General features: G+C 45.7%; 2 protein-coding genes across 7 annotated transcripts; one reads left to right on the plus strand and one right to left on the minus strand.

Moving 5' to 3' along the window:
• Positions 1-1,286: 1,286 nt before the first annotated feature.
• POMGNT2 (protein O-linked mannose N-acetylglucosaminyltransferase 2 (beta 1,4-)) lies at positions 1,287-27,797 on the plus strand. 2 transcript variants are annotated; one of them, XM_017876329.1, is made up of 3 exons: positions 1,303-1,524; positions 2,749-2,865; positions 25,475-27,797. In XM_017876329.1, exon 3 carries the CDS (start codon positions 25,580-25,582, stop codon positions 27,320-27,322), a length of 1,743 nt encoding a protein of 580 aa, XP_017731818.1. In that variant the 5' UTR covers positions 1,303-1,524; positions 2,749-2,865; positions 25,475-25,579; the 3' UTR covers positions 27,323-27,797. The 2 variants fall into 2 exon arrangements, with proteins under 2 accessions (XP_017731816.1, XP_017731818.1); XM_017876327.1 differs by lacking the exon at positions 2,749-2,865 and having other exon boundaries at positions 1,287-1,524.
• Positions 27,798-43,338: 15,541 nt separating this feature from the next.
• GASK1A (golgi associated kinase 1A) lies at positions 43,339-121,691 on the minus strand. Of its 5 annotated transcripts, XM_017876331.1 has the most exons (7): positions 121,318-121,671; positions 101,999-102,192; positions 97,150-97,318; positions 68,551-69,837; positions 47,378-47,500; positions 45,504-45,607; positions 43,339-44,863 (listed from the first exon to the last, which is right to left on the minus strand). In XM_017876331.1, exons 4-7 carry the CDS (start codon positions 69,772-69,774, stop codon positions 44,653-44,655), a joined length of 1,662 nt encoding a protein of 553 aa, XP_017731820.1. In that variant the 5' UTR covers positions 69,775-69,837; positions 97,150-97,318; positions 101,999-102,192; positions 121,318-121,671; the 3' UTR covers positions 43,339-44,652. The 5 variants fall into 5 exon arrangements, with proteins under 5 accessions (XP_017731820.1, XP_017731821.1, XP_017731819.1 ...); XM_017876332.1 differs by lacking the exon at positions 101,999-102,192; XM_017876330.1 differs by lacking the exons at positions 97,150-97,318; positions 101,999-102,192 and having other exon boundaries at positions 121,318-121,691.
• Positions 121,692-140,096: the final 18,405 nt, after the last annotated feature.

Here is a 140,096-nt window from a genome sequence, read left to right on the forward strand (position 1 = left end):
TGAACATTTGTCCATATTTGCTATCTGCATATCTACTTTGGTAAAATATATATTAATGCCTTCTGTATTTTTTAAAATTTATGACCCAGGATACAGTTTATCTTAATATATATACCTTGGTTCCTTGAAAAGAATGTGTATTCTGTTGGTGGGTGAAGTATTATGTAAATGTCAATTAGATCAGGTTGGTTTTAGTGTTGAGCTTTTCTATATCCTTGCTGACTTTCTGTCTAGTGTTCTATCAGTTGTTGAGAGAGGGATGTTGAAGTCTCCAATTACAATTGCAGAGTTGTCTATTTCTAATTATAGTTCTATCATTTGATTTATTTATGTTGAGGCTATGTTGTTAGGTGCATCCACATTTAGAATTATGTCTTCTTGGTGAATTGACCCTTTTGTCATTATATAATTATCCCTTTTTTATTCCTGGTAATTTTCCTTGCTCTCGATTCTACTCTCTGTGAAAGTAGTGTCACCACTTCAGCCGTTCAGTTTATTATCATCTAAACAACCCTATTCAGCCTTTGCAGTCATCCACAATTATTAGAAATTCTTGGTTACAGGCTTTTGACTACATGTTTTTAAAGGCTTTTGGCTGAATTGACAAATTGCCCTGCATAAATTTACCAACTTAATACCTAAACATTTGGGCTAATTTAAAATCATTATAAACTAAAGGCATGGCTTTCCCAATTTGATAGGCAGAAATCTTACAACTCTATGGAGGTGGAGTTGGTGGTGATAGGTGCATCTTCAGATGACTTAAATTCAAAAAAAGTCAAGAGATCTAAGAAAGAAGTCAATAGATCTAAAATTCATAAATTGAGAAATAGGGGCATATGTATATTCTTAGAATCCACGGGAATGCCAGATGCCACAGCCATAAGTAGCTGCCCTTGAGGACTGGACAGCCAGGACTGGACAGTGGGATAAGGTGACAGCTGGTTAATGAAATGGTGCCGCAGAGGACTGGTGCTTTTGTATTTAAGTTCTCTGTAGCATTACAATTTTTAAAAGCATGTAAACCTATTACCTTGACTTTACAAATGACATTTGGTTGTTCGTTAAGCTTGCATTTAAATTTATTATCAGAACTCCCATAACTGTGTAATCCTAATACTAAATAAAACTCAGCCTCTCTGGGAGCAAATTGTCACTCTCAACATTCCGCAGGCTGGTGGCGGCTCGGGCTGTCCTCGGACGCAAACTACACGTCCCAGGATTCCGCGAGCCAAGGGGGTGGTTCTGGCCGGGGCCGGAGCGACTGAACTCGCGGTTTTGCGCACGCGCACAGGCTCCGCGCCGGGCTCGCCAGCCGGGCAGGCGCACGGGGAACACCTGCGAGCCTGGAGGTGGCGGAGGGTGCGAACCCGGCGGCGCGGCCAAACCTGCGCTGGCTGCCTGGGCCTCCTGAGCCAGGAGCTGGCACTGGGGGCGGCGGCGGTGTGGGAAAGTGGCGCCGCGGTGGGGCCTCCTGGATGTGTCGGCGGAGGTGGCTTCAGTCCCGCGGAGCCCAGGCTTCAGGTAAGACGCGCGCGCTCGGGGCTGGCGCGGACTCTGACACCCGCCTGGGACTTGGAGTGGAGGGGCCGAACCCTCGACCCCCTGCAGGAGACGACGCGGTGCCGGGCCCCAGAGTGACGGGGAGGTTCTAGGACGCCTGCCGGAGATAGGAGAGTTTGCAGAACGGAGGGATGTCGTGTGAAGCGAGCTGAGAGAGGCGCGGGGGGTGGGCGGGGCGGGGGTGGACCCTCAGGGTCGGAGGCCGAGGACCGGGGCAGCGCCCTGGGGCTTGCCAGTTGGAGCCCTCAGCTCGTGGCAGGCACTGGCGTTGGGTCCTCAGGCCCTTTTGCTTTGGGAGGTAATGGGTGGTGCGCATTTGGCGCGGGCGGTGGGGAGCCACGCGAGGTGCGCGGAGCGGGCCTGGGCCTCCGGGAGAACTGCCAACCCGGGCAGGCCTGCAGCTGATACCTGGGCGCCTTGGGGGCAAGTGGGGCACCTACCATGTGTGTCCGGTGTAAGAGCTTGCCACGGCCTGCTTGGCAGTGCCGGGGTAGCCTCTGAAGTAGGAACCCAGTGAATTCCTGACTCCGTGTGTGTGTAGGAACCCGTCTCCCGCTCACTGATGGGAACTCTGCTAAAGTATGTGACTCTCAGGCTGGAGTCTTGCACCAGGTGCAGAGCGACCAGTGTCCGCCTACTTTATGCCAGCCAACACTTAGAGCCTGCTCTTGGGAGAAACAAGGCTCCGCGTGGAAAGGGATGACTTCAGGGTTATGGGGCGAGCTTGGTAGGACTTAGTAGCTAAGAGCATAGACAGAGGAGGTTTCATTCACCAAATGTTTACTATAATATGTGCCTGGCCTTCAAATCCTGGTTCTCCGCCACTAGCGGTGTGCGCTTGAGCAAGTCATTTATCGTCTCTGAGCCTCTGTTTCTTTCTCTGTGAAGTGGAGATGAAAGTACAATGCCTTTATCACGGGGTTGCAGTGAGGATGAAATAATGCCAGGCAAGTTCGCAGCCCAGTATGTCTAAACAGTGAGTGCGCAGCAAATATCAGCAGCCGTGGTGACTAACGATAGAAACTGTTTGAGGTGCTTGGAGTCCAGGTTCATCTTTACTGGCACTAGCTGCCCTCTCTGGCTCTCGTGAATCTTACAGATCTTCCAGCTCATCCTTTCATATTAGTCATGAGGAATCTCAGTCCCTACAGAGCTAGGAAAGAGCATAGGTCCCCTCATCCCCAGGGATGGTCAGCACGTTCCTTCCTGAGCCTTGGGCCCCTGCGAGAAGGAGAAGAGGAGAGTGGAGATCTTCAGCAGAAAGGAAGACATGGTGCTGGTGGCTGGACCCTCCGTGGCCATGTAAGTATGCTAGTTGGCAAGTTCTTGTTCTAAGCCTTGCATTAGAGAATACTTAGCAATAAACAAAGCCTTCTAGTAAACATTGCACTAACTAGAAAATTAGATTACCAAATCCCCCATTCCCCAATGGTCCTTGTCAATCTCAGCTTGGTTGTCAGTGGAATACTTTCCCCTAGGACCTGCTAATCACGTGATTCCCAGGGTTTCTTAAATTGGATGAAATAATGGATGTGAAAGGTGGAACCTACAAATGTCATCATGGGCTTTGGAGTCAGTCTTGGTTTTGAATCCTAATCCCTCCACTTAATCGCTGTGTGATGTTGGGCAATTCACTTAATGCCTCTAAGCATACTTCTTTAAATGTGAAATTGAATTAATAGCATTTACTTGAGGTTTGTAGTGGAGAATAAGTGAGATAATAATGTAAAGCAGTTAGCACTGTGCCTGGCTGAGAGTGAAAGCCAGTGAACAGGAGTTATTTTACCATTATGATTAGTAATAATATTAGAAAAATAATTGTCAGGCATGGTGCTTTGCCTTTGCTGTCTCTTTGAATTCACAAAACCACCCTGTGAAGTAGGCATAATTTTGTTTTTCAAATCAGGAAATAAAGGCTTGGAGAGGTTAAGAATTGGCCTAGGGTCACGTAACGGCTAAGTGACAGGGATGGGAACTCATATCCTGACATCTCCAGCTCCAGAACTGGTGCCATGTAATTCTCCTTCTCTGCCGCCCATCATCCTTGCTGTTGTTGCATTCTTGAAGCCCAGTTATGACCTGGGGCAGCCTCCAGTCTTGCAGCAGGGAGTCTTCTCACACCAAGTGGGTGGGAGGCGGGACCCTGCAGCCTGGCTGTGTGCTTCCTCTCTGTGGCTGGTGTTGGATGCGTGGTGAAGCTGCAGGGGACAGTCCCTGAGTGAGTTCAGGGGAGGAGGTGTTAGGAAGAGGCAGCCCAGGCAAGGCCTGTGGCCTCTTTAGGGTCTCATCACTGGATGGCAGGGCCGGGTGAGGGTGCAGGCTGGTTGGGACCTGGGAAGCTTGTGTGTGAGAAGAAATGCCTTCGTTTAGCTCCTGGGAAATATTCTGGGGCTGCACAATTATCTGAGCCTGATCTCTGCTTTGCGAAGGAGAGCAGCCCTTGAGCTGTGGATGTGAGGAGAAGGAGCCCCGGACTGAGAGCCAATATGCTGCCACTTTAATCCTGGCTGCCTGTGAGAGCTCACACTGCCTCTCAAGATCTCTTTTATGAAATAAAGAGTTGGAGGAAATCATTTCTAAGGGTTCTTGTAGCTCTAAAGGGCAGTGGTTTTGTAATTCTAAATTGATGGCTTAACCCTCTCAGCACAGTACTAGGGCACATGGGATAATTATCACACTAATATTATGTTACCTAGACTCTCCTTAGGGTGAGAGAATGTTCACCGCTCCCTAAGCCACCTGTCACAGCCGGGTACTCTCTGCCTGGCTAGGTGAGGAGGCATTACAGCAAGAAGCCTTGGGTTGCTAAGTTACAGTCCAGGGCCTGTGGTTCTACATTTCCAGGGCACCACACCTGCTCTGCCCTTGACTAATAAAAACTCACAGCTCTACAGTTTACTCTGCTTCTCTGCCATTGAGTGTTCCTCCAAGTCTGATGACAGATGAGCATAGTACTAAGAACAAGACCTCTGGAGTGAGAGGCAGGTTCACATCCTGGTGCCCCTTCTTGAGCTTTAAGAACTTAAGCAAGGTACTTAACTCCAGTAAAACTTAGTTTTCTCATGTTAAAAGAAAGTGGGGATAATACTGGTACTGCATTGGAGGGTGAGGCTTAAATGAAATAGGTCAGGAAAAGGGCTTAAGACAGCACCTCTCACATAGTAGGTGCTCAGTAAGGTAAGATGGTGAGACCGTTCATCTCTTTCCCCTACCCAGAGGCCAACATCCTCTTTCTTAGCTAACCTGGACAAGGATCAATCCTTTTGCTTTCTCTGACTTCCCATGTCCTCACTGGTTCATACTCTAGCACCTGGAAGAGAATCAGATCTTTCACTCTGCCAGTAGTGACTGCCATTGGTACAATCTTATGCTACAAATTTCTCTGTTTTCTCCATTCTGAAAAGGCTAAGAGAGGGCCCCTTCTTTGCTGTGTAGTTGCTCCTCAGCCCTGAGCTAAGCCTCAGGAAGGGGTTGGGGACCTGGTCTGCTGTATTGCCACACCCAGTGATGAAATGGACCCTGGGGTCCTTTGACAGTGGAGGTTTGTGGCAGGAATCATGGCACATCCTGGAGTGGCATCTGGAGTTGCCACAGTTGTGCTGGGTCCCAGATCTTCCAAGAGAGTCACACAGTAGCCATTGTAAGGAACTGGAGATGCTGTCCGAATTTGCTCTGTTCAGGTGCTCCTTTCTCAGGGGACCTACCTCCTCTCTGCTGGCCTGCAGGGATGGCCATCTCCCTATGTCCCCAACTGGTGGCTGCTTTAGACCCAGGCTCCATCCTTAGTCCATTTAGCTGTGGCCAAGAGATCTGGTCTCGTTTCTTGCCACTCCCATACCACAAGTGGTGCACTTTGTGTGGGAAGGAATGGGTTGGAGCAACTTGTTTGAAAAGAGAGCTTAGAGTCTGGCAGGCATCTCAGATTTCCCCAGAGCTTAGGCTTATGCATCATCTTAGCAAAAGCTGGGAACAGAATTTATTTAGCCTTTACTGATACTGATGGGGAGAGTTATTCTCAGTTGAATCAGTTGTTTAACCTGGGCTTGATAGAAATGCCTTGGTGAGTATCGCAAAATTGTGAAATGTTAGAAGAACCTTAGAGCAGTTCTCTCAGTATTGTGCACACATAAGAATCACCTGGAAGCTTTATTAAGACACAGTTCCTAGGTCCTCCTCTCAGAGAGATTCTGGTTCTGCAGGTCTGAAGTGGGGCCCAGGATTCTGCATTTCTCAGATCCCGGGTGATGCTGCTACAACAGGTCCATGGATCCACTGAGTCCTGCTTTGGAGGACACCATGGCCAGCCCTACTCCCCACTATGGAGTAGCCCACATGGGTTGTTCTTGTGTTTTGCTAGACCACTTCCAGATGGGGGTTCACTGCCCTACAAAGTAGCTGATTCCTCCATGCTCAAAAGTTTTAGTCTTTAGAGAAGTCTTCCTCCAGCCGATCATGCTGAGCTCCACCTCCCCGTGACTTCTTTTTGCAGTTCTTACTCTAGGTCGCTGGAGCAGCTGGCACACCTGTGCTGGGCAGGACAGAATGGGAATCATATGTGCCACAGTCCACATTTGTGCCTGGGGCTTGGGTTGCACGTGTCACCATCATCCACGTGTGTCCAGTCAGGTAGAAGGGGTTGCATCTACTCCTCAGGAGCGGCCTCACTCTTGTTGTGCAGCAACTCAGGTATTTGAAGACGCATGAGTGCAGGGGCTTCTTTTCTCCAGGAAAGTGGCCCTACTCCTTCTAGCATCCTACACAGTGTAGGGGTTCTCAGTCCTTCCTCATCCTGGCTGCTCCAAGATGAGTGTCCCAGAGAGACTCACATAGGGTGGGGTCGTATTAATGACTAATTGTACAGACTCTAATTCCTGACAGAAATGGGTAACCTGAACCTAATCATGAGAAAACATCAGACATTGAGGAATATACTAGAAAATAGCTGGCCCTGACTCTTAAAGGTTGTCAAGATCATAAGTCGAAGATAGACTGAGAAGCTGCCCCAGATTGGAAAGGACTAGAGAGATGTGATAACTGGATGCCATGCTTCATCCCAGACTGGATTCTGGACCAGAAAATAGAAATCATATGTTAATAGTATTATCATTATAGTATCAATATTCATTTCGTGAATTTTTGTTGTGTAAGAGAAGGTTTTCATTCTTAGAAAATACATGCTAAAGTATTGAGGGCTAAAGGGGCCAGATTTCTCCATCTTGTTTTAAAATGATTCAGAAAAGAGAAAGAATTTGTATACAGTTGCCCTCCTCAGGGAGACTTGTTCCAGGACCCCCCACAGATAACAAAATCCAAGGATGCTTAAGTCCCTGTTATAAAATGGCACCATTATTTGCATATAACCTATGCAATCCTCCTGTATACTTTAAATCATCTCTGAATTCTTTATAATACCTAATACAATGTAAATGCTATGTAAATAGTTGTTATACTATATTGTTATTAAATTGATACTCTTTTTTATTGTATTTTTAAGTTTTTTTTGAATATTTTTGATCCACAGTTGGTTGAAGTCACATATGCAGAACTTGTAGATATAGAGGGCTGACTGTATATAGAGAGAATGATAAAACAAAGATGTCAAATTAGCAGTTGGTGAATCTGGGTAAGAGTGTAGAAGAGTTATTTGTCCTATACATGCCACTATTTTGTAAGTTTAAAATTATTTCCAGATAAAAAGAAGGAGATCGCAGACCCTGTAGCCAGCCTACCTGGGTTAGTCTTATCATTGCTTCCTCTATAAACCTGGCTTCCTAACCTCTCTGAGCTTTGATTTTTACCATCTATAAAATAAAGATCATCACTGCAGAGTGAAGAACCTGGCACCTAGTGATTGGCCAGTGGATCTTAGCTATGATAATATCATTATTATTAGGAAAGGGAGGAGTTGAGGGTGACACAGTGGTAATGAGACCAAAGGAAAACTCAACCTTATCCTGTCACCTCCTTCTGCTTGCTGATGTGGGATCTCAGGCTCCCTGGGTGTCTGGCAGGGACTTGGCTACTGTAAAGCGTCACCCTGCAGAAGGCTTTGCAGGTAGTCACCTGAGCCCATAGGGCTCCAATGTTGAAACCCAGGTCTCCTGACAACTTTATCCCCTGCCTTCCCTGGCACTTCTGTGCCTGCCCCACAGCCTGAGCTCCCCGGACTCTACCTGTCTGGGTATGTGGTACCCACTGAACTGCACATGGCTTTGGACCTGGCCATCACTGCCCATGGCTTGGAGGCCTCATGGTTTGCTGGACATATGTGAGAACTAGACAGTGATGCTTATCTTACTGTGGACAGATTTGTAGCAGTCATGAGTAATTGGGACATGTAGACACATAACAGAGATGCTCATCTTATCCTCCATCACCACCAAAACACCTCCAAAAACTTGCTCAAAACTCACCCACCCTCCAGCCAGCTTCCCCGGACGATTTCCTGTTGTGTACACTACCTCATGTTTCTTTGTGAATGTTTTATGCTTCATATACAGGGTGTCTTCAGGCTCTCTTGATCAGTTCAACCCTCTCAAATTGGGCCTGAGGGTCCATCTGGATGTGTGTACACACTGGCGTCTGAGCATTCCCTGTAAGAATTATTTTCATTTGATTTTGCAGTTCCACCTAGAAAACCTGGTGTAGGCGTGTTCTCCGTTACCTTTGTGAGCCACACAACAGAGGTTCCCACCATTCTGTTCCCTGTTTGCGTCCCTGTTTATGACCACATTGGTACACACTGATGCCAGAGAGGACCAATACAGGCACGTGTCACTTCCAGGTGACCCATTTGCGCTAAGCAAAAGCCAGATGACACGGCAGGCTATGTGGCAAGCAAAGGTTTCTGCGTTATTTGGAGGCTGAACACCAGTGAGAGGGTTGCAAATGAGCTGGTGGAAAGCCAAATGTCCTGCCCCATACTCAAGCCTTGGTTTATCCTCAACAAAGACTGACATCACCCTTCTCACCAAAGTAGTACTTTGTAGTAGTACACAGATGACTGTGACTTAATTCTGTTGGATTTTTTCCTGCTTTGAAGGGGTTCCTTTTCTATTGATAAGGCAATATAGTCACAGTCATCAGCTATTGATAGTGGATTAATGTCTCCAGCTTTGACTTTGCTTTGCTCTTTATTCTAAAGCAAGAAGATACTACCCATGCCAAAGTTTTAATCTAAGAAAGTGAGCCCTTAACTAAATGTTAAATATGCCTTGATAATTAAACTTATTAAGTTTTACAAGAACCACTCAGGCTGCCAGGATTTTGCCAAAGGATAAATAACCTTGGTCAGAAAACCTGATCTATAAATGCCTGAATTTATCAATAGCATTAGGTTAATATTTAGGAGCAAATGTAAGCATTATGTTATTAATACCAGTTCCATGTACTACTTCTGATAACCAAAAAAAAAAAAAGAAAGAAAGAGGGGGGAAAGAGATTATTCCGAGGATAAGGTTGAGTTAGTGAAACATGTTTACTGCTTACTAATTCACAACATGTAAGATCACAAATCAATACAGGACTGAAAGCTTCCACAATCTAGCACTAGTACTTCAGGCTGCATTTAGGACAAAAACACATTTCAGTGACAAAATAAGAATTCTATAATTTTCAATTGAAAGTGTGAACAATCCTTAAAAGTCAAATTGTTGTAAAAGTAATATAAAACCTTCTGCACCGTTGCTGACCCCCTCCTGGCCTGGGCCCTGCCTGATCTTCTGCAGCCTGGGTCTGGCAGGTGCTGGCTGTCTGGTCCCTCCACCTCTGTAACTCTTCTCGTGGAGGAGTGACCAGTGAGCAGCTGGTTCTGGCAGTCACACAACTGGGAACCCGGGCACAGGCCATGGTGAGGCTAGCAGGACAGGGGATTTGCTTTAGCCCAGAGCTTGCAAACGAGCGTCCATTTTTACCCGGCAGCAGTGAGGCCAGCAGCCCCAGGCCTTGGTGCATGTTGTCTTCACTCAATTTGAATAGTTGTGAGAAGTTACAAATTAGGACATTTCACATTTTCAATAGATTTATTGCTTCTCTGGGAAGATCAGAAGAGTGTTGCTATGGACTGAATCGTGTTCCCTCCATTTATATGTTGAAGACCTAACTCTCATGTGATTATGTTTAGAGATAGGTTGTCCTAATAATAAAGCTTAAATGAGGTCATAAGGGTGGGGCCCTAATCTGATAGAACTGGTGTCCTTATATGAAGAGGAAAAGAGATCAGAGTGTTTCTGTCTCTGTCCCCACCTCCCTCTCCCCCCTTGCTTTCTCCCTCCCTTTCCCACTCACTCACCTGACCCTCTCCTCCCTCCCCGCCACACAGAGAAGAGGCCATCTACAAGCCAGGAAGAGAGGCCTTACCAGAAACCAACCCTGACCTGTGAGAAAATTCTGTCATTTAAAGCACCCAGTCTGGTGTTCTGTTATGGCAGCCCAAGCAGACTGATACAGATAGGTACCACAGGCTGCCTTTGTGCCATTCTCCCATCAGCTGGCATTAGGTGTTCAGTCTCCAGGTCACACAGCCCACCTTCAGCTTTACTTTCTCCATTGGCTCAGGCCCTAGCAGGCATGTGAGTGTGCACCTTATACTCTGGGCCCGGAATTCCTGGGGCTTTTACTCCTTATCAAACCTCAAGGCCCTTATGGGCTTTTCTGTTCCCATGTCTGGGGCTGGCCAGGTCCCCCAGAAGTAGAGCCTGCACCCAGCACCAATGACCAGCCTCACATTGTGAGCCCCCCGCCCCAGGCAAGTGGCCCCACCCCAGCTGCCCAGCTGTTACTGGGGTCTGCAGATGTGACAACATTATTGACGCTATCCTCTGATGCTCACAACAACTGGGATCCTAGAAAGGAAGATTCACTAAGTCTGGGAATCTGATAACATTTAGCTGCTCTTGGGAGCTTAGTAAAGTGGTTTGGGGGAGTGAATTGATAGCTTGCTTCTGTCTGCCTCAGTTTCTAAAGGGGTTTTCTAGGCATGTTTTTAATCTCTTGATTTCTTTTTTCCCTGTCTTGAAAAAAATTTTGTTTTATCATGCTTTGTCCTGGCTGAGTCACTAAGCTCTTTGTTCCCCACTCCAGTTGGTCTCTAAATTTGGTGCCCAATGTAGAGGAGGCAGAAGCAGATAAACATGGTGGTGTTGGAGTACCCTGGTCTGTGTGACCCTGGAATGCCAAGAAGGCGAGGTCCAAATGGTGCCTGGGCTGTTAGCATAAGACAGTGCTTAGAATCCATGTTCAAATCCTGCCTCCATTCCATACATGCTCAGGGACTTGGACATATTTACTTACCTTCTCCCAGCCTCTGTGTCCCGATCTATAAATGGGTAATAGAAATAGTGGTGTTAGCCTCTTAATATTGGTTTGAAGATTGAATGAGAAAATATACCTACTGCCTGGAACATAAAGTGTTGGAGGCTGGTGGTTCTGAGTGTGTGTTTCAAGATAAGAGTGGGCTCATATTTAATAGTTGTTGGTAATCTGGGAATCAGTTTTAGGTGCTGATTGGATCCTTGGTAGCAGGATGGGACGGGAGGTACAGCACAGGAATCAGTTGCTCATCCCGGAGCAGTGGAGGGGCCAAAACTCTGCTTAGGGCACGAGTAAGAGGAGTGATGGGAAGAGGCAGCTTTTCCTAGTTTGATTACCTCTGCTTTTCTAAAGGAAGGCAAACAAATAAGGATCAAGGTTGTCATGTCCCCCTTGAAGCTCTTTTGTCTCCTTCAAGAGTTTCACCGCTGAGCACGGTGATCACATCCACCCAGCATTCACTCATCTTCCCTTCTCCCTGCCCTACAGCCTGGTGACTCTCAGCTGGTCAGCTGGTGGCATTCTCTGGTCATTGTCATGGGTCCAGGAGGGGACTGGGCTGCAAAGTAAGGTGGGATGTGTGTGCCCTTATTTGGGCTCACTGCTCCCTGATTGAGTCCTCTGAATGTCTGAGGTGTTTCTTTCTCTTCTCTGCCCCTTGCCCCACTTTAATGAAGACTGGGTCTTCTGTATCTTGAGGGTGGTTTTCAACACAGTCTTTAAAGTCCGAGAACACTGGGTTAAGACCTAAGCTTCACACCTGTTGTAACCTTGGACAAGTCACTGAACTTCTCCAAGCTCCGGTTCCTCATCTAAAAATAGGGAATAATGATACTTCATAGGCTTGTGGTAAGTACATAGAGGAACGCTTTAGGGCGAGACAGCTGGGAAGCACTGAGCACACAGCTGTCCTGGCTTGGAGCAGGGGCGAGACTGGAGTACCCTTTGTTAGGGCACCTGCCATGTCCTTGCCCAAGCAGGAAAAGGGCTGATCTGTTTTTTTTTCTCTGTGTGGAATGGCTCGTGTCAGAGACCATCTGTCCTGTACCGATCCCATCTCACTGGAGGCTCTGTAACCCCAGAGGGTGGTGGGGTCCTTTGCATCAGTGACCCATTGAACCTTCATGCCCACCCGCACATCCTAAAGAATCAGCCTCTGTTTTCAGGAAGGCACTAAGTAGAGACAAAATGTATTATCCTGGGTGGCCCATGCCTCCAAGTGCCACCTCTCACCTTCTCATGACAAGACTCTGTCTGGGCAGCCCTTGTCTCTGAGAGGCAGCACAGGTGGAGACCCTTGGGGTTGAATCCTGGACTGTCGACACATGGCTCAGCCTCTGAGCCTCTCTCTGAATGGAAAATGGAGACAAAGTGCGCCACCCTGCTGAGCAGGGGTAAGGAAGGATTTAGCGAGGATGTGTGTGTGTGTGAGGGACCTAGCATAGCACTGGGACGTAGCAGGAGCTCAACAGGTTGGGGTGGTAGCCAGATCTGACTGCAGACAGGGTGACCTTGCATGACTGCTTAGAAGTGGGTTCGCTAGGAGACAGGATTTAAGGACAGCAGGTGCGGGAGAGGCACATTCCAGCTCTGCTTTTGTGCTCTCAGAGTAAGTGCACAAAGGAGGGTGGGCTGCTTAGGACTGAGAGGGAGTTCCTCGTCACTGCACGGTCAGATTTCTTGTGATGCTGGGATCCTGGCCGCTGCCCATTTCAGCAAAGCCAGGAGACAGATGAAGGAATGGAGGTCTTCAGTCTGAAAGAGTTCTTATCCCTTTGTCGCCAGTGCTCTGGGGAGGCAGTTGGTGCACAGAGCTGCCCTGAATGATCAGACATTAGGACCAAGCAGACAGTGTCTGTCAGACCAGGCTGCAGTCCTGTGGAAGACAGTGGCTTAGCTCCAAGTCTCTTCAGTCTCCAAGGCCAAGGAGGGCCACCTGGGCTCTCTGACGCCCTGAGCCTCCTTGCTGCTGTTCTGTTGTCAGCGAGACTGGCAGCCTCTCCAGGCTGTGATAGCCCCACAGCAGTGAAAATTGGCTCGGAGAAAGGGGAAATCACTGGGTCTGTTGCCCAGTAAGCAACTTGGCCCAGTTATTCTTCACCATTGTGAATTTTCCTCCTAGAGAAGTATGTGTTGATTATCCAGGAACATTTCGATGTGAAGAGGAAAGGCCTCTTTATCTTCTTTAGGGCTGGAGATCCGATTAATGTACTCCTTGCCTCCATCTGTTGTCTTTTAAAAACCTTCCTGAAGATTTTGCATGATCCTTCAGTTCAGCTGGCTTATGCAGGCTGTTGGGAGGAGGGGCAGGTGCCACTGGGGTGTGGGAAACAGGCTGACAGTGCTTTGTAGTGACACTGACTGCTCAAGTACTTGTTGGCTTCCTACTACCACACTGTGGCTACCTACTTCACTGTAGGTAGAAGTGCAAGGGTGGCTTTCCATGTCTCCACAGTGACAAAATACAGTAATATCTGTTTATTAAGGTTCCCCTCTGGATTCAGGACTAGATCTATTATTTTTTTTAAGTCTCCCAGGAGCAGATCCTGAGATCCTAAGACAAGGATTCTTTAGCAAGTAGATGATTTGTATTCAGTCCCAATGGACATGTAAACATGAATGGGGAGTGAGAAAGTGAGAGAGGGAAGGGAAGGCAGCCAAAAAGGGTGTGTGTCACGCTTGTTACCATTGTGGACAGCTGGGGCTTAATCCCATTGGGGAACCCTGGGAGCCAGTGTAGAACATGTCTCAAAGCTAACCTGCCTGCGGAGTATGGGAGTGGGGTATTCATCCGACAGTGGTGTAGGCTGCCTGCTTGTAAGTGGTAAAGTTGGTAGAAACTCCCAGGCAATCAGAACTCCAGGACCGGATTGTTGCTCTGTCCATCTCCAGCAAACCTTTCTTCCCGTTTTCCCCCGGAAGGGTAACTCAGAAACCTGAAATGCCCAGTGCAGGTCCATGCAGGCCAGTCTGTCCTGCCTTCCATCAACACTATTCTAGCAGGGCCTGAGAGTGGGGATAGGAGGATGGAAGTTGGGAGGGATTAGGGACTGGGGGATTGGGAAGACTTAGCAGCTAATTAGAAGCAGCCCCGTTGTCCCCCAGTCTCGTAGGCTGGTCTCTGCTTAGTTGCCAGTTTGCCTCACAAGGCCCCCACCCATGTTTCCTAGTTTATGAGCTTTGCCCTAAGGCCCTGATATCAGTGCTTTGCTGGGATTGTCCACTGCATGTACAGTCAGTCAGGTCCAGATGTGGACCCTAGACTCCTGCCTGCCTGTGGCCACTGCCCCGTATCTCCACCTGCTGCCAAGCCTGCCTTAGAGAGGGGCAGGTGGCAGAATGATCACTAGAGAGATGATGAATACCTGGAATACCTGAGGGCTGAGATGCCCACTCACGTTGGAGGTAAGTCTTTCCTCTCTTCTTTCCGTATCTCCGTGAGGGTCTGGCTATTTGATATTCCCTGGGTTTGTCTGTTTTGGCTTTAGCTTCTATTGGAAGCTATTCTTTGATCAGGGCAAAATGTGTGTCAGCTCATAGGACATGCATCTGCCTCCCATCTCTCCAGAGAGGGCTTAGTTTTGTTTTTTCTGAATATCAATTTATTTCTTGTTTACTCTTCAGAATTATCTTATTTATAAATAGTGATTTCTTTAATTCTTTATTGTTTCCTTTTTAATGTATTTATTATGTCAAGTAAACACAAAAGAGTACAAACATATAAAGAACCCCACCATCTTCCACAGTGATCAGTATTCCCCTGTCGGGTTCTGTCTGTCTACTTTGTTTGCTGGAGCAAACCACATTATGTCATTTTACATGTCATTAACATTTATAAAGACTCATGTTCTCAGCTGGGTGCGGTGGTTCACACCTGTAATTCCAACACTTTGGGAGGTTGAGGCAGGAGGATTGCTTGAGGACAAGAGTTCAGTACCAGCCTAGGCAACATGGCCAGACCCCTTTCTCTACAAAAAATTTAAAAATTAGCCAGGCTGGTGGCCCGTGCCCATAGTCCTAACTACTTGGGAGGCGGAGATGGGAGGATCACCTGAGCCCAGGAATTCGAAGTTGCAGTGAGCTGGTATCATGCCACTGTGCTGTAGCCTGGGCGAAGCAACAGTGAGACGCTGTCTCAAAATAAAATAAAAAATAAAAAAATAAAATTCACGTTTCTTATGTAATTTATTTTAAAAATAACTAAAATAACTTTTTTATTTTGAATACGTTTTAGACTTACAAAAAAGTTGCATAAACCACTTCTCCCCACTTCCCCTACTGTTAACATCTTACAGAGCATAGTATAATGATCAAAACCAGGAAATTCACACAACACATTAAACCACAGACCTTATTCAAATTCTGCCTGTTGTCCCACTAATGTTCCTTTTCTGGTCCAGGATGCAAGCCAGAATCCCACACTGCATTAAGTTGCTGTGTCTCCTTAGTTTCCTCCAATCTGAGGCAGGTCCTCCATCTTCCCTTGTCTTTTATGACTTTAGCCCTGTCAAGTACTGACCAGGTATTTGGTAGAACATCCCTTAATTTGGGTTTAAGGTTTTCTCTATTAGCTAACCTACAGACCTTATTCAGAGCTAGAACTGGAGCTAGAACCATGGATCCATTTAGAAATATAGATTGAAGTTACACATTTTGGGCAGGAAAACCATAGAAGTGAGGTCCTGTCTCAGTGCATCTTATAAAGGGGTACATGATGTCATTGTTATTACAGGTGATGTTAATTTTGATTACTTGGTTCAGGGCATATCTGCCAGGCTTCTCTACAGTAGTTTCCATTTTTACCTTTGTAATTAATATGCACCTCATGGGGAGATACTTTGAGACTATGCAAATATCCTCTCATCATACTTTTTCACCCACTAATTTTAGCATCTATCAGCAGATCTTGCCTGCAACAGTTATCACTGTGATGTTTGCCAAATGGTGATCTTCTATTTCCATGATTGCTTCTACATTTTTAAATTGAAATTCTCTAAGGAAGATCTGTCCGTTCTCTCCTAATTATTTATTCATATCAATATTGACTCATGGATATTTTATTCTATGGGTTATAATTCATTACTATTACTTTTTAATTTTGGTACTAAAATTATACAAGATTTAGCTGTTGGGAGCTCTTTCATGCTGGCTCCTGTGCCTTTTCACTGTCTCCTCATCATTTTTTTTTCTAATACTTTTACATTCTGGCACTACAAAATGTTCCAAGCTCGTCTTATACCTTCCCTGCCCTAGCCCTGGAATAAACCATTTCTCCAAGGAGCTCTGGTTCCTTTTGTAGAGAAAGATTTTTAGAAAGCTAGATCTGGGTGCTGGGTATACTGATTGCTGCTGCACTGTCACTGCTTCCAGGCCCTCTTGGTGAACTGAACTAGGACACCTATAATTCCAACCTTTTCCTTAGCTATGACAGTTATCACTAGACACTTTGTGGGAGGAGAATCAGTGTCTGAAATTAGCACCTTGATCTTTTGTATATACAAAAAGTGTTTGAACTGTGCTTGACATAGTTCCTCTTACAAATGTCAGTCCAGTCATTCCTTTAGGGTAAACACTCACAAATATTCCCACTGCTCCCCCTGCTCATGTTCCTCCCTGGTGCCTTCCTCCCTGCCACCCCAGCATGAGCTCCTCTTCAGTTCCCTGGTTTAGATCTGAGCTGAGGACCTTGGGGTGATCTCCCTTCCACCCCCTGGTAAGACAGTCTCTCCGTGTCTTTCCAGTCTCTTTTTAACCCTTTTTGTCCCTTTTCTAATTTTATCCTTTGTTTTTTTTCTTCTCCTAACCTCAAATGTCAATGAACTCTCCCTCTTCCTGGTCTCTTTCTAGCTCCTGGCTTATCCTCTTTCCTCCTAGAGATCAGATGTCAGAATTCCAGCTGAGGGCATGTCTTACTGGTCACACAGGTGTTCTTGACCTCTTCTCTCTTGAGAAGAACTGTCCATACCTTGGTGGTGGTAAGGATAGCTGGTTCTTATGGCAGGACCATGGGACACTGGTCAAAAATAGTCATATCAGCACTTTAATGTGGTTCAGCACTGTGGTTCTTAGCTGGTGGGGTTGTATGGAGAATGTCCACTTGGGGGCATGCCTATTTGAAAGAGCATATGCAGTGATATAATTTTACATTGAAAAGTGAAATATGTAGATGGATGTTGATATAAAATACTAACATCAGAAAGTAAAGGTTGATGGAATTCACTGATCTTGAGGAACAGACATTGCAGAAGAGAGTCTTCTGAATGAGGGAGAAGGGGATGTTGAACTTTACAGGTCAGTTTGGGGCATGAGAGAGTTCCTCTTTATTATCAATGGGTGTATGGGTTGAAAAGACTGAGGAAACACTGAGTTTAATTAGATTTCTCAGCTTCAGGGTTTCTAGGCTCACAGAGACACTCCCCTAGAGATGAACAAGGCTGACTGGAGGTGCTATTAAAACTCAGCTAAGAAGGCAGCCACAGAGCTCTGGCCTCTCACCTGTGGCTGGCCCAGAAGTTCTCAGCCCGTGTTCCACAAGAGCCTTGAAGACCTGAATGAAGGATATGAAGTCAGAGCCCCCCTATATTCTCCTTTCTGCAGGGCCGTCAAGATAGCTGTGACTTTATCCTCTTCTCTTACCACCAAGAAGGCCCATTAAGATGTGAAAGAGTGGAAGTTTTATTAAAGGATGAGCTTTGAGGTCGTGAGAATTTATTTAAATTTAAATCATCTGCAGACTTTGGGACTTGAATTGCCATCAGGAACATGCTCCTGTGCCCCCTTCATGCAGAGTGTGAACCACCAGCTTCCTCTGTGTGCTCCCTTCTAGGCGCCCCCATTCTAACACTCAGGCTCTCCTCTCCTGTATTAAATGGGGGAGACGCTGAGCTTGGGAGCTCCTAATTGGTTTTTTTCTACCTCTGTTCTCCTAGAGAACCTCCAGGCTGCTCTGTTCCAAGACTTATAATAGCTCCCCATTGCCTATAGGATATAATTCAAACTCCTGATCTGGCATCACACCCTCAGCTGATTTTTCTAAGTTTCTCTGTACTTCTTCTCCTTGTGAACCATCCATTCCAACCAGACCGAACTGTGTGGTGGCCTTAGGTCACACTCCCTGGACTGCCTCCTACCCCCTGCCTTTGTACTGTTCAGATATCACATCTCTGTCCCTCTGAAAGCTCCAGGAAACAGCCACACCAGAGGACTTGTTTGCTCCTCAGCGGGGGTCTGGCACTTCCTGCCTGCAGGGCTCACTGAAGCCTACCTTCTGCCCGTGCTGTGACACTTTGGTGGCCTTAGTTCTCATTCCCTACTGGCAGACGGCACCTGTGTAGAAAATTGTCACAGATCCTCTATTTGATTGTTTTCATGTCTCATGAAAAGATTTCTTAGGGAGAAGGCTTCATTTACCCAAGTTATAGAAGAGTCCAGGGGAAACTGATGCGAAATAATCCCCCTAGGCTAGAGCACAGAGCTCAGAAACAGGAGACGCAGCCAGACCCTGCATGTTTGCCTCACGCATGACACTTTGCAAACAGGTTCTCCTTCCATACCAGTTGGAATGTTCTGGCTGTGGGAAGCCAAAATCCCAACCCAGCCTAGCTTCAGCAATGAGGAAAGTTACCATTTCTCACAGCAGGATGTCCGAGATGGGGCTCGGAGATGTCACCAGGTTCCTCTATATCTCTTTGGCCATGCCGTCCTAGGCATTGTCTTTGCCTCAAGCTGTTTCCCTCGTGGTCAGCAGATGGCAGCCAGCAGCCCTGGGACAACACTTTCTTTTTCTGTCCAGTGAGTGGGAACATGACATGCGACACCTCATTCCTCAGCTGAATTGGTTCCACTCAGGTAACCTGCCATGGCTGGACCAGTACCTGGCCCCAGAATTAGGCTCTGCTGACAGTCCACCTGAGGTGCAAGGACTGAGCTTCTCTGAACATCATGGGTATCAGCCGGAGGGTGGCTTTCTGGACACACTGGGGTTGTTATTAGGAAGAGGAAGAGGGCAGTGGCTGCTGGGGGAAGCAACAGTGTCCATTATGTCGTCTGTCAGTACACTCGACCTGGATGCCCAAGAAGCAGAGGGTTGGCGACTGACCAGGCCCAAGGTGCCACCAGTGACACAGTGACAGCATTCACTGTCTGGTCTGTCTCTATCTTCTTCGGAAGGAATCTTCTCCTGCTTAGCTTTAAAATCCTTTGTTTCAAATGACTGTGATGAAACGTGACAGTTCCTGCCTCACCACTGATCAGTTTTTGCTTTGAGTCAGATGAAGGCAGCCAAGTGTGTCCAAACTGTTTTAAAATGCCAATGTTTTGTCTATGTCCCAGTGGCCCTTTATTAGCTACCTGGTACCTTAAAACCTTTTTATTTTCCTCTCCACTATATACCACACCTGTTAGGTTGAACCTGATGGAATGAAATTGTGGTTTTTATAAGATAAAAGTGGTTATCAGCATTCACGAAATTCAACTGATACATCATTTCTGACTTCCACTTTCCTGTGAGGTGGGTGCTGTATCCCCATTTTCGTTGATGAGGAGCCTGAGTGTAGAAAGGACATGCAGTAGGTCGAGGAGCTGGGGTTTGAACCCGAGTCTTTCTGTCTTTATCCTCACACTTATCCAGACAGTGCATATCCTCTTCTGGGAGCTACCTGCAGCCGGTAGTGCATTGGCAGCTGAGAGCCAGGCTGGTTTGGGAGACGATGTGATAGCTACTGATTGATCAGTGATACCTTCAAAGGTGTCTCCAGAGGAGCAAACCCACAAGTCAAACTAATGTATGGAGTTGGCTTCCCAAGACTGAGGTGTTCTGACCGTTCTAGATCCAAGTAAGTTCCCCACCCCTCAAGAGGGTTCGAGCAGCTCATCCATATCAGACTGGCCCAGGCCCTGGAGCTAGGCAGGTAGATGGTGAAGCGGAGACTTAATTTCATGAGAACCTGATCACAGAAGCTGCACCAGCTGGGCCTGCTGGTGATCTGCTGGTCTCCCCAGTCGTCCCCACTGGGAGGCAGCACTGCAGCAGGTGTGTTTTAGAACACTTCCATTCTTATTCCTGATTTGCTGTGTGATGTTGGACAAATTGCTTTTCTGGGCAAAATGAGGACTTGCTTAGTGGTTGTTAACCTTTGTAGCAATGGAATTCCTTCTTAAGAGCACAGAACCCATTTTTCAAATGAATTATTATGGTCCCTATATTAGTTTTCTAGAGCTGCTGCAACAAATTACCACACATTTGGTGGCTTAAAATGAAAGAAATTTATTCTCTCCCAGTTCTGGAAGCCAGGAGTCCAAGATTGAGGTGTCAGTAGGGCCATGCTCCCTCTGAAGGCTCTAGGGGAGAATCCTTCCTTGCTTCTATTTTGCTTCTAATGGTTTTAGTCATCTGGGCTGTTTCTTTGGCTTACAACTGCATCACTCCAGTCTCTGTCTTCCATCTTCACATGGCCTCTGTTTCTCTGTATGTCCTTTTCTGTCTCTTTTAAGGGTAGTCACATTGGATTTATGACCCATCCTCATCCAGTATGATCTCATTTCAAGATTCTTATCTAATTGTCTGTGCAAAGAGCCTTTTTCCAAATAAGGTCATCTTCTAAGGTTAGACATGATTGCCTGAGTGGGAGTCACCTCTCCTTTCTCCCTTGTGAGAACAAAAAATGAAGCCACTCCTTTATATCCTGGCTTAGCTGGGCTTATGTTTATTGCTGGCATCCTGCTTCATAGTTGATTGCTAAGCAGGTGAGAAGCCAAGGTCAGCCTGATGCTTTATCTGATCATCCAGGCACCCAGGAGCCAGAGAGGCATAGCAACATGTCCAGTGTCATGCAGCAAAGTGATAGACCTGATCTGAAGTTCTGCAGGGTTCTGGCTGCAACATTTGGCCCTTTGTCTTTCCCCCATAGTATGTGATAGGTAAGAGTTACATGTATAGCATACTCCTATGGGCATACGGGTGTTATTGAAACCCAAAAGATACTTTGCAGTGAAGTAGAGCAGAACAGTAACTCATACTAGCTGTTGCTATTAATAAGGCATAACTAGCATGTAGGCCGCTCACTGCTGCCCACAGCTTAGGCAGTGGGGTTGTGGGTTCTTGTGCCAGCTAAACAGTGATCCTCATCTTCCCGACTCAAGATGTACCAGAAAGCAATTGAGTGATGGTGATGTGATTATAAGGATAACATTGAGCCTACTTTAATTTATATACAAAAGAAATAGGAAAACAGTTCCAAGCTTTTAAACTGGTAAGTGGTAATGTGATTCATGGCCTGCTTCTTTGGTTAAGAACTACTTGGTTTTCCTCAAATCTGTTTGTACCCCAGAATCACCTGGGAGCTTGGTTAAAAAAAAAAAGTAGATGCCAAGGATACCTCAGGTTCTTGTCAAAATGGAGTAGACAAATTTATCCCTATCCCTCTTACTAATATAGCTAAAAATACTGGACATTATATATAAAACACTGGAAGACTGAAAGGTGGAGAAAGGAGTGAACCAACTAGGGACTCTGGAACTCACAGAACAATGTAATGGTGAGTTCTCTGTGTTTTCTTCTTGCCTCCTATATATTCTGCCCTGGGTGCTAGAGAAGCCCACAGCCCAGGAATGCCAGTGAGCACAGAACAAAACAAAGCCCCAAGGAAGCTTGGTCTCTTTTGTCAAAGGACTGGAAGAAGGAACAGTATAGCACAACTTTTTTTTTTTTTCTATAAATACTCCATTCCTGCAAAACACCAGAGAAAATTGCCTGCCCCTCCAGTCCTCAGTTTTAGTAAAGGCCAAATGGTTAGCCTGTTAGTCCGTTTTCATGCCAATAAAGACATACCCGAGACTGGGCAATTCACAAAAGAAAGGTTTATTGGACTTACAGTTCCACATGGCTGGGGAGGCCTCACAATCATGGCAGAGGGCAAGAAGGAACAAGGCACATCTTATGTGAATGGCAACAGGCAAAGAGAGAGCTTGTGCAGAGAAACTCCTGTTTTTAAAACCATCAGATCTAGTGAGACCCATTCACTATCATGAGAACAGCACAGGAAAGAACCCCCCCAAACCAAGATTCAGTTATCTCACACCAGGTCCCTCCCACAACACGTGGGAACTACAGGAGCTACAAGATGAGATTTGGGTAGGGACACAGAGCCAAACCATATGAGATAGCTGAGACTTCCACCTTTGCCTAGTGGTAACCGCTGCCCCGCACCCTCCCCACTTGATGGGAAGCCTAGACTTCCACCACCGCCTAGTAGTAATGGACATCCTTCACTGCGATAGTCCTCTTGGGGCCTAGACTTCCATCCACACCCGAGGGTGTCATCGGAGGCCAACTGCAGAGCCTGGGTTTTGACCCGCTGACATACACTCTGTGCTGGGTATCCCTCACCCTCTCAGCCACGATGGTGTTGGTGGAGGCTGAGTAGGGAGCCTGGACGCCCACCCCCAACCAACAGTAAGAGTCAATGTTCTCCTTTCCCCGACCAGTACGGTTTTAACAGAAGCTACTAAAACAGAAGATTTAAGTAAGATCCAGAGTATCATAACATTATAACCAAAATGTCCAGGATAAGTTTTAGCAAAAAAAAAAAAAAAAAAAAAAAAAGTTACAAAAACTAAATGGAAATTTTAGATACAAAAAATAGAGTAACCAAAATTTTAAAATTACTGGATGGGCTCAATCGAGAGTGGAGAGGACACAGGAAAGAATCAGTGAACATGAAGCCAGAATGATGGAAATCATCCAGTCAACAACAGGGAGAAAAAATACTAGAAAAAAATTAACAGAGCTTCAGAGATATGTGGGACAATACAATTTTTTTTTTAAATCTACCATTGGTGTAATTGGAGTCCTAGCAGAGCAGTGTAGGGCTGCAAAAGTTTTCAAGGAACTAATGGCTATTTCCCACATTTGGGGGAAGGCAAGAGCCTACAGATTCAGGAATCTGAGCAAACCCCAAATAGGATTAAACCCAAAGAAATACATGCCAAGGCACCTCAGAGTCAAACTTTTGAAAACTCAACAAAATCTTAAGAGCAGCAGGAGACAATGCATTCCCTCCAGGGAAAAACAATTCGAAGGGTAGCAGTTCCTCATCAGCAGTCACAGAGGCCAGATCACACAGCATCATTTTTCACATATTGAAAGAAGGAAAATCTGTACCCCAATTTCTATACCCAGTGAAAATATCCTTTAGGAATGAAGCTAAAATCAGACATTTTGACATGAAGGAAAACTAAGATAATTTGTTGCCAGGAAATTAACCCTAAAAGAATAGCAAACTAACAGAAGTTCTTCAAAGAAGGGATATAGGAATGGAAGGAAACCTGGAACATCAGGAATGAGGAATGAACATAAAGAGTAAAAATATGGGTGAATATAATAGATGATCCTTTCCCTCTTGAGGAAATCATACTCGACAGTTGAAGCCAAAATTACTGTCTGATGTGGGTCTCATTATATGTAGAGGAAACATGTAAGATAATTATATTATAAAAGAACCTAGGTGGAGCTAAAGTTTCTACACTTATTTGAAAAGTAAAATGTCAATACCAGTAGACTGTGATAAGTTACAGGTTATAATATGATGCCTAGAGCAACCACTAGAAAATCTATATCAAGAGATGTACTCAAAAACACTACTGATAAATCAAAGTGGAATTCAAGCAATTCACAAGAAGGCAGGAAATAAAAGAAACAAATAATGCAGATGCCTGAGCCATAGTCCAGACCTAGTGAATCAGAACCTCCAGGACTGGTGCCTGGGAATATGGATTTTTATTTAGCAACTACTCCTGAGGATTCCAGTAATCAGCCAGGCTTGAGAACATCTGGAGTAGACCAGTATTTTTTAAACAGCAAGTTGCCAACCTGGTGAGTTAATTAAGATGATTATGGGCAGGTTTTTTTTTGTTGTTGTTGTTGTTAATAAACTTAGACTAAGGTATACTAGAAAAAACTAGAATGTATGATACTTGTTCAGGGTAATTCTCATTTCCTGATATTTGGGGGTGGGGAGTATATAATATATTCATATGTGTGGGCTCAACCTTTGGATAAGAGTAGGCCAGAAGAGATCTCATGCCTCCAGGAATGGCCTTCAACTAAGTAATGCCCAACAGGAGTTGATAGACATGTATCCCAGCTTCCATACTATATCCAGCATATGATCATGGGAAGAAGGCTACACATGGCATTAACTGCTCATTAAGGTACCCTGTATGTGTTGGCTTTGGTCCCTTCTCTGTCTCACTTTCCCACTCTCCTACAGGTGTTTCATGGGATCATTTCTCAAACTGTTTGGATTCAAATCCTTGCCCCTGACTCTGCTTCTTAGGGAACCTAGCTGAAGACACCTTGTCTTTCTAGGCAAGATGCACTTGGATTCTTTTCATCACAGGGAGGTAGGAATTGCATCAGGACCTAGGCACAAGAGAATAAAGGAGCAGCTACTCCCTCCCGGTGCGATGCCAGGCAGGTGTCAGGTGTTACCTGTGCGGCTCCTGTGTCACAAAGGATGAGCTTTTTCAACTGTCTGAATAATCCTGGGTCCCAGAGCAGGCATGATACCCTTCACAATACTGCAAGAAGAGGGAGTAAAAGCTCACCCCTAGCCAGGCCTCTCTGTCAGTGTGTGTATGTGGGAGAGGGCATTTAAAACCCTACTGGGTTTTTTTGGCTCAGTATATGAAACATTTTTCAATGATGACACCCAGATACAATTATCTTACCACTGAGGGGACTAGTTTCTACCCTTCTCTTAAGGGATTCTAAAGCCAGCAGGCATGATTTCTAAAGGAGCTTTAAGCAGGAGGAAAGCTTAGCTGACCATACACGTGTGTGTCTCTCAGAGGTGGCATACAGGGGTCTTGTACAACCTGGGAACAGTGTTCACAGATCTCCAATGCCAGTTGTTCTCATTTAAGGAAAAGTCATTACCCAGAGTCCAGGAATGTCAGGCCCCTGCAAGGGATTTTCCTATGGCCTGTCATCACAGATACCTCTCTTGGTTAGCTTTTGCTGCAGCAGTGCTTCATCACAAACAGCCCCAGAATTTCAGGGATGTTTAATCAGCTGTTGTTCAGCCCCGATGTCTATGTGTTAGCTGATCTTGGCTGGGTTTGGCTGATGGCACTGCTGCTCTTGGCTGTGCCCACTCAGTCACGAGGGATCAGCTGAACTAGAACAGGGTATGGCCGGAGCAGTTGTGCTTCGTGCGTAACTCGCTCCTCTTGGGGCCAGCAAGTTAGCCTGAATACATTCTTCTTATGCCAGTGTCATAAAGAGGGCAAGGCCAGGCCAAACACTTTCCAAACCTGTGATTATGTTCTGTCTGCTGACATCTCACTGGCCAAAGCAAGTTAAATGGCTAAGCCCAAAGTCAGGTATGGGGATGCACTCTCCAACATGGAGGCTATGGGGAGGGAGTGAATATTTTAAACAATGGTCTAATCTACTATGCCTACCAATGTGCACAATGGCTGCAAGGATCCAGTGCTGTAGTGGGCACACAGAGCCTAGCACAGTGCCTGGCATATAGCAGGAGCTTGTAATGATGCCAGGCACACTGTGCCAACTCCTTTTTCTTTTCCTTCTCCCCTGCAGGCTTTCACCAGTTCTCGGGATGCCCATAGGGATGGGTGAAGCCCGCCTGGCCTGTGGTGCTCCCCAGTGGCCATCATCTCACTAGGGCCCCACAGTGGCATTAGGATGCACCTCTCTGCGGTGTTCAATGCCCTCCTGGTTTCGGTGCTGGCGGCGGTCCTGTGGAAGCATGTGCGACTGCGTGAGCATGCAGCCACACTGGAGGAGGAGCTGGCCCTCGGCCGACAGGCCACAGAGCCAGCCCCAGCGCTGAGGATCGACTACCCGAAGGCACTGCAGATCCTGATGGAGGGTGGCACACACATGGTGTGCACAGGCCGCACGCACACAGACCGCATCTGCCGCTTCAAGTGGCTTTGCTACTCCAACGAGGCCGAGGAGTTCATCTTCTTCCACGGCAACACCTCTGTCATGCTACCCAACCTGGGTTCCCGGCGCTTCCAGCCAGCCCTACTCGACCTGTCCACCGTGGAGGACCACAACACCCAGTACTTCAACTTCGTGGAGCTGCCTGCTGCTGCCCTGCGCTTCATGCCCAAGCCGGTGTTCGTGCCAGATGTGGCCCTCATCGCCAACCGCTTCAACCCTGACAACCTCATGCATGTCTTTCACGACGACCTGCTGCCACTCTTCTACACGCTGCGGCAGTTTCCCGGCCTGGCCCACGAGGCACGACTCTTCTTCATGGAGGGCTGGGGCGAGGGTGCACACTTCGACCTCTACAAGCTGCTCAGCCCCAAGCAGCCTCTCCTGCGGGCACAGCTGAAGACGCTGGGCCGGCTGCTGTGCTTCTCCCATGCTTTTGTGGGCCTCTCCAAGATCACTACCTGGTACCAGTATGGCTTTGTCCAGCCCCAGGGCCCGAAAGCCAACATCCTCGTCTCGGGCAATGAGATCCGGCAGTTCGCACGGTTCATGACAGAAAAGCTGAACGTGAGCCACACAGGAGCCCCCCTAGGCGAGGAGTACATTCTGGTCTTTAGCCGAACCCAGAACAGACTCATCCTGAATGAGGCAGAGCTGCTGCTGGCACTGGCCCAGGAGTTCCAGATGAAGACAGTGACAGTGTCCCTGGAGGACCACGCCTTTGCTGATGTCGTGCGACTGGTCAGCAATGCCTCCATGCTGGTCAGCATGCATGGGGCCCAGCTGGTCACCACCCTCTTCCTGCCCCGTGGGGCAACTGTGGTAGAGCTCTTCCCATATGCTGTCAATCCCGACCACTACACTCCCTATAAGACACTGGCCATGCTGCCTGGCATGGACCTCCAGTATGTAGCCTGGAGGAACATGATGCCAGAGAACACAGTCACACACCCTGAGCGGCCCTGGGACCAGGGGGGCATCACCCATCTGGACCGGGCTGAGCAAGCCCGTATCCTGCAAAGCCGTGAGGTCCCACGGCATCTCTGTTGCCGGAACCCCGAGTGGCTCTTCCGAATCTACCAGGACACCAAGGTGGACATCCCATCCCTCATTCAAACCATACGGCGCGTGGTGAAGGGCCGGCCAGGACCACGGAAGCAGAAGTGGACAGTCGGCCTATACCCAGGCAAGGTGCGGGAGGCACGGTGCCAGGCGTCAGTACATGGCGCCTCCGAGGCCCGCCTCACTGTCTCCTGGCAGATCCCATGGAACCTTAAGTACCTGAAGGTGAGGGAGGTGAAGTATGAGGTGTGGCTGCAGGAGCAGGGGGAGAACACCTATGTGCCTTATATCCTTGCCCTGCAGAACCATACCTTCACTGAGAACATCAAGCCCTTCACCACCTACCTGGTGTGGGTCCGCTGCATCTTCAACAAGATCCTCCTGGGACCCTTTGCAGATGTGCTGGTGTGCAGCACGTAGCGAGCGGGCCACAGCCTGGCCTCGGGAGGGTGGCTTCTGCAGTTCAGCATCCCTGGGCCCGTTAATCCCACTGTGGAGACTTCTGGGAACTGTCTATTTATTGGGCAGGGCTGCCCCAGGCCTGTGCCTCCACGTCATCTTGTTGCCCCGGGGGTGTGGTGTCACAGCACTCCTCTTTGCCCTAGAGATATGGGAGCCCACTTCCCCTTCTCCCATCCTGAACATTTATACCCCTGGAGAAGTTCCTTAGCAGGGTGGAGGAAGAGGAGAGGAGGAAGGAAAGAATCACAAGGAACCTCTGGCTAGGTGATCCTGATGTTTCCTACTGAGTTTTTCTGGTATCCAGATTTCTGGAAACCGAGTAATCGTGTACTGTTTGATTGGGTGGTTCATCTGCTTCCATCCCAGTGAAATCTACCTGTAGCCCAGTTAAGGGTGTGTTTGGAACATTCATTAAATGATTCTAAGCATCTTGGTCAAGTCTTCTTATTGGATGGGAGGAAGGGGAGCCGGTCTTCAAAACCCAGGTGCCCTTTAATCTTGATTGTTAACTAGGGAGACGTGGCAATGGGAAAGCGTCCAGGACGGCAAAGTGAGCAAGCTGGTTGGATTTCATCTTGACTAGCTGGACTAATATCACAGTTCCACCTACATGGGATAAAAGTCTAGAAGTAGGTAGGAGAGGGCTGAGGGGAGAAAGAGCTATATCTACCATGGGTTTTTCTTAGGCTCAACTAGGCATTCAGACTCACAAGACCTGGACAGACCACACCTGGCATCAGAGTTTCTTAGAAGGGTGGAGATAGATGCTCATGCCAGCAGGGCCGTGTCAGCAGTTCCTTTCCACACGAGCAGTCCTCACATCAGTAGTCCTGAGGGCCACCTTGATTCAGAAGCCCATGTCCCATAGGAGTTAACGTGTTTTCAACAACCCACAATCAGAGTTCCTAGGGTACCTCAAGGGACATGCCCAGTTATGAGTTTCTGCACTTAGGGAAGCCTAAGGCCATGCTTTCTTACCAGATGGTGTAGCTTATTCTTTGTCCTTCCAGCCCAGGTGTAGCTTATCAATCAGCGGTCAAAAACTCCCATGGGCAGTTTGGCCTAATACCGCACCTGACATCCAGCTAACTGGCTTGTCTGACTTCCCTGGGAGCAGAGCTAGAAAGTTCGCCCAAGATCACATCTGTCCTGAAGAAAGAGGAGTTTGGGGAGACCAAACTGCAGGTTTGGTCTGACTTATTCTTGGGGAGACCTGCTGCAGGTCTGACTCCTGTAAGGGGCAGAGGGAAAGAAGCTGGGAAGAGGAGGTGGAGCCTCAGGCTGTAGCTCAGTGCTGAGAACCTCTCAGCAGGCTGATCGGGGAGTTCTTGAGCCAAAGGTGTCCATTAGATAAGTATCCCTCCCCCCCCCCACCACCCAGTGCTAGTCGTCACCTGGGAGCTACAGTGGGAAATGTGGCCTCAGCATCAGTACTTGGTGGATTCAGCATGGCAGCTGGGCCATCCCTTGTTCTCTGCTGCAGGAGATCTGAATGGTGCATTTTCATGGTCGCCATGGATCTTTATGACATTCCTTTTACCCAGAATATCTTTCTCCCTAACTGTAGCTTCCATCTGCCACCACCATAAACTGCCATGAGAACCCACACATCAAGACTCAGCTCAAAGCCAGAGATCTCAGACACTGCTGGGGCTGGGGGAGTGAAATGGTACAACCACTTGGAAAACCATTTGGCAGTTTTTTTTTTTTTTTTTTTTTATACTTTAAGTTTTAGAGTACATGTGCATAATGTGCAGGTTTGTTACATATGTATACTTGTGCCATGTTGGTGTGCTGCACCCATCAACTCGTCAGCACCCATCAATTCATCATTTATATGAGGTATAACTCCCAATGCAATCCCTCCCCCCTCCCCCCTCCCTATTTGGCAGTTTTTACTAAAGCTGAGCACTTAGTTGCCCTAACTCTCAGCAATTCCACTTCTTGAGATATACCCAAGAGAAATGAGGGCTTATGTCAGCAAAAAGACATGTCTTCAAATGTCCATGGTTCTACTCTTAACGGCCAAACACCATAAACAATTCAAGTGTCCATCAACAGGTATATTCATACAATGGACATGACAGTTTTAAAAAGAATGAAGTGAATCTCAGACAACATTGAGTAAAAGAAGGCAGATCCAAAAGAATACTTACTGTGTGATTCCATTAGTATGAAGTCCTAGAACAGGAATACAAACTTATAGCGATGGAAGTCAGAATGGTGGTTACCGGGAAGGGGGGTAAAGACTGGGATGGACACAAGGGGGTTGTGGGTTGGCAACATTGTGGTCTGGATGGTGGTTGCACTGTGGACATTGAGGAAAGCCACCATCTTGCTTACACGGTACATTAGTGCATTCACTCACCTCTGTGCTTTCTGTACGGCACACTTTGATTTTAAAAGGAAGACCACTTAGCCCAAGGGCCAGCTCTCCTGAAAACCCAGTTTGTCATACCCACAAAGCCTTACCCCTGCTGGCCCCACCACTGTCTCCCGGGAAGCACTTACCTCTCCACGAGGCATTGCTCACAGGCTGGGAGCTCAGTGAGGGTTTGTGTCATGTGGGTCACAGCCAAGTCAATGAATGGTTCCTTGGCTCAATGAATATACGTATCTCTGCCTTTGTCCAAACTTTTTTACAAATTGGGAATCTGCTTTATGTGAAACTTTGCCCCCCCAATTTTTTCTTCTAACATTATGACATGACCACTGCCATGTCACTGACAACTACTCTTTGGAAACAAGACTTTGGTTAGCTAGAGAATGTTGTGTACAATCACTAGGAAATTAACCTTCTTCCCCCAGGCTCCACGGAGGAGCTGGATCCATGCCCAGCAGTCAGGCCACCCCTTGACAGCATTAAGTAGTAGCAGCATTTTTTCTTTTGCTGCTGCTGCTTTTTTAAAAAACCATTTACTGGTGTTTATGTTGAAATACACAGATCTTCAGTGTAGAGTTACATGAATTTTGACAAATACATACATCGATGTAACACATACATCCCTATACAATAGAGACCATCTCCATCATCTCCATATTCATAGGGGAATGAATGTATAAATAATCTCTTATGACTCCTATACACACACACACACACACAGGAGTGGTAAGAGCTTACGTAACATCAAGGGCATTTACATTTCTCTATCCTGTTTATTATGAATCTGCATCTTAACCATCAAAGAGTCAGGTGAAGGGAAGAGCACAGGAGAGAGCTGAGGTCTGGGATATGCAGACAGCTACTAAGCCAAAGTCTTACAAGTAACCAGTGGCTCCCGGGGCCAGAGCTCCTCAGCCCTTGGCCTCTGCTCCTCTTCCCCCTGACTTCCGCCGTAAGTCCGCTCTGAAAGCATCCTGCTGGCTGTAGGTGGGGTGGCAGCAGGGGCGTGCCATGTCTGGGCAGGGGGGCCACATGATAACTTAAACACGTAAGGAATGCCTCAGGTGTTCCTCAGCCCCTGACCAGCCTCCAGCTGTTCCAATCAGCCACAGCCCAATATAGTCAGGCTGTCCAGGTGCCCAACAGTCCATGTGGCCTACAGCTGATGGAAGACCTAGTTAAGCCAGGGCTTCCACCCTTCAGGACAGGAGGGCAGTTTCAGGCCTCCAAGTAGTCCTTTTCCAGATGCAGGGAAGGACAGAAGGGAGGCAGCCTCCTGCTGCCACCGCTGGTCTCTGCAGAAGTGCAGCCCTGCACCCTCCCAGCCCAAGCAATGGTGATGATGATGGCCTGGCTAGGCCCCTGCAGTCAGCACCAGAGGCAGTGAACCAAGGCTGCATTGACCTGTGGACCGGCACTGTGGGCCTCCGTTCAGGAGGGTACAGGTTGTGGGGCCCAGGTCCCACCGCAGAAGCAGCACAAAGCCAGCCTCGCAGTCCGCTCTAGCCACACTGAGCCTGTGGGAAAGCAGGTGGGCAGAGTGAGTTACCTTAAAGGGACGTGGTCTGAAGCCTCCTGTGTCGTTTCTGTTTCCATTATGTTTATATATGAATTTTTGAAAGCCAAATAAATTCGAATTAACATTTTAAAAAACACAACCCTTCCAAACAGCAGCGTAGTCAGCTGTGTGTATCCTTTAACCAAAGGGGTTTCATTTCTCAAAAAATTTCATGAAGTCACACACAACTAATTTAGAATTTGAGATAATTCTCTCCTGGATCCTGGGAGTAAAAAGTACAAGAAGATGTAATCTTTGCCTTCTGGGAGGTTACATTTAGTGGAAATAATCAAATGATGCGTTTTTGAGTGTTGTACTTTCAGACTTTTGACTGGTTCAGGTAGGTCAGCCTTTTCCTAGGGTTGCTAAATTTGGCAAACAAAAGTAGGGGACACCCAGTTCAATGTGAATTTCTGATAAACAATATTTTGCAATACTACCTTTTCCAACTAATGGAAAATGGGGGTGGGGGTGGATTACTGTATAACCATGAGGTTAATATCCCCCAGTATCCCCAAATCATTCCCATTTTCCAAGTTCAAATATAGAGACACTGGTGGAGAGGGAAGACTCAACCATGCCACCACTAAAATAAGAAACAGCAACAATACCAAATGCCAGCAATCATGCAGAACAACTGGGTTTACATTCATTGCTGGTCAGAATGGAAAATGGTACTCTGTGAAATAGATGAGCAGTTTCTTGAGAAATTAAACATATACTTATCCTATGACTCAGAAATTTGACTGCTGGGCATTTACCCCAGAGAAATGAAAATGATGTTCACACAAAAGCCTGTACACAAATGTTCCAAGCAGATTTGTTTGCAATAGTCAAGAACTGAAAATGACCCAGATGTCCTTCAATGGGCAAATCGTTAAACAAACCATGGCACATCTGTACCATGGAATACTACTCAGCAACAAAAGGGATTGGGTTACTGATACATCAACAACTTGGATGGGTCTCAAGGACATTGTGCTGAGGGGAAGAAAAGCCAACCTCAAAAGTTTACATCCTGGGTGGTTCCATTTATGTAACATTCCTCTTGAAATGACAAAATTTTAGAAATGGAGAACAGATTTGTGGTTGCCAGGGATTAGGAATGGGAGAGAGGGAAAGGGGTAGGTGTGACTATATAGGAGTGCAGGAGATCTTTGTGGCAATGAAACAGTTCTTTATCTTGATTGCCGTGGTGTTTGATGAGTGTACACGTGGTAACAGGACTGTAGAATCACACATATTGTACCAATGTCAAGTTCTTGGTTTTGATATCACACTATAATTAAGGAGGATGTAACTACAGGGGAAACTAGGTGAAGGGTACACAGGACCTCCCTGTACTACCTTTGCAACTTCTGTGAATTTATAATTTTTTCCAAAACAGAAAGTGTTTAGGAAATCCTTGGAAGGGCTGGGGGAGTGTGCTCTAGAGTGAGCCTCAAGGAACAGTTCTGCAAACACCACAACCCCAGCAGCTGCTGCTGTGGCTGTGAGTTCAAGAACCACAAATGGAGCTGGGATGTAGGGATCGGGATGCTGTTACCAGTGTCACAACCACCTCTCAACCATCACAAAGCTGGTGTCTGGGCACTGGAATCATAGTCCAGCCCCACTCTGCCAGCCTCCCACCCTTGGGACCTAGAAAGCTGGCAAGTGGATACTGAAGCCTGCTCTAGAACACCTCTTATCTCCACCACTTTGCCTGTGAACTGAAAATAGCTAAAAGGCACAGGAGGACGTCCACACAGGAAGACAGCCCTCCCAGGACAGCATCTGAAAGGTAGAGTCTAATTTGCATCCAGAGCTCAGCTGCAAGGGAGCCTGGGTAATGGAGTGTGCAGCATTTCAGTCTCAGCACTGCAGGAGGCTCTGTAGAAAGAGGGTGGGGTGGAGGTTGGGCAGCCCAATTCCTGATTCACCATGGTCACCCACCAGAACTAGATGTGCCTTCATGTGGGCAGCAGAACTTCCATGTGGGCAGGGCAGAGAAAGGATGCATCCATTCATTCCCGATGTGAAAATCATCCAAGATGCCTGGGATCCTACCCCACTGTTGTGTGTGGGTGCGTGTTTTAAATGAAGCAGCAGTCGTGAGAACCAGGCAATCAGATGTCCAAGAAGCAGGGCACCCTTACCATTCCCTTTAGGCGTGGCTTCCCGGGTCATGCTCCTCATGCCCAAGGTGATGCCCAGTGCACCACTCACCCGACACATGGACACAGGGAGGGCAAAGCCTTGTGTCCTGTTGTTATGCAGAGTCTGTGGTATACAATGATCCATGGCAAATGTGGCTGGGAACACACACACACAGGAGACTGTAAAAATCCATATCCTCATATCCATCAGCTTTAAGTGACTTTACCTGTACCTACACCTTGAGGGGCCCTGGACCTCCATTCCCTTGGGCACTAGGGACCTTCCAGAGCTCACCCACCTTAGCCTGCTCTGGGTCAGGGGACAAGCCTGCGTTGGACCTATCACTCCACCTTCTGCTCTCTCCATGCACCTGCCTCAAAAGGCCAGATGTTCCCTAGGAATCCTTACGAGGAGTTAGGTCCTACAGTGGAATTTTGGACACTAGCAGTAGGTCAGCAGGGCCAAGTTAGACTTTCCTAGCATTTCTCAGATCACACCTCACATGTGGCTCCTTCTCCATCTACAAGTAAGCCTGCTTTCTTGCAGGCCAAGCCCCTCCCATCACCAGCACCCCTCCAACTAACACCACCTCTGGGGTTCCCTGGGCCTCACTCCACCATCTCCCCGAGAGGTGCTTCCTCCTCTGCCCCACAGCCTCCCAGAGTCCTGGTAGTCCAGCACTCTCCCCTACCCAGATTCTTCCAAGTCCACTGGACCCATGACCCCTACTGTATTTTCCTGCACAAACTGGGTGCTGCTACCTCTGCTGCTGTGTGAGATGTGTCGAACCCTGAGTTTCTACCTAGAGACACTTTCCTCTCTGGTTACATTGCCTTGGAGACTCAGTGATTCTTCCCTGGTTGCTTGGGCAAAACTACCCAATGTGCCCTGCCCAGAGGTCCCAGAGGCTGAGCTCTCAGGCACCCCAAAAGTCTTCAGTGCCTATACCCAAATGCCATATCTCCAGAACCCCCAAATGAGCACCCCTGAGCAATGCTAACCAGAACCCAAGATAGTTCAGGAAAGGCCTCAGGCAGCACTTTTGCTGGTCCAGGGTTGGGAGAGGGAGGCAACAGAGGAGGAAGAACTCCACAGTTCCTCGGAGAGATCATAAGAAATCCCCCTGGGCCTCCTCCCCATTGAAGAGACCTTGGGGCAGAGTAGGTGCATGTGTGAGAGGAGGAAAGACCAGTGTCGGTAGCAAGGCAGGCTTCAGAGCCAAAACCTCCTGCCTGGGCAAAAGGAAAATGGGTAGTCCAGGAGTGGGATGGAGGAAGTCTACCTGAGCCGGCCAGCGCACCTCAGAGGGTCAGGCGGTGCCTGTTTACTCACCCACAAGCCCAGGCCAAGTGGAAATATCTCCAGATATTCACAGAGGTCTCTCCTGCATTTCTGTGTAGGCAGAGATCTTCCTTTGACCCCCTTTTGCCAACAGTGCTTTGTCTACCCTCCCAGGCTTTCTGGATCCTCAGTTACAGGAGACGTGCTTACCATACACAACACCAAGACACAGACTCTGACAGCCAGACGGAATATGGAAGACTGGGCCTGTCCCCAAACATCTGGAAAGTGGGGCCACCACAGCATGGCCTCTTACTCCTTCCAAATTCTACATTCTCTGTGGGAAATTTGCTTGATAATAATTGTCGAATAAGTGAATGAATGAATGAATGAATGTAAGAAGGAAGGAAAGATGCTATAGTGGTTGGGACCAAGGGCTCTGGAGTCAAACAGACCTGGGTTCAAATCCCAGCTCCACTAGTTACCTGCTCTGTGACCTTGGGCAAGTGACCCAACCTCTCTGAGCATTGGTTTCCTTATCTGTCAAATGGGAACAATAATGCCTACCTTGTGGAGTTGTGAGAGTTTGAGATGAGGAAGTATCTAAAGCTCCTGGCATGGCGTGAGACCACTGTAAATGTTCAGAACATGCCAGGTGGTGCTTATGGCTGTCTTAGAGTGAGCCTCCTCCCTCAGACAAGCTCAATGCTGCCCATTCACAAGGCAATGCAAGGGTGACATGTTCCAGTCAGGGATGCAGGGACAGGCTTCTCACAAGCAGAGTGGTTTATCATTCCCTTCATACCCTTTGAAACATCATGTGGCCTGGGCATCCCCTCATCCCACACCACCTGCTTCTGCCACCCAGCCCCTTTGGGGTAAGCTACAGCTCCTGGCAGCTGCCTCCCTGGAGTCACCCAGGCACTCCTCTGTTGAGGAACAATGACCATATTTCTCTCCACCAACAGGGGGCAGCATTTTCTGCCTGGGATTCCTGCGAGGAGCAGGTGTGGCTTCCCTATCCAGCTCTCTTCCCTAAGTGGACCTGAAATCTGGAGACCCCCTCTGGCATTCCTCAGGGGGACCATCCTTTCCAGCAGCTCTCCAAAGCAAAGAGCCCTGAATTGTAGCATTTACCGATGTCCTTGGTATAAATACTCCTACCGTGGCAGATTCCAGGCCACCAGTGTGACATCACTGAATGCAGAGTTGGAAAGAAATGCATAGTAGTGCACACTTACACAGTGTTTCCACTGTACAGATATACAATAGATGTAAATAAGCTCGAGGTCATAGATGATAGCAAAATATAGTAAAATAATTGTAAGTGGTATATTTTGAATACTTATTGCTTTTGTTTCAATGTAATTTATTTAATGGTAACTATATATAGTTTTTTTTTTCTCTTTTTTAATACCCTTCAATTGGGATATGCTTTTTTTTAAAAAAAAATGAGGTGGGGCCTCGCTATATTGCCCAGTCTTGAACTACTGAGCTCAAGTGATCCTCCTACCTCAGCCTCCCGAGTAGTTGGGATTACAGGCATGCGCTACCACACCCAGCATATAGTTTAATTTTTTTAATAATGGCTGTGCTTTACAACATAAGCTCTTGCAAGCCAGTATGAACAGACTAGAGTATTTCACTGTGGCCGGCTGAAAGAATGGCCCTCCAAAGAAATATTCACTTCCTAGTATCCAGAATCTATAATTATTACCTTAAATGCAAAAGACTGAATATTATTTTATTTGGTGAAAGTGGTATCTAAAAATCCTGAGAGGAGGCTCTTACCCTGGATTATCCAGGTGGGCCCTAGATCTAATAACAAGTGAAGTGTCCTTGTACGAGCAAGGCCACAGGAGATTCGACATAGACACACATGGAGTGGAGAAGGCAATGTGAAGACAGAGGTAGGGATTGGAGCGATGCAGCCACAAACCAAAACACAAAACGAGACCAGGCGTGGTGGCTCACGCCTGTAATCCTAGCACTTTGGGAGGCCGAGGCGGGTGGATCACCTGAGGTCAGGAGTTCAAGACCTACCTGACCAACATGGAGAAACCCCATCTCCACCAAAAATACAAAATTAGCCAGGTGTGGTGGCATATGACCGTAGTCCCAGCAACTTGGAAGACTGAGGCAGGAGAATCACTTGAACCTGGAAGGTGGAGGTTGCAGTGAGCTGAGATGTCGCCATTGCACACCAGTCTGGGCAATAAAAATGCAACTCCATCTCAAAACAAACAAACAAACAAAACAGGAGGAATGCCAAGCAGCCAGCACATGCTAGAAGAAGCATGCAACAGATTCTCTCCAGAGCCTCAGGTGGCAGCACGGACCTGCCAACACCTTGATTTCAAATCACCCCCAGAACTATGGTTTTGAACCACCCATTGGTGGTAGATTGTCCTGGCAGCCTGAGAAAACAGTTACAGGCCTGACGCTTCTTCTCACATGGACCTCAGGTATTTGTCTTGTCCTTAAGCAAACCAAAACCAATGGCTGCCTTCTTTGCAGAGATTTCTTCCTTTGGATTAAAAGCTGGGTTAAACTCCTATCCCTCCTGAGTCTTCCTATCAGTCTCCAGACTCTCCTTTTGGAGGGACTTACGTAGTTCAGGTTTTGCTAGAATAAGCTGTTTGCTTAGTTCTCAAATACATTACAGAATGATTCCATCACAATTTCCAAATTGCCTGGCATTTTCATAAACTCCGGAAAGGCTCCACCTTTTCCTTAACAGCAAAGACTTGAAAAATGTTGTCCCTGCAACAGCAGTGCCAGTAGTACCTGAAACTTGATAGAAATGCAGATTCTCAGGCCAGGTCCCAGGCCCACTGAGTCGGAAATTCTGAGTGTGGGGCACAGCAATCTGTGTTTCAACAAGATCTCCAGATGATTCTGATGCTGGCTCAAGTTCACAGCTGCAGGCACAGACGGATGGTTTCAGAGTCTGCTCAGGCTCTCAGACTCAGCAGCAGGCCAGGGGACCCGGGATGATGCCTGAAAGTTGGGGTGGAACTAGCCCAGAGCTCCTGCACTGAGGAGGTTGCTCAGGGCTCCAAGCATGTGAGCTGCACACTGCAGGAATTAGAGCACAAGGAAGAGACCAGATCCTGCCAGGAGGGGCAGCCCCTCCAGCCTGGGTGGAGCCCTGCCATCCAGATGGCTTAGGCTATGGGAACTTCGGCCCATTCTTCCGACTGCCACTCTCATCCATCGGAGTACTCACTCTCTGGATCAGCCACAACCTCTCTGGTGCCTTTGAAACACAGAGTGCCTGGAGGTGTGGACAGAGGAGAAGCAGCACTCATGCTTCCTACTTCCACTCAGTTGATAAGAGTCTGCCCAGAACTCTTATACTGGGCCTACAGTATGGCGGAAGTCAGTTAAACCTCAGCCCACTGAGGCACGTGGGCCAGCTCCTCACATCCTTCTAGCCTCATGGAGGATGAACGGGCCAAGGGGCTGCTTGGCTTCCTTCCAATCTCCTGGCTCCCGACCCAACTCAGGGAACCCACATCTGACATTCCACTTAGGGTGGGGGCCATGGCTAGAGGAGGAGGAGCATCGCATTCACCCCTCCAGGGAAGAGCCATCGCCTGCATCCTTGGTCAGGCCTTCCTGTCCCTGGACTTTAGGATCCTTGTCTGCAGAACAGAGGGGTTTGAGCCAAGTCAGGATGGCTCACAGTGCATCTTGAGGAATGCTGACAGATGTTACTTAATGCTTCTGTGCCTCATCTGTAAAACGGAGATAACAACAGCAATACAAAGGCCACAAAAAAACAAAGGAAGGGCTCTTTGACAAAAGTTTAGGAAGGGCTGCACTGAACAGGGCTGTAGCCTCAGGATCACAGAGCCTTCAGATGCTGCTGTGGCCACATGGCCAAGATGCACCACACCCAGAGCCTCCACCTTGGAAACTTCTGAAGTCAAAGATCTCAGGATCCCTGAAGCATCTGTCCAGCATCGCAGGTTAAAATCTGCTGCTCCCATCTGTGTGGCCTCCGGCAAGCCACCTCTTTCTTTTCCCTCCCCGCTACCTCTGTCATTCGCTCCTTATCTGTAGGGTAACCATAATCAAATTGGGGTTGTTGTAAGTCATTCATGAAATAATCTGTATAAAGCCCGTAGTATGACTTATTACAGGTCTGTCCAGAATCCCATACTCAAACCCTGGGGGCCAGATTTGATTCAGAATTCTGAATCTTTCAGATTTAGAAAGGTAATATGGTGCACATGCCGTGCATTATGCAGTACCCTCAGCAGAGTCCGAGGGTACACCCAATAACAAAACACATCGCTATTTCTGCAGTAAGTTGTATAAATATTCACACTGAGTGAGACATGAGTTTTGGCATCAAACATAGAAAAAAGCTTTTGATTTTCGTGCTCTCGGGAATTGTTGGAATTGCATCTGGAAGGTTGTGAACCTATGTTACTATCATCAGCTCCTCCAGCTTGGAAACCATCATTTTTCTTGGAACAGCCCATTCAGCTGGGGATGCAGGAGGAGCAGGTTGGACCTGGGATGAGGCCTGTCTGGCAGCATGGAGGCTGGCAACCGTGATTGCCTCAGCAGAGCCTCTGAGGCCAGTTTGCCTGAAGCGGAGCAGAACCCCCACCTCACCCCACCCACTGCAGACCCATGGCAGCTCCAACCCTACAGACTCTTGTAAGGTTAGTGGGAACATCCTGATTTCCAGCTGTTTGCTTCACTTGGCACATGGTTCTCATTCCAGAGGGAACGGCTGGGTGAACAGCAAGCACTGAGGTGAAGAGCCTTTCTTGAAAAGGATAAAAGTGGATGAAGTTTCCAGTTTGCGGGAAAGACACAGCTAATAGATTAGGCAGACTTTAACAAGCAAAGAGCCAAATGCATGTGAATGTGCTTGACCAGGAGTTGCAGTTTGCGGCTCCCTGGTCCAGAGAACCAGCCCTGCCACATCATTAACAGAAAGTTATTCTGCTAATCCTTCTGAATCCAAAGGGATTAGCAGAAGAGGAACTGTCAGGGTGGCTAGGTTGGGGAGTGTGGTGGGAAAAGTGGTGGTCTTGGAGGCGAGACTTGCTAGCACAGTTCCTGCTGGGTTTGAAGTCCCACCCTTCTACCTACAAGCTGGGTGACCTCAGGTACATTATTTAACCCCTCTGTGCCTCATCTGTAAAATGGAGATGGTAACAATCACACTTCCCCATGTGGTTGCTGTGAGGTTAAAAGCTTTGATCCATGTAAACCACCTATCCTAGGGAGCCTGTCCTCCCAGCCCCAAGGAGGAAGAGGTCTGTGTTGATGGGAGTGCCTGGAAATGGTGTCCTTGCCAGATAAGCTAAGGAGGGAGTGCTGGCCCTATGCCACAGTGCTACAAGTGGTTGCTGTGCACTGGGCAGGCTGAGAGGGGCCACTCCATATCTGCCCACATGCCTCCTGTCTATGCTGAGCAGACCTGTTCACGTCAGCACACAAAAGGGCTTGGTGCAAGCTGGGGCCTTGCTCACTGACAGGAAGAGTCTGGTGTGGTCTTTTCAAAGAGAAACTCTACACACACACACACACACACACACACACACACACACACACACACAACCAGGCAACCCTACCAGGCAGATTTCCCCTCCTTTCTTAGGTGGCCACCTCTGCCCCATTTCAGTGTAAAGGAAATCTGCTCTCAGGATGTGGCTCAGTTTGCCTGCTCTTCCAGGTGCTGGGCCACTGCCTTCACCTGGATTACCAGCTAACTTTGTTTAATGCTCACAGCCAGGCAGTATGGAAATCAACAAAGACCATCCAAGGGAGAATAGACAGAGGCTTGCTACGGCAAGGGGGTCAACACCATCACTTGCATTTGGCAGGGACTCCGAGACAGGCAGGGACTGGGAAAGCTTTATAGTGAGAAAGAAAGGGAAGGTTCCAGGTGCCCCTGATTGGAGGCTGCTGGCATGAGAGACACCGGAGGAGGGCAAACTAGAAGTGGGGCATCCTAAGTGATTGGTTAGGGGAGCATATTTGGCTTTCTCTGATTGATCCTGAGTTGGAAGTAGGGACAAAAGTAAGGAAGCTGGCAGTCACTGACTAGGTCCTCACCCTACTGGGCAGATGCTACAGACACTGTGGTTGGTTCTCTGAGCTGCTACAGAGGTGGTGGGTAGAGTTTTATTATTATATGTAGTTTGGTCATTGTCCACTTGCATGTTCAGTCTCTCGGTGGTGAGACAGAATTAGATCTGTTTTATTTCAAAGGGGCTGTTTAAGTCACAAAGTAGAATGAGCCTCATCTGATGTGAGAGCTCCAACTCTGCTTTGCAATGAAATGTTTCTTTGTATTCCTTTCTCCTTGACATTTTCTAGGATGACAAGTGTCTCACTCCCACCTCTGGCTGAGTGTAGGTCTACCAGGCAGAAGGCAAAGCAGAGACTGTTAAACAGAAACTGGTTGAGGCCTGGAGGAGCAGCATCACTTGATAAGGGTATCCTTGGAAAGAAGTGAGAACACAGGAAGAAGAGAGTAGAAAAGACAAAAAAATCAAAGTCAAATAAACATTGGTGACCTTAAGAGAAATGCCTGAACTCTCTAAATCCAAACTCCCTTTTCCAAGGGCCTGAGTCTTGCCCAGGACACTTCTACATTTCCACACCCACTGAATATGCCAGGCATGTTGGTTTATTGCAGGCCCCTGCTACCTATCTCCTATAGGAGGTTGTAAAAGAACTAGCAAAAGGCACAGGGCCCAGATGGTTTTATGGGAGAGTGCTATAAAACTTTTGAGGAATAAATGGTTCTTATTTAAACTGTTACAAAGCATTGAAAAGATAATATAATTCTGAATTTATTTTATGAGGTATGTTTAAATTTAATAGTAAGACAGCCATGGAGTGCCCAAAAAAGAAAACCTTATGAATGTATATGCAAAGATTCTAAATAGAATATTTGCAAGTTAAATTCTGCAGTTCCCAAAATACTAACATACCTCAGCCAAATAGGTTTATTCTGAGAATGTAAAGATTACTCAGCCTTAGAAAATAAAGGAGAAAAGCTAAATGCCCAATAGATATTGAAAAGGCATTTAATAAAATTCAATCCCCATTCTTGATTTTTGAAAAGTATGTTAGTAAGCTAAGAATAAAAAGAAACTTCCTTAACTTGATGAAAGATATTTATCAGAATGATTTCATTAAACCTGACAAAACTTAATAGAAACCACAGAGGTGTTCCCATTAAAGTCTGGAATAAGATGTGGATGCCTACTATTGTTGCTCTCCAGAAAGCTCCCAACCTAAGTAATAAGACAATATAAATAAATGAGAGGAGTACACAAACACACTTGTGAAATATAAATGTAAAATTATCATTATTTGAAAGTATTATTTTCTACTTAAAAACTATAAGATATGCACCTAAAAGTCTATCTAGAAAATCTAATCAAGAAAAGAACTCATTCTCAATAGGAGTAAAATTACAAGCTAACTTTAAAATGAGCTTATTTGTCGAAGAAAACTTAAAAATGTTACTAGAGGCCGGGTTCCGTGGCTCATGCCTGTAATCCCAGCACTTTGGAGACTGGGATGGGCAGGTGCTTTGAGCTCAAGAGTTCAAGACCAGCCTGGGAAATATGGCAAAATCCCATCTCTACAAAACAATACAAAAATTAGCTGGTCATGGTGGTGTGTACTTGCCATCCCAGCTACTCAGGAGACTGAGGTGAGAGGATCACCTGAGCCTGGGAGGCTGAGGCTGCAGTGAGCTGAGATCTTGCCACTGCACTCCAGACTGGGTGACAGAGTGAGACCCTGTCTCAATAAACAAAAAAATATTGCTAGAGATTATCAAAGAATAGGTGGATCAATAAACCAAGAATAGGTGGATTGATAAACCTGAATGAGAGCACTCAATATTCAAATAAGTCAGATTCCCACTAATTATAAATTCAATATAATCACAACCAAAACACCAATGGGATTTTGAGGATAATAGGAGAGGGGTGGCATGCTTCATAGATTGACATTATCACATGAAAGACAAATGCACAAAAATAGCAAAGGAAAAAAACTAAAGTAGAAGAAAAATATGGGAACTCAGTCTACCAGACAGCAAAAAAGAAAAGAATAAAGTAACTTTAATTAAAACACTGTCATACTAATGCAGGAACTGAAAAATAATATCAGAACAGAGTTCACAAATGGACCTCCATGCATGTGGGAACCTAGTATCTGATAAGAGTATACTTTCACAGCAGTAGAGAAAGAATAGACTATGAAATAATGTTATAGCAACTAAATATCCATTGGAAGGGAAATGAAACTTGTTAGATCCCTAACTCACACCATTCTCTGCTTAAATCCACATAAAATATAGGTTTTATATATGAATTTACAGGGAATATATAAGAAGTATATGAAAATATATAGTAAATACTATATAATATATAAGAAATATTATATAATACTAGAATAAAACACAGGAGATTATTTCAATAATCTTGAAGTGGTGGCAACATTTCTAAGAAGGCATGAAACTCAAAAGACTTAAAGGGAAAGATAAACAAATTTGACTACGTGGAAATTAACATTTTACACTTGGCAAAAGACTATAAACAAAGTTAAGAGACAAATGACAGGCTGGAAGAAAACATTTACACCAAGTCAACAGAGAAAAGATTGATTACACTCATTAGAGTCAAAGATTTCCAACAAAGTAACAAGAAAAGGGCAAGCATCTTAAAAGAAAAGGACAATGCAGAAAAGAAAATACAAATGTCTGGCAAATAAGTGGAAAGATGATTTCATTCATGATTAAGGAAATGCAGTTTTAAATAGGTTTTCCTCCTAAAACCAAAAGTCTGAGAATGTTAAGTGTTGGTGAGGGTGTAGAAAAATAATCAGTCTCCTACCCTCTTGGGAGAAACGTAAATTGACACCACCACTTCAGACAGCAATTTGGCAGTTTCTCTCAGAATACTGAATGCCCATACCCTTTGCCCCAGAAATCCCTTACGGAAATCTGGCTCGCAGAAATACTTGCACGCCATGGAGTCATGTTCACGGCAGCAATGTCTGTAATTGATGAAAAATTGGAGCTACTTAAATGTTCAGGATTATGGGACCAGCTAAAGAAAATATGACACATCCCTGTCTTGGAATTTCATGCAGTCACCAATAAAGATTGGGTCAAATCAGATGGCTGATACAGAATATAGTTAATAAAGTAAAAATATAGTGAGTTGACAAACAAAGCATAACCACACTTTTATTTTTTAAATTGCAAGTAGTGTGACCATGAATAACACACACACACATACACACTGCTAGAGAGTTTGTGGAACTTATGCTTTTTGTCATATGCTTCTATTATTTATGAACTTGTTTTTACTGAGCATGTATTACTTTTAGACTTTTATAATTTTTTAAACCAAAAAACATAACTGAGTAATAATTGAAAAGTTAAAGTCTATAAAGACAAACACATTATGTGTCATTTATTAGACCTGAGTCTACTTTCAGCCAAAGCAACTCTAGGCTGCAAGTGCAGTTCTATGAAGATTTTACCTTTATTAGGTTTGGCTCATGTATTGCATGCAGGCATGCACACATGCCACCCACACCTACACACCTCTACACACACACAAAGTTCTCCAGCTCTGCATATGCACATGCATCACACATTTTTACAGTATCTTGAGCAGCTCCAGAACATTTTTTAATGTATTTGTTGGTGCAAGGGAATAAATAGCCAGAGCCGAGAAAGCAGAAAGGGATGCATTGATATTGAAAACCCCATGCTACCTCCACCATCCTGGGCAGGTGAAAAATCCCATGACATCCTTGTGCCCCTCTGGCTTCTGGCTTTTCCCATTTGTCCTCAAGATGAGTGAGCCCAAGAAAATGTGGCCATCAGGATGGATGCTCATTGACTCAGGGCTGGTGTGAGGCTCACGGGTCCTCGTCTCTGAAGAGTGTGAGGTTGTGCTTTCGGATGTGTCCCAGCAGCACCTGTCCTCGCCGCTCCAGGGTCTGGAGGACCTGCTTCAGACCCTGGGCCCCGCCTTGGCTTTCCCAGAACACGGGGTCCATCTGCAGCGACTTAAGCAGCATATTCTGTAGACACCCTGATGTGAGAACCTTCACGGCAGACTCAGGAAACCTGGAGCGAAGGTCCCAGAACCCCATAACAGAAAGAAAAAGCAACAGTGATCTCAGAGAATTTCAATAACAGGTGAAGTCAGATGGCCAGAGCTTGCATAGTTGAGGAACTCTGGCAAAGTCACCCTGCAAACTCCCCAGGCCTGCACCTGCTATCTCATTAACAGAAGACCCTTTGCCTAGCTCTGCTGTGAAGGCAGGGGATAGACCTTTCAGATGGGTCCCATCCTACAGAGAAGCCAGGTGAACAAATTCTGCTATCCCAGGCTCCATTTGGCAAATGCAGGGCCAGAAAGAATCCTGGGAAGGCAGAGCTGCCTGCCAAGAGTGAGCAGGGAGGGGTAGACTCTTCAGCCTAGCGCTCCCACCCAGAACAAGGGAAGGACTAGCCTCTCCACACCCCAGCAATGCAGCTAGTATTCTGCAGGCACAGGAGGCCCTCTGGATATTGGGGTAGGCCCTGCCAACTGTGTCCCCTCTCAGCTTTCCCAGGGCTCCCCACCACCACCTGAAGTTCTGATCCAACAGCTTGTCTGATGGACCGTGGGCTTCTCAAGGCCACAGTTCAAGGTCCCAAGGTTTGCAGCAAGGCCATCAGGTCTCAGTCCCGTGAACTTCCACCCAACCCTTTTGACCCTCACCCATCTATGCCTTCCAGCAGCCGAAAGTTCAGCTTGTCCTCAGGGTGCTGAAGGTTGCCAGCGTTATCAATGTAGACCAGGTGAGATGGATTGCTGCTCCGGACCTCAGGGAAGAGGGTGGACAGAGACAGAGGTGGGTAAGGGTGCAACTACGGCTGACACCTATGGACTTGGTCAAGATTAAGGGGCTGAGAGCCCTGAGCTGTCAGTCCCACAGTCCATGCTAACAAACAGTCCTCACAGCTGAGCACTTACTCTATGCTGGGCACTGTGCTAAGTGCTTCCAGGCATCCTGTCAGTTAATTCTCCCAGTAACCTTAGGAAGCGGGCACTAGTGTTAGCCCTATTTTACAGAAATGGTGGCACCTTAAGTTAAGCAATTTGCACAGAATCACAGTTAGTAAGTAGCTGGCCTATTTCAAACCTAGACCCATAGGGCTAAGGCAGAGCACCATCTGCTAAATTGCAAGGCCAAAGGACTGATTCTGTTTTGGTGGCTGAAGGGGTGAGGAGCACAGGTGGGAATCGGCAGGTGCTGAGGGAGCCTGCTCCTCAGGGCCATCACTGTGAGAGGCATCACACATGTGCTGCTCACATGTGTACACACTCAGTCACCCCTTTGTGCCACCTGTGCCTACGCACCTGGGCATCCCCCTTAGCATCACTGAGAGCACACAGAGATGTCCCTTATCCTCGAAAAGCAGTGACCACACTCTGTTTCTACAGAAGAGTTTAGCAGCTCCTAAACATTTTGAAAACTAAAATTAGCACCAGAGAATTCTTTAGTACCTTAAAGAATATAGTGTGGTTGTGAATGGGAGACCATCTCTTCTGGTCCCCACTCCCATGCACGTACTCCTTTCCCACAGAGCCTCCAAAAGCCCATGGGCATTTCCCACAATCCTCTCCAGTGGCCTAGGCTTAAGCTACGAACTTCTGTTTCCAGGATCCCAGCTTCCCTTCTCTCTGCCTCTTCTCCTTTCTCACCCCACTCCACATGTCAGGATCACTTTTTGCTCAAAGCTGGGTGGCTCTTCCCTCTAGAAACTGCTGTCTTAAAAGATCTGTGAAATGCCTGCTCACCAGGGGTAAACAATGGCTATTAAAGCTTTGTCTCTCCTGTGGATATTTACCTTTGACAAGGGAAAAGGAGAGATGGCTCTGGGGTAGAGGAGGAGAATTGCCAGCACCCCCACTAAGCAATCCTGGCTTCCGGGTGATGTGGCCTCCCTGAAGCCCATCCCTGGACACCATGCTGACAGCTACCCTCCAAGAGGAAAGGGAGGCTATGGGGACACTATGCCTCACTGCAGGAGAAGATAGAGAAGCCCTTCCCTAGGGGAAGCACCTTGCTTCTTATGCAGAAGAAGTGCTTATTCTGCCCTCTCCGATGGCCACAGAACATTGCTTCCCACCCTGGACTCTAGTTTTGACAGAAGCAGCAGCAGCCTGTGAGCCACTGGGGTCTTGGGTTCAGGCTCTAATGCTGCTACCATATGGCCTTGGAGATTCCTTTCCTTCCAGACTGCAATTCCTCATTTACTGGCACAATGAGGATGTTCACTAGACACACCATTCTCAAACTCTACTTCCAGGAGCCCTAGTTGTTCTCTGGAGTCTCTTAGGGGCAGTGGAGACAGTGAAAACGGGGCTCCAGCCCTCACGCCACACTCCTCCTCAGGCACATTCTTAAAGCTCCATTTTGTCAGTTTATATATTGCAGACTCCTGGAAATACTCAACCAACTGGTTTTGCTGAAAAGAACAAGACTGGGAAACCCCAGCATCAAATGATCTTTGAAACTTGTTAGCATCTTCTGAAGGACACAGGAAGACCTGGTTCTGGGGTGACAAGGGGATGGTGTGGAGACATACCAGGATGTGGACCAGCCGTAGCTCGGCTGGGTTCCGACATTTCTCTCGGAGCCTCTCTTCTACACAGGGGTCTGAGGGCTCAGGCTCAAAGCCACAACAGTAGCGATCCAAGCGGTCGTGGACCTGTGGAGACACCCAGCCTTTGGTAGGGTGAGGCAGGGCAGGGGGCCTGCCTCCACCAGGCACAGCACAGAGGCCACCTGACCTACTATTTCCTACATGACGCTGGGGCCACAGCAGGGGTGACCCTCAGTGGTTCTCTGCGCTGGTCATTACTAAATGGGGCTTCCGCTTTCCTCCTCTGGCCAGCTCACTCTGCACACCAGGAGCTGTTTGCTCATGCCTCGGGCCAGTGTGGATTTTCACCCAGTGCCCACAGCTTGGCCTACACTGTTGCTCTTGAGCTCTAGCCCGGCACCACTGGGGCTCCAAATGCTGACCGTCTGCCTGTCTACCCAGGGAGATTCCACATCACTCTATTTTTTCTTTAAGCAGCAAATGCTACATCAGGGATTCCTCCTTTCTTTAGAGGTGCAAGTCCTTTAATGATCATCTCAACAGCTCCAACTGGACAGCTCTTTCACCCTGCAGCAGGCCTGAATCAAGCCGGGGAAAGAGGAGGCCATCCTCAATGTGGTGTGCGGTCAGTTCTGAGGAACTTTGCCACCCTTCCCCTGAATAGATACATACAGATGACACCCACAGCACTTTAGAGTGGATCAGAGGATTCCTAGAATCACGCTTCCCACTCACTTGCTTCTGGGATGCTTTCTTCAGAAGGAAAGTCACAGCCTGCAAGTCGGCAGTAGGAAGAATCGTGGTCTGCCCCAGCCCTGACCTACATGAGGATAGTATCTGCTGTAAGTATCTAGGACAAAGAGATTGAGGATGGAGAGGCATACAAGCAGAAGTGGTAGAGTCCTCTGAGGATAGTTAGGGGAGGGCTTGCTGTGGGGAGAAAGACAGGAAAGGGAGAATAGTCGAAGTGAGGAGTTGGTCTGGAGAAGGCTTGGGAGATGCTAGGGAGTGGATGAAAGATGAAGTGAGGGTGGCTGAGCAGCACGGAATCACCATCACACACAGGATGTGCAAGCCTGGGAAAACTCACTCTATTTTCCTTTTACAAAGGAAACTTGGTTTGATGCAATACCTTGATGAGTGCTTAGGGTGGAAGGTGAAATTACAGGAGGTCTGGGTGTGGGAGGACTTGCTTTGCATGGGACAAGAAGAAAAGTTAGTTTCTTGCTGTGGAAGGGGGAGGACAGAGGAATAGAGAAGGTGAAGGGAAGCAGGGAGCAGCAGAAGGCTGGGGCTGTGAGATGTACCCTCCCATAAGTTCTCCATCCTGCAGTGAAGCTGCCACCCTTGTGAAATGTTTGGTGGATGCTGAGCTTTGAGTTCAGGTTTGGTGTGGGGCAAGTCAAGGTAGTGCTCATGGCACATCAAACAGAAGGAGTCCATCCACTACTTGGGATTTATCCAAATCCTAGGAAGGGCTCCAAACCCCACAGGTTATGGGACCAGGGGCTTTAGTTGTTTTCTTAAATCTCTCAGGTGGTGGTGAAAGTCAGTGGGAGGCCTTGAGGACCTCTGGGATCTACCAATCAGGACAATGAATCACATAGGTAACTAACTCTCAGGCTGCAAAATGTACTAAGTTCCTGAAAGGGCCTGCTGTGGGGAAGACCTAGATTGGACACTCTGATCCCATCTTTGCAGAATGGCTAGTCTGAATTAGAAAGCCTAGGAACACCACTGGAGAGGAAGACATCAGCCTGGGAACCTGGAAACTCAGTATGAAGGGAGCAGAGCAGACCTCATTTCAAGAAAATTGTCATTATCTGAACTGTCTGGTGATTCCCTGGTAAACTCCACTAAAAGGCATGGTTTTTTTTTTGGTTGCCCAGTACTAAAAGCCTTCTCCTGGACGGGTAGAGGACACATGTTGAAAACATTTACTGGCAAATGTTTCAACAGCATGGCTGTCTGAGACAATGGATAACAGTTGGGACAAACAATAGATTAACCAAAAAGCTTAAAAAGGAAGAGATAAGAAATGAAATGTCCAAGGGGCTGTGAAAAGCTCCATATGTTCCTGGAAATCTGGAAGGCCACATGCACATGTGTAGGACTGTGCACATGTTCAGGAAAAAACTGAAAAGACCCTAAGCTCTCACCTCTGGTTGACCTTGAGACTGTACAAGCATGAGTGAAGGCCAAAGCAGATTTATCAACTGCATACATATGTGTTGGAGATGCCTCAACACACACACACACACACAGACCCTTTGGCAAACACTAGGAGACTTACTGGCTCCAGAAATTCATGAAAATCTGCTCGATCATCAGCTGATCACTGACCTAACTGAGCAGAAATTTCAGTGGCCATATACAATAAAGAATACAGATGAGGGCCGGGCGCGGTGGCTCAAGCCTGTAATCCCAGCACTTTGGGAGGCCGAGACGGGTGGATCACGAGGTCAGGAGATCGAGACCATCCTGGCTAACACGGTGAAACCCTGTCTCTACTTAAAAATACAAAAACAACTAGCCGGGCGACGAGGCGGGCGCCTGTAGTCCCAGCTACTCGGGAGGCTGAGGCAGGAGAATGGCGTAAACCCGGGAGGCGGAGCTTGCAGTGAGCTGAGATCCAGCCACTGCACTCCAGCCTGGGTGGCAGAGCAAGACTCCGTCTCAAAAAAAAAAAAAAAAAAAAAAAAAAAAAAAAAAAAGAATACAGATGAATATAGAATTTGTTCATAAAAATAAAACAAGCAAATAACAAAGAAAATAACTATAAACAAAAAAAATTACAACAAACAGCAACAATAAAAATCCTGGGGAAAAAAAAAAAAATCCTGGGGAAAAGAAGAATCTGATTTTCAGAGTGGCCACCTTATATTATTTAAATACTCAGTTTTCAAGAAAAATTATGAGACAGTCAAAGAAACAAAGTATGGCCAATATGCATGAAAAAAGGCAATCAATCAAAATTGTTCCTGAGCAAGCCCAGATATTGGAGAAAAAATTTAAATTAGCTATTTTACATATATGTTCAAAGAACTAAAGGAAATCAGGCCTAGAGAAGTAAAGTATGAGAATGATACCTCACCATAAAGACTACATGAATAATGAGATAGAAATTATAAAGAGAAACCGAATATAAATTATGGAGTTGACAAGTACTATGGCTTTTAAAAATTGACTGAGAGGATCAAACAGCAGTTATGAGCAGGCAGAACAAATCAGAAAACTTGAAGATAGGTCAACTAAGATTATCAAGTATGAGGAATAAGAAGAAAAAAATGAAGAAAAATAAATAGTTCCTCAGAGACCCATGTAACACCATCAAGTGTACCAACATATATATAAGAGGAGTTTTAAAAGGAAGGGAGGAGGATGTGAAAATAATATTAGAATTAATGTCCAAAACCTCCCCAAATTTGGTGAAAAGCATTGATCTACACATCCAAGAGGTCCAGTGAACTCCATCGTTAATATAAACTGAAAGAGACCTACACCTAGAATAAAACTGTCAAAAGCCAAAGACAGAGAGAGAATCCTAAAAGCAGCAAGAGAGAAGTCACTCATCACATAAAAAGGATTATTTCAAAGAGTGGTTTGGTATCAGATTTATCAAAAACCATGGAGGCCAAAAGACAGAGGAATAACATTCAAAGTGTTGAAATTAAATTTAAAAAAAGAGAGTCAGTCAACCAAGAATTTTATATACAGCAAAACTATCCTTCAAAAATTAAGGATAAATGAAGACATTAACAGAACAACAAAAACAGAATTTATTGTCAGCAGGCTTGTTCTACAAGAAATACTAAAAGGGGCCTTCAGGATGAATGAAAGGATACTAAGTAGTAACTTGAATTAATATCAAGAACTAAAAGCTCTGTTCAAGATAACTATATAGATAAACATAAAAGACAGTATAAATTTTTTTTTTTTTTGGTCTGGACTTTTTTTTTCCTCTTTGGTTTTAAAAAAAAAATGCTTAAAGCAATAATTATAATCTATGCTGATGGGCAGAAAATGTATAAAGATGTAATTTGTAACAATAGCATAAAAGTGGGAGGGGAACAGATTTATATAGAAAGAAAGTCTTTTTACATTATTAAATTGCTGGTAATCTGACCTAGATTGTTATAAATCAAGATGTTAATGGTAATCCCAGTGCAACCAACAAGAATATAACTATAGTCCTAGTCACCAACCAATCTCACAAAACCAGATGTTGAGAAATGAGACAGCATTCAATAGTCCCAAGTACTGTCCCCAAACATTATTTTCTCTGTTTTATACAGTTGAAAACGGAGAAATCACCCCTCAGGTCTAGATAGGCTGAGGGCATTTCTGTGAGACCACATTAGTAGCAGTAGACCAAATGGATTAAATATATCCACTGATTCTAGTAAAAAAGCAAGTTTATGCACAGAGGCCAATGCACAAAGCCCAGAAGATTGGTCCATCTTGGCAAAGAACCACAGCCCTGTTTATGCAGTGAGCCAATTAGCAAGACTTCCTGAGGAGGACCCTCTTTACTGCTTTGGCCTCCTGAACTTTGGGTAACCAATACCCAATTTTCCTTCTTTCCTCTAATACCCTATTATGAAAAATTTCAAACATACAGCAAATTTGAAATAATTTTATGGTGAATACTCACATACCCATCACCAAAATTCTACCATGAATATTTTACTTATTTTATGACATACCTAACCATCGATACATCTCTACATCCATCCATTAAATCATCTTACTTCTTATTTTTTATGCATTTCAAAGTAAGTTGCAGACATTAGAAATTTCCCTCTAAATACGTTGGCATGCACACCGCTCATTAGAGTTCCTGGTTTTCCTATAAGAGAACCAATCTTCCCTGCTAGATACAGTCTGGTGGCATCATCAATCCAAGTACCCTGCGCATCCAGCCATGAAGTGAAGATGGGGTCCAAGCTCCTCTAACCATATACCCTTTATCCTTCTCCTGACTCTTCAGGCTTCCCAAGCCTTTTTCTTCCATTCCTTGAAGCCCTTAATGTCTTACCAAATACAGATTCTTTCCTTGCTTATGTTAATCAGAGTTAGTCTCTGTTGCTTGGAATCAAACTCACTTCAAGTGATGTACCCCCTGAATTTTCCTTCTTCCAGGTTAAAACACACTTGGGTTCTGAAACTATGGTAGATGTTTTTGATGCCCCCCACCCATGAGCCTAGGGCTCACCTACAGAAGGTCCCGACCATACAGTGCCCATATGTAGAGGTACTCTTGCCCATAACAGGCTTAACCCACCCACGCAGCAGGCTGAAAGTGCTGGAAAATCAATGCTCCCAGGAGCAAGCTTCAACCAATGACTTATGGCAGTTAGTGTACAAATATTATAGCCCCTCATCTCCCAGGGGAATGATACCCTACAGCAGTGTTCTACAAAGTCTGTCAAGGGCCCTCATCTGGGTTCAGCCTCACTTGTTCATGGTGGCAGCCTGCTCTTTACTGTACCCTTCATTAGCTTTTCTTCCTTCCCTGTTTCACTTCCCCATTTGCTCACCAGGTTTCCTAGGACCACCTCCCAAATAAATTGCTCTATTCAATTTCTAGTCAGAGTCTCTTTTTGGGGAACTCAAACCTAGATAGAAACCTGTCACAGTCTCTATTGCTGTCACATGTCCAAGTTCTTGTTGGTCAATATTCTTGTCATACTTTAGGACCTAGCGTTGGACACAAGTACCTAGTTGAGAATCAAGTTATAGAGTAGCACAGAAACATTGCCTCCCTGATTCCAGATGCTAAGACTAGATTCGCATCTTTGCCAATCTCATCATATTGTTGACACCTATTTTGCATGTCCAAAATTAGCAAGTCTCTGTCTCATATAAGTCCATTCAGCCAGGGCTTCATTAACCTGCATTTATACCACTGACTCACAGGCCCTCAGTAGAAGACTTTGCATTTAACACTATTCCATTTCCTCCTTTAATCTTTCATTACAACCCATTGAATATTTTTTGGACGGTTTTGTTGTCACATTCATTTGCTTTTCCTTCCTCTGCCAATTTTAGGTTATGTGCCAGCCAGATCAGTAAGCTACTATACCAATGGGAGTGTTTTCAGCCACAAGTAACAGAAAACCTGACTCAAAATGGCTTAAACCCTAAGGAAGATTGAGATTATCTACAGAAGGAAGTCTTGAGGAAAGGCAGACTGGGTGGATTTAGCAGCTCTATATTGTCATGATAAGGACTTGGGTTTCTTTCTGCCCTCCACATACCACCCACAATGTTAACAGCATCCCAGTGTTGTCTTAGGATGCCTGCAGGTAGTTGCTGTGGGAATGTTTCTTTGTTCTTGTCCAGCAGGAGAGAAAGAAAAAGAGTATGAGAGAAGGGGAGAGAGAGAAGGAATCTCTCCCCTCAACAACCACGGAATAGAAGGCCTTCCCTTCAGCCAAATTAAGAGGCACACATTCTTGGACCAATAGCACTCAGTGGAAGATGTTAATGCACTGATCCTTGAACCCATTGCCTCTGAATCTAGGAATAGGTGGAAGGTGAATCAAATCAGAGCTCTGTGAGGAAGGACTACAAGAGACTGGTTGGGTCCCCTACAGCCCTGATGTCCTCATTCAGGCTACTAATAAAAATGTTGGCTAGGACAGGATTAGAGAGCCCTGCAGCATACCACCAGAGACCTCACAGCCTTCCAGTTCATTTTAAGTCACTAAAGCTAGTATCATACCACCTGTATTAGTCTGTTTTCATGCTGATGCAAGAGATGGTCTCCCAGTCTTGGGCAGCTCTGGCCCTATAGGGTAGAGACCCCTCCTGACTGCTTTCACTGGCTGGCATTGAGTGTCTGCAGCTTTTCCAAGTGCAACAGTGCAAGCTGTCAGTGTATCTACCATTCCGGGGTCTGGAGGATGGTGGCCCTCTTCTCACAGCTCCATGAGGCCGTGCCCCACTGGGGACTCTGTGTGGGGACTCTGACTCCACATTTCCCTTCCACACTGCCCTAGCAGAGGTTCTCCATGAGGGTTCCACCCCTTCAGCAGACCTCTGCCTGGACATCTAGGTGTTTCCATACATCCTCTGAAATACAGGTGAAGGTTCCCAAAGCTCAAATCTTGTCTTCTGTGTAGCCACAGGCACAATGCCATGTGGAAGCCAATAAGGCTTGGGGCTTGTACCCTCTGAAGCAACGGCCTGAGCTGTACTTTGGCCTTTTTTGGTGCAGCTGGGATGGAGGGCACCAAGTCCTAAGACTACACAAAGCAGCAAGGCCCTGGACCCGGCCCACACAACCATTTCCTCCTCCCAGGCCTTTGGACCTGTGATGGGAGGGCTGCTGTGAAGACCTCTGACATGCCTTGGAAACGTTTTCTTCATTATCTTGGCATTGACATTTGGCTCCTCGTTGCTGATGCAAATTTCTGCAGCCAGCTTGAATTTCTCCCCAGAAAATGAATTTTTCATTTCTACCACATCATCAGGCTGCAAATTTTCCAAACTTTTATGCTCTGATTCCATCTCAATCATAAGTTCCAATTCCAAACCATCTCTGTAAATGCAAAAAACTGAATGCTTCTAAGAGTATCCAGGTCACATCTTGAATGCTTTGCTGCTTAGAAATTTCTTCTGCCAGATACCTTAAATCATCTCTCTCAAGTTCAAAGCTCCACACATCTCCAGGGCAGGGGCAAAATGCCGCCAGTTTCTTTGCTAAAGCATAGCAAGAATCACCTTTATTCCAGTTCGCAACAAGTTCTCATCTCCATCTGAGTCCACTTCAGCCTGGACTTCACTGTCCATATCACTATCAGCATTTTGTTCAAAGTCATTCAACAAGTTTCTGGGAAGTTCCAAACTTTCCCACATCTCCCTGTCTTCTTCTGAGCCCTCCAAACTGTTCCAACTTCTGCCTGTTTCCCAGTTCCAAAGTCACTTCCACATTTTTAGATACCTTTATAGCAGCACCTCACTCTTTGTGGTACCAATTTACTGTATTAGTCCATTTTCATACTGCTATAAACAACTGCCCAAGACTGAGTAATTTATAAAGGAAAGAGATTTAATTGACTCACTGGTCTGCATGTCTGAGGAGGCCTCAGGAAATTCACAATTATGGCAGAAGGTGAAGGGAAAGCAAGAAACCTTCTTCACAAGGTGGCAGGAAGGAGAATGAATGCAGGAGGAACTACCAGGCACTTATAAAACCATCAGATCTCATGAGAACTCACTATCACAAGAACAGCATTGAGGAAACCACCGCCATGATTCAGTTACCTCCACCTGGTCTCTTCCTGGACATGTGGGGATTATGGGTATTACAATCCAAGACAAGATTTTGGGTAGGGACACAGTCAAACCACATCACCACCCATATATGAGCCTACTCCATGCTTTCATATGCACCCTATCCTTAGCAAGAGTCACCAGAGGCTACCAACACAGTGGTTTACTGCAGAGATCAGAAAACTTCTCTATAAAGGACCAGAGAGTAAATATTTTAGGCATTGGAGGCCATACAGTCTCTGTCATAACTACTTAAGTCTGCCACTGTAGTGCATATCTTATATATTATAGATAATACATAAACAAATAGGCGTGACTATATTCCAATATGTTGGTAGAAAAGCTGAGGCAAGACTGGCTTGTCTGTCATAATATGAAAGAGTCTCGGAAGATGTCCGGGGTCCAGGGTCTAAAACCCCTCGTGGCCTTTGGAACACCAAGCTCTATGCCAAAGGGTGGAAGGCTACCCTGCCGCACCACAAATCTAAGCCCAGGGCATAAAACCCCTCATGACTTGGATGGAATCCAGGGCTCAGGGCATAAAACTCCTTGTAGCCTCTGCAATATGCATAGACTTGTTGGTTGCTCTCCCAGGCTCGTAAACATGCTGTACATTATCTCAAGCAGCAGAGTATATTCTATATGTGTCAAAGAAAATGCTAAACCATCACAGCTACTCTTGATGTACCGCTACATTTCTACCCCCACATCCTCACGCCCTCACCTGTTTACCCCCACGTCCTGAGCGTCTTCACCACCTGCTTCTTTGTTTGATCACCAATAAATAGTGTGGGCTCCCAGAGCTCAGGGCCTTTGCAGCCTCCATACCAGCATTGGCCCCCTGGACCCACCTTATGCCCTCTTAACTTGTCTTTTCTCATTCCTTTGACTCCGCCGGACTTTGTAGCCCCCACAGCCTGGTGTTGGGTGTGATCACCCCTTCCCCTTCCACCCTTTGGCACAGAGCTTGGTGTTCCAAAGTCCATGGGGGGTTTTAGACCCTGGACCCAGGACATCTTCCAAGACTCTCTTATATTATGACAGACAAGCCAGTCCTGCCTCAGCTCTTCTACCAACATATTGGAACACAGGTAAAACCTTATGTGCACTGAAATTGAATTTCATATAAATTTAGACGTCCCACAATATTATTCTTTCATTTTTTTAACCACTTAAAAGTGCTAAATCATTCTAAACCATTCTACAAACAGGTGAGGAGTAAATTTGGCAACGTTGTGGGCCATGGTTTAGTTTGTGACCCCCAGTTTGAAGTTCAGATGAATTTGGGGATGAATACTGCCTCCACTATGTCCTGGCTGTGTGAATTCAGGAAATTATTCATCTTGCTGTGCCTCAGTTTTTTCATCAACAAAATGGGGAGGTGATACTCCCATGGGGCCGTGTTGAGGATCACACAGGATGTAATGCAGGAGGCAGATGTTATGGAGAGTTCCCAGAAGTCTCTGGCCCTGGAGGGGACAGGTCAGTGCTTCTCTCCTAAAAAGCACTGGCCTCACCCCCCACTCACCCAGCACTACAGGCCTGAGAACCAGAGTCTGACATAAAGGAAGTTATGATGGTCTAGTATCTCTTCCATGCACAAGTCTAGTGTTTGGAGCATGGACATATCTGTGAGACAGAAACCCACCAGCTGAATTACCTTGGGCCAGGAGAGCAAATGTCAGGACAGCTCTAGCAAGCCTGAAGTGCAATAACTGCTCTGGATTTTGCTTCACACCAGCTGCGTGGCCAGCCAAACCACCTTGCTCCCACCAAACCCTCCCTGCTCCCGTCTCAAGGCCATTCTATGCAGATTTAAACTTGCAGCAGCATTTATTTCCAGAGGAAACTACAAGAAATACTGGCCCATATGATGCGTGCAGTGCTGGCTTCCCAGAATCTACACCCATTTGAATGTTTCACAGTGAGGGCTTGGCTGACACACTTGCCAGTTTGATTATTCTGCTGTGCTGTCTGGTTGGTTTTTTCTACAGAAGAGAAATTAGGTTTAAATAGTAGAAGACTAGCAGCCAAACAAGACCAAGCTTAACTTTCATTCCCATATTCCTTCAAGATTTGATTTTTTCCCCTTTTTGAAAAAATGAAGAGATACCAAGAAAAAATGATACACCTTTAGAGTTTGGGTTTTCTGGCAGTGTTACATAATCGTGTGGACTGAAGTTTTTGTTTAATTTTAGTTAAGCCATTCTAATGCCCTTACTCTGTGCCAGGAATTATCCTTAGTGCTTTACCTATCACAAGTCATTTGACCCCTGCTAGCAGCCAAGAGATAGATACTGTTATTGTTCCCATTTCAAGGATGAGGCTGAATAATGAGTCACAGATGCTGAGTAATGTGATCCAGCCCCCAGAACATGTTTGTCATAACCAGAGACTTAGTTGAAGGTTTTGGATGTAAGAACAAACTGAAGCACATGAATGGCTGCCAGCATGAAGGATATAGTAGGGTCATTGTTTCTGTGACCTCCCAAACAGGACATCTGGATGGGACAAGATACTGCAGGCTGCCAAGGAGGGATACCAGGTCCAGCTGTAGGGGTGGGAAGGTACAGGGTGAAGGCTCTGGGGCCGAGACTCAGGTTCCTCAATGAGTGCCTGATTTGGGTCTGGTGGAGTCCAGAAGAGCCATCTGCTGTCCCTGGTGTCCCATGCCCCCAGTGCAGAGATGCTTCCCCAAACTGGGAGCAGTCACAGGCCTGGGACTTTCACGGTGGAAAGGGTGGCTGCTGGCTAGGCAGGCTCACTGCCTGGGGGTCAGAGAGTTGCAGCATAGTTGGAGGCAGGAGGAGAGTCAACTCCCCTTCCCATACCCCAAAACCTCTCTCCAAGGAGGGTGGCAGGCTGCTCCCATACTGGCTGGCTGGCTGTTGAAGAATTTGGTGAGGCTTTGGGAAGGTCAGAGTGTGGAAGAGGAGGGAGTTACTCGGCACTGACTCTCACTCTCCTCTAAAGACTCACCTTGCTGTGCTCCTTGCCTTTCCACATACACGGCATCTTCCCTGGAAGCTCCAGGGAGGAAACATCTAGACTGCTTCATCTGCCCAAACCCCAAGGCCAGAAGTCTCAGCACCATCTTCGGAAGCCAGTAAATAGACCAGCTGATGGGCTTTGAGGAGCTGGATTGAGAAGGACTGTGGCTTATCTAAAAAGACATCTGTGGAGCCTCCTAAATTTTAAACATCAACACAAAACCCAGCAGCTGTTAAAAGATGAATCCACCACAGCAAAATAGGTTCTGACCAAGAAAGCTAAGATGAATCACCATTGGAACACTGTCACAAAATGTCCCCACTTTAATAATTAGGGGGGAAAATATGGTGACCTCTTCCACAATACCCAAAAGGCATTTGATAAAATTACAATCCATTCCTGACAATGAAACTCTTTTTTTGTTTTTGTTTTCTTTTGAGACAGGGTCTGGCTCTGTCACCCAGGCTGCAGTGGTGTGATTATAGCTCACTGCAACTGCCACCTCCTAAGCCCAAGAGATCCTTCCCCCTCAGTCTCCTGAGTAGCTGTAACTACAGGTGCATGCCACCATGCTTGGCTAATTTTAATTTTAATTTTTTTTTTTTTAGAGACAAGATCTCCCTATGTTGCCCAGGCTTGTCTTGAGCTCCTGGGCTCAAGCAATCCTCCCACCTGGCCCACTCAAACTGGAATTACAGTGGTGAGCCACTGCACATAGCCTGAAAACTCTTAATAAAATAGCAATAATGAAGAATTCCTCATATCTTCAGTCAAAAGCCAGCATAGTGTTTAATGGTGAAACACTAGAAATTGTCCCAAATCTGTAAGAAACCTGTCATGTCTCTGGGGCCAAGACGGGTTCCTCAAGCAGTGCCTGATCTGGGTCTGATAGAGTCCAGAAGAGCAACTTGCTGTCCCTGGTGGCCCATGCCCCCGGCACAGAGACGCTTCCCCAGACTGGGAAGAGTCACAGGCCTAGGGCCTTCAGGATGGAAAGTCCTGGGATTACAGGCATGAGCCACTGCACCTGGCCTGAAAAACTCTTAATAAAGCAGGAATAATGAATAGTTCATCACGTCTTTGGTCAAAAGCCAGCATGCTGTTTAATGGTGAAACACTAGGAATTGTCCCAAGTCTGTAAGAAACATATCATGTCCATCATTCCATTAATATTTACCATTGCTTTGTGACACCAGTAAATGTAATGAGGTAAGAGTAAGAAAGAGGAAATGAAAAGATACAATCCCATTTGTTACAGATGAAATGATGGTATGCAGGGGAAGCCCAAGAGGATAAACTGAACAAACATTAAAAGCAAGATGAAGTCAGAAGGTGGATGTTGGCAAAGTCAATATGCAGAAGAAATAGCTTAAATATGGACAAAGAGCTACCAGCCAGAACATGTAATGAAAAAAAAAGATCCTATTTCCAATAGGCACAAGAAGACAAAATGCCCAGGAATAACCCAACCTGAAAGTGAAGACCCAGCTGAAGAAAACATCAAAATGCTTCCGAGGAACGTGAACAGATGGAGAGGCATAACCTGTTCTCGGCTAGAGTGACTATATTTCAGGATGTAAATGCTCTCTATATTAATCCACAAAAACTTGACTTGATTTCAAGAAAATCCCAAAAGGATCTGGGAAGGGGAAGGAAGTAACAAGCAAAAAAGTACACAAGAATATCAAAAAAATTCTAAAAAAGAGCAGTGAGAAGGACCAAGTCCTACTAGTTATTAACATAAAATATAAAGCTCAGTAATTCAAACAGTGTGACTCTGTCATATAAATAGACCCTTTCCTGGAACAGAAAAGAGTCCAGAAATAGACCTAGATACATATGGAAATTGGCTCTATGGTAAAGGTAGCCTTTCAAGTTGAGGGAAAGATTGATTATTCAACAAATGTCACTGGGACATTTGGGTTGCCATCTGAAAAAAAAAAATAGTTGTTTTATACCTTATCCTTTACTCCAAAATAAATTCCAGATGGATCAGAGATATATCAAAAACATGAGAGAATTTAAAAAATAACCCTGAAATGAGAATAGCCTTTTAAAATATAACACATGAACCTAGAAATCAGAGAAAAGCCTGGTCATTTTAACAATGTACATTTTAAAACTTTCTACACTGCAAAAGACTACAAACAAAGCTTAATGACAATTAATCTAAGGGAAATATTATATACTACAATGGAAAACAAAGGGCTAAGTTCCTTAATTTATAAAAAGCTCTTAAAATCATTAAGAAAAAGACCAACAACCCAACAGAAAATGGGGCAAAGAACATGGATGGAGCTGGAGGCCATAATGCTAAGCAAACTAACTCAGGAACAGAAAATCAAATACCACATGTTCTCACTTATAAGTGGGAGCTAAACATTGAGTACACATGGACACAAAGAAAGGAATCACAGGGGCCGCACAAAGAAGGGAACAACAGTCAGTCACAGGGGCCTACTTGAAGGTGGAGGGAGAGGATCGAAAAACTACCTCTCGAGTACTATGCTTATTACCTGGGTAACAAAATCATCTGTACACTAAACACTCACGACACGCAATTTACCCAGATAACAAACCTGCACATGTACCCCTGAACTTAAAATAAAAGTTTTAAAAATAAATAAATAAAACCTACCTAGGCTGGGCACAGTGGCTCACGCCTGTAATTCCAGCACTTTGGGAGGCTGAAGCGGGCAGATCACCTGTGGTCAGGAGTTCAAGACCAGCCTGGCCAAAATGGCAAAACCCCATCTCTACTAAAAATACAAAAATTGGCCAAATATGGTGGTGGGCGCCTGTAATCACAGCTACTTGGGAGGCTGAGGCAGGAGAATCACTTGAACCTGGGAGGCGGAGTTTGCAATGAGCCAAGATTGCGCCATTGTACTCCAGCCTGGATGACAGAGTCAGACTCCGTCTCAAAAAAATAAATAAATAAAAAACCTACCTGGTGGCAGATTGTGCTGGTAGCAAGAAAAATAGATGTTTTAAAAAAGAAAAGAAAATGGGGCAAAGAATATGGATAGTATTTTTGTCTTTTACAAGGCTTTTAAACAGAAGCAGGACTAAGATTGAGGCCAAAAAAAAAAAAAAAAAAAAGAGGTACTCACTTTCTTTTTTTTAATATATATACTAAAAGAATAAAGATTTTTATTAAGCATTGTAAGTTGCATTCAATAGCCTTCAGATACACCACACCACAATCCATCAGCACTCAATCAAACCCAACAGCAGTTTATTCTTGCACAATCCATGAGTCAGGGCCGAACTCCCTTCAACTTACAGTAAGATCCTATTTAGTTCTTGTGGGCAGGGGTGGGGATTACACCTCATTTCTCATCACTAATGTGATGAAGAGCATCAGAAGTACATGAAAATGATAAGAAATGATTCTGATTTCAAAGTACATTGTTTGGAAACATTAACAAAAACATCAAAATGATAGGAATATACCTGCTTCTACTAAATTCTCAATGGGAAAGTTCTCAAGAACAAGCAATTTGTTTCCTGCTACAGAATGGGGTGTGTATGTGTGTGTTTTTTTTTAAAGATCAAAGGGTTTTGTTTCACAGAATTTCGTATTTGCTAATATGAAAGCATAAAACAGCAACAAAGAACAATAGTGCATACAGCAGTGAATACACCAGTGTAATATTGATGTTCGAAATGGCTAGATAATTTTGGGGGGGCTTTAGAATAAATGCAACAGAAGTCAATAATCATAAAATTGCAAGGTTAGCGCAAGATCAGTCAATGACTAAACAGAGTTAACATCTTTTCTAGGACTATTACTAATTATTAGCATTTTTTGTTTTGCAAATGGACACATACTGATAAGAATGGAAGAAAGGATGATAACATGCATAATATTAACTATACACTTCAAAAATTACGAACTATGCAGAAGTTTAGCTCAAGTAGTAGTACTAAAGGTCTACATCCGATTCAAAACCACATAGTTCATTGATCACAGATGCATGGTGTGAGTCACAAAAAGTTTCAGAACACATTGTGTTGATTTTGAAAGGTCATTTGCAACTTCTATTTCAACTCTATCTCCATTTAACTTGCTCATAAGTATGTATGATGTATTGTATATTTAAAATCAGCAGAACAGCAATATTACTCTATCATTTTTTAGTTTTGATAGTTGCACTTTTTTTTTAACACAAAAGAACCACATCAACAGTGATGAAATTTAAGAAAGAAAAACTGTGGTTGTGCCTTATTTCTTTCATAATCATAAAAGTCAAACCTTAAAGAAAGCTTCATTGTGAAACAGCAATGCAAAATCAAATATAATGGCATACATATGGTGCCAAATACTAAAAATTATATTTTAAACTATATATACTTCAAGACTGCCAAAATTTGTTTTCTTTATACTTCAAGAAACACAACTATAGGCTTTTGTCATAACCAGTTTATTAAACTTTATGTGTACCTCATTTTAAGAGTGGGAGTCAAATGCTCTTCATTTTCTTTCTCTTTTTTGTTTTATTATAGCATTTTGACTATAACTGGTTAAAATTTTTAATGTATTGTTTAAATCTCTGATATTAAAGAGGGATCTGAATTTCCAAAGTCCTCATTTTCTCTTACAGAAAGGACAAAATGTACATAACTGCAGGTTCTTTCTCTCCAGATATTCCTAAATCCTTACCTTCCAGCATCCTTCACCCTCTATAAAAAATACATTTACTCTTCTTTATTTAAGACAGCTGCCTCCAGAGCAGCTTCTCTGCCACAAGGGCTGTCTGTACTTAGTGCATTTAAATGACGATTTGTATCGCACGTTTTAGAGTCATTATTCAAGACACTTTCAGAGTAGCTGGGGGCCCTGGCATCACCTGGCGTCCCATTCATCTTGGGAGTCGGCTTCACTCCATTCCTCAGCCATCACTCCATTTTCAGCCAGGGACCCTTCTGAAGACAGAGGACTTCGATTCCCCAGATTTTGACTTAGGTTCTTTGGCCGCTTCTTCCGCTGAAGCAGCATAAGGAGGTCTGCCCTGAATCGCTGCCTGGTTTGAGGTACTCACTTTCAGTGTTGTGCAATCGCAGGGTCAGTACCCAAGAGTGAGCATGCTCTTAATTTTCTGCACCTTGGAAACCTCCCTTGCCTCATGTGTTAGTTTTCTATTGCCATGTAAGAAATTACCATGCGCTCAGTGGCTTAAAAGAACATTTCTATGATTTCACAGATTCTGTGGGTGAGGAGCCTATACATTCTTGCTAGGTTCTCAGCTCAGGGTTTCCCCAGGCTACAATCAAGGTATGGACCAGGGTTGGATCTCACTCTAGCTCAGGGTCCTCTCTTAAGCTATTCAGGTTGCCAGCTGACACCACTGCTTGCAGTCGGAGGACTGAGGTCCTCAGGGTTGCCAGAGTCCTTCTAGATGTCTCCTCTCCCCATAGGCAGTTCATAACATGGCCGTTTACTTTTTTCCTTGAGGCCAGCAGAAGACTCTCTGGTGCTTCACCTTCTTTAAAGATTAGGTCAGACCCACCCAGGATAATCTCCTATTTGATTAACTCAAAGTTAACTGATTAGTAAACTAATCACTGGAGTAATATTCCTTCATATTTGAAACTGGCCCAATTGTCCAACCAGCTGGATGCCCATAGAACTGAAGCTTAAGAAAAGTACATTTGTACAATAAAATGTACCTGCCGCCTGTCGACCAGCTCCTCTTCCATACCCCTAATTCCTGTTTTCCCCCACTGGTTACAATGACGCTAGACCACCTGCTGCCTGTTAACCAACTCCTCTTCCTTGCGCCTGTTGTTTTCCTTCCTGGCTATATAAACTCTTCACTTTGGTCAGGGAGGAAGGATGGATTTGAGATTTGGTGCTCTGTCTCTCTGGCTAGCATCGCTGGTAAAATAATAAAGCCTTCTTCCCTGGCAACACTTGTCTCATTGATTGGCTTTCTGTGAGGCAAGCAATGGGACCTAAACTGAAACCCCGGTGTTCAGTAACAAAGTTTGGTTCTGACCAGAAACACCTTACTTGTGGGTCAGCTGCCACAGGCTGGGAGAGTCAGCAGCCTCCGAAGCTGCTGCCTGACTACATTTGACTACATTTGGCCCAGTGGTTGGCTTTGGGCTCTCTCTCTGGCCTTGTCACTGCTGGCCCCAACTGCATTCCTGATTGTCTAGGAAGGCTTTGAGATTTGACATGTGCATCCAGACAAGTGAGTGGCTTTTGTGGGTACCAGACAGCAGGATTGGCTCCTCTCAATTTGGGAGCTGAAGGAATATCCATTTGAATGTTGAACAAATCCAACTGACTGAGAGAGGAAAACATCCTGATTGTTTCAGTTTGGAAACTCTTAGGGCTTGTTGCTTGTTGCAGCAGTTGAATTGTATTTTAGTGACTGTGTGTGTGTGTGTGTGTGTGTGTGTGTGTGTGTATGCATGTTTAGATGTATTTACACATATTATACATTGTATCTACCAAATTGGTTTATAAATACAAGAACACTCATAAATAAGTCCAAGTGTTTTTCAAGTCCATGTGACTTAAATAAATTTTTAATAAACAAACTGACCCTGAGATTTTGGTAAAATAAAATAGGAATGGCTTTGGAATTGTCAGCATACCCTTTTGACTGGGTTTTATATTTGTCTCTGCTAGATATTTTGAGGTGTCAAGGTTTGGCACAGAAGGTTATAAAACTATGATAAACCCAGCCACAACAAAATGATCTTTGTGTGAATTTGTTTTCAGCCTCGGCCCCCAGAATGAGAGCAGACCTGAACCCAACCCACAGCTTGCAGCTCAGCTCAGTTGAACCCAACTGACCCACAGATCCTGGAGCAAGAATAAAGAGCTGGCATTGTAAGTCATTGAGTTTTGGAGGTTTGTTACATACACAGTGTTATTTCAGCAATCCCTAATAATGCAGAGTGTTATATGGGATTTGTGAAGCATAGGTAGGCTTTATAGGGTGTATAAGAGATGTGTATGTGTGAAGTGCTTGTGTTTTGAACCTAAGTAAATGGGATGTGGAGATGTACACAGAAAAGCAAGGGTTTATACAGGATAAAACCTACCCCAGAGTGGGCTGAAAGCAGTTTATACCCAGCCCCTCATCAGAAGGTTCCTGGGCAGGAAAACCCACATTCTATAGCCCTGCATCTCTCTGACTTGTCAGTGGTTTCTAGGAAGGTGGCATTAGCCAGACAGGGGGTGTTTGACTGGACTGGCATTCAGCAAACCAGGGAAGAAGTGGCACGAGTCCAGCCGAGTCATGTCTGCCCATACAACCAACCTGTGTGTGTTTTGGCTACAGAGACTTGTCCCCACAGCAGTGCTTGGCAGCTGAGGAAGAGTCCCACGCTGCAACCCTGAGAGGTGAACAGAGGGGCTCTGTGTGGAGCAGAGAGCAGCTGCGAGCACATCAGCTGGACTGGGGCTTTGCAAGGAGCTGTACCTCAGAGATCAAGGCCCCAGGACACCCCTGCAAGCATCCCCTTTTCCTGCCCTCGTTCATGGACAACTGAACAGTGACTGTGGTTCAGAGACTGAGCTCTAGAGTCAGCCCATCCAGGCTGCTGCTCAGCCTACCAGCTGCCACCTTGGGCAAGTAACCTAACTTCTCTGGGCCTCAATTTCTCAACTTTAAAATAGGATTAAATGTAGTATCTCACTCATAGGTTGCCATGAAGAGTGGATGAGCAAATTCCCATAAAGTGCGATGGTACCTGCTTATTATTGAGTGTGTGCCATCAGCCAGGCACTGTACTAAGTACATTACATGAATGACCTTGCATCCAGAAACTATGCGTGATCAATGTTATTATCTGACGAAGGCTGGGATCCCCAGAGGACAGACCAGGATTCAACTGAGAGCAGTTTACTTGTGAGCTAACTCCAAGAAACACAAGTAGAGTGGGGAAAAGAGTCAGCAGTTACCACTGTGAATAACTGGGCTCCAATCCTGCTAGATTAACTGAGAGGTGTGTAGAATATGCATACAGGGCATCTATACACCTACTCAGTTACAGTTGGAGGCTGCTCCTGGAGACAGCATGACCAACCTTCCTTGTTTGCTCACGACTGTCCCAGCTTCAGCCCTGAAAGTCCTATGATCTACGATCTGGGAAACCCCTCCTTCCCAACCCGCATGGTTGGCCACACTACTTGGAGTGTGCTCATTCCCCAGCACTTCCAGTGCAGCAAGCAGAGCAAGCCTGCAGATGCAGGTGCCAGCAACCAGGAGTATACCAGGTACTAAATGGTCAGGCTCAAGGGGATGAGGTTGGGGTGCACAACCCCATTTTGGGGTGAGAAAAGTAGAGCTGAGAAAGGTTAGATAATCTGCCCAGGAGTACACAGTGGGAAGTGTCCTGGGGGTGGGGGTTCAAACCCATGTCGGTCTGATGCCAAGGCCCATGCTCTTGACCATCAGGGTCCATAGCTCCTCCTTCCACAAAGTAGCAACGGGGACATAGATTGGAGGAGCTGGGAGGACGACAGGAGATCAGCTAGTCTCGTGACTGGAAACAGACTTATCTGTAGGCAGACTGGGGTAACATTCAAGAGGCCAGGAGGACAGTAGGTGAGTGTCGGACAATAAAGAGGTAGAGCCTATGGCCAAAAGGAGAGTACGGCAGCCTCCAAAGGGGGCAGCAGATGCTCAGCTCAGGCTGCTTCCTGCTGTATAGGAATGAAGGACCAGTATTACTAAACCATCCAATTTTCAAGGGAAGCTGGATTTTATGGTAAATCTCTGAAGTATTACATATTTTCTAAGAATATTCTAAAATAGAAACCCAAACCCGTGTGAATGAAAACACCGCATATTGGTACACTCACCTCTGCATGTAACCCTAAGGGCTGACATTGAGGACCCTTTTCTTCAACAGGGGTCTCTATAGAAATGGGGGCTGGCTCCATGTGCATTTGGTGCACACATCCACCCTCACTGAGCTTTATCTATTTTTTGTCTTTGTTACTGTCTGGCCATGTTTCCCCACATGTATATCTATGGTAGACATCCAGCTCATGGGCACCAGAACAGCCACGCTGGTTGTTAACAGACCAGTTAGTAAATAGCTGGTGCCTGTAGTCCCCCAGTCAGCCCGTGTACCCTGACAGTCCAACCCCTTCCCTGGGATTCCCACACTACCCCTCGATCCAGCAACTCCAGGGTTAACTCCTGACAGGTCAGGGGCCTCAGCAAGCACAGTTCCTTCTCATTCTTCAGTGCCCAAGCATCCTCCCTTTCTCTCTCCCTCTCTCACTTTTTAAAAAATTATACGACCATCTTGAATCCTTGTTGAGTCAAAGATGTAAAGTTATAAACAGTGGTGTGCTGGTAAATGTTGAACAATCAGCTCTCCAGGAGTAAAGGGGAGTCCTGATTGGTAGCATTTGCTGCTTTCCATGGTGTAAACAGATATTCACACCCTGATGGATTTCAAGCTACCAACATGAGCAAATGTGGAGTTGTTGAGAGATGTGCAGTGGCACACCATTAGCCAGCATTTATTTCATAGACACGAAGCTGCAAAAGCACAAATGATAGGAAAATACTTAGGAAATAACACATTCTGAGTAGTTATTACCTTTGTTGCTAATATAACTTATTATTGTTTCTACAACTCATTTTTTTCATAATGCCTGTGTTTCACAACTAGGTACAAAATTCCTGAAAATTTTAGCCATCAGCTCTTGTGAGCCGATGAGCTGGCTCTGGTAACCACTGGATAAATAAATAGAGGAAGGAAAATTACAAAAACAGGTGCTTGGTGGTCAAAAAACCAGGACCTGGGGGAGAGTCACCATCCAACCTCAGGTGGGCAATTCAGGCCTCTCCACCCGGAACCCCTACCTCTGCAGCTCTCTACCCCCACTGCCCAACCCTACCTACCTGCAACAGAAAGTCAAAGAGTGCCAGGCGTGCCCACTCGGTATGGTGGATGCCCAGGCATGGGGCCTGGCCTGGCCAGCTGCAGCCGTGTGCCAGCATGGCCTGGTACTGCAGCCAGCCCAAGGCCAGAGAATTCTGATCCTCATCCGGGTCACTCAGGTGCTGCACATCGGGCGCCCACCAGATGACAGGCCTCGCTCTACCGTCTGTGTAGCGGTAGGGCAGGAGGGGGCTGTGGAAGCGGCGGGCCACAGCAGGTAGGCTCCGGCGTAGCCCCAGCACACGATCTACGTGGAAGGACAGGACCTCAGGCAGGTCCCCAGGCCTCTTGATCAGGCCACAGAACCCCTGGGAGCAGAGCTGGCTGAGCCTGGGAGAGGACATGCCCTGAAGGGCACCCTCAGAGGAGAAGCCAACCTGTAGCACCTGCCCATGGGCAGGGACCCTGGCTTTGCTCCCCACCTCCCCCTGAGCCAACAGCTGGAGCATCTGCACGTCGTGGTCTGTCAGCCATGGGGGAGCCTGCCCACCAGTCCTCGAGCTGCTCAACAGCATCTCAGCGTCACACCATACTGACCCTTGCAGCTTCTCAACAGAGCCAGGCCACTGATGAGCCCCTGAGGCCAAGGTGGGATTCTCTGCTTGTCGCCCACCAGTCAAGGCTCTGTTCTCAGCTGCCAGCAGATCCCTGCCTTCTGCTGTATGGGGCCAGAATGTCAGCCCAGCAGTAGCTCTCCAAGCCCGTAAAGCTGCCACGTCGCTCCCTGCGAGTGGACTGACCAGGGCAACCATCTCACTCTGTGTCTCTTGGATGGGACCGCCATGCTGGGGGTGACCCAGGTCTTTGGCTCCTGGATCTCGGACCTCATCCTCCCTCAGGAGCACAACATGCTGAGTACTGAGTCTTGGATGCCCTGACAAAGTAATGTCCCTCCTGACCCTCCCTGGATGCCTGAGGTCCCCTCCTGGGGACTCCCTGCTTCTGTCCACTCTTGCTCTATGGCCTTGCTCCTCAGCACAGACCAAGATGGAGTTCCTGGGCAAAGCACGGCCTCTCCAGAAGCCCATGTTTCTTGCCTGCTGCCTCCGACTGGAGCTCAAAGCCTGCCGGATACGGGTTGCAGGGGTGCCAGTTACCCCCTGAGGCTCCACGGGACCAGGGTTTGGGCTGGCAGATGGACGCTGTGGGGGAAAGCGGGTGACAGCCATCGCAGAGAGGGTCATCAAGAGGCAGAACGCTATCACTGGCCGCCTCTTGCCACGCAGCCTTCTCCAGAGCCAAGATGCCTGGGAGACAGGGTAGAAAAAAAACTTGAGACCTGGGAAATATATCAGCCCAACCCACAAAACAATGGGGATGGTAAGCAAAGGAGACGCCCAGTTCATGAGAGACTGAGAAGAGCACAGCCCAAGTGGAGGGACAGCTGGCTGCCTTCAAGAGAGGAAATGGGCAACTCCAGCCAACTGCACTCCTGCTTTTAAGCTTGGCTTGCTTCTCCTTCTAGGGCAGCCTCTGCTGAGGCCTGCAGACCCATGCTCTTCTGCCCTATTCTCCCTTTGAATAAACTGCCATTACAACACCGTCACCTTGCACCATAAGGGGCTTTTCTCACATCTGTCCCCACCACCAAGATCTGGCCTTCTCTTTTTGTTTCCATGTGATCCCATGGGCCCATTCTGGCAGATCTCTTGATGTCCCCACATACATGCCCTTACCCTTTTCCAGGCACATGGAAACCCAGTCAGAGATGACTTTGCCAGCCTCCTTAGCAACAGGGTGTGACCACATGACCAAGTCTCTGACTATGTCATGACAGCCAACCACTTTTGCTAGCCCCACATGCTTAAAAGGAAGTTGGCCGCCCTGGCCTTTCTCTTTCGCCATCCTTGCTGGTTGCACACAGATGTGGCAGCAACAGCTCTGCACATGTTAGCAAGGACACACCCTAGGGGCAGTGATTTCTTAACACGTAGTCCTTGGACCAGCAGTATCAGTATCACCTGGGAACTTGTTAGAAATGCAAATTCTCAGGGCCCCACCCCAGAACTACTGAATCAGAAACAGGGGCTGGGCAGCCTGTGTTTTAAGAAGTTCTCTGGGTAAATCTGATGCGGGCTTAAGCTTGAGAGCCACTGCTCTAGGGCATCATGAGCCACAAGAGGGAAGGAACACGGTGTCTGGAGCAGTGCAAGCCTGCAGCTGGGAGTCTCTGTACCTGCGAGCCTTTACGTGACAGACCTATAGGCAGAGCCCTGGTACATAATGGAATTCAACAGATATGTGACTGACAAAATGCATGGAAAATCTAGTCCAAATCACAAAAAAAACTCCCCAAATTAAGTTTACTTATTAAATCCATGAGATATTCCTTAGAGATTTTTGATACTATATGCAGTGTGAGGCAATTGGCTGGAATGCACAGAAAAGGCACACAGGTAAACAGAATTATAAAGATGTCAAAGAAACAACACCCACAAAACAAACCAGATTCCACTTTTTTCCCTGCATGTGCTTGCTCTTCTGAGAAGCTCCCTTGTGGGTGTCAAAAGAGGATTATCTGGGATCTGTAGTGGACATGTGGGTGAAGTCCATCAGCAGCAGCCTCCTGCTTTCTCTCAAAAGTGCCACCTCTATCCCCTACAATCCACCCAAGCCATATCTATCCAGGGACCCCAATCCATGACCTAAGCTGATGGGGCCATCCTGGATCCTGACCCATGCTGGACCAACAGATCCTCACCCCCAACCCAGCCCTGGGAGCATGGGCTTGTGATAAATCAGCAAGGCTGACTTGTCCTGCTCATGAAATAGAGAGCAGGGGCCCATTGGCACCCAGCCAGAGATGACAGCAGTGGGCCATACTCTGTTGAGAGCCAGTCTGCAGGGAGAGAGAAGGAAATAATTGCATAGACAAACCAGAGATGAAAATAGGAGGAAGAGCCTTGCCCAGCTTTCTGCGCTGCGGTTCCAGTTCTGAGCCGAGGTTCCAGTTCTGAGCCTGGCCCAGGAACAGCAGTAGCCACTGCCTGGGGCTCTTCGGGACTGAGCAGCATCCACGTAACCCATTCTCCCTCTACACTTGAGCTGTGGGTCATGGGTACTCCTGCTACATGCAGCCAAAAAGGCCTAATTCAGATCATCTCTGAGTTCTCTTTCCTCTACAATTAAAAGAGCATTTCCTGGCCAGGCGCGGTGGCTCACGCCTGTAATCCCAGCACTTTGGGAGGCTGAGGTGGGTGGATCACTTGAGGTCAGGAGTTTGAGACGAGCCTGGCCAACATGGTGAAACTCTGTCTCTACTAAAAATACAAAAAGTAGCTGGGTGTGGTAGTGCGTGCCTGTAATCCTAGCTACTCGGGAGAATCACTTGAACCTGGCAGGAGAACCGCTTGAACCCGGGAGGTGAATGTTGTAGTGAGCCAAAATCACACCATTGCACTCCAGCCTGGGTGACAGCAGCAAAACTCCATCTCAAAAAAAAAAAAAATCACAAAAGAGCCTTTCCTCCTTCAGTACCCATTTGACCTTCCCCTTCCTTCCAACCACATGGCCTGGAGGAATGTCGCCCCTCATGAATTTCCTAATTTGTCTGTATTTTCAGTCCCTTCTAAGTCAGTGACAGTTTCTGCAGGAACCAAAACATTTCTCAGCACCGTGAACATCAGATAATAATCAAAAGGAAGGGGAAGTGGGAAATCTCAGTTACAACCCAGCCTTAAAAAGTGCCCATGGCTGCCTCCTACCTCCAGTTCCTCCACACTGGTTCTCTCCCTGTCCTAACCCCTTCTGCCTCCTGGACATGAGGCCAGCATCTCCCTCTTAGTGCCTCAATGAATGGTGCACTGATGTCTCTTGGCCCCACTTTTGCCAAACACCTCAGCCACAGGAAGCCAGTGTGTGGTGGTGGAAGGAACGCTGGACAGGAGTCAGCAGGCTGCAGTCTGTGGGGCCACCTTTACCCACTCTCTGGACCAGCTTCCTCATCTACAAGGGGTTGGGTTGGATGAAATAGCCTTTGAGGTCTCACTTCCCCCAATACCCAGTGATGCTAACTCTTGGTGGACAGTGGAGGTGAACTGACTCAGCTGTGGGCTCCCCTGAACCTCCTCCTGTCCATGACAAGCACCTGTAGCAGAATAAAGCTGCACAAGAGGACCCACACACCACCATTGCCCAGTAAGTCAATGTAGGCCCTTAAGGGTGGCTTTCAGAGAAAAGGGTTGAGATGAGGGTTTTCTGCCCCTGCCCAGTCACCACTGGGAGACCCAATCACCCACCTTGGCCTGAACAGTAAGACCATGATAACCAAAGCCTCCCTTGCAGCTCTGAACTGATCCCCCAAGACTCAGCGGGACACGCCAATACAGGGTGACTCAGGGCCAATGGACACTTTCCATCTACCTGAAGTTGCTGCTGGAGGGACCAATTAAGCTAACCTTCCCTCCCCCACAGGTGGAGGGGAGGAGACAGTAGAGAAAACCCCTCTGGCCTCTGGCACCCACGTGCTAAAATATCTTTCCCCATCACCTGACACCCCATGCATTCATGCTTCTGTGAAGCCAGCAGGTGAGTCTATGTCCCAGGGCCACAAAGCCCTGCTTGGACACCTTGCTTAAGGAGGGGTGGGGTGGGGACCAGCAAGCTAAATAAACAGTGGGGAAATCAGGTGAAGTCATGCTTCTGATATCCCCCTCACTTCAGCCAGGGCCTCCAGGACCACAGGGCAGGGAGACAAAGCCTAGAGAATATTTTCCTTGTCAGTTGTGTGGTCCTCTAGACAACCTTTGCTCCCCAAACCTGGATTGCATCTGGAATCTCTCTCCGGCTTACCAGAGATGGGACAGAACAATGGTTCTTAAACTTGCTCTGGGGCTTCCTTCATGTTCTACCATGGGGTGGGGGGTTAGGAGATGACTCTGTGTGCTCTGCATTTGCCACCGCCACCCACACCCACATACACTTCCACCAAGGGAGCTCTGTGTTCTTTATGGCGGGTTTAGCTAATTTATATTACTTGATATGCCATACATGTTTAGTCTTAGTTCTGTTGTTATATTTTGTGGTATATTTTCTGTATTGTAAACTCAAAATAAAATTCTAAGCCCCCTTACCATCTGAACGGACCCCTCCTTTTGGCCAAGGGCCTTCCAAAGTTAACCTGAAAAACTGGTTGAGGCCATCATCGGAAGAGGAAGCCAGACATGCCTCATTATACCCTTATCCCCTTTGAAATTTAGGCCCAGTTGACCAGCATTGACATCAACACAGACCTTAAGACTGACAGAACAGCCTCTTTATGTCTGATAAGAAACATTTACAGTCTATTCCCTCAAGCCAGCTACCTAGAAGCTTTTATCTGCATGATAAAACCTTGGTCTCCACAAGCCCCTATCTTAACCCAGACAGTCCTTTCTATTGATTCTAAGTCTTTAGACAATAACTTAACTCTTTCAATTACCAATCAGAAAATCTTTGAATCTACCTATGACCTAGGAACCCCTGCTTCCAGTTGTCCTTCCTTTCTGGACCAAAGCAATGTACATCTTAAATGTATTGATTGATGTCTTATGTCTCCCTAAAATGTATAAAACCCAGTTGTAGTCTGATCCCCTGTTCTGAAGATCTCCTGAAGGCTGTGTCACAGGCCACTGGTCACTCATATTTGGCTCAGAACAAATCTCTTTAATATTTTATAGTTTGACCTTCTCATCAAAAAATTTTTAAAATTTTTAATTTTTTTTTTTTTTTTTTTTTTTTTTTTTTTTGAGACGGAGTCTTGCTCTGCCGCCCAGGCTGGAGTGCAGTGCCCGGATCTCAGCTCACTGCAAGCTCCGCCTCCCTGGTTTACGCCATTCTCCTGCCTCAGCCTCCCGAGGAGCTGGTACTACAGGCGCCCGCTACGTCGCCCGGCTAGTTTTTTGTATTCTTTTAGTAGAGACGAGGTTTCACTGTGTTAGCCAGGATGGTCTCGATCTCCTGACCTCGTGATCCGCCTGTCTCGGCCTCCCAAAGTGCTGGGATTACAGGCTTGAGCCACCGCGCCCGGCCCAATATTTGAAGTCTTATACTATGTTTTCTCTTCAGTTACTGTGACTTTGTCTTTTGGTGTATATTTCTTATAATATTTAGGACATTTTGATTTGGGTCCTAATTATTACCTTTATTATTATATGCCCTTAGTTGTCTGGTTCTTTAGACTGTAGCTCTTAATCCCCTAAAAAGAACAATATTAAAATTATTTCCTCTTCCCCCTCCTCCCCCTCTCTTTCCTCTACCAATCAATTTTCATTACTAGTATTACCTTTTTTAATGTTTATCTTTGTACAATTGAATATGTTTACATTTCTAATATTTCTCAGCTTTAAATGATATTCTTTAGTTCTCTGCTATTATTAATGAAGTAAACAGCATATTACTTCTTTCTCCCACTTTTGCCTTCATCCCCCTTCCAATTGTTTATATTTGTGTCATTTCTGCATTGGTACAATAGGAAGCATATACATTCAATTCCATCACTCTAATACCCACATTTATTCAGGTCTTAGTTATTCAGTTAAATATATTCTATGTACACTCCTGTCCCCTTGGCCCCAGTTTCCCATTATTTCTTGGTTGACTGAAGTTCACATGGGAACAATATTCTCTGATTTCTTGCACGTTCAAACTGTTTTCTACAGCATTCGTACGTGAAGTCAAGTTGCTTAGATAGAAAATACTTGGCTCACAGTTTCTTTCTTTGAACAGCTTATGGGTTCTGCTCCACTGTTTTGTAACGGTAAGGGAAATCTAAGATTAAACTGATTTTTTACCCTGCTTGGCTGCCCTAAGAATTCTTTCTTTTTCTTTAATATCCAGTAACATTCCTAAGATCTGTGTTGACTGTTTCAGGTCAGCTTTTCTTGGCATGCAGTATGCCCTATTAGAAAAGGTAAACACAAGTCTTTTTATTTCATCAGAATTTTCTTGAACTAAATATTAAATATTTTTTCATTCCATGACTTTATTTTTACTTTTTTCTTTAGGCTCTTCAATTATGTACATGGTGGCTCTCCTTTATCTTCCTTATATGTTTCTTACCTTCTCTTTAATCCTTTCAAACATTTTCATTTCATTTTGTTCACTGTTCTTGTTTTTATACTCTATTTGACTTATTGTGTTTTATCTAATATTTATTCACTCTTTCCGTTATTTTCCACTTTTCCCTACTTCTTTCCAACTCATATTTCACATCTTTCCATCTTACCATTTTTTCTTGAGTTCTTGCATTTCTGCTTTGTGGTATTTATTCACAGAGGGTATTTTAAGTTTTAAAAATTCACTGTGATAAGATTGCTCAAAATTCCACTGTTTCCGGGTAACATTTTCAGGTGACCAGCCCTCATCTGTTAAGAAACATTACTGTTCTTTGTTTCCTTTTTTCTCACAGTGTCTCTGTATAGCTGCTGAACTCTTTTTATTGTATGAGTTGGACCAGTCAATTGAAAGAAGTTCCTTTCAAATTCTGGTGGAATTTGAAATCATCTGGTTTTCATAGTGCAGATACTCTCTTCTTCTCATCTACCCCATGGCCAGGCTGCATCCTGAAATATGGCTTGTTAGCATGGCTCTTTATGTATCACAGTGTCCTCTGCTTTTCTAATCCCAACTGTCCAGCTGGATCCTCTGAGCCACTAAACTTACCCCATCCCATTTCCACACCCTCTTTTGCAGACAAGTGGGGGATGATGATTCTGCTCCTCAGGCGTGTCACTCACCTTCAGGTATATTTCATTGGTGCTTTCTGAGATCTGCCAACTTGGGCTCCCTCTTCCACTCTTTCTCACTTCCTCCAACACTGCACCTGCATGAAACTGGCTGCTGCTTACGCTGTTCCCAAGTATTTTGGTGACTGCCTCCTAATTTAGCTGAAAAAGGAATTTGCATTTTGTCTTCTATCTTCTTTGTTGCTTTCTGCTAGTTTCCAGGATAAGGTGAGGATGCAGAGTTTATGCTGCCGTGTTTATACCAGCAGTCCTCAATAGCACATTTTTAAAAAGAAAGGAGTGCGCCCTTACTGAATGTAGTGACTAATCGGCCCTCAGAGCAATGACCTTTTTCCAACTTCCGTGCTTGGGAAACACAGCACCCAAACAGCCCTGAGAATTCCAAGGATTTTGCTCCTGCTGCACATTTCCACAAGATCTATTCACCAGCTTTGTGTGAATTGAGTGCAGCCTCCAGGCTGATCACTTAGCAACATTCTTCTGGAAAGACCACCCTTGAAGCCCTTTGGAGTGACATGGACCAGGAAGTAAGGTGATCTACCTATCCCAGTTAGACTTCTAAGAGTCAAGGGGAGAGGGAGGGACCACAGGGTCACCTAGCAGTTTTCCACTTTATAATTTATGCACCATCTCATCCCCTCTCCTATGGATGCCCCTCCTTCTGTTTAAAATCTGGCTAAAAGGTAGCACTGTCCACCCAGATACCCAAGCCAGAAATCTGGGCCTGACCTTCATTCCACCTTTCCTCTGCCCCAGACATCTAAATCTTGCCAATTTTTTCCCCTAAACAGCTCTTGAACCAGTCCATTTCTCATTAGACCCTCTGTGACTGAGCCCAGGTGCCCTCTTCTTTACCAGGACACCTGCAACCGCTCCCTTGGCTCCCACTCCTGCTCCTCTGCAGGCCACTTGCCACAAACTGGATCACACCCTTCAAAATCTCTTTAGAGAAGATCTAAATGCCAGAAGGGCTCTAGCCATACCAAACTTCTTTCAATTCTGGACAGTGCCAGACCCACTCTGTCTCCAGACCTTTATATGTGTTGATCCTTCTGCCTGGAATAGACCCCTCCTCCTGTTTCCATTGCTCAGGTCTCAGCTTAGACACCACCTCCCCCAGGAAGGCTTCCCCTGAGACTCCTCAATGAATTGGATGCCCTCACCATGTGCTCCCGTAACACACCGTTCCTCCCCAAGCACACCCCTTTTCACTCTGTACTGGATTTGATCATTTAATGTCTGTCTCTCAATGGATGGGCTGATCCATGCAGGCAGGACATGGGCTCACAATTGCATCTCCAGACTATCACAGTGCCTGGCACGTGAGAAGCTCTCTGCAAAATGAGCTGTCAGATAAGAGGGGTTATCAGGGAGGTGGAAACACTGTTGCCTGGCCTGTGGCACTGCAAGTCTGCTGGTGAGGAGGGCTCCTCCAATCTCCAGGGCTCTTTTCTGTTTGGAATGCCAGCCACCCCCACCCACGACCCAACACAGCAGATGTGTTTTGTGCTCCATTATTTTAAAATGTACACAGAATTTGTTTCAAGCCGGTATGGTAAGACATACAGACACAAAAATAATTGCCATGAAATAAATTTTTGTTACATTCACAATCCACTAGAAACAGGAGGTGCGGCATGCCACACAGGGCCACACAGGGCCACACAGGGCCACAGGAGCTGAGATGGGCAGGCAAATTGAGACATCAAATGCAGCAGAAGCCTTTACTGTGGTTTTCACAGTACAGAATGAGCAAGGAAAGTGAAGCAAACTGAAATTGAATAATTTCAGCAGACTCTAGGCTATAGGTCATAGGGCAGAATACAGACAGAAACCTGATAAAAGAAGATGGGTGATATAGACTCAGAACTGGTTGGTTTGCACACGAATGGTATGCTCACAGGCCATTTGATTACTCTCTCTTCTTAAGAATTAGCTAACCCTGGGAGGCACAGTCCTTCCCTGAGTCCATAAGGCACCAGACACCAGAGCATCAAAAAACCAGAAAATAAGAGAATATAGTGAACACACCCGTGTTATGTCGCCGTGGCCCCCAGTTGACTCCAGCTGCCCCCACAGCAGACAATCTCCTGTGCACTGCCAGTCCCCACCTCAAGGACCTGATCGCTCCTGCTTTCTTGCCTGCTGTGCCAGGAAGCTCAGGGGAAATTAACACCTCTGGTGACAGCCCTCAACCAACAGGGGACAAAAGTCAGTGGGTATATAAGCCAACCTCCCTTTTGAGAGGCATTCAATATGGTTGCAACTAAGGGTGCTCAATAGGACTGAGCCTCTTTTCTATAAAACAAATGATGCCTTGTCACCCCCTAAGATACCTTTATCTGATGATTTTCTGAAGTGAGATCCTAAATTTCTGTCCCAATTAGATATGTTTTTAATTTGGTCTCAGTTGCTATTTTAAAAAACACACAGGTACTACATGCGTAGATATGCACTGTTAAAAACCCATGTAATACCAAATAAATCAGGGCAAAATCGAACATCTCCTTCCCCTCCCCAGAGGAAGCCACAGTTAGCAATTAGGGTGTGCATCTTCTCAGGCTGTTGCTTTTCTTTGCATTATAATATATGCATATGTCACAGTGTATTAGTTTCCTGTAGCTGCCATAACAGATTACCACTGACTTGCTGGCTTAAAACAACATAAATGTATTCTCTCACAGTTCTGGAGGCCAGAAGTTCCACATCATTTTCACTGGGTCAAAATCAAGGTGTTAGCAGAGCCGTGCTACCTCCAAAGGCTCTATGGGAAAATCTATACCTTGCCTCTTCCAGCTTTTGGTAGCTGTCAGCATTCCTTGTCTTGTAGTCACATCACTGCAGTCTCCGCCTCCACGGTCTCTTCTTTTGTTTGTGTCAAATCTCCCTCTGTCTCTTCCTTATATGCATATTTGTGATGGCATTTAGGGTCCACCTGGGTAATTCAGGATAAGTTCCCCATCTGAAAATCCTAAATCAGATCTGCAAAGGTCCTTTTTCTAAATGAGGTAACACACACAGCATTTGGGGATAATTTTTCAGCCTATTACACGTGGTAATTATTTTCAGCATAGAGGAAATGACTATGCCACCACTTGCTTTGATTGACATAAGAGGCCCTGAAGCTTTTTCCATATCTATCCATATAGAGGTACTTTACTCTTTTTAACTGCTGCATAATATTTCACAGTGGAAATGTGCCATGATTTCTTTACCCATCCTTCAACAGAAGATACTTAGATCATCTCCAGTTTTTTATTATAACAAACAATATTGCAGTGAATATCCAATAAATGCAGCTCTTGGAAAGAATGTAAACATTTCTATAGAGGAGATGCCGCCAAAAGAGGAAGTTGTTGGGTCCAACTTCTTCTTATTGCCCTTACCCTTTCATCATATATAAGTTACTTTCTCCTTTAATCCTCACAACAACCTAGAGAAATGGGAATTATAAAATTCCTATTTTACAACTGAGAAAACAGAAAGGTCCAGAGTGCCAATGTTTGCCCAGGGCCATATAGCTGGCAAGAAAACCAACATTTTAAAGTAACACTAAAAAGGAAAATGGCCATGGACAAGTTGGCTTGGGTTTGTTTTTTTTTTTCTTCTACAATGAAAATGTGTTGAATTCCTAATCTGTATTCTCAAAGTATTGGATACCACTAGGGAAAATAAATCATCTTTTAAAAATGTTTCAAGAAGACAGGCTGTTTTGATCCTTCTTTCAGCCTCACTTGGCTTCACAAAACGTGGGGAAAGTTGGCAGTTGTGCAGAAAGAAAAGTTTGAAATGACCATGAGCAGATGTCCCAGGCAGGGCCACCCAAGTAAAGTTTTGGGAAAAGAAAAGCAGCTTTGATCAGACTGAAAGAAAACATCATCTGAAGAGAAATATTCAGCTGAAGAATAAAGAGTACATTAGAGAAAACATAAAGGGAAATGATGCAGAATCTACTACAAAGTTTGCCAGTGAGACCCAAACTGACCCTGTCACTGCAGACATGCCGGAGGGGGTGGGGGGGCCCACCTCCTCCCCTCAATTCTGACCATCCAAGTAACACACCCTGTCTCTTCTGCCCTGCAATGATCATGGCAGAAGGGAAAGAGAAATGGAGTTACCTTCACTGTCTGATTCTACAGCTACCCTCTTTCTCCTTCCCTGTCAAGCCCCTACCTCCCACCCCTTCACAAATACCCATCCTTAATTCCTCAGAGAAGATGCCCACGGGCTTAACAGTCCCATCCACCGACAGTTGCAGAGGAGGAGCAGTGAAAACAGGGGGATAGCCAGATAAATAGACACACAGGTTTTGTGGAAGACACCTCTGAGTTCTGCTTCTGCTCTTCTGAGCTGTGTTGCAATAGGCAAGTCACACAACCTTTCTGCTCTGTTTCCTCAGCTGTAAAATGGGGAGAATGAGATATCTTCTCCCTCCAGGAGTTGGCACAATAAATAAACGAGTCGAAGTATGTAAAAGCCCACTACATGGTTGGGTATATTTATGTGAGTTGTGGGATCCGGAATTTTCTGTCCCCACTTCTGGATACAGTCTACCTTTCTGGGGTCTGAAAACACTTCTCTTCCTGGGTTTTGGCTCATTGTAAAATCAGAGTAAAAACGGGGATATTTGGGAACATAACGGAAGGTAGAGACAGAAAGAGAAGCTCTTTCATTGTAAAACCACAAGCGTCAGCCAGGAGGAGGCCACTTGGGTAGTGAGAAAGTTCTCACTGTCTGCTGAAGCTGCCTCCAAAGATAACCAGGATGGAACAAGAAAGAATTTCTTGACCTTTTAAAATCACGTGGGAAGGTGAGAAGGGAAAGGGTTGGAGCCAGAAGGGAAGTATGTCAGGGAGTTAAAGGAGAAGACTGAGATTCTGACAAGAATGGAGTTGGGGCTGCCTAGCAATTGAGGGAAGGGAAACCAGGAGAGTTCTGCCTGAAGGATCCCAGCCCACTGAGAAGCTGGGGAACTATGCAGGGCAGGGGACAGGAGCCACTACCAAACTCCCTGCCATTGCCTCCATAAGGGTGGAAACAGCTCTCAACCGGAAAGTTCACCTCTCAACCATGAAGTTCTAACCATCAAGGGCAGTGTCCTTAATGGCATTATTTGTTTACAATTCTTCCTTCTTCCCCACCTTACCATGGTTGCACTGCAGATGCAGTCTACTTCCCTGCCTACTTTCTTTGACCTTGGCGATGTGACTTGCTTTTGCTACCAGGATGTGAGTGGACATAACATATACCATGTCCTATGGGAGGCTTTAAATGTGCTTTTGTGGTTTGGCTTGCCTCCTTGCAAATCTGTCCTCATGATGAGAAGAGCTTGCCCCAGGTGAAGCACCTGGAGCAAACCTGAACTCAACCTCCAGCCTGGAACCAACCCAGCCATGCTCAATGGGCCCAGCCTACCCAACTCCTATTACCAAAATACAGGCATATGTTTTGGTTAGCTATTGAGACTTTGAGGCTATTGGTTATGCAGCATTATTACAGCAAAACCCAACTAATACACACCTTTTGGTGGCATCTCTAGGGCTCAATGTGTGCCCTTGGTCAGATAACAGGCAGGCAGGTTAGCAATGAAACCTAGCACCCCTCCCTCAGTTAACAAGAGTGTGGTGCTGTCTCTACAAATGGGGCTCAGGCTGTGATGAGGATGATGGTGCAACACAGTCACAGATATATCTCTTGAACCAGTTTCCCCAGTAAGATAGTATGGAGGGAGGCTTCTGTCAAATGGAGGTCTTTTAAGAAGGACTTTTCTGAAAACGTGTAGTACAAGTGAACTTTGCCCAGAGACAGCTTGAGAAACAGGGACACTTGGAGGAAAGGACTGAACTTACAGTTTATAGTTTGTACTGTAATAGGCAGCAGGAGATTTTCCTCATTTTGTAGGGAAACGAAAGCTCTTCTTTGGGGAAATCCAGTCAGGATCTTGCCTGACAGTCTGGCACTAGATCACCACTCCCCAGATTGCCTCTACGCCCTGCACCACTCTACACCCTGACACCTCCACTGCTTACAAATATGACTAGAGTTGGCTGACTGCACAAGGACCAGCTGGCAGAGACAGAGGCTAAGTTATCTTTCCTCAACTACCAGATATCAAAAAAGGATGACAAAAATCTGGTCCTCCACCAAACTGCCATGGACAATGGATAACATGTTGGGCAGGGAAGATGGGGAGAAGACAGATCACATGCTCTTCTCCCCACCCAAAGAGAAAAAATCACAAAGCCCTTGTAAAGTGTTTTTTAAGAGTTTTCTGGGTGGGAGAAGGGGTAGAGGGAACTATGTGATAGTGTGTGTGTGTGTGCATGTGTGTGTGTGTGTGTGTGTGTTAAAAATTGAATTTGGGTCTAACTCTGGAGTCATCACTAAAGGTGTGACAACCCCTTAGTTTCTGTTCCCCGACCTTTGCCCCCTTCTAAACAGCCACCCTGTCTGATTCATCACTACTTAAGCTCTGAGTTAAACTGGCAAAAATTCGGGAATTTGGAGTTTCTGTTCCATTTCTTAAAGTGCAGTTTGTCATAACAAAACTATGGCTGGGGTGAAAGGGAATATATGAGCAGACTTTCAGAGGGCTGGATTAAAACCACAAGTCCCAGCCCTGGGAGGAACTCAGCAGGCAACCCCGCTTTCCTTGACTTCCCAAAGTCAGACCCCAGGCAGGGAGAGCTGAACCAGCCTCTGGGGCAAAGGCAACAGACACAACATCCCTCTCCAGTCGGATCTGCTGGGTCCTGGGAGACTGGGCTGTTTGCTCTACTGTGGGCAGAATAACAGGCATCCTGTCTCCAAAGCTACCACCAGGCCAGGCTCCCTTGCTCAGCTCCATCAGAGGACTTTGATTTTTCCTTACACATCAGCAACTTCAAGACAAGAGTGGACTTTTACCCCTATAATTTCTGGCTCAGCCAATTCCAGGAAAAAGAAAGAAAACCAAAGGAATGATAACTAACATTGATTCACCATTTGCTACATGTCTGAGACTGCTTGAAAACCTTACTTATAATTTAATCCTCATGCCCGTCTTATGAGGTATATACTACTGTTATCATCTTTATTTTACAGGTGAGGAAAACAACACATAAAGAAACAGAGAGGTCAAAGGTTCACACTGCTGGCAAGGGCAGCACCAGGACACGAACCCAGGCAGTCTGGCTTCAGAGCTAGCTGACCTAGTTGCTGTGCCACCCTAGGAAGAAGCTGCCACCTAAAGCCCCTGCTCCAGCCCTAATTCCGAAAGACCGCACTAGGTCTTAGGAGTGGGCCTTCTGTCAAAGGAGGCTTATCTGTTCAGGACTAACCAGTTCATCCATAAAGTGGGCTTGAATGAAGTCAAAGGCAGGTTGCAACCTTTTTGTATCAGGACAAATTAAGGAAAATAAAATGTTTTCAGGCTAAATGTTTTTCATTCAAAATGAAAACAGCTTTGTTATGTCTCTTGTCCTCCTTTATTCTTTGAGAAATAGAAGAATATCAATGAGAAAAATGCCATCACACTTGATACACTCCAATCTGGAATATTTGAGAGGTAGTATCAGAAGCAGCTTACCAATAATCTGTTATCCTCCAATTAGTCTAGGGCTTGATATCTAAACCAGGCAGGTTCTATGCTTCCTGCTCATTCCAGAACCAGATGGTGCCTCAGTTCCATGTCAAGAATTCTCCAGACTGTCAGTCAGGAAATTGAAAACATCTGACTTGTGAGGTGACTACAGCAGATCCCAATAAAAATGACCACTTACTGAGCACATACCATGCGCCAGGAACTCTCAAAATCCTACAACATATGTGCTAATATGATAACATTACAATGGTAGAAATTCAGATTAGTGGCAGGCAAGATTTAAATTTTTCTGATAGTCCATGTACTTTTCACTTCACACACAAGGATGAGGGAAGAATCCAGAATCTTGGGATAAAGATGTGAGTATAGGGGGGTGCTAAGCACGGGGAAGAAACCTGGGATTTTGCTGTGATTTTTGCTGTCTTGTTCAACAACTTCCTGTAACTTCACACAGCCCTTCCATCTAACTAAATACAGCCACTTCCTGTGACCTCAAACAGCCTTTCCTGTGACTTCATACAGCCGCTTCCAGTGACTTCACACAGCCCTTCCTGTGACATCACACTGAATCTTCCTGTGGCTTAACACTACCTCTTCCCATGACTTCCCACAGCTCCTTCCTGTAGCTTCACCCTGGCCCTTCCTGTGGCTTCACACAGCCCCTTCCTGTGACTTCCCACAGCCTCTTCCTGTGACTTCACACTGCCACTTCCTGTGACTTCACACTGACCCTCCCTGAGACTTCCCCTTGCCCCTCCCTGTGGCTTCAGACAGCCCCATCCTGTGACTTCACACTGCTCCTTCCTGTGGCTTCACACAGCCCCTTCTTGTGACTTCACACAGCCTCATCCTGTGACTTCACACTGCCTCTTTCTGTGACTTCACACTGCCCCTTCCTGTGGCTTCACACTGCCCCTTCCTGTAGCTTGACATGGCCCCTTCTGTGATCCCACACTGCTCCTTACTGTGAACTCACACAGTAACTTCACACAGTGACTTCACACAGCTCCTTCCTATGAATTCACACTCCTCCCTGTGACTTCCCACTGCCCGTTCCTGTGACTTCACAAAGCCACTTCCTGTGGCTTCACACTGCCCCTTCCTGTGACTTCCCACTGCCTCTATCTGCGACTTCTCACTGCCCCTTCCTATGACTGCCAATTCCTGTGATTTCACACTGTCCCTCCCTGTGACCTCACACTACCCTTCCTGTGACCTAACACTGGCCCTTCCTGTGACTTCACACTGCTTCTCCCTGTGACTTCACACTGCCCCTTCCTGAGACCTCACAATGCCACTTCCTGTGACTTCACAATGCCCCTTCCTGTGGCTTCACACACTTCCTGTGACTTTACATGGCCCTGTCCTGTGACCTCACACAGCCCCTTCCAGTGGCTTCACACAGACCCTTCCTGTGAAATCACACAGCCCCTTTCTGGGACTTCACACAACCCCTTCCTGTGACTTCACACAGCCCCTTCATGGGACTTTACACTGCACCTTCCCACAGGAATGGCTTCCCACTGCCCATTCCTGTGGCTTCACACAACCCCTTCCTATGATTTCCTACAGTCCATTCCTGTGACATTCCACTGCCCCTTCCTGTGACTTCACACAGACTCTTCCTGTGACTTCACACAGCCACTTCCTGTGACTTCCCACTGCTGCTTCCTATGACTTCACTCAGCCACTTGCTGTGGCTTCCCACTGCCCCTTCCTGTGACTTCCCACTGCCCATTCCAGTGGCTTCAAACAGCCCCTTCCTGTGCCTCACACAGCCCCTTCCTGTGAACTCTCACAGCCCCTTCCAGTGGCTTCACACAGCCCTTCCCTGTGACCTCACACAGCTCCTTCCTAACGCTTCACATAGCCCCTTCCTGGGGCTTCACAAACCCCTTCCAGTGGCTTCACACAGCCCCTTCCTGGGGCTTCATAAACCCCTTCCAGTGGCCTCACAAGCCCTTCCTGTGGCTTCACACTGCCCCTTCCTGTGACTTTACACTGCCCTTCCTGTCACGTCACACTGCTCCTTCCTGTGGCTTCACATAGCCTCTACCTGTGTCTTCACAGGTCCACTTCCAGCGTCTTCACACTGCCCCTACCTGTGGCTTCACACAGCCTGTTTCCCTGTCATCAGAGCCCCTTCCTGTGACTTCACACTGCTCCTTCTTGTGGCTTCACACAGCCTCTACCTATGACTTCACACTGCCCCTTCCTATGACTTCACACTGCCTCTTCCTGTGACATCACACAACCACTTCCTGTGACTTCCTATGCCCCTTCCCATGGCTTCACACAGCTCCTTCCTGTGACCTCACACTGCCACTTCTTCTGCCCTCACACAGCCCCTTTCTGTGACTTCACAGAGCCCCTCCCTGTGACTTCACACTGCCCCTCCATGTGACTTCCCACTGCCCCGTCCTGTGGCTTCACACTGCCCCTTCCTTTGGCTTCACACTACTATCCCTCCCTGTGGTTTTGCACTGCCTCTTCCTGTGACTTCATAGTGCCCCTTCCTGTGGCATCACACAGCCCCTTCCTGTGGCTTCACACTGCCCTGCCTCTCCCTGTGACTTCACACTGCCCTGCCCCTTCCTGTGACTTCACACTGCCCCTTTCTGTGGCTACACACAGGCCCTTGCTGTAGCCTCACACAGCACCTCCCTGCCTGTGGCTTCACACTGCCCCTCCCTGTGACTTCACACTGCCCCTCCCTGTGGCTTCACACAGCCCCTTTCGGTGACTTCCCACTGCCCCTTCCTGTGGCTTCACACAGCCCCTTTCGGTGACTTCTCACACACCCTTCCTGTGACTTCCCACTTCCCTTCCTGTGATTTCACATAGCCCCTTCCTGTGACTTCTCATGCCCCTTCCTGTCACTTCACACAGTCCCTTCCTATGACCTCCCACTGCCCCTTCCTGTGACCTCACAAGCCCCTTACAGAGGCTTCACACAGCTCTTTCCTGTGGCTTCCCACAGCCCCTTCCTGTGAATTCCCACTGCCCCTTCCTGTGACTTCCCACTGCCCCTTCCTGTGATGTCATGTTGCCCCTCCCTGTTATTTCACACCACCCTGACTCTTTCTGTGACTTCCCACTGCCCCTTCCTGTGGCTTCACACAGCCCCTTCCTGTGACTTCACACTGCCTCTTCCTGTGACGTCACACTGCCCCTTCTGTGACTTCACACTGCCCCTTCCTGTGACTTCGCACTGCCTCTTCCCATGACTTCTCACTGTCTCTGCCTGTGGCTTCACACAGCCCCTTCCTGTGACTTCACATTGTGCCTTCCTGTGGTTTAACACTTCCCCTTCCTGTGGCTTCACACAGCCCCTTCTTGTGACTTCCTACTGCCCCTTCCTGTGGCTTCACACAACCTATTCCTGTGACTTCACACTGCCCCTTCCTGTCACTTCACAAAGCCCCATCCTGTGGCTTTACACTGCTGCTTCCTGTGGCTTCACTTTACCCTTCCTGTGATTTCCTACTCCCCTTTCCTGTGACTTCACACTGCCTCTTCCTGTGACTTCCAAAAGCCACTTCTTGTGACTTCCCACTGCCCCTTCCTGTGGTTTCACAAAGCCCCTGCCTGTGAACTCACACTGCCACTTCCTCTGACCTCATCTAGCCCCTTTATGTGACTTCATACAGCCCCTTCCTGTGACTTCACATAGCCCCATCCAGTGGCTTCACCAAGTTCCTTCCTGTGATGTCACTACCCTGTCCTGTGCCTTCGCACAGCCCTTTCCTGTGACTTCACACAGCACCTTCCTGTAACTTCCCACCACACATTCTAGTGGCCTCACACTTCTTCCTGTGACTTCCCACTGCCCCTTCCTGTTGCTTCACACTGCCCCTTCTTTGGCTTCACAATACCTCTCCCTGTGGCTTCACAATGCCTGTTCCTGTGACTACCCACTGCCCCTTCCTGTGGCTTCACACAGTCCCTTCCTGTGACTTGACACAGCCCCTTGCTGTTACTTCCCACTGCACCTTCTTGTAGCTTCCTACTGCCCATTCCTGTGGCCTCACACAGCCCCTTCCTGTGACTTCACACAGCTCCTTCCTGTGACTTCACTTTGCCCCTTCCTGTGACTTCACATAACCTCTACCTGTGATTTCACACTGCCCATTCCTGTGGCTTCACACTGCCTCTTCCTGTGACTTCCTACAGCCACTCCCTGTGACTTCTCACTGACCCTTCCAGTGACTTCACGTAGCCCCTTCCTGTGACCTCATACTGCCCCTTCGTGTGACTTCACCCTGCCCCTTCCAGTGGCTTCACACACCCCTTCCTGTGACTTTCCACTGCCCCGTCCTGCAACTTCTCACAGCCCATTCCTGTGATTTCCCATGCCCCTTCCTATGGCTTCACCAAGCCCCTTCTGTGACTTCACACTTCCTCTTCCTATGATTCACACAGCCCCTTCCTGTGGCTTCACACTGCTTCTTCCTGTGGCCTCACACAGACCCTTTCTCTGACTTCACATAGCCCCTTCCTATGACCCCACTGCTCCTTCCTATGACTTCACACTGCCCTGCCCCTCCCTGTGACTTCACACTGCCCTGCCCCTTCCTGTGACTTTACACTGCTCTTTCCTGTGGTTACACACAGCTCCTTCCTGTGGTCTCACACAGCCCCTCCCTGCCTGTGGCTCCACACTGCCCCTCCTTGTGACTTCACACTGCCCTTTCCTGTGACTTCCACTGCCCCCTCTGTGACTTCACACAGTCCCTTCATGTGACTTTCCACTTCCCTTCCTGTGACCTCACACAGCCCCTTCCTATGGCCTCACACAGCCCCTTTCATGTGACTTCACACTGCGCCTTCCTGTGGCTTCACACTGCCCCTTCCTGTGGCTTAACAGAGCCACTTCCTGTGAGTTCACACTGCCCCTACCTGTGACTTTACACAGCCCCTTCCTGTGGCTTCACACTGCCCCTTCCTGTGGCTTCACACAGCCACTTCCTGTGCCCTCACACAGCCCCTTCCTGTGACCTCACACTGCCCCTTCCTGTGACCTCACAAGCCCCTTCCAGTGGCTTCAAACAGCCCCTTTCTGTGGCTTCCCACAGTCTCTTCCTGTGACTTCCTTCTGCCCCTTCCTGTGGCTCCACACAGCCCCTGCCTGTGGCTCCATACTGCCCCTTCCTGTGACTTCACACAGCCCCTTCCTGTGGCCTCACACTGACCCTTCCTTTGGCCTCACACTGCCCCTGTGACTTCACACAGCCCCTTTATTTGGCTTCACACAGCCCCTGCCTGTGGCTCCACACTGCCCCTTCCTGTGACTTCACACTACCCTTTTATTTGGCTTCACACTACCCCTTCCTGTGACTTCACACAGCCCCTTCCTTGACTTCATACTGCCCCTTCCTGTGACTTCACCCTACCCCTTCCTTTGTCTTCACACTGCCCCTTCCTGTCACTTCACGCTGCCCTTTTATTTGGCTTCACACTACCCCTTCCTGTGACTTCACATAGCCCCTTCTTTGGCTTCACACTACCCTTCCAGCGACTTCACACAGCCCCTTCCTGACTTCACACTGCCTCTTCCTGTGGCTTCACACTGCCCCTTCCTGTGACTTCATACTGACGCTGTGCAGCCCCCTCCTGTGGCTTCACACAGCTTCTTTCTCTGGCTTCACCCAGCCACTTTCTCTGGCTTCACACAACCCCTTCCTGTGACTTCACACAATTTCTTTTTATGACATCTTCCAGCCCCTTTCTATTGCTTCACACTGCTTCTTCCTGTGACTTCACTCTGCTTCTTCCTGTGACTTCACATTATCCCTTTCTGTGACTTCACACAGCCATTTTCCATGGCTTCACACAGCCTTGACTTGCTGCAATTCAGTGTGTGCTAAATCCTAGAAGCCAGCCCTGCCTTGTAAATGACAGCCCACACAGTGCATTCTTACATACAGAAAAACGTTCCTATTTGCCATAAAAATCTCTTGTGATCTCCTCCTAACCATTTTTTTTTTTTTTTTTTTTTTTTTTTTTTTTTTTTTTTTTTTTTGAGATGGAGTCTCACTCTGTCGCCAGGCTGGAGTGCAGTGGTACAATCTTGGCCCACTGCAACCTCTGCCTCTCGGGTTCAAGTGATTCTCCTGCCTCAGCCTCACAAGTAGCTGGGACTACAGGCACGTGCCACCACACCCAGCTAATTTTGTATTTTAGTAGAGATGGGGTTTCACCATGTTGGCCAGGATGGTCTCGATCTCCTGACCTTATGATCTGTCCACCTCAGCCTCCCAAAGTGTTGGGGTTACAGGTGTGAGTCACCACGCCCGGCCCATTTCTTAATCTGCCTAAGCAAATGCCCTCTTGGCACATTTGAAGAAAACTATTTTGAACACTTAAAAGCACTATAGATATTTGACCTTAATGGATTTGTTGGAGGGTGGAAAGCGGGGAGCTGGGGAGGTAGGAGGCTAAAGGTCCATGGCAGGGTATAATTTGAAATTCCTCTGAGGCTCAGATTTGAATCTCATTTACTTCAAGCAAATACGGTAGGAGAAGCCAGCCACACATCCATGGCTGTCTGCCCAGGTTCTGCTGCTTAGCTTCCATTGCATAATATCAGAGATATTGTAATCTTATTAGGTGATGGAAACTTCCTTGGTGAACAAATGGCAATAGCTAGTGCTGGGGAAGGAATAAAAACCAAAAGAAGCCTTAGAAAATGATGGTTCTCAGTTGGGATGGGCGTGGGGAGTGAGTGGTATACAGGGAGACAAGACCCAGAAAATATTAGCTTTTAAAGCAATAAAGAAAGGAATGTCAGACTTAGAGATTGCAGAAATCTATAATCCAAATGAATTCTCCACCCTCATGAAATAAGAAAAGCAATTCAAAAAATCATTTCAGCAAAGGCTTCAGCCAAGGTAAAAATTATTTTCAAGAACAGTGATAGAAATTGAAATTTTAACCCTTGCAGCCCATTCTATTGCATTTCATGGGAGAACATAAAATGCTATAATGTTGTTTCTCAAATTCGGGGATTTGAGAAAGCCTCAAGAAGTACGCTTTGTTGAAAAGCCTTGAAAGCATTAGGGTTCTACTGAAGAGTATGGCCTAGCAGGAAGAAGGCTCTGGCTGGGTAATATCTGAGTATGAGTTCACCTTTTCAGACTCCCTCCTTCACCAGAGTGGTTTCTGTTATTGTAGGTAATGAGTTGCTATCTATAACTGCCTGGAGGCCAACGTGTGCCTGGTAGACACACATTGGAAAGGCATGTGATGTTAGGCACTTTGGAGACCCTCGGGGCACCAGTGTGGGAATCCAGAGCACCCTGGGGCAGGAGGCAGCTTCCTCCAAAGGAACAGTGTAGGGGTGAGGTTGCTCCCCAGACAAATTGTGCTGCCTTATAATTCTATCCTTCTATTCTGACCTCCCCTAACACCAAGCACTGGACCAAGAAATAAGGACACCAGTGTGAAGAAGGCTTGGCCCCTGCCCTCCAGCAACTCACTGTCTCAAGCAAAGACGTAATGATCTAATCATTTCCCCCATGCCAATTCTGGCAAATTTAGCCTTGCCTACATTCAGGCCACTTATCTTTCCAAGCTTGTGGGACAGGGCCGGTGAAGCATGGAAAGCTGGACAGTAGCTCTGGGTGCCACCACCTGAGGACTCCACCAACGTCTGATGACACCATGAGTTTGTTACACGTTTTTCGCTGTTATGGCTAGAAGGATGTTGCCTCCAGATATTCTCACAATGACTCTAGCACGTAGGAAGCAAATATCATACCATTTTATGGCTGAGGAACTTGAAAAAGAGACCTCGAAATTTGCTCAAGCTGACACACCATCTAAGTAGAAGAGCTGGGATTCCAACTCTGGCCTCCAGCCTGCAGAGACCAAGCCCTTCCCAGCGCACAGGAGCCAATTATGGCCCTGGGGACTTGAGGGCACATGGGGAAAGAATTAGCTTGGGCTATGAGGGATTTATCCAGAAGCATTTTCAATGTTCCCAGATAATCTGGGGGAAGCAGTGCTAGCAGAAGGATTTTAAAGACCTGAGAAATACCTGATCTGTATCTTCAGTACATGGGCTGGGGTTCCTGACACCAGCTGAGGCACAGGAGATGATGAATTGTGTTTTCCTTCAACAAACACTTACACTCACTTCAGAAAGGCAGCATCTGGAAGGATCCACTGAAGGATACACAGGAGCTGGACTCTCTAGGTCCAACCCCCAACTTTGCCACTAATGAGCATATAACTTCACATCAGTTTCTCCATCTGAAAAATGAGTATGAAAATGGTTCCTCCTTCACCTCAAAGAGTTGCTGTGAGGATTCAACACATTTTAATGTATATAAAGTGCTGAGAACAGAGCCTTGCATACATTTTTATAGTTATTACTTAGCGTTATCATTAAATCTCATGATTATTAAATCTCCGAGGTACTTGGTAACTCCGGCATCTCCTTTAAGTTACTGCCCCTGCCGCACTCTCTCCATCTGTGGATGGGCTGCTAACAGTTAGGGTCACAGCACTCTGAACACTGGTAAACCACGACTGAGAAGAAAGCATGTGAAGAGGTTTCAGGGACTGATGCCAAGGTGCTTCCTCAGAGCCACCACTTGCTCACGTGACCAAAAGAGTGACCTCTGACTCCCTGCTCTGCTGCTCCCAAGTGCAGTTGACTTCTAAAGCATGGCTGCTCTGTATACACCTTAGAGTCCTGGCGAGGGTGAAAGCATTCCTGGGCAGATTCCTGGCAGCAGAAGATCAGGGCTCAGACACAAAATACCTAGAAGATTGGCACTTGAGAAGGTTAAAACAAAGCTATAGTTGAAATCTGAGATGGAAAAATTAAATCTTTCCTTTTTCCTTCAGTGAGTCTATCAGATAGGAAATCTGTAAACTGAATGGGAAATAAAGAGGCCCTAGAGTTGGGATGCTCATGAGGCATTTCCTGACAACCGTGGGCATAGAGCCCCTTTCAGCCAGGTGACCTCCGGCTTCAGAGGACTAGGAAGGAAGCAGTCAGCCACGTCTGGGGATGCATGTGGCACCATGGAGGTATGGAGGTCCTCCCTTGAGAGACTCCAGAACACCAACTGTAGCCAGCATTGCTGGGCATCTCCCGTGGCAGGCCCTGTGCCAGGTACCTGACACGATGGTTCCTCTACTTCCTGCAACCTCCCTGGAAGGAGGTATCATTCCTCACGTTGGGAAGCTGAGGAAACTGAGGCATAGACAGCTTATGTTGGTTTCTTACAGCCTCATAGCTAAGTGGCAGAGTTAGATTCAAACCCAGGTCTAGCTAATTCCATCAGTTTATTAGCCGGAGTTTTGACCCTGCTATTATAGAAGCCTAAAGAATGAGTTGTTTCTCCACCTGCCTCCCTTCTCCAAGCAAGCAAGCAAGCAAGCAAACCTGGAGAGCTGGAAACCAACCTCTTCCTGCCCCAGGATAGAATAAAAAGGCCTTTGCTTTAAAAGCCAACCAAGGCTCCTAGAAGTAAATTGAGCTGGGCTGTCTGACTGATATCAGGTCACCTGGGTGAGGACAGGCTTGGAACCAGACAATTCGATTTAGAAAAGTAATGCTGTTGTTCAGCTAACAATGGTAGATTAAGCACCTGCCATTCTCTTTATTTCCTCCTGAAATATGAAAATAATAATAAAGTGTTCTTATTTTTAAAGAACAAACCCCTAAGGATAAAGAGAACAGAAAAGCAGACAACCATAAAAGCAAAATTCAGGAAGCTGGAAAGCAGGTGAATGAGTAGCAATGGCCTTAGCAGACTCATGAAGGCTGAATCCTAAACTAGAAGGCAGGTCAAAACTCAACATGATTTACACCAAGGGAGCCCCTAACAGGTCAAGGACTGGTGTTGCCGGGTGGCTCCAGAAGAGGCAGTAAAGATGAATAAAAAAACAAAAGGATTGGCTGAAAGTTGACTTAAGAAGAAGATAGACACCCAGATCTCTTATTCTATACCATGAAGTCAGGCAGATGCCACTCCTGCACCCAGCAAAAGACTGAAGATTGTTCTATGGAGAGAGAAAACCAGGGAATCTACATGCTGGGAGACACGTGGGACAATTGAGGGCCGTGAGGACTATCCTGAAAACAGGAGTTTTAAGAGAACATTTACATGCTGAACATTGGATTATTGAAAGGGCCCCCCAGGTATCTAACACAATGGCTAAAAAGTGAAACCTTAGGGGTATAGAATTCAGTTATTTGCAATTGTCCCACACACTTGCAGTTTGACGAGCTCACCCCCTAGCAACAGTATGTCCTGTTTCCATGGTCATGGAGACAGTTGGTTGCTGCAGTCATTAAAAGCAAAAGCTTCCATAGCAATGGCTGCTTGGGGTCACCTATCCTGAGCTTCACCACTTGGCTGTGCTGTGCCTCTCACCTGCTCCCCTGTGACTGACTACCAGGTGTGTGATACTGAGGGGTACACAATCCGGAAGTATAGGGAAATTTATGTCAAGTGGAGCAAAGCTTTGATCATTGGGAGACTGAAGGCAGTGAGTAAATTCAAGTGGTCCTGAATTCAATTTATGCAGCTTCTTGGATAGGTCCATAGGATCACACAATCAATTGCCTGTAGCAGCAGCCAGCTTGATAATACATCGCCATATCATCTCTCCTGTTTCCCTGCTTCTCTTTGGGTGTTTCCTGAGATTGTACTCCCAAATAACAGCACATAAGCCTCCAGCCTCCGGCTCTGTTATTAGAAAACCAGGTTAAGACAAACCAAGGCACACCAATGTAATGTTTCAGAACACTGGGGAAAATATCCTCCAAGTTTCCAGAGAGAGAGTGAGAAAAAAATAAAACAAGTTTTATACCAAGTAATCAAGAATCAGAATGGCTGTGGAATTCTTTACTACAATACCAGAGGCTAGAGCACCATTGAGCAAAGCCTTCAAAATCTGACATAAAATTGTTTCTTATAATTCTATACTCAAGCCAAACTATCAATCAAATATGAGGGTAGAATGAAGGCAATTTCAGGCATATAACATTTCAACATGGTTTACCCATCCTGTAGCCACTTTTAACAAGCTTTTGGATACATTACTCCACTAAAATCAGGAGGTAAGCCAAGAAAGAGGAAGACACAGGATGCAGGAAACAAAGATGCAACCCAAGAGAGGCAAAGAGACTCGTGGGATGCTGGGAAAGGAGCATCCTAAGCCAATGGCTGTGCAGCAACCAAGAAAGCGACCAGCTCAGAAGGGGCAGGTCAAAAGGCTCTGGGCAGGGGGTTTCCAAAGAAGGTGAATTTGATGTGTTCTTGAGTCTATTAAGAGGAAGTTGACTTGTGATAAGTACATGAAAAAAACTAAGGAAACAAAAAAGACGATTACTAACTACAGAGAAACAGAAAGGTGCCCAGGAAAGGAAAAGTGATCATAACATAATACAGCAGTCCCCACCCCTTATCCTTGGAAGATAGGTTCCAAGCCCCCCAGCGGATGCCTGAAACTTTGGACAGTACCAAACCCAATTGCCATAAATCAGAACACATTCCTGGAAGTTCATGTCTTCCACCCACAAACTGAATGCCTTTTCCATCTTAACCAAACACTTATCACACAATGTGGCTGTAACTTTTGCCACAGTTTGAGGTGCAGCAGCAAAACTAGCACGAATTTCTCTTTCTTTCTTCAGAAGACAATTTCACAGATAGCAGATTCATTCTTGCTGCAGATCTTAGCAACCCCAGCCTACGATTTTTTTTCTTAAGTCGAGAAACTTTCATCTTTTCACTTCAATGAAGCACTTTCAGCGTCTCTTTGTCATACTCCAATTGCTGGATCACTACTCTTGCACTTTGGGGCCATATCATGAAGTAAAATAAGGTTTACTTGAACATGGACAATGCAATACTCCAATAGTCGTCTGATAACTGAGATAGTTACTAAGTTACTAATGGGCAGAGAGCGTCTGAGCGTGAATATACTGGACAAAGGGATGACTCATGTCCCAAGTAGGACAGAGTGGGATGCCACAAGATTTCATCATACTACTCAGTACAACACACAATTAAAAACATAAATTGTGTATTTCTGGAATTTTCCATTTAATATTTTCAGACTGCAGGTAACCTTGGGTAACTGAAACTGTGGAAAGTGCAACCAAGGATAAGGGGTACTACTGGATAGCTCTCAGCCATTAAGATATCCATGTCCTAATCCCCAAACCTGTGAACAAGTTACCTTACATGGTTAGAGGGATTTGGACGGTGTGATTAAATTAAGGGTCTTGAAATGGGGAGATTATCCTGGATTATCTGATGGGTCCAATGTTATCACAAGTATCCTTTTAAGAGGGAAGCAAGAAGGTGGCCATGTGATGACTGAAACAGGGAATCAGAGTCAGTGAGAGAGAAGATGCTGCACTGGTGGCTTTGAAGATGGAGGTGGAGACCACAAGCCAAGGAATGCAGGTGGCCTCTAAAGGATAGAGGTGGCAAGGAAATGGATTCTCTCCCAGAGCCTCCAGAAAGAACCAGCCCTGCCAACACCTTGATTCTAGCCATATAAGACTTACTTTGGACTTCTAGTCTCCAGAACTGTAAGAAAATTAATTTGTGTCATTTTAAACCAACAAGTTCCTAGCAATTTGTTACAGCACCAATACGAAGCTAATACAGCTGTGAATAGGTTTTAAGTAGTCATAATGTAAACACTGATCTCACCAAAATTATTACCTAATTATATTGGGGGAATAGATGGATGAGAATGATGTGTCTGTACTGGAGGTGGGGAAACGTGGTGAAAGGCCCAAATCCTCATCTTCCAGAGAGGGAAGTGAATAAATAATGGTCAAAATTGAGAACAGTTTGGGAAGCACTGTTCCAGTTTTCCACCCTCATTTTTGATAAATGATGAAAAGGAACTCCAGAGAAGCTGTAGTTGAGCTATCCAGTGAGTCATCTTCTCCTGAGAAGAGGGTGGGTGGGTGTGGGCTCTTGTGTGATGATCACTCATAAGTTAGTTTATGCTTTGTGTCTTAATTAAGCAATAAAACAGCTGATCAGTTAACCTAGTCATCCCCCTGTTAACCTGGGGGAACTATTGGCAAGATCTGATATTTGCAGTCTCAACTCCTAGGTGAGAAGTCATTCATTAGCGTTCGCTCTGAGCAGCTAAACATCTCCTTGGCCAATGAAATAGCTTTCACCTGAAGTCAACAGGTTTTATTTTCCATGGCCTGACCCAGACATCTCTCCCCATTGAAGACATGCTAAATACGAAAAACTCACCTCGGGAAGCTTAAGAAAAAAGGCCTTCCTCACTCATTCTGCCACTCCCAAACACCTGAAGCCTGCCAAAGTTCTTCAACCATGAGGCAGGCAGGAAAATAACAGAGTCAGAATCCAGGCTCTCAGATGGCAGGTAAATGTTACCAAAACAACGACAGCCTCATAGATCCTAAATGAAAGAATGAGTGAATGAATGAATGAATGAATGAATGAATGAAGTGCATATATTCAAAAGAGTCACTGATACAGTAGTGGGATTCAATTATCACTAGGGAGCAAAATCACCTTCTCTGGGCCAGTAGTCCCAAAACATTTTGGTCATATACCTTTACTGGTAAAAAATCTGAGAACATCCTTCCAATATTTACAAACCATTTTTTCCACTATTTACAAATTAGAAGCATGTAATACTACATAAATACATTCATTATAAAACATGGACAATAAATTTAAAATCATAAAAGAATTAGATAAAATAAACGTAAACAGCAGTTCTGATATTTTCCTGCTGCACCTGGTAGATTGTCTAGTGTATCCACCGAAGTGGCTGAGCCCCACTTTGAGACCTTTGATCTAGTAGCAGACTGCCTTCACACACAAGATGACTCTGGCAGGGAGTGACTTGAGTTTGAGTCTGTCTATCATCTATTATTATTTTTTGTTTTGTTTTGTTTTGAGACAGAGTCTCACTCTGTCATGCAGGCTGAAGTGCCGTGGTGCCATCTCGGCTCACTGCAACCTCCGTCTCCCTGGTTCAAGCGATTCTCCCACTTCAGCCTCCCACGTAGCTGGGATTACAGGTGGCTGCCACCACGCCCGGCTGATTTGTGTATTTTTAGTAGAGACACGGTTTTGCCATGTTGGCCAGGCTGGTCTCGAACTCCTCACTTCAGGTGATTCACCTGCCTCAGCCTCCCAAAGTGCTGGGATTACAGGTGTGAGCTACCATGTCCGTCCTCTAAGGTTTTACTTTTAACACATCTATTCTCTTTTAAAAATGCATATTTATCCACAGTGTACTAGACATAATCTGAAGGGATTATGGGACTAAGTAAAGTAGCTATTTTTCTGTGTGAGTCAGTAGGATCACCAAGATTGAGATCAGTGCCCTAGAGATTCATTGCAGAAATAAATTAATCAAATGGATTCCAGGCACATTTGAATAAGAAAATTAAGGCATAATGAACACCTGTCATTCTCAAACATTCAGAAATGAAAATCAGAGAAAAAGGTCTGAAAACAAGGAAGGTGGGAATTGTTGGGCTTCATTTTCAAGCATAAAAGAACTGAAGAATGAAATGGCCGTAAACCAATGTTTTCCTCACTCAGAACCGTCCAATAGAAATACAATGTGAACCATATAGGAAATTTCAAAGTTTCTAGTGGCCAAATTTTTTAAAAAAGAAAAAGAAACAATTGAAACTGATTTTAATAATATATTTTATTTAACCTGATACATAAAAATATTATCTGTTCAACATGTTATCAATATAAAAACTATTAATGAGATATTTTACATTTTTTGTAACGTCTTTGATATCCAATGTGTATTTCACACAAACAGCACATCTCAGTTCAGACTAGCTACATTTCAGTATGTGGCTGGTGGCTGCAATATTGAACAGCACAGCTGTAAACCAAGGCAGAGGTCCTTGGAGCCCCAGGAGCCCACAGAATGCTTGAGAAATGCTATACTAAAGGATAAACAGCAGCAGATCACTCAGACCAATAAAAACACAAAAGCAAGCATACAAAATTGTGGTACAGTAGAATCCCAACTTATGAGAGAGTCAGATTCTGAATACAGCAAATCAGACAAAAATTAAGTCCAGATCAGAATTACCCTTGAAAATCCCTTAAGAAATTGATATGCCATCAGTTTTTCCTCCAGTCTTAGGACACATGCTGAGTCTTTTGTCTCAACAAATTAAAACCGCAGAGTTGGAAAATTATGTCACGTACTCAGCCTCTGGGATTGTCAGTCTTGAGAAATAAACTAAACCATCCGACAAGGAGGATTCTGGGAAGAAGAATGTTTGAATGCGGACCTACCTGGCTCCACTCACATTTAAAAGGAGACCAGTGATTATTAACACCAGAATAGTAAGCTGATTTCCAAAACTTCCAATCAGCAAGCTTTCTATGCTGTGTAGCTTTTAGTAATAAAAAGCATCCCAAAGGGAAGGGAGGGTATACGTGACCGTAGAAAGGGCAGGGCACCCAGGAAGCCTTGAAGAGCCACAACTGCGGGTGGGAAAGAGGGTGGTTGAAGAGAGACAGGCAGCCGGTCAGACCCCTGGAGCCTGCAGGAGAAGGCGAAGGGGTGAGGCAAGGACCCACCTCACAGGAACCCTCCCTACTCCTCAGAAATTCTTCATCCAAAGCAAACTTGACTGCCTCCAGAGGCCCCCAGTGCCAGCAGTCTAATTACACCCGCAGAGGCCCACCTGTCCCCACCTTCACCTTTCTCACCTCCTCTCATGTCTCACTGAGGCGCCTGGAAAAATAAAGTGTCCCTGGAAGTAAGTGGCCATAGACCCTCACCTTGGATTTCAGCTCTTCTCTTTTGAAAGGGATCAAATTAATCAGTATTTCCCCTCAGCTCCCTGTCTGCAGCTTCAGTTCACAAACAAATAGACAAGCTCTGCATTCTTGTCCACATACTTGCTAGAGGCTGCATGAGCCTGCTGAGCACAGACCAATATTTCATAATATCTGGCTCCTTTTCTTTGTTCTGGCCTCCTGCCCTGCTCTGGCCAGGCCAAGTCCGTTGCAGGCTAGATGTGGCCACGTGCTATTTGGATTTAGCTGTATCCAGCATTAGAAGGAATGATGGCTTTCCCGGACTGCATATCATCAAGTTCCACCAAGAAAAGCAGCAGCTGGAAGGGTTTTGCTCCTTCCCTTGTGTCATGACGTGGAACTTCTTACAGCACATGACCTGGGGTCAGCTTTCTGGACTAGGCCCACAATGTCTGGGCCCTGCCAAGGTGAAGTTCTGCCAAGGTGAAGATCTGGCACTGGGTGTTCCCAACACTGAGGCGTCTGGAATGATGCATCTGGTGGACAGGGCGGGGCAGGGGTGGAGGAGGGGAAGAGGAGCCAAGGAGAGAGCTCTCCTCCTAGGCAGGGAAATGGGGACTCAACCCCCTCTACCTTTCTGTGACAGGCACCCAGGCATCTCCACCAGTTCATGATGGTACCATAGGGTCTCAAAAGAACAAAGCTTTTCCTGTCTTCATGGAAATGTAAAATTCAGTTGAGGAAATGAGTCCAGGCCAGATTTTCAAAGACAAAACTAGCAAGCAGGAGAAATTAATCTTCACTGTCCTCCGTGCCCCACCTTGCCCCAAAATACAACTACAATGAAATTGTCCATCACCTCATCCATGTGTTGAATGACTGTACAGTTAATTCCTTGGGAGCAGCACTCTACAACTAAAGTGAGAAGGATATTCTTTACAAAGTATGAATGTGATTTTCCTGCTTGCTTTCCTGAGAACCTGAGCTTGATCTTATTCATCTACTGGGAAATGTGACAGAGGAATGTTATAAAGATAATATGCAGCGTGGGCCAAGGGAATGTTTGCCTTCCGATATGTGAAATAGAATTATATGGAAATGCATGGTCTTGTAGGCATGGCTGCTGTCTTGGGAGAAGATTTCCCAGATTTCTTCATCTCCCTCTTTAGCATCAAAAGCCAAGCATGGAGAATCTTGCTGATTTGGCCCAGGGGCCTCCAGCTTGAGTCCCCTGTTTATGGATCTCCTTCTGCTTTTGAGACTTTGGCTGCCTGTCCACAAACTCAAAGAGGAACCTGACTGAAGAGCAAATCCCTACCTCTGGAAGTGGTAGAACACAGCAGTTTCTTGTTAAATATCTAGTAACTACTGATTTTTCTTGTTTTGGTAGATGGGAGTCAGAAAGCCTTGGAAAGGCCACACTGGTCTAACTCAGCCCCAGGAGCACACAGCCCCAGCCTGACCACTCTCACAGGACTGGGCCAACCGATGATGAGTAAGAACACATGGTCCTCAAGGCAGAGCCTGGACAGCCCCTGTAGTTAACTGAATCCTGACTCCAAAGATGTCCAGGCCCTAATCTCTGAGACCTGGGACCTTTGCATATGTGATAAAGTTAAGGTTCTTGAGAGAAAGAGACTGTCTTAGATTAGCTGGGTGGGCTCTAAATGTGATCATAAGTGTCTATATTAGAGGCAGGTGGAGGGAGAAATGAATACAGAAGAGGTGACGGCAAAGTGATGATGAAAGATGAAAGCAGAGACTGGAATGATGGTCTCTGAAGATAGAGGAATTCCTGGCACAAGCCAGTAACACAGGCAGCTGCTAGAAGCCAGAAAAGGCAAGAAAAAGGATTCTCCCCTAGAACCTCCAAAGAAAGCCAGCCCTTCCGACAACTTGAGTTTAGTCCAGTGAATCTGGTTTTGGACTTCTGAGCAGAGCCTTAGAGAAAAAATTTGTGTTGTTTTGAGCCACTCAATGTGTGTTCATTTGTGACAGCAACAATGGGAAACGAACACAACCCCTACACTGGCTGCTGCAGAGATTGGCGGCATGGCCTCTTTAAGATGCCTTTCTATTGTAGGAGTCCCTGGGCAACAAGGGGACCAAGAGGGCCAGGCCCAGCACTGCCCACCTCAGGAATCTGAGTACATCACGGTGGGCTGCGAGAGAGCTAGCCACTGAAGCCTCAGTAGATAAGCTCCTCCCCACAGCCCTGCCCTGGGAGGAACAGTGGGGAGGCAGGCTTGGGGCTGACAGCTAGATCCAGGACAGAGGTTGCTGAGCACCTTCACCCCAGGGTTTGCTGCATGTGGAAGGCACCTACCTGTGGAGGAGAAGCACCAGTGTGCACCAGCTCCGTCCAGAATGTGGAGAATACACAGGCAGGAGCAGTGATTTGAAAATGCAACAATGCATGCACTGCCTTCTAAATTGGCTTCATACCCACCAACCTGAACCAAGTTCCAGAAGAGAGGCAGCTCCATTAAAACGAGAGAGTAGTTCAATCAGATTGTCACACTGTGATTGGAACCCATTAGTACAAGGGAAAGAAAAGGAAGAAAAGAGAAAAAGAAGAGAGGAAAAAAATAAGTCATAAGGGTATATTATTTCATGAGACTTTAATTTCAGCTATACACACTGATATGTACATGTGCACACACACACATGCACATATATTGGGTCACAATGTAAAATGTATTCCTATGCATATTGGTTTAAAAAAAAAAAGTCCAAAAGCCAATAGATAAAATGATGTAGTTGTGGCAGTAAGAAACAGAGGTTTTTCCCACCCTGTGAATCCTAGGGAAGCTGACACGGATTAGAGGGTCCCTCCACCCAAATCTAGGCATCACTAGTAGCCACGGAGGAACAAGTCAGCACCAGTTATAACCAGAGAAGTGGTATCAGGTGAACTGGCACCAGAAAACCCCAGGTTAGCACCTAAGGTCACAGGGAGCAGGAGTGAGCAGGTGGGAGGAAGAGCCACCAAGAGGAGAGGGCCACCCACACAGGCAGGTCTGTCATAGCAGGAGGCAGTGTACCCGCCGCACACTCCTGCTGAGACACCTGTCCTGGGTATCCTAGCTCTTCACTCATTTCTAAAATGGTGGAAAGCTTAGCACCCACCTCCTAGGGTTGATAGAGTGTTTAATGAGTTAATGTGTGTACAGTTCTATAAAAGTCACAGGGACATAGTAACCGTTCAAAAGGTGGTCGCTCCCATTATTAACATTACCCTGCTAAGAAAAAGCTACAGCAAAGGGTAAACTGAGCTAAGGAGCTGAGCTCCCGGTCCACCCTAGACACACCCACCAGCCACAAACTCTGCCAGGAGGCCCAGTCCTGAGTGCGTCTCCATCGCTTGCCCTGCCCCCACCACCTCTTCTCCTTCAGCCTCTCCTAGTTCTCGGATATGAGGCCCCCAGAATATTCCACAAAAGCTGACCCTTCATCCAACCAGCTCTTGGGTGGAGACCCCTTCCATTAGGCGTTCTCCCAGCTGCGTCTTCTGCAGTGTTGGAGCTCATCACAACCAATGTCCTCCATACAGTGGACAGCAAGGCGATGTCCCAGACCCCTTAAAGGACTTCAGAAGTGGTCAGCAGCAGTGTGCCTGCTGGGAAGCTAATACCCCCAGGAGCAGCCCTCAACCTATGGTAGACAAGAATTGGCGAATAAAGACTCCGTCCTCTTTACCTGTGGGGGAGGACAACTCCTAAGAGTGGCATGTTCTCAAGGTCTCCCAGAAGTTCCCAGCAGGACCAAGCCCCCGAAGTCCCCAGCAGGAACCTGCCCTCTCATGCACCCTGCACTGGCTGTCTTCCCTGTCTCGCTTCCTCCCTACCTGCTGCTGTCTTCTGGTGACGTCTTCCAGATAAACTGCTTGCACTGGAATCCTGGTCTCAAGGTCTCTGCTGGAGGAAGCCAACTTAAGACACAACCTTATAGGGCCATTATGCTAATTAAATGAAACAACTGTCAAATGCTTACAATTATTCTAGACCCACAATAGATGCTCAATAAACATAAGCTATGAGGGGGAAAAAGAGGAGGAGAACTCCTCCATTGTGCAGTTGTTATTCCAGGTACAACTGAGGAGGGAAGAATCTGCACCCAGTGAGGGCCAGAACAGCCCATGGAGGAGAGGCTCCTGGGAGATACACCTTTGAAAAAGAATGTGCATGTGTTGTTTTCCAATCTAAAGATGATTCTCTCCATCTCTGTGGATCCCAGATCTCTCTCTCTCTCTCTCTCTCTCTCTCTCTCTCTCTCTCTCTCTCTCCACACTCACCTCTCTCTCTGTGTCTCTCATGCATGTGAAAGTAGTAGCTTGAACATGTAATACCTGACACTTGAAACACGGAAAGTCAGGCCAAAAGGGAGCTCCAAAGAGCAGGGAGCAGAAGCCAGAGGTGGGATCAGCAAGACTTACTGAGGCCTTCTCACCCTCAGACCCAGCAACTGGACCCCAGACACTTCACACACAAAACTATGTTCCTCTGCCTCTCTGAAATGGAGTTGCAGATGTCACCCAAGGTGCAGGTAGCAGAGGGTAGAGTGTGGGCAGGAAGAAAAAATCATTCATCTCCTGTCCCAGATGAGGAACCCTGGCTGGTGGGGTTGCTCATCACAGGGCCCCTCGGCCTGGACATGATTCCAGCCCAGGTTCCAGCCTCCGCTCTGAAACTGCTCAGCCTATGAAGGGTGCATGGGATGTGCAGTTCTGTACAGGGCTCTTAGCACATGCAGCTGCCAGCTCTCTGCTCCAGGGACAGAGTGACCTACTTGTCATCAGAAAGACAAATGGCCTCTCGGAGTTTGTGCACATTCTCCAAGGAGACCACAAGTCCTGAGGCTCAGTGTGGATGACCCATAGCCCACGGGGCACAGGCTGAGCCAGGAACTGAGTATCCTACACCCAAATGGTCACAGGGAGCACCCCTCAGTCCCTGACCACAGGACCATGACCTTTCTCCAGTCCCCAAACTATTTGACAAGTTTCATCTCTGGGCCTAGAGGGGAGATGGCCAGGTCCCCGTGGCCTCCTGCCATCACCAGCCTAGCATAGCTGCAAATAACACATGGGCTATTGATCCCAACTCCACTGTGGGCATTGGTCTCAACTCCACTGTGTCCTTGCTGTGTGACCTTGGGCCTTGATCTCCTCATCTGTATAATGGGGGTCATAACAGTACCTAGTACCTCCTTCATAGGGTGGTCCATTCATTAATTCATTAAGCAGGTATTTCCTGAGCCAAGCACTGTTCCAGGCAGAAGAGAAACATCACGAACAAAAGAGACAAAAGCCCTGTTATGGTGGTGACACTCTGACGGGAAAAGAATGTGACTTGTCAATCATAAAAATAAAATCACTCTACTAAACACTATGAGAGTTACATGAGGTGTTGTAGATAAAGCATTCAAAACAGAGCCTGACACGCAGTTAAGTTCAGTCAATGTTAGCTGTCATTAGGATTGTTGCTATTACCATGATGGTAATTTTCTAGCAACGCCCATGGGATCAACTCCATGGCAGGGATCCTGGCACTGTGCTCAGAGCAAAAGCCCCATAGGCAGGAATGTCAACGGAGTGTCCCTTATGTCCCCCCGTTTGCTGGTTGCCCTGGTCCAGTCTCCGCGTTGATTATACGTTGGGGCTTTGCAGCCCTGCTGGCCCCAGGAGCCCTCTCCACATCCACAGCTGAATTAGCATTTTGTTCCAGCTCACAAGAGCACCAGTGTGGGAACACCACAGGCCACATGGAATTTTGGAGACCCTGTCATTTGTTGGAAAATTTCTCTGGCTGCCTTTGTATTAACAGCCACATATTTTGCTCTCAGATCTGGGAGTGGGGCTGGGATCAAGAGGGGTGGGGATTGCTGCTGAAAAATAAAGCAAGTTTCTTTCTGGGCTATACCTTTCCAACCTTCCAGAGATTTCTGCTCCCTGGCTGCTCAGAGGCCAAGATGCAACCTCAGAGAAGAAGGGGAGGGGAGCAAGTATGTGCCTTCCCTGTGCACTTCTCCTCTCTTTTGACTAAACACATGACAACAGTGGAGGCCGAGCCAATTAGGAATACTTCAGGACAGAATCCACCTCGCTCTTCACCGGACATCCACCCTAGTCTCCAGGAGGCAGTAGAGACTCATACAGGATGAGACGTAGAGAAGAGCTTATAAACCAGGACCCACAGGCCAAATCTGGCCTGCAGATGTGTTTTGCTTGGCTTGTAGTGTTTTAAATAAATTTGAACCAATATTTAAAATCCAGGATATTTCACATAAAAATTCAGATTTCCAGCTTCCCTTGAAAAAGGGGAAGTTCTAGTTACACTTTGGGCCCAGGTCCCTATATGGCTGGCGTAGAGTATGGCACTCTCTCTCAATGATATGCTCCCTGAAGTTCCGCACAAGCCCCACAACTCCCTATTGTCTCCCAACACCAAGGAAGGACAGTTGCCTTTGGCATCTCATTTGCCTTATTGTTTTTCTTACAGAAGATGAAGACTTCTCTGACTACAGCTCAATTAAACCTGAAAAAAACAAAACATAGGCGGATGTGTTTTCGTTACACCCAGCCCACTTCCTTCACTTATGCTAGAAGCCTGGCCTCCATCTGCACTTCAGTTTTTATCTCTCGGTCCAGGGCTACAATGTCCAATATGAGAGCCACTGGCCACATGTGACTATTTATATTTGAATTAATTAAAATTTTAAAATTTCCATTCCTGGTTGCACTGGCCACATTTCAGGGGCTCAACTGCCACCTGCAAGTAGTGGCTATTATGTTGGACAGCACAGGATAGAACATTTCCATCATCTCAGAAAGTTCTGTTGGACAACTCCGGAGATATTTAAATATGAGATGTAGGAGGCTAACAACCAGTCGAAACATCTGTTGCCCACATCCTCCACATCTACACTGTGCTGGATGCTGTCGGGGGAAATGATATGCATTGGGGACGCTGCCTTCCAAGAGTTAGGGAGAAAGCCTAATTAGAGAGTCTCTGACTTCTCAGTCAAAGACAAGAGAAGTGCCTCGCAGTGTCTGATGGACCCTCTTGGATTCGGAGAAGAGGAACAGGTCTCTGTGTCCATGGCACAAAGAAAATGCTCTGCTTGTCTACCGCATGCCCTCTCAGCCCAGTCCCAAGCAGAAAACTGCATCAGTGGCCTCTAGAAATGGAGGTTCCCTCAGCCCTCTCATGAAGATGCTGCTTAGAAGACTGAGGCTGAGTCTCCATGCATGTGTCTTGGAGGCTCCCCAAGCAAAACACACAAAGAGAGTCAAATTGGGCTTCAGAGCTTGTCCTCCCTATCAGTGCTTCCTCTCCAGCATTGGCCTTCCCCATCCCTCTAGGCCCGGCTCCTGCCTCCATGCCTCCCCTGGGGTTGTCCTCTGCCCAGGCCTCCCCAAATCCAGACCTAGTTCCCTCCCAGGGCCCATTCTCTAGTATTGCCCTTTCTTCTCCTCTGTCTATACAAGATGTCCCTGAGACCCAGACCCTTGGGACAATGCTTGATGCACCAAACTAATTTCCAAGGATATTTATTTTTAACAAAAAATTTCCAAAGACTAGATATCAAAATGCAAGGGCTAAGTCCAAGTGTGGGAATTTTCAGGTTGATTGAGTGGAAAAAGCATCACATTTGTGACTGGAGGGCCCACCTGGAAGTCCTTCATATTTATGAACTGCATGACTTGGCCATGACTCAGATTCACTGAACCTTTATTTACGGATCTCTAAAATGGGTCTCACACAGTAGTCTTAACATTTAAAGGATGAGAATTCCAGGAGATGATGAATGAGAAAGCTACAAAGCCTAATGCTTTGGGCATTGTTGTTATTGAGTTGTTATGCTACAATGACATAATACAATATGTTGTAAATACAGTATGTTATTATTACTGAGGGGAAATTATCTTCCAACACCCAGCATGGTGCCTGGCACACACCAGGTTTTAATTTTTTTAAAGATTATTTTTTAATGGCCGTGGAGTAGAGGCAAAGATGCTTTTAGGCAAAGGGGTTCTGTCACTCCCCCAGAAACAGATCACATTGATGAATATCTACGCAGAGGCAGGGGTTCTGAATCTTTTTAATACCAAAGACCCTTCTGGCCACCTGGTGAAGCTGAAGATTCTTCTCAAGATGCGTTTTTTTATTGTATAAAATGAAAAATACAAGGTTATCAAGATAATCAATTACATTGAAATAATTATCCAGATCTTCTAAAAAACAGATGTGTGATATAATTCTACACGTGCTTCCTTAATAACACATTAAAAACCAGTATCTATCAGTATATCTAAAAACAAATGCACTTTCAAAGCAGTGATGAATAAAAACTATATTTCAAAGTATCTGCTTCTGCTGTCATTACATACAATATCTGTGACTTCTTTTGATGGCAAAGTCACAGGTCCTGCCAACACTACTGTGGCTGGTGCCTACATTCGTTATTGAAGAAACACTAAATTCCAGTTAGAGATGAGTGAAAATAAAGATGTAACTTTCTTTAACCTAGTGCTCCCCTGAATTCCATGCATTAAAGCAAACTAAATATGGCCTGAGAAGGACTCTGTACTTCTATATTTGAGTCCTTGTGGATGAACTGCAACCTAGCTTAATAGTCAGACAAAATTAAAAACCTAACATAATAGTATGCAGCAGTAACAATGGCTGAGTATTCACCAATCCCAGCAGCCATACTTCAACCACTCATAGACTGCCGAATGTTCAAACTGCTCAAATAAGGCAAACGCCAAGCTGTAACCAATCTCACTGTTTCTGTACCTACTTCCGATTCCTGTATGTCACTTTACCTTTTTTGTCTATAAATTTGTTCTGACCATGAGGCACCCCCGGAGTCTTTGTGAATCTGTGTGATTCTGGGGGCTGCCCAATTTGCGAATCATTCATTGCTCAATTAAACCCTTTTAAATTTAATTCGGCTGAAGTTTTTGTTTTATCACATGCTTGGACCCCAGATCAAGAACTCTTGAACTAGGCGTCCCTTTCCCCTTCCTTTAATTCCAGTTCACCGTCATAGGGATGGATCCCCGGGGATGAGGCAAAGGCAGCCCCTCTTTGGCATACATCCCAAACTCCTTCTGAAGGGAGCCAGAGTCTAAGGCATCCCCCACTCCTAATCGTCGTGTTGCACTGAAGGATCCTCCTGACAGTTCTAGAAGCCCAGGCCTTGCTGTGCCTTCAGGCCTGTCTGTTGTCCAAGGACAATGTAATCACAGCTCCCATTAACTGAGCAGTGACTATGTGCTGACTGTTATGCAAGGTGCCTCATGCTCATTAAAGCATTGAGCATACATTCCCACAAGGAGGCCCTGGTATTGCCAAGGGAAACTGAGGCTAAGAAGTTAAAGGTTCACTGACATGTCCAAGGTGGTGAGCAGAGTTTGAATTCAGTTCTGACTACAACTCACCTTCTGAACCGTTCATGCTTTAAAGCCACACCAAGTAAGATACCATGACAATTACAGTCTAAACTCAGCCACCGCCAGGGAGGGAAGTGAGTGTGAACCAGGAGCTAGGAGCCTCTCCAGACTCCCAGCGAAGTGACTACACAAAACATCCCTGCCCAGTCAGCCTAAAGGGAGATGAGGGGATTTTAACCAGAGTTTTAGGGGAGAATGTTCTGAAAGAAAGGGATACAATAGCATCTTTGTAGTTGCAACAGGATCTTGAGCAGAGGGGTGGGGGTGGGGGGCCAGAATGTGGTGAGTAACTGTAAGAGCCCACTAGGTCCAGGGCCTGCAGACAGTGGCCAGGCATGCAGGGAGGCTGGGAATGGGCACCCGTGCTATCCAGGAAGCAACCCTGCCAGCAGACAGTCCCTGAGCTGGGGTCCAGGTCCCCCAGGAGGCACACACTGAGCCTCTATGTGGACAGACAACAGAGCCACTCTGTCCTTGAGAAAGAACCCTGTGTGTCCCACTCGCTCTCCTTCCAGCACAGGCACAGACATCCAAATGGCCCATTCACTGGCCATTACAGCCTCCAGCCCTCAAACTGCCTGCAGCCTCCACCTCCACTGGGCCCAGGCACCCAGGCAGCATGACCGCAGCCCCCACCATAGTCTGGGCACAGCTTGAGCCTGGCTCCAGCCCCACTACTCCATCAAACACCTCTGCTTCAGAGCCCAGGCAGCACCTCTGCAGCTGCTCTATGGCTATGCAAGTGTGTGAGGGTGTGTGAGTGTGTATGCAAGATTACCAGTGTGTGGGTGAGTGTGTGTTTCACTGTGACACTGTGAATGTCAATGTGAGCATGTGGTTTATGTGTGAGTGTGTGAATAATGCATCTAAGTGCATAGTGGGTGGATGTGTGTGTGTATATCTGCGTGACTCTGTAGAGGGTATGAATAGCAGAGACAACAGCAAGAAAAAGACTGATTGGCCAGGGTGGTGGCTCATGCCTGTAATCCCAACACTTTAGGGGGCTGAAAGGGAAGAATCACTTGAGGCCAGGAGTTTGAGACCAGCCTGGGCAACAAAGTGAGACCTTGTCTCTACTAAAAATAAGAAACAAAAAAAGAAAGCAGGAAAAGGAGACTTAGAAGAGAAGCCCCCAGGAGACTCCCAAGACCTCAGACGACATCCTTACAGGAACTTTCCCCAGCCAATGGCCTGGCCTGGCCCCCACCCCCACTGCTTCCACCTAGACAGATCCAAGAGACTTCAGGGGTCCCCAGACCTCCTCCCAACGAGCTGGGGTGAAAAGAGTGAGATAACCGCACCCATCATTTGCTTACTTGTCCATAGTCGCCCCAGGCACAGGCCTCGAGCTCATTCAGGTTTGGGTCCAGCCCCTTACCCGACCATTTCCCAGCCACAAGAGCTCAGGCAAAGTGTTTGGTTCCTCTGAGCCTTAGTTTCCTCAGTAATAAAAAAGAGTGACACCTAGCTGACAGAGCAACACACCTGGCCCACAGAACAACATGCCTGGAACATAGAACAACACTGCCAGGACTCAGAACATCACACCTGGGACTCTCAGAACATCACACTGGGACTCAGAGCTTCACACCTGGGATGCAGTCAACGCACTGTCATTAAGTAGGCAAGTAGGCTGGCCCCCATCCTCCCGAAGACTCAGAATTCCTGAGGGGCCTAGGGTATAAGGCATGCTCATTCTCATCTCAATGCTCAAATGGAGGCTGGGCACATGGCAGGCAGATGCCTCTCTGAGAAACAAACTTAGTAAATGTGGGTTTCCTTTGTCCTCCCTTCCTCCACCACAGACAACCACCGCTGCTGTCCCAGAAGCAGGCAGAACAGCACTCTGGGAAGTTGGTTGGGAGTTATCCCCAAGGGTGTATGCATAGGGACTCACTCTGTCACCCAGGCTGGAGTGCAGTGGCATGATCATAGCTCATTGCACCCTCCACCTCCTGGGCCCAAGCAGTCCTCCCACCTCAGCCTCTTAAGTAGCTGGAACTACAGGCATGCACCTTTTTAAATTTTTGTAGAGATAGGGTCTCCCTATGTTGCCCAGGCTGGTCTTGAACTCCTGAACTCAAGGGATCCTCCCTCCTCAGCCTCCCAAAGTGCTGGGATTACAAGCATGAGCCAACACACCTGGCCCTGCACAGGGACTCTTGACCATGCAGACCTCCCAGCAGGTGCATCTGTCTATGCTGTGAGTCTAAGGCTGGGAGCACCACACAGAGACTCCTCCAAAGAGACCCAAAAGCAGGTAGGATTTTCCATGATAAGCAGGTATTGCTCTTGCAATTCACAAAAGACAGAGATAAAACAAGAGAGTTGCAAAACCCTATCAGGCCCAAAGGAAAATCGAGGAAAACGTTCCCCTATGATTAGGTCAGGAAGAGAAGCAGTGACAATATTCAAAAGAACAAGTTTCTAAGAATCCTACCTCAACTCTACATTCACCAAAAAGAGAGATCAATGGCATTCTGAACCCTAAAAGGGAAGTCCAGACAGACAGAATGGGATGCCTAGAAGAAAGAGATTGCACAGACCCGGAGACAGAAAGCAAATGTGAGGACTCGTCCCATCTATTAATGCGCCTTTTCCCAGGCTCTGTAGGAAATGTGTTCCTTGCTCCTCCCTGCAACCCTCTCCCCGTACCAACGTCTGCCCCTTTCCTTCCACCTGGCCAGTAAGAGTTATCACATTATCCCTGAGCTGCAGTTCATTCATCTCCTTTGTAGATAAGAATGAAAGGGAGTGCGGCTCCTGCACTTTTTGAAATTACGGCCCTCTAATGTTATGGGTTGGCTGTATTTGGGTCTTCCCTTCCCATCTCAAAGATATCACCAAGCATTTAAAAACACTACAGTTACTTTACCAGAATATCTTGAGAATTTCCTAGTGCCAAGTGCATTGGAAGTCAACTCACAACACTGCTGCAAAGCCAGTCTGGCTAGAAGCAAGACTGGCCAGTGGAACCACTGGGTTTGTCCTGCTGATATGCCTCCCCAGCAGGAGCACAGAGCTGACACTAGGGACAGCCCTGGAGCATGTGAAGCACAGAGAGGCAGTGGCAGTCAGCCCTCAGTCCATCCAGGCCAGCAGAAAAGAGCGCTGCTCTGTCAAAGGGCAACAACATTGACGAAAGCCAGTTGAGAAGAGCGTGCCCCGTGCAGCCCAGGAGCCCCACTGCATGGCACGCTCACAAGCTGAAAGGGGCGCCTGCCTGGCTCAGAACCATGCCTAGACATGAAGGGTTCTCCACAGAGCTGGTCTTGTTTGTCTCTGTGCCTTACTCTCTTCATCTCACATCCCTGTGTCTCTGGCTCTGACTCTTCTCGTTTTTCCCTCCCTTTCTCTCTTCTAGTCTTATCCCCTCTGCTATCTCTGACCAGTTCTTTGGCTGATGGCATTTCTGGAAAAATCCCTACCCAACTTGGCTCTTACAGAACCATGAACCTGCTTCCCCAAGATGGGAGGATTTGAATCCTCCAGCTGGTTCTGGAAGAGGCTGTTTGCTCATTGCAAGCAAACACCCTCAAAAGCCAAACAAAAACTGCCCACAAGTAAACAGCATGTGATACAGCCCCTTCCCGCGGCCACTTAGCAGAAATCCAAGCCCATGGCAGGCCGAGAAGTTGGGCTAGGAAGGATGCAGCAGCCACAGCCCCTAACCACTCTCCAGCAGTGGTGGTCAGCTGGGTTGGAGGCCAGAAGGAAGGGAGTCAGGTGTCTATACCAGCTGGAGGAGAGCATCAGGGACCACAGGCAAGGTGGCTTGGGGGACATAAGTAAACCTATACACACAGTTATCACTGGAATTCTCTCTATCCTACCCTGGATCCCTTTTTTTTTTTTTTTTTTTTTTGAGCTAGAGTCTCGCTCTGTCACCGAGGCTAGAGTGCAATGGCTCAATCTCAGCTCACTGCAGCCTCTGCCTCCTGGATTCAAGCAACTCTCCTGCCTCAGCCTCCCGAGTAGCTGGGACTACAGGCACACGCCATCATGCCCAGCTAAATTTTGTATTTTTAGTAGAGACGAGGTTTCAACATGTTGGCCAGGCTGGTCTCAAACTCCTGGCCTCAGGTAATCCGCCTGCCTCAGCCTTCCAAAGTGCTGGGATTACAGGTGTGAGCCACCACACCCAGCCTCTCTCTATCCTACTCTTGTGATTATGAAGGCAATATGTACAAAATCAGTTCAAAGGCTTTAAGGAGAAGTATCCAACATTTCACCATTGCTTTTAAGAATATAACATAAGTGATTTTATAGAACTAAAATGATTAGTATCATTGTTAAGTTACTTCTGTATATGATCATTTGGTGGGATATGATGAGGTTTCTCTTCAAATAATCTGATCAATCTTTTATTCTTTAATTCATAGTACCCGCGCCCCAGCCCACCCCTGCTTTTTTCTCCTTTTTTTCCTTTTTGCCTTTGTTAGATGCCCAGGCATGCCACAGTACCAGGCGTTATCAGTACCAGCTCGCATTCCTTTCCTTATTTGGAAAGAGGACTTACTTTCTAGCTCATTACAGACACCCCTTCCCCTTCCTCTCCACTTTCTTTTATGTGCCCACCCTATCTAAAAAAACTCAAATGTTTAGCCAACCAGGATTAGTTTAGATTGTATGACCCGACCCCAGCCAATGAGGAAAGGGTACAGGGGCAGGACTTGGGTCAGGAATAAAGGCTCTCGTGCCCCTTTGTTCAGGTGTGCTCTCGTGGCCACTGGCCACGGAGGAAACCCTCTACGCAGAAGTAAAATTGCTTTAAGAATCTTTTGTTTGAGTCTTCAATTTCCTTAGGATTTGAGCATTATTCCTAACAATTTCTAAGTGTGACTAGAAAAGAAACACCAAAAGCTAAATTTAAATGAAAATGAAGAGAAAGGAGGAAGGCTGACAGAGACCCATATATCCAGATGCCTGAACAAGAACCTGGAGTCACTCCTGACCTGCTCTCAGCCTCCACATCTGAGATTACCAAGGGCTGGAAGTTCTCCTGCCCAAACATCCTCCTACCTGCTCCTCCAGCCTGCTACAGAATCCATACCTCCATCCTGGCCCGCTGGATCACACTCCTTCTTCTCAGTCCCCAAAACTGCTGTCTAAAATGCAAACGCAATCGCACCTCTCCAAGCTCAAAAGCCCTTCCATTGCCCCCTCTGCCCTAGGGACAATAACACAAACCCTTAGCTGGGTGAGGAGAGCACCCACATCCAAGAGCCAGGCCCCGGCCCCAGTCCCATCTCCAGGAAGTTCCCCTGTGGTCCCAGCCCAGCTCCTTCCCAGCCAACTTTTAACAGCTCATTTTTGCCTCCAGGGGTTTTGCACATGCTGTTCCTTCTGCTAGAATGCCTTTCCCTCTTCTTTTTGTTATATATATATATTTTTTAACTTACATACAGTAAAACTGAAACTTTTCTGTATCATTCTATGAGTTTTAACACATGTATTAGATATGCATGTCCACCACCACAGTCAGGACACAACACTTCCTTCACTCCAGAATTCTCCTTTGTGCTGCCCCTTTATAATCACAGCCTCTTCACCCCAACCCCTGCTCATCTGTTTTCCATCCCTATAGTTTTTCCCTTTCTAGAATGTCATATAAAAGGAATACCACAGTATGTAACCCTGTAGGATTGGATTCTCCCACTCAGCATAATGCCTGTGACATCCTTCCACACTGTTGCATGGACCTATGGTTCTTTTCTATTGCTGAGGAGTAGTCCACCGTATGGACATACCACAGTTTATCCAATCTACAGCTGAGTGACATTTGGGTTGTTTCCAGTTTGGGGCAATTATAAATAAAGCTATTATAAACATTTGCATCAGTTTTTTTTTTGTAGACATGGTTTTCATTCCTCCTGCATAAATACACAGGAAGGGGATTGTTGGGATATATGGTAAGTGTATGTTCAACTTTATGAAAAACTAACAAACTGCTTTCTACTGTTTCCCACTTTCATGTATGAGAGTTCCTGTTGCTGGCATCCTGACCAGTACTTGAGGTTGTCAGGATGTTTTGTTTCACTTTTTAACTATTCTAACAGATGTACAGTGGCTTCTCCTTTCTTCCCTTGACAGAATCCAGATCCTCCTCAGATACTCCCTGTCCTGGAGCCTCCCTCTGCCCCACTCACTCCTCAGGTTGGGTCTATCCTTTCTCTATATCTTCTGCAGAACATTTGGCCTACAGGGCTGAAGCATTTCTTTGTGCTTCCCTCTCCCCTGAACCTACCACCTACCCCCTGCCCCCACCACCTCTGCCCACACACATACACACGTACGCACAGGCAGCTTCAATAGACGGTGTACTCCTCAGAGGTAGAGTATGTGTTTTTTATTTTTCTATTTTCTGCCCTGCACAATGTCTGGCTTAAAGAAGACATTTTCTAAATGAATTGATGAATGAATGAATGAATGACAAGGCGGCAGGGAGACAGAGGGAGCATTAACACACATTTACACATTGAATGTGAATCCTCCTTTTGTGGCCTTCCTGATATGCCACTCAGGAATTCCAAAGCCACTTGGGAGCAAGACTCAGCCCCTGCCCATGGAGACACTCATTCCTTCAGAGCTCGTGAAGGCCTAGAGATCAGAGTGAGGCCCCTATAACCGAGTACCCCCATTTGTCTAAGACAAAGAGAATAAATTTTTTAAAATTATTTTTTCTTCTTTCTTTCCTCTTTTTCCCCCAGTCCTTGCTTCCTACTTAGCTCTTTAGAAATGCAGTTAGAAGCTCTACCTTCCCTTCACCAAACACTCCCTACATGAAAAGCTTATCTAACTATGTGCTTACTTAGAAGCTCCAGAGCCTGAGCTACCTTCCACCAGGAGCTTGCCTCGAGAGATAACAGTCAATTTGCAACCTAAATTATGCCCACTCCAAAACTCTCTCCCACCTGCAGAGTATCTCAAGACAACGATGACCTTACAACCTAGATCTGCCTGTGATGGTGCTAGCTCAACTCCCTGGTAGAAAAAGGCACCCAAGCGAGTCATGGAGACCCCCACCTGCTTGCTCACTCCCCTGCATGCCATTCATGCCAAGTATCCCTTTAAAGGACCCTGCTTTCTGCTCTAAAGCAAAGCGGTATCCTTAAAGGCAGGAGCCTGTACCTCTTCCTCTAAGCTAAGCTTTAGAATAAAGTCACTTTCTTTATACCAGACCTCACTCTGGTTAATTGGACTCTACAAGTGGTGAGTGACTGAATCTGCATTTCGGTTACACTCCTGCTGTTTCCTCGCCCTTCACATCAGCCCTCATCCTGCTTCCCTTTCACTCTTAACCTCCTTGACCCCAGGATTCACCAGATGCTATCATAAAGACTTTCCATCTTCCACTCAGCTGGACTCTCGGGAATAGGATCAGATCCCAGGCCACTCCCAGGAGTATGTGTGCATGTGTGAGTGTGTGTGTGCGTGCACGTGTGTGCATATGAGTTATGTGTGTGATGTGTGAGAGTGAGTGTGTGTGTGTGTGTGTGTGTGTGATAGAGAGAGAGAGCGAGAGAGAGGAAGTGAAATCCACATAAAGAAGGGCGGCCTGGGGTTTTCCCACAATCATGGCTCCCTCTCATTCTCACTCTCAGGCCAAGTGGTCCTTCACACGCAGGCCTGTGCAGACACATCCAGAAAATGAAAGGATCATGCCCTAAACTCCCTAGGCGGAAACACTTTAGCAGTCACATCACAAGATGATCCAAGCAAAGACAGCCCCAGGTGACTCACAGCAACCATGCCTCAAAGAAAACTGATGCACTCTGTTTCTCTACCAGTACCTTAGGTGGGAGCGGATACTGGGCCTCCCAGACCTACTTGGAGGGATTTGTCAGCATCTTTGAGGCCAAGCTGAAGCATGTTTCTCTCACTAGTCGCTAAAACAACTAAGGAACTCATTTCTTTGTGAGACCTGTTCCCACCACCCCCTACATCCCTGTTTTTTGGATCAACCCTTGTTTGGTATGGTTGGGGCCAGTGGATTGTTTAAAACATTCTGCTCCCTGCCCAGCCCTGCACAAAACCTGGGTTAGGTATGCAGCAGGAGCGACAAGTAAGGGCTGTACCCCAGAAGAGAGAGGGGATCAAATTTCCCACAGGCTCCATGGGCTGCATTTCAAGGTTCCAATACCAGTTTAACCTCTTTTTCAGCTGAGCCTGATAACTTTTAGGACTCATTCAGTGCAGAGGGACTCAATGAGGGGACCCCAGCATTAGACTCCAAGGGCCTGCAGCCGTTTGGGGAGCTACATTCTCATCCAGTCAGCAACATTGTGCAAGGAGGCGTGTGGGAGACAGACTGGACAAACATCTGCAGGCTGGGTTTTCCTGCCTGATGAGAAGACAAGAAGCAAGAAAACTACTTGAGGATAAATTCCGTCTATACTAGATCCTTACTTAGAGAAGAGTCCCACAAGCATCCCCTTGACTGGTATTGAATGAAAGGCACCTGTGACTTCCTTACCATTTGTTTTAGACCCTAACAAAAAGCAAACCTATTTTTGTGGGTCCTTTGTAAAGCCCCCAATCTTACAGCACCTTTGAGACACCAAGTGTTTTCACCTCCATGACTCCATTTGCTCCTCACAATGACTCCTTTTACAGATAAGGGGCTGAGGTTCAGAGCAAGGCAGCACTTACCCAGAGCCACATGGTAACCTAGCCCAGCACAAACCCCATTCTTACTGCAAACCCCGGGCCTTTCCTCTGCCACTCCAAGCCACACCACATCCAAGTCTATGATGGGGCTGTAGTGCCTGTGACAGGACCTGCACGGGGAGTGGATGGGGACCTGGGCCCTAGGAGACCTGGGCCCTAGCCCGGCTCTAAGTGACCCTAAAGAGGCCACATCCCTTTTCCAGCCTCAGCTCCTTCTCCTCTGAGTCTTAACCTCCAGGGATTTTAGCTCTTGGTTCTCCCAAGGAGGACTGGCCCATGTGGGCTCCCCTGGGACTCCCTTTCCCCCACTGCTGCCTGCCTGATGACCTGCCCACAGCATAGAGTGAAGATAGGCAAAAGGAAACTCCTCCCGCAGCACGCTGGGCCCTGGGAGGGTAGTTACAGTAAAAGCTTGGATAGAGACAGAGGCCGGAGCAATTCGTTCTTGTGAATTTGTCTGATTTCCACATAGCTGGGCACTCAGGTCCTCATTTCCATGGATAATGAGAAGGTGGCCACATGCCACTGAAATCAGCCCCAATCCTGAAGTGACCTAAATGTCCACAAACAGGGAGACGATTATCAAAATCATCGTACTGAGCATTAAATGTACGGTTATGAAAGATTTCTCTAGAGATGTAGACATGGAAACGTGTTTTGATATAAACTAAAGTAAAACAAATCAGACTGCAAAACTGCATGTGTGGTGAAATCTCAGCTCTTTAAAATAATACTCAAAGAGAATAGGAAATGTGCCAAAATGATAATCATGGTTCCTGTAGAAGTTGTATATTTTTTCTCAAAAATCAGGAGGAAAACATTTTTTAATTGGCAGTAATAGTTTCAACTTTCTCTATCAATATTTTTTCTTTTTTAATTTTTAACCCAACACATATACATCTGATTCTATCAATATTTTTCATCAAGTACAGAGTCCTTGGCAAACACCAAACCTCCCACCACCATCGCAAGGAAAGAAACTGACAAGTGTTCCAATCTTAGCTTTAGAAAATTACACACCAAGCCATGGCAATGACCCCGACCCCTCAGGATGATCAAAAAAAATGCCCCCACAGATACTGCAGCTCAATGCTCTTTTCTTTCTTTATTTATTTATTTATTTGTTTGTTTTCCAAAAAGACATTTAAGGATTCTAGACTTTTATCTGTATACTTCTAACCCAGAATTTCCCATCATATGTACCTCGGATCAATAATAGGACGGCATTAGGGAATTACTGAATAAAGGATACCGTATTCAAACATGCTGGGCAAGTTCAAATCTCAGTGTAATGAATTAAAAGAGGATACTCTACGGAAGGACCCTCAAAGAGATATAGCATATGATATGTGCGATATCATATAATGGGAAATGACATAGCATCTATCATTTCCCAAAAACTATTTTAGGACTATCTCAAGGAATGACCACTCTATGGACATAAGGATATCTTGGGAAGTGCAGCTTTGAGCCCCAGCTTTCCCCCATTCTCTCAGCCTTCTTGCCCTGTGGTTCTCAGCCCTGGCAGCACACTGGGCTCACTTGCAGAGCCTGAAAACATCCCTTGGTCTGGGTCTCATCTGGATTTGGGCTGGGGGATGGGGGCAGCCTGAGTCAGGGCTAAGAACCATTTCTTCCCCACACCTTTTTAGTTGTTCAAGCATAACTCAACACTAGAATTGAGATCCAATCTCAAACTTATTCACATATCACCCATTTTTGGAGCTAAATGGCACCTTGAATAACATCTAGTCCAATTTCTCATTTTACAGAAGAGGAAACTAAGGTCCTCAAAGGATTCCTAGCCCCCTGTCTCCTCCCATGCTGCTTTCAGCCAGTGCCAGGCTGCCCTGTGGCCTCTGGACCTCAGGACCCTTCATTCAGAGGGAGAAGCAAAGGAGAGCCTTCAGATCTCCAAGGCCATTTCACTGCCAGAGGATGCCCATCAGGCCCCTCTCTCTGCAGGTGAACCCCGAGACTACGAAATGTTGACACAAGTCCTCTTCCTAACACAATACCAGAACCCAGAGCCAGGGACATGAAACAGGGAAGCTGCACTGACTCACAGAACTGGAAGCTTGTGCTGGCAGTGGGGCAAACACACCAATGTTCCCCTAGGCAGCCTGAGCAGAAGGCAGGTACCACCTCTCCTCCAGGCACTCTGCTTCAGCCGCAGACCACAGAGCCTCTGCTACATCTGCCTTTAAAGCCAGGAGACTCCAGCACAGTGCTAATGCCCCTCAGAATGGATGGCTGTGGCCTCAGTTCTGGCAACACTCTTGCTCTTAAACAGGGAATTTGTAATAGGATATCTCCACTCTTTTCGTTTCACATCCTGTACCCCCAATCATTCCCCCTTTTGAAGCTTAAGATTCCACCATTTTAGCAGCTTTGAGAAAAAACCTGAAGCTGGATAGGTGTCAGGAGGGGTGAAACATACACACACCCCTGGCCTCAAAGTCACCCTTCCTGAGCCCCCAGCACCTGATGACCAGCCCTCCACCTCTGCTCCAGCCACCTGCCAGGCCCCCCTGCACGCAAAGGAGCTGTTCTCTCAGAGACCCTCCATCCTACAGCGCAGTCTCTAGACAGCCTTCTAAACTCCAGGCCCAGCGAAACTCCCCAGGAAGCATCTCCGGTGGGGTTCCGATCTGCCCTCTGTGAGCTTGGAAGGGAAGGGAAGAGGCCAGAGGGCACGGAAGCAGACAGGGGAGCCTGGTGAACTGCAGGAGCCCAGTTGGGGTTGCAGGGGTTTTCTGCTGCAAGAGAAGCAGAGCAACTAACCAGTGGCCGGGCCTGAGGGACGCCCCTTTCCTAGGGTTGCATGTGTCCTTTAGCTAAGCCACCTGGGCCACATTCTCAATGGGTTTTTCTTTTCTGCCTGTTAGTGTCTGTGAGGTTGATCAATGGAAGGACCACGTCCACAGGACCGTGGTTTCATCGTGACATCCCAGACCCACCAGTGCTTCCACAACTGCCCGATAGTCCTCCTGTCGGGGAGGTAGAGGGAGGTGGATTGGAACCTTACTAAAGCCAACTTAACTCAATAGTAATAAACGTTAGGACATTATTTTTAATGTCAATACATAGCTAAATTAGAAAAGATAGTACATAATTCACATAAACTTTGGAGAGTATTAAAATGACTTCAAAAGCTTCTCATCAGAGGCTGCCATGGGTTCCCCAGGGAATGCTCCCCTCTCCCTGCCCTGTGGATTGCATGAAGATTGCACAGAGTTGCGAGTGGGTTACGGTTCGGTTAAGGTGTGAGGATCCGTAATAAAAGCCCCCTTACTACCGTCCGCCCCGCCAAGAGCGGCAGTAGAGCCCATTGCCCCCAGTTCTGGTGCAGAAATGAAAGCCGCCTCTGCCCCATGCATCTTTCGGGGAAACAACTCCAGCCTTGGGAGGCCGCGCAGGCTGCGCGCGCCCAGGGCCGCTGCGAGCTGCCTGCAGCCACCTGTCCGGGTGATCGCCCCACCTTCCGCCTGCGCGTTCCTTCCCGCGAGTCCTACCATGTCCCCGGTGGTGTCCTGGCCGGCTCCTCGACGCGCTCAGCCGGCTCGCAGACTCATCCCGCCTCCCCTTGCCCGCCCCCGGCGCGGTGGCTCGCCAGGCTCCACAGGATGCGCGGCTACTCGGCTGGGGCGCGTTTCCCGGACTGAAGGTGCACACCTTCCCTGCAGCCAAGTGGCCCCGCGCCAACTCTCGGGAGATCGCTGCACGCCGGGATACACCGCGGGTGGGGAATGCACGCCGGATCTACTGAGATCTGCCGGGATCTGCGGGAGCCTACCCGCAGCCGCGAGCCTCTGCGGTCTACTGGGGACGTTTGCAGAGTTTGCAAAGTCCCTGCCGCGCGTCCGGGCCCAGCCTCCCCATTCCCCCGAAAGCGCGGGAGGGGGGAGTTCCTTTCACAATAAAAGCCCTGCCGGGGGCTCGGCCAGCCGCAGTCTTCTGGAGTAGGGGCCCAGGTGCTAGGAAGGAAAGGTCCACGCTCTGCCTGCCCGCCTGCCAGGTGATGTGTCAGGCTGGGCGGTGAGGGACGCCTCTAAGGTGTGAGGGTGCTCGGTGAGTTCGCTGCAACTCGGCAATATAGCTGAGTGTTGTCCAAACTGCCACCCTCTTCTGCCAAGCAGGACAAGTCTTTTTTTTTTTTTTTTTTTTTTTTTACTGTCGCTTGTCAGAAGGACAAGTCTTTTTTTACTGTCACTTCTTCGCTTTGTTTGGGTTCGGTCCCCAAGAAGATTTGGAAGGAAAATCCGTTGACCACTACATTAATTAACAGTGAAGAGTTTTTGTCCTTGAGAACTAATCACTGTTAAAGTCACTGAAGTAAGTGGCTGATACCTCTCTGCTTTGGATGCACAGACAGTGCCTTTGTGTCCCCTAAGTCACCTACTGCCAACAGTGGAACAGTCAGAGCAAGACCTGAGAGTCTATCTGCTCCTCGCTGGGGAGTGTCCTGGGCTTAGGGGGGTCTGTAGTCCCAAAATCAGGGCTAGCCCCACTATTCACAACTGGGTGACCATCGACTAGTCCCCAGACGTCTTTATGACTTGTGTCCCCCAGTGGCCCAATGTTTGGACCCCAGGATTCTTAAGAGCCTGTAGGCAATAGATGGAGGTGAGGCAGACTCAGTAGTAGGGTGTCCTGAGAGAATCTGGGGGCCAGGCTGAAAAATTAGACTCCAATATTGAAACTAACAGGAAGCATCATTAGTTAGATGAAGACAGGCATCTTCCCAGCAGTCATCTGCCCCAGAATGATTTGAGGTTGTCACTGATGGCAGTGCTTCTAAAAGGAAGCAAAGATCCAGAGGGTCCCCTTAAATTGTGTATGTGTGTATGGGCGGGAGGAACAGATGAAGGGCAAGTATTGAGTCCTTAACATTCCAGATGCTTTCTGTACATTATTTCATTTAATCATCACAAACGATCCTAAAAGGAAAACTTTTGCAAATGAGGAAAGTCAGGATTAGGGAGGTGAAATAACTTTCCTGAGACCAGATAGCCAGTAAACAGTTTAGCAAATCTAAGTCTATTTGCTAGAACATGAAACAAAGAGGAAGACCTAATACGGCAGAAACAGGAGGCAGGATGTAGCACTGCAAACTGCAGCTTGTCGGTGCATATGGAGTACTGAAAGGACAGAGAGTTTGAGCCCTGGTTGGGAAATGAGGGAAGAGGGGGGAGGACAGTACAAACCATTCAGGTTTGTATTTAGATGTTCAGGGAGACGCTGTGATCTTTTGAGTCTCATTTTCTGACTGTGACTCCACACAAGATGTATATTAAACATATATGTATAAATGTAACTAAAATAACGTTTTATAAAACATTACTTCATGTAATGCACTCTGACATTTTCTATTCTATTTCAATTTTACATATTTTTAATGGTGCTCTCAAATCATTAACTTAGGAAGAGAGTGCCCAGTATTTCCAGCATTACTGGAAGCAGAAATGTTTTTCAAAAGAAGCAGCTCCGATGACTCATGGAACACACTTGGGAAAAGCTGCTGCAGGATCTAGCCCAGCCAAATAAAATGTCACACAAGAACATGGGTAAGTTGTAAAGAATTGTTTGTTGTTATAGCATATCCTGGTCCATCCTAATAACATGAATAAAATTACTTTTAAGAAGAATTACTTGAAAAGAGTCATAAATCAGATTTTTGTCATTTCTCTGCTCAAACCTACCATAGGCTTCACATCTACTGCTTCACATCTTACAGGGGTCTACAAGTCCTTTCACACTTTGGCCCTCATTGCTTCTCTAACATTATCTCTGCACACTCTCTCTCACTGTGCTCCAGGACACACTCACCTTCTTATTGTTCCTTGCATATTACAGGCATGATCCCACCGCAGGACCTTTGCACTTGTTATCCCTCTCCCTAGAATGCCCCAGATATCCCCATGGTTTGCTCCCTCATCTCCTTCAGGTCTTTGCCCAAGTGTCACCTCTTCAGTGAAGCCTTCCCTGACCTATTTAAGATTACACACTCCATTCCTCTTTGTAATTCAAAGTTCCACCTTGTAATTATTTTTTTCCTGAACTAGGCAACTTCTTGGAAACTATATTAAAGGGTTTTAAATTTAGATAACCAGTAAAACCCTCCCTTCTAGGAAACAACGCTTCTTGTTTTGTTACTTTCCAAATTTTGGTTGATTGGTGGTTGGCTGCTCGCAGGTTGTTGGCAGAGCCTCTGGTTACACTGTGGACCTTGCAAGTAGGAAACACTCAACTCAGTCAACTGAGACAGGTTGGTGCTAGAGAGGAATATTTTATTATTTTCATGAGAGGGAGCTTCCAAGTTCAATAGGAGTGAGTCTATCTTTCACCAGTTAGCAGGAGATTTCCAACTTGCTCTAAGGACGTTTTAGGGTTTCTTATAAACTGGTCAGGCAGCTGCCCAACAGGCCCGCTCTCTAATAAGATTCCATGTCTAGCTCCGTTCCAGACTTACTGAATCAAAATTTCCAAGGCTTGAGTGTCTTTATATTGTTTAAGCATAGCCAGGGCTGAGAACTGCTGAACTAAGCAATTCCTCTTCCTTGGCTCCCATATCCAAATGGCCTTTCTAAATGATTCTGGAATCTTTCTCCTCCTCACGGCCAGTTCTTTGGCTCAAACTTTTGTCATCACTTACACTACTCTCAGAAACTCAACTAGCATCTCAGGCTCCACTTTTGCTCTCTCCATTCCATCCTGCACATCACTGCCAAAACATAAACATGGGTCTGCCACTGACCTGTTCCACATAACTCTCAGGATTAAGTGCAAATTCCTCAGCAGGATAGCTTTCAGACTTCTTCAAGGTTTGACCTCTTATTACCTCTTCAGGCCTTTTACACACTCATAAACCTCCTTCAGGGCAGTTACCTCCAACTCAAAGCCTTTTCTTGACACATTCCTATTTCCAACCTGACAAAGCAAAGCCACTTCCTCTCCACTGACTTCAAGTTCCTCATTTGACAAATAAGAACCATCATCCCAGCCCATCCCTGGATTCCTGCAACCATGTAGTGTGCTCATATAAGTTACATCATCAAGGACAGGACTTTTCTCATGGTAAACTTTCAAAACATTTATTGAATCCAAGAATGATGAATGAGAAAAAAACTTCTTTTGCAGCAGAGAAGGTTAGCATCCAGTTCACATTCTCTTTTTTTTTTTTCTCACTTAACTCGTATATTTTAAGGGGCAGCAGTACACTTGGCCAAAAAAGTATATATTTCACAACCTCCCTTGCAAAAAGGAACAGCCAATAAGAAGCAAATGGAAGTCACTGGTGGAGCCCACAGAAGCATGTGAAGGGGGCTGAGGTAATTTACATTATTGTTCAGCAAATATTCACTCCCTATATTAGTCTGTTTTCACGCTGCTGATAAAGACATACCCAGGACTGGGCAATTTACCAAAGAAAGAGGTTTAATGGACCTAAAATTCCACATGGCTGGGGAGGCCTCACAATCATGGCAGAAGGCAAGGAAGAGCAAGTCATGTCTTACATGGATGGCTGCAGGCAAAGAGAGAGAGTTTGTGCAGGGAAACTCCACCTTATAAAGCCATCAGATCTTGTGAGACTTATTCACTATCATGAAAACAGCATGGGAAAGATCTGTTCCCATGATTCAATTACCTCCCACAGGGTCCCTCCAACATGTGGGAATTCAAGATGAGATTTGGGTGGGGACAAAGTCAAACCATATTATTCAGCCCCAGCCCCTCCCAAATCTCATGTTCTCACATTTCAAAACCAATCATGCCTTTCCAACAGTCCCCCCAAAGTCTTAACTCATTTCAGCATTAACTCAAAAGTACACAGTCCAATGTCTCATCTGAGACAAAGCAAGTCCCTTCCACCTATGAGCCTGTAAAATCAAAAGCAAGTTAGTTATTTCCTAGATACAATGGGGATACAGGAATTGGGTAAATACAGCCATTGAAAATGGGAGAAATTGGCCAAAACAAAGGGGCTACAGGCCCCATGTAAATGAAATCCAGCAGGGAAGTCAAATCTTAAAAGTTCCAAAATTATCTCCTTTGACTGCATGTCTCACATCCAGGTCATGTTGATGCAAGAGGTGGGCTCCCATGGCCTTGGGCAGCTCCCTGTGGCTTTGCAGGGTATAGCCCCTCGCCCTGGCTGCTTTCAAGAGCAGGCTTGGGTGTCTGCAGCTTTTCCAGGTTCACAAGGCAAGTTGGTGGATCTACCATTCTGGGATCTGGAGGATGATGGCCCTCTTCTCACAGCTCCATTAGGTGGTGCCCTAGTAGGGGCTCTGGGTGGGGGTTCACACCCCACATTTCCCTTCCACACTGCCCTAGCAGAGATTCTCCAAGAGGGCCCCACCCCTGCAGCAAACTTCTGCCTGGACTTCCAGGCATTTCCATACATCCTCTGAAATCTAGGCGGAGATTCCCAAACACCAATTCGTGACTTCTGTGCACTTGTAGGCTCAACACCACGTGGAAGCTGCCAAGGCTTGGGGCTTGCACCCTCTGAAGTCACAGCCCAAGCTCTACATTGGACCCTTTTAGCCATGGCTGGAACAGCTGGGAAGCAGCGCACTGAGTCCCTAGGCTGCATATGGTATGGGGACCCTGGGCCCAGCCCACGAATTCACTCTTTCCTCCTAAGCCTCAGGGCCTGTGATGGGAGGGGCTGCTGTGAAGACCTCTGAGATGCCCTGGTGACATTTTCTTCATTGCCTTCAGGATTAACATTCAGCTTCTCATTGCTTACGCAAATTTCTGCAGCTGGCTTGAATTTCTCCTCAGAAAATGGAATTTTCTTGTGTCTCCCATTATCAGGCTGCAAATTTTCCAAACTTTTATGCTCTGCATCCCTTATGAAATTGCCTTTAATAGCACCCAAGTCACTTCTTGAATGCTTTGCTGCTTAGAAATTTCTTCTGCCAGATACCCTATATCATCTCTCTCAAGTTCAAAGTTCCAGAAATACTCTACAGCAGGGGCAAAATGCTGCCAGTCTCTTTTGCTAAAACATAACAAGAGTTACCTTGCTCCAGTTCCCAAAGAAGTTCCTCATCCCATCTGAGACCACCTCCAGCCTAGACCTTATTTGTCCATCATCACTATCAACATTTTGGGCAAGCCATTCAACAAGTCCTAGGAATGTTCCAAACTTTCCCACATTCTCTGTCTTCTTCTGAAGCCCTCCAAACCGTTCCAACCTCTTCCTGTTACCCAGTTCCAAAGTTCGCTTCCACATTTTCAGTATCTTTTCAGCCGCACCCCATACTACTGGTACCAATTTAATGTATTAGTTCATTTTCATGCTGCTGATAAAGACATACCCGAGACCGGGAAGAAAAAGAGGTTTAACTGGACTTACAGTTCCACATGGCTGGGGAGGCCTCAGAATTATGGCGGGAGGCAAAAGGCACTTCTTACATGATGGCGGCAAGAGAAAATGAGAAGAATGCAAAAGTGGAACCCCCTGATAAAACCATCAGATCTTGTGAGACTTATTCACTATCATGAGGACAGCATGCGAAAGACCATGATTCAATTATCTTCCACAGGGTCGCTCCCACAACATGTGGGAATTCAAGATGAGATCTGGGTGGGGACACAGCCAAACCATTTTACTCCCCTTCCCCCTGCTGCAAGCAGAGCATATATCTTTACTGCACTGTTGTTGGGGTTGGCCATGGACTAACTCTGACCAATAAGACGTGAGCAAACAGAGGCACTGTGTGTGCTTGTGCAGTATTGCTTGGCTTTACATTCTGATGATGCATCATGTGAAGAACAAGCACAAAGGTAAGTTTATCTTTTGAAATTAAAGTTGTATTCTAAATAAGTTACAGTCTTTAATAAAGAAAATTTTTAAAATCCTGTTTATCTTGGCTGCCCTTTCCTGGTGACAGTTTTTGAAATTCTGAAATCATCTTCTAAAACTCAAGTCATTTTTTGCTACTTAAGGTTTTGAAACAGCCTACACATACCCATCGAACGACTCAGGTGTAGTCAGTTCATCCTTTTTCAGGCTCCTTGTTGGCCTCTTCAAAGAGCATCAAACAGTTTTGGAGAAACCAGCATATAAATGTATATAAATGTGTTTACTATAATCTTTTCTCCATTCTCATCCTCAGTATATTTCCAAATTGAAGAAGAACATTGTTATGGACTGCAAACCCGGGGAGCCCTCGCCAAGACACTAACCCTGCTGTCACCTTGATTTTGGACTTCCAGTCTCCAGAACCAGGAGAAAATAAATTTCTCTTGTGTCATGGGTGGGCAATGACTAGCTGGGCCCATGGCATGGAGAGGGAAAAGAATTCACCAAGACAGTTTTAAATAAAGAAAGACAGATTTGTTAGAGAAAGTATGAGAATACATTCCAAGAAAGCAATGAGCAAATCAGCATGAGAAGAGCTGACTGCAAAGAAAAAGGGCTTGCTGGAGATTTCATGCAATAGTGTTTATGCTGAAGAGAGCTTTGTGCAGTACTGATAACACCAAGGTTGCAGTGAGCTAACCTGCAGGTATCTAGTGATCCTTGGATGCAAGAGGGCTACATGTCCTGGACCATGAAGAAAGGCAGGCTTATAGCTTATCTGCTTCTCTTTTGCTTTCCAGTCTTCTCTTTTCAAGCCATCCAGTCTATGTTAAGGCAGCCCAAGCCTACTAAAACAGACATCCTTTTGTCCAACACTTTGAAAATATTATTTTATGGCAGGCCAACATTTTAGTATCTTTTCTATGGTTGACAACAATGACAGCCACGTTTAAAGAGGTGTTTTCCATTTCTATATAGTCGAAAATCTTATTAAGTGTTTCTGCAGGTTTTGAGGAATTTTAAGTGGCCAAAAATTTTCATTATAAAAGGCTCAATGTCAAGTAAGCAAATTATATGCCTTTTTAGCAGTATTGCATATAAGATATGCAGGTTATTTAGTAGGTAAGGTGTTTTCTTTTTCTTTTTTTGGTAAGAAATTTATAGACTGAATGGAATTTGCCAAAATTTGTATCTGCACTGTCTGCTGAATAGGCAGATTGCTGAGTAAAGTCCAGTTTGTATTTGAACACAATACCAATTCTTTTTGTGTTTTCTGTAGTTTTATTAAGATCTTAACAGAAATCAAGAAAATGATTTGAAATCTTGTTTTTCAAATCAAACTACCTAATAGGTCGGGACATTTTTTGTTGCTATGATTTGACACATCACTTAATGTATGGTAGAAAGTATGATCATTGGTAAGATTTGACAGAATCAGCTCTATATGCTAGGGGGCTAACACAGCAGTTTCCCCTCTAAAAGCCCACAGGACTTTTAGTTGCAACTTCTATAATCAGGGAAAAAACCTTACTCGGTTTCATAGAGCAATCAAAGGAACAATACAATAATGCATGTTTGTTCATTCATGTGGTATGCCCAAGCTAATTCAGTGGCCTCTATGTTCTACTGAACATTGATGTCTTTTGGGCAAGAGAAGGGAAAAATACTTCTGATTGATTAGAAGTATTTGAATTTCTTATCCTAGACTTGTGAGATTCAGTCTCTATCTGCATTTTCATATCTCCTTCTCCACCATGCCCAATCCCAAATTCTTTCCATAATAGGGTACAATATGCTTTGTTTCTGTCATTTACCTCCCTGATCTGGCTGGATGTGTCCTTCCATCTATCATTAAAATAAGTTATTTAGTCTTTTTTTGCAGTGATATCTGGGTCATGCTGGCAATAGTATAATAATAATTCTTATTTTCAATATCTGAACTCTTAGAAAACATGGCCATAATATTCACAATGTTAAAAATTAAACCAGCACTATCTCAACACAAAGTTCAACAGCTGATCCACAGACAAAATCAAAAACAGAGTGTTAACACTCACAATTACAACACACTTAAGATGGACCCTTAGGTCACATCACTTGGAGTGAAGCTACAATGAATACTCCATTACTGTGAACCACAAATCATGGTTGTCAACATTGGTGGTCAAGGGAAAAACAAGAAAGAGCAGCTACAAAAGGCAGATAATCTATACCTTATCCATTTGACACTAAAACTAGTATTGCTTTCAGCCCCTATTTTTGGGTAGAGAGGAATCATATCTGAGTCAACCAAAGATCAGACACACTGGCAAAGAGGAGCAAATTGGAGAACTCTAAGGAAAGGACAGCAAATTATAGGCGAATGAATTAGGGCCTCATAATCCCACTATTCTTTACTTCTCCTGGTGACTTACTTTGTTCCTGGAAGATTGGGACCTTGTTTAAGAGTTGCTGAGGCAGGTGGATCACAAGGTCAGGAGTTCAAGACCAGCCTGGCCAATATCGTGAAACCCCATCTCTACTAAAAATACAAAAATTAGCTGGGTGTGGTGGCGGGCATCGTAATCCCAGCTACTCGGGAGGCTGAGGCAGGAGAATCGCTTGAACCCAGGAGGCAGAGGTTGCAGTGAGCGAGATCGCGCCGCTGCACTCCAGCCTGGGCAACACAGCAAAACTCTGTCAAAAAAAAAAAAAAAAAAAAAAAAAAAAGCCACAGTTACATCCCTGGCTGGGTGTGGTGGCTTGTGCCTGCAATCCTAGCACTTTGGGAAGCCGAAGCGGGTGGATCACCTGAGGTCAAGAGTTCGAAATCAGCCTGGCCAACATGGCAAAACACTGTCTCTACTGAAAAATACAAAAATTAGCTGGGCGCAGTGGCAGTTGCCTGTAATCCCAGATACTCAGGAGGCTGAGGCAGGAGAATCTCTTGAACCTGGGAGGCGGAGTGGAAGTTGCAATGAGCTGAGATTGCACCATCGCACTCCAGCCTGAGAAACAAGAGTAAAAGACTCTGTCAAACCAGAGAAAATTCAGACCCCAAGGCACATGACCATTACCTCACAGCTAGCATGAAATTCTTTCACACCAATCCACTATATACATGTGCAATTATTTTAATGTTAAAATAATTAAATTATTATTTAAATATTTTAAATACATTTCTGACACTGTGTTTCAAAATCTTAGGTCTAAAATTACTGCTTCAGAAGGTTGTACTGTGGGCAAGCCATTTATCATTTCTAAGCTTCTTATCAAAGAAAATACAAAATTACTCTCTCTCTCCACTTTTTCAAGCAATTAGAAGAATTTAGATAAAACATATTATTTAAGCTGCTTACTTATTTATAACTGAATAGTATAAATAATTGTACTTTTTCTGGAATTCTAACACTAGTTCTCACTTGCAAACAGTCACAGCATAACCAGAAAAGATATATCACATTTAAAGACTAATTCACTGGCCAAGCCCAAAGAGTTAAGATATCAGAATCTCATTTTCATACTTACTTGTCTTCTGTTCCAAGTGCAGGCAACTAGGTAAGTATTATTTCCATGAATATAAAGATTTATTATCTCCTCACCACTACAGATCTTACAGACACTGTAATAGTCTAACTCCACTATTGACGTTTGACAGCCAGCACTTTTGATTCTCCCCTCTTCCTCTTACCCTCTTGCCCACACCTGGACAAGCCTATTAGAACGCCTGTTGGCTTCCTCCCTTGGTGCTAGCAGCAAGTTGAAACCATGTAAGCCCCTGCAGGCACACTGGGAACCCTCACCCCAATTTTACCCCATAACCACAATTAAACTTCAAGCCACTCTCCCTTCCTTGTTCTTTTAACCTACTTTCAGACTGGCTTGGGTGCCTTCCCGGCCCTCCCCAGAAAGCCTCAATATTTAAGTAAAAATTCCCTCATATCCTCTTTGTACATGTGTGGCACCATCAGTTTTGATACCCAACCCAATTTTGGATGCATGGGTGGGTGGATGGTTCCATCTCACCTGGCAGAGTGATTACAACAGACATTAAAAACATAAAAGGATATTATGAACAACTTCATGCCAATAAATTTGATAGGTGAAATGAACAAATACTCTGAAAAACACGACTTACCAAAAGTAGCAAAAGAATAATAGAAATTTTGAATATAATTAAAGATATTGAATTCAAAATTAAAAGCCTTCCCACAAAGAAAACTCTAGTCCCAGGTGGCTTCACTGGTTAATTCTTCCAAATATTTAAGAAAGAAATAATACAAACCTTATCAGAGGACGAAAGAAAAGTAGGAACACTTTCCAATTCATTTAATGAGGCCCTGATACCAAAACCTAACAATAACATTACAAGGAGGAAAACTTATAAGCCCTTACCTCTCAGGAACATAGACACAAAAGTCTTAAAACAAAGTATGAACAAATAAATCCAGCAATATGTATACACACACATATATGTAGTGACCTCCTCCATTGAAGGCTTGAGCCCCAGCAAAATCATCCATGAGGGTTGGAATCAACTTCTTCCAAACTCTTCTTAATGTTGATATTTTAACCTCCTCCCATGAGTCATGAATGTTCTTAATGGCATCTAGAATGGTGAATCCTTTTTAGGAGGTTTTCAATTTACTTTGTCCAAATCCATCAGAGGAATCACCATCTATGGCAGCTATGGTCCTACAAAATGTATGTCTGAAATAATAAGACTTGAAAGTTGAAATTACTCCTTGGTCCATGGGCTGCAGAATGGATGTTTTGTTAGCAGGCATGAAAACAACATGAATTCATCTCCTTGTGTATCTCCATCAAGCTCCTGGATGACTAGTGCATTGTCAGTGAGCAGTAATATTTTGAAAGAAATCTTTTTTCTCTGAGTAACAGATATCAAAGTGGGCTTAAAATATTCAGTAAACCAATATTCAGTAAACAGATGTGCTGTCATCTAGGTGTTGTTCCATTTATAGAGCACAGGCAGAGCAGATTTCACTTAATTCTGAAGGGCCCTAGGATTGTTTTTGAATGGTAAATGAGCACTGGTTTCAACTTAAAGTCACCTGCAGCATCAGCTCATCAAGAGAGTCAGCCTGCACTTTGAAGCTTTAAAGCTAGGCATTGACTTCTCCTCTCTAGCTATGAAAGTCCTCTTCTTCCAACATAAGGCTGTATCATCTGCACTGAAAATCTGTTGTTTAGCGTAGACATCTTCATCAATTATCTTAGCTAGATCTGGATAACTTGCTGCAGCTTCTCTGTCAGCACTTGCTGCTTCATCTTGCTCTTTTATGTTATGAAGACAGCTTCGTTCCTTAAACCTCACAAACCAACCTCTGCTAGCTTCAAACTGTTCTTCTGCAGCTTCCTCATCTCTCAGCCTTCATAGAACTGGAGAGAGTTAGGATCTTGCTCTGGATTCGGCTTTGGCTTAAGGGAATTTTGTGTCTCGTTTAATCCTCTACCCAGACCACTAAAACTTAAGGTTATTTCACTTCCGTGAATTCACTAGGGTAGCATTTCTAATTTCCTTCAAGAACTTTTTCTTTGCATTCACAAATTGGCTGTTTGGGGCAAGGGGCCCAACTTTTGGCCTGTCTTGACTTTTCACATGCCATCTTCACTAAGCTTAATCATTTCTAGCTTTTAATTAGAAGTAAGAGATGTGTGACTCTTCCTTTCACCTGAACACTTAGAGGCCATTTTATAGTTATTAGTTGGCTTAATTTAAATATGATTAAGGTCTGGGAAGTGGGAGAGTGATGGAGAAAATGGCTGCTTGGTGGAGCACACCAACATTTACTGAATACGTTTGCCATCTTACATGGGTGAAGGTCACGGTGCTCCAAAACAATTACAATACTAACAACTAAGATCATTGATCACAGATTGCAATAACAGATTTAATAACAATGAAGGACTTTAAAATACTGCAAGAATTACCAAAATGTGATACAGAGATACAAAGTGAGAACATGATGTTGGAAAAATGGCGCTGATAGGCTTGCTCAATGCAGGGTTGTCACAACCCTTCAAAATGTAAAAAATGCAATTGCCTACCCTATAACAGTTCCATTCCCAAATATATGTATGTGTATATTACATTTGCGTATGTTATGATCAAAAAAAGTGTATATTACGACCAAATTGATTATGCTAGTCTCAAGCTTGCTTTTTCATACAGGCTATATATTTACATATATACACATACGTATATATGGGAATGGAATTGTTTTATTATAGTGTAGGCATATGTTTAGCATACATATACATATATTGTGTATATGTATATATTTACATATACATATATATATCTCCAAAAAGGAGTACTGAATAAGTTATCCCAAAGGCATATAAAAGGATGTCCATATGAGCTTTATTCACAATAGTCCCAAATCTAAAACCAACCAAATATCCATCAACTTGTGGTATATTCAGTCAATGGAAGAGTATTCGGCAATTTTAAAAAGCCTCTGCTACATACGACAACATGGATAACTCTCACAGATATATTCTGGTGAAAGCATCTAAACATAAAAGAGTATATGTTAAATGATTTTATTTATATGTAGAATAGATAATACTAACCTATAGTAATAGAAATCATAATGGTAACTAACCCTTGGGAGGAGACTGACTGTAAGAAAACTTTGAGGAAGCCTTCTGTGCTACCTTGATCTGGGTGGAGGGTACAATAAATCTCACGATTTGCCTCTGCTAAATACTATCTTGCTAGTCTCAAGCTTGCTTTTTCTCACTTAACAATATATTGTGACCATTTACATGTCAGCAAAGATATCTCTTTCATTAATATTAAGTTGTTGACGTCTTTTTTCTTTTCTTTTTTTGTGACAGGGTCTCCGTCTGTATAAGCCCAGGCTGGAGTGCAGTGGCGCCATCACAGCTCACTGCAGCCTCTAAACTCCTGGGCTCAAGCGACCCTCCACCTTAGCCTCCTGAGTAGCTTGGACTACAGGTGCATGCCACCATGCCAGGCTAATTTTGTTTTTTAGAGGCACGGTCTTGCCATGTTGTCCAGGTTAGTCTCAAACTCCTAGCCTCAAGCTATCCTCCCGCCCTGACCTCTCAAAGTGCTGGGATTACAGGCGTGAGCCGCCGCACATAGCTGGACATCTTTTTTTTATTAAACATACTTTCAGGAATCTTGTTCTCCAAAGTAAATTACAAATGCTACAGTGGCAGGGGCTCCAGCTTACAAATCCCATGAAGAAAGGGAACTTGGAGCTGTGGAAACAGTCCTGGGTTTAAAGCTCAATTTTGCCCCTTTGCCTGTGCAACCTTGGACAAATTACACACCTTCTCCAGGTTCAGTTTCCACATCTATTTTTTTAAAATCAGGATAACGCCTATACATAAAGCTGTTAGAAAGTTTTAACTAGGCAATGAATGTAAGGAGCTCAACACCTAGTAGGTTCTCATCAAATGATAACCCCTTTCTCTTCCATCCTCACCAAGCCTTGCTCATAGAGCCCTCAATAAAGCTGTGATTATTTTCTTACTTTGCTCCTGTATCCAAGCACCAGGGTAGAGAATGAATGAAGGGCAGTATCAGCTCAACAGTCTTCCTAATACCAATCATTTCTTCCCAAGGTCAAGAGTTTGTTTTTAACTTGCTTTTAACAAGAGCTTGTTTTTAATTTGGTTTAACTTACCACATCATTTGAGATTTGAAGATGAATCCTGAGAACTCATAGTAATGGGTTCCTCGATTCCTCTTCTCACCAGTCATGGCCAGCAATCCCATTAGCAGGAATAAAAGGGAAGAAATGCACTGAGCTCTAAGCCTGGCAGGCAGGGTCTGACACATCCAGGCTGATCCCAGAATCAAGGGTACAAGAAAGAAATATAACGAGAATTTGAAGAAGCAAATAGCACCACCAAGTGGCCAACATTCCATATGGAAGTCATTCTATGCCTGGATTCAGCCATGAATCTTTCCTAGTTACTATATAATGTCCTGGCTTCACAGGAGTGGAGAGAGAAATAAGATAAACAAAGGGCAGTGAGCACAGTTGATCCCTCCATCTGTTCCTCAACAAGATCTGTGGATATGTGCCCACTGTATTTTGGGCCTCCTAACTTCATAATCAGGCTCTAATTCAACCTCGTCGTGGCATTTTATATACTTTAACCTGTACAAACTCCACCCTACTCCGACTTACTGCCAGCTGAACTCTCAATGTGGGGTTTATAAAAACATATTTCTTGCCACAGTTCCTGTCTTCTACCATATATGGCTGCCTATCTACTTACGGGTTTTCCTGAACAATATGAGGACAGTTTATTCAAAGATGTAATCTTAGCACCAATCATGATGTTTGGCATGGAGAATGAGCTTAATAAATGTTTTTGAGCAAACTAATATAAAAGTGATTCAACTGTTCAATATATGATATATCCACTGACTTCAGAAATCATTTCACTCACTCCTTGATTCAACACATATTAAGTACCTCCTATGCGCCAATAATTGTGTATGGGGCTAGGGTGACAAAGATGACTAGAACACCAGTCCTCTGCCTGCAAGTATCTCTAGGTGGGCAACAGACAGTTATGAACATGAATAATATAACCAGAGCTATAAGAAAGGAATTAGCAGGCTTCTCTTGATACCTGGAGGAGAAAGAGGAATTCAACTTGCCTGAGTTGAAGAGCTAAGGCCTCCAGGGCTTCTGAGTCAAAAGAGTGTTTAGGATGAGTAGTTCTCCAGATGGACTATAAATTGGGGGTTGGAGAGAGGAATTCTAGTCAAAGAGAACAGGATGCTGTGCATGGAGTCTGAGCAGGGTCTCACCTCTGGACTTCACAGAGCAAGAAGCTGAGCTTTCTGCTGTGTTTGAGGAATACAAAATACCCATCTTCATAAGGACAGCATTTGAAGGCATGGTAGGAAGCAATAGGGCAAAGCCCTCAAAACCTTCTCCGCAAAAGTAATAATTCCCTTTTTGGCAACCAGGAATATCTGAAAACATTTCAAAATAATGACCTCTCTTTTTCCTCCCTGGTAATCCTTTGGCAACTCTGCTTTCCTGACCCCTTGTCTGTTTCTCTCCTCTCTCCTTCCTCCCCAACTTGTTACCTTTCCCCTACCCAGTCTCAGAATCCCTGCAAGAATCCATAGGAAGCACTGCTGCCCCAGGTTAAGAGAAAAAATTAAAAATGAATCTTGAGCACATTTCAGGACCACAGACAGTGGCATGAAGCCTACCCATCTACTGACATTTCAGTCATGGCAACTCCAACTCATTAGGCGCTCTACAGACTTGAAAACATGGCCTCCAAGTTTACCAAGTAAACAAGGAAACATGGACACATCCAGAATCAATAGGAGAGGTTAAAATAACAGATAGAACAATCAGACAAATATTGAGTCAAGGTATAAGAGATAAGAAGAATATAAAACAAAGTTGGCCTAGTAGATCTTTATAGAATACTGCAACCAAAAATTGCAAAATACATATGTTAAAGTATGGAACATTTCTTAAAATTAAGTGTCCATTGTACAGTCTCAACATATTTCAAAGAACTGAAATCATAAGAGTATATTATTTACAAAGTATTCAGCCAAGCTAGAAATCAGTTACAGAAAATAACTAGAAAATTCTCATGTATTTGGAAATTAAGAAATACACTTTTAAATAACAAATAGATCAAAGAATATATTCATAATATAAATTAGAAAATTTTTGGAACTGAATGAAAATGAAGATAACAACATTTGGAGATGCAGACAAAGTAGTAAATAGAGAGACGTTAACAGCCTAAATTCATATGTTAAAAAATAAAAGGTGGAAAACTAAAGAGTTAAACACTAGCCCAAGAAGTTATAAAAGAAAAGCAAAACAAAGGATAAAAGGAAGAAGTTAGTAAAGATGAGAGAAAAAATAAAAGGGAAAACAAACATACAATAAAGAAGATTAAAGTGAAATTTAAAGTCCTTTGAAAAGACTAATAACATCGATAAACTTCTAATGAGATTGATCAAGAAAATGAGAGGTCACAAATAACCTATATCATGAATGAAAAGACATAACTGCAGATTCTATAATAATTAAAAGAAAATACGATGATATGAATAACTTTATGCCACTACATTTATAATTTAAACAGGAAATGAAAATTTTTTCAGAAAAATACAACAGAAAGAAATTTTAAAAATCTGAAATCGTCCTATGAAATAGACTGCATCAATAATTAAAATCTTCCTACAAAGAAATCTCCATCCCCAGAAGCATTCAATTGGGGTTCCACAAAATTAACTTGGAAGAAACAATGCCAATCTTATAAGTCTTCCAGAGAAAGAAAGAAAAAGGTATATCTTCCCCAACTCATTGTATGAGGCTATCACAATCTTGATAGCACAAAATCCTATGAGGACGATATAAAAAGAAAATTTAGAGCCCAATATCATTCGTGGGCATGGATGCCAAAATACTCTATAGTATACAATATAGTATACATATTTGTTATGAAGGTAACAAAATTTGGAGATGCAGATAAAGTAGTAAATACAGGGAAGTTTGCTATATAATACTATACAGTATACATATTTACAAATAGTAAATCAAACATCAACTTTTAAAAAGGGGAGAAGGAGCTAATATATCATTACAAATATTAGTTTATTTCAGGGATGAAAGATTTAACATAACAAATCAATCAATGTAATCGGCTACATTACTAGATTAAAGGATAAAAATCCTATGTTCATCGCAATAGATTTCAAAAGAGCGTTTGATAAAATTCAACCTTCTTCTCTTTCCTAATTATAAATGAAGGCAAAAACCTTACTGGCTGGGCACAGTAGATCACACCTCTAATCCCAGCACTTTGGGAGACCAAGGAGGAAGGATCACTTGGGCTCAGGAGTTCAAAACCAACCTGGACAACAAACATAGTGAGACTTCATCTCCACTAAAAATAAAAATAAAAAAATTAGCTGGGCATGGTGACACGTATCTATAGTTCCAACTTTTGGGAGGCTGGGGCAGGAGGATTGCTTGAGCCTGGGAAACTGAAGCTGCAGTGAGCTGTGATTGTACCACTGCACTCCAGCCTGGGCTACAGAATAAGACTCTGTTTCAAAAAAAGAGAAGAAAAGAGAAGGAAGGAAGGAAGGGAGGGAGGGAGGGAGGGAGGGAGGAAAAACCTTGCTAAAACTAGAAGCAGAGGGATTCCCCTTCATCTTATAAAGAATATCTATTAAAAGTTGCAGTAGGGCTGGGGGAGGGATAGTATTAGGAGAAATACCTAATGTAAATGACGAGTTGATGGGTGCAGCAAACCAACAAGGCACACGTATACCTATGTATCAAACCTGCATGTTGTACACATGTACCCTAGAACTTAAAAGTATAATAATAATAATGAAAAGTTACAGTAAAGATCATACTTAATAATGAAATTATTGAGATTGGGAATAAGGCAAGAAAGCTCACTATCATCACTGCTATTCAGCATGGTAACAGAGGTTCTAGCTAGTTTAATAAAAGAAATAAATAAAAAGTATGAGGATTTAAAAGACAAACAGAACTGTGATTTACAAATGATATAAATCTAAAGTAATCTACAAATTAATTATGAGAATCAGTAGTTTAGTAAGATAGATATAAACTCAATATAAAAATGGCAATTATATTTCTACATAACAGTAACATTGGCCAAATTAAATTTTTAAAAATCCACTTGTATTTATTTTCTGTCACTGCAGTAACAAATTATAACAAATTTACTGCTTTAAATTTTTTTAATGTATAGACAAATTTATTATCTTACAGTTCAATAAATCAGAAGTCTGACACAGGTATCATCAGGCTAAAATCAAGATATCAGCAGGGCTGTATTGATCTCTGGAGCCTCTAGTGGAGGATCTATTTTCTTACCTTTCCCGGCTTATGATTCTTTTCCTTCGTTCTTAGAACTAGTAACATTGCATCACTTTCGTCTTCTTCCGAAGTCACATACCTTTCTGACTATAGTCAGGAAAGGATTTCCAGTTTCAAGGTCTCAGGTGATTAGATTGGGCCCATGCAGATAATCCAGGATAATCTCCCCATCTTGAGGTTCTTAGCCTTAACCACATCTGCAAAGTCTCTTTTGCCACGTATAATATGTATAAGGCAATATATTCATGGATTCTAGAGATTAGGCCACGGATATATTTGGGGGGAGGCATTATTTTGCCTATCACAGTGCAATTTATAATAGCATTAAAATGTCAAGTATCTAGGAATAAATCCATCAAAAGATCTTTAAAATGCTACACATAAAACTATAAAACATTATTGAGGACAATGACCACACAAAATGGCAGCATAGGAAGCTCTAGGAGTTGGTCTTTCCGCCGAAGCAAACACTGGGCTGGAAAGAGCAATTGGAATCAACTAATTCAGAAATCTGGAACCTGATCAGTACCAGGTTTCTCACTGAAGGAACAGACTGCCTGGGGGTGGGGGGGGGGGGGGGGGA

The sequence above is a fragment of the Rhinopithecus bieti genome, unplaced genomic scaffold, assembly GCF_001698545.2.
Source record: "Rhinopithecus bieti isolate Rb0 unplaced genomic scaffold, ASM169854v2 scaffold_9581, whole genome shotgun sequence".
NCBI lineage: Eukaryota > Metazoa > Chordata > Mammalia > Primates > Cercopithecidae > Rhinopithecus > Rhinopithecus bieti.

Excerpts from the sequence above, each read along its gene's own strand:
- GASK1A (XM_017876330.1), bottom strand. Across the intron at positions 47,501-68,550 it reads TCTTTGACTTTCTGTTGCAG|GTCCACGACCGCTTGGATCG; the intron begins GTAGGTAGGGTT and ends GTGTCTCCACAG. Across the intron at positions 44,864-45,503 it reads CTGCTGGAAGGCATAGATGG|GTTTCCTGAGTCTGCCGTGA; the intron begins GTGAGGGTCAAA and ends CCTTCGCTCCAG.
- POMGNT2 (XM_017876327.1), top strand. The coding sequence starts at position 25,580 with ATGCACCTCTCTGCGGTGTTCAATGCCCTCCTGGTTTCGGTGCTGGCG.